The sequence below is a fragment of the Mirounga angustirostris genome, unplaced genomic scaffold, assembly GCF_029215605.1.
Source record: "Mirounga angustirostris isolate CCGP_5_RB_7025 unplaced genomic scaffold, mMirAng1.0.hap1 SCAF_4, whole genome shotgun sequence".
Lineage (NCBI taxonomy): Eukaryota > Metazoa > Chordata > Mammalia > Carnivora > Phocidae > Mirounga > Mirounga angustirostris.
The window spans coordinates 73186107-73330285 of record NW_026991712.1 but is presented as its reverse complement, the minus strand read 5'-3'; positions in this window follow the sequence as shown (position 1 = coordinate 73330285).

Here is a 144179-nt window from a genome sequence, read left to right as displayed (position 1 = left end):
AGCTAGATGTGGTAGATGTTATTTGTCATGTTATTTGTTGAGGCCATGCTCTTGTTTTCTTTATCTTTGGTATCTTGTACATCATTTAAATGCATTTTTCTATTTAGTTTTCAAAATCCATGATCCTTTCATAGCTCCTACATACAATTTGTAGCTCAGTGTGGGCGTTTACAGTTTACTGAGCACTGCTACATATACTGATTCACTCTGCCTCCCCAGTCCAAGAGTGCTTTGGGGGAATATCATCATCCCTCCTTTGCAGAGGAATAAGTGAGTGACTCAGGGTTTCAAATGAGTAAGTGGCTGAACTGGGGCTTGATCATAGGTGTTCTAATTACAAGAACAGTTATCTTCCCATTAAGCCACAGCTCACTTTTCAGAAGGCATCTTTTCGGTTACCATAGAGGAAGATTTTATGCCCTATACTGACCATGGGATTTCCACATTGTTTCTTTAGGATAGCTACTTATTAAGTACAAGCATTACTAACATGTCTTATTCACATGGCACTTTGGTGCCAGTTTTGCAATGGTTTCAGCCACAAGCAAAGAAACAAGTAGCTGAAAGTGGGTAATTAGGACTGTACTGGGAGTTTTGGAAGTGGGTGGAATGTCCTTAAAATCTGAACATCTGGTTGTTATACTTAGTGAGCAATAAATGATTAAAGTATTGCTGACACCAGTTAGGAGGAATATGTTCCAAAGCTTCAGTCTACGTGATTTTTATTTTTTAAAAGACCAATGATAAAAGCATAAAATGTGACTAACCCACATGAATTGCCTCCCCCTTGTCAATTCTATCTTTTTTAAGGATTCCATACAGTCTATGGAAATGTTTGCTTAGTGAACTGGCATTCTCAATCACTGCAATGCCTCTGCAGACATCGCAAGATTCCCCAGTAAGTCCCTTGGAAGTCTCAGAGCTCAAGCCGAGAACACAGTGTTAACATAACTTTTCTTTGTGTGATGCGGCTTCCTGGGAACTCCACTCACCTAGCACCTGTAGGCACCATGAACATAACAAAAAAGCAAACATGACTAACCTGGGATCTAGCTAACCTGGGATGTAGTAGGCACCACTAACGTAACAAAAATAATAATTTCACGTGATAACAATGCTGAAAGTAAATAGGGAAGTAGCTTGATTTCCAAGTTACTTCTTCCCGAATTTGCTGTTTGGCTCAGAGCTCAGAGCACACACACAAGCTGTCTGGTGCTGTTGATGTTGTTCCTTTACAGGGAGTGGTGATATGTAATGTCCTGTGTATGGAATAATTGCGTACAGTGGAATAGTTGGGCTGTCACCAAGGCTCTTGAACATTTCCTTCTTATTCAGTAGAAGAATTTGGGACACTGAATTTATTTTTTTAAGATTTTATTTATTTATTTATTTGACAGAGAGGGCGAGAGAGAACAAGCAGGGGGAGCAGTAGAAGGAGAGGGAGAAGCAGGCTCACCACTGAACAGGGAGCCCAATGTGGGGCTGGATCCCAGGACCCTGGGATCATGACCTGAGCCGAAGGCAGATGCTTAACTGACTGAGCCACCCAGGCACGCCTAGGACACTGAATTTAAAAGAAAGGTTTGATTTTGCCCAAAAAAGAGAGTGAAAAACAGAAGCCCGATAAAGAGAATTCTTTGGAACATGTAACAAAACGCTCAGAATTTGAACCAACTGATCTATGGACCAGAGGCAAGTGCCAAGCTAGGATCATAAAATATTATGGGGGATTGGAGACAGGAAGGTAAAAACAATTTTGGCTGGCCCTACGGGATTCTGGATAGTGGACTAGAAAAGACTGCACATAGTAAAGATGTTCTGAGCCTTGCCAGTGGCCTTAGCAAGTTTGATTTTGTTTGCAATTTTCTCTCTCTCTCTTATTTGATTATAGTTAAGTGATGTTAAAGGCTCTCAGCAGGTAAATGAGGAATCAAGATGAAGCCTAGTGTGAGGTTAAAGTAAGGCAGGCTGATAACAGAGTACTTTGGATAATTAGTTTAATACTTTTCTGTGGCTTTATGCTGAGATAAAGAACAGCTCTCCATCCATCTCATCACCTCCCCCCGCCAGACACACACTACACGTACTTTCATTAAAACTTCCTGGAAAGGAATTTAGCAGCAAATCCTATGGGCAGTCACAATAAATGCAATAGGAGTGCAAAGCTCCCAGGTTGCTCAAATCCCAGTCTTTTCCTCCTGATGTCTGGCCCTAAAACATCCAGTGTCTGCCCGGGGCCTCCATTCCTACTGTAGGGGTTGGGCTGGCAAGGGATTTCAGCTTGTTAAGCAAAGGTAAGCCAGGTTCTTGCAGTCGAAAGCTAGCTCTTCAATTCAAAGTTAAACTCCCAGTCAGAATTTCCTCCTCCTTCCAAAAGCTTCCCTGTCCCTCCTCCTGCCCAGGAAGGGATGTGGATACAGGGGAGCTTCCATTCCCTATGACTGTTTGAGAAGGATTTACAGTCCCCATGTTTTGCTTGGAAATTCACTGTCCTCTGCAACGTCCCACTAGTGCTCACACTGGTGTCGGCTGTGATGTGCTGGATTTGCCTGGAGTTTAGGGGTACCATGCTCGTCCCCACTGCTGGAGTCTGTGGCTCCTGCCTAAACGTCTTGTCCTCAATTCCCACACTCATGCTACTCTGAGCCCATCCCTCTAGTAGGCCACCTGTTTGCTCCCCCACCAGGGTCTGTGGGGACTTCTATGACCCCTATAGGAAATGCACAGGCCCCTGGCTCCTGGGGGCATTTTCTTTAGCCCATGTACCATAATGTACCCTTTTGCCAGTGCATGCTAAGTGAGAGACTCCTCTGAAGGATTGTCAACCTACCCAGGTGATACCAGGAGAGCAGGGGTTGCGTCGCTATGTTTCAGAGGACCAGTAATCTATTGTGTTTGATTTTCCCTCCTCCTCATTGAAGCTTTAGTTCTGAGGGGACAATCAGGACTGGTCCCCATGGCACTCCTCTCTCCCCAGCTTCATTTCTGACCAGAGCTGCCTGGCTATCCATCTCCTACCTTCTCTCATTGCCCCCCCCTATTTAAACCAGCAAATCAGGGAAAGGAAAAAGATGGCCAAGATGGGGGCAATACTTTTGGACTCATTTCAAAAGTATTTTTCTGTTATTTGTCCTATTATTTTATTTTTATTTTCTGCTTTCCTATTGAACCAAAGGCCAAGGGAGAATGTTCACCAGCCTCTGCTTAAGAAGTAATTGATGGGGGCACCTGGCTCCTTCGAGTAAGCATGGGACTCTTGGTTTCAGCTCAGATCATGATCTCAGGGTCGTGGAATCAAACCCCCATGGGCTCTGTGCTCAGCATAGAGTCTGCTTGAGTTTCTCTCTCTCTCTCTGCCCCTGCTGCCCCCTGCCAGCTCACACTCACACATACATGCGCACAAGTGCCCCCCTCAAATAAATAAATAAATCTTATATATATATATTATAAATCTTAAAAAAAAGAAATAATTGATGAAACCCCTCTGTCTTTCCTGCCTCCACCATCTCTTTCCCATTTACCCTACTCTCTTTCCTTATACCAAAGCCCCAATTATGGTCAACCACTTTCTGAGATGATAAACCCAATGATATGCCCATCATACCCAAGCTGATATTTACCAGCATTAATGTGAGTTGAGAATACATGCAATTAGGGGTGCCTGGGTGGCTCAGTCTGTTAAGCATCTGCCTTCGGCTCAGATCATGATGCCAGGGTCCTGGGATCAAGCCCCGCGTCGGGCTCCCTGCTCAGCAGAAGCCTGCTTCTCCCTCTCCTCCCCACTTGTGATCTCTCTCACTATCTCTGTCACTATCTCTCTCCAATAAATAAAATAAACAAATAAATCTTAAAAAAAAGAGAATACATACAATTATATATGCAATTTATTCTTTCATCTTCTAACAAAATTAAATATACAAGTGGGGCTCAAGTATTATTATAGTAAAACAGAGTATTTTTGTCTTTTTATTTAAGATGTTTTTTAAACCCTGAAAATGTAAAGTCATGTGTTTAGCATATCATAAGACAAGAACTCTGTTTATTTTTGCTCCAACTTAATTTTGTTCACTTACTTTCTGTTTAAATAGTCAACCTCCCCACACCACAACCAAACACACACACACACACACACACACACACACGCATACATACCCACCTCAAAAGTGGGTAACACCGTTAACGTAACGGTAATACCGTTAAGTGTCTTTTAATGGAATTTCCTAATAGTATGTCACATTTTGAGAGTGCTAAGTATGTTATTAAATACTAAAAGTTCATAATGATTATTTTCAAAACAATCTAAGGTTGCATGGCTACCAGTTCCTTTCTGTATTCACTAAAGAAAGAGGATAAATTTCTATTTCTCAGAAGTACCCATGATGTCTGGCTCTCAGGAACATCTGCTGCAAACTTATGATTTAGCATCAGGTCTAGATTCTGAAGAATTTAAAGAAATAATTGACCATGAGGCAAGTGCTTCTTGGTAGAGCACCCAGAAACAGAGAAGACAGTGGTAGCAGGTGCCATGATTACATTGTTGAGCTCTTTGGCCATGGGAGTGACCCATTTGCGAAGGGGCAGTATTGAGCCCACGGGAATAGCACACGTCCACTGCACTGTCTGCTCTCTGCATTGACTGGAGGAGTAGCCAGATGTAACCCTTGCTATTGTTGAAAATTGCAAGTATTTTGAGATTTTTTATCTTTTTATTTAAACAGAAAGATTCTTCTGTAGGTGGGAGACCAAATGTTATGCTGCAGATGAAGCTGGATAGGGCAGTTGACAATGACTGATATTTTTATGATGTTTACAGTTAATTTTCGGTGCCTTTACACACATGAGCTCTCCATTTTCATTTTCAAGATAAAGAAAATAGGTTCAAACTGTTTATTCTAAGGCAAGTTTTCTAAACCTCAACATACATGAAAATATAGACAATAGTAGTTTTTACTTATTCAGGTATTAAAATTTTTAAAGTTGAGAAACACATATACTTTCTAGTAGTGTAAATCTAGTCGTGTATTTTAGTCAAGAAGTAAGGAAACCCAGAGGAAAATAGGAATCCTGTTCTAGAAACTCAGCCCTGTCTCTTGTGCCATCTTTGAAATCCTCAAGAAAATACAATATAGTCTAAAGTCAATTTATATGTGGTTCAGGGAAAAAGTAAGCGTACAAACAAATGAAAGCAAAAACAAACCAAACCAAATAACAGCACAAATTCCAGGAAACTACAAGAGTCATAGTTAACACTTAAGGGGAAAAAAGACATTTATTCAATTTATTATTTGATCTTGAAAGTTTTGAAACAAACATTTTAAAATTTCACTTGGATTCCAGGTGGCAAGAAGGGAAGCTGAAAAAAAAAGAAGCCGCATAACTAAATATTCCTTTCCTGGAAGCCAATGGAAATCTTAAGATTTCAATCTAGAAATTCTTGGCAAATGTTCTAAAAGACCCAGGCTGTTGAGTATAGTAATAGCTCTCTGTCTTCCACAGTAAGTAACAAGTTTCATTTACATAAAATGACTTACCCTAACTTTCCATCACCTGATGAATCCATTATGACCTGAACGTTTGTCCAAAGTTCAAGCACATTGAACAATAAATGTATGGTACACTATAGTACAGAAATGTTTATCCAGTGAGACAAGGACTTTCACGTTTTGCCTGAAAGCTGACCAGGATTGACACATAACAGATTCATACCTAACAAATACTCATAAGGAGCCCCTTGAAGCTAGGAAACCCTAATTCCCAGTGGCCTGACAAAAGCCATGCATGGAGGGCGCCTGGGTGGCTCAGTTGGTTAAGCGACTGCCTTCGGCTCAGGTCATGATCCTGGAGTCCCGGGATCGAGTCCTGCGTCGGGCTCCCTGCTCGGCGGGGAGTCTGCTTCTCGCTCTGACCCTCCTCCCTCTCATGCTCTCTGTTTCTCATTCTCTCTGTCTCAAATAAATAAATAAAATATTAAAAAAAAAAAAAGCCATGCATGGAGCTCTCTTCTCCCTCTCCTCCCTCATCCCCTACTCTTCCTTCTTTTGCATTTTCCCTAATGCTATGTGTGTCCTCCACCATCATCTTAATTTTCTTCTTATCTTAATATTAAATGAATGAATAGAAAATTATTTCTCCTCCTTCTGAAGCAGACAAAAGAAGAAAGTGGGAATGGGGCACCTGGGTGGCTCAGTCGTTAAGCGTCTGCCTTTGGCTCAGGTCATGATCCCAAGGTCCTGGGATCAAGCCCCGCATTGGGCTCCCTGCTCCACGGGAAGCCTGCTTCTCTCTCTCCCACTCCCCCTGCTTGTGTTCCCTCTCTCGCTGTGTCTCTCTCTGTCAAATAAATAAATAAAATCTTAAAAAAAAAAAGAAGAATGAAGTGGGAAGAAATTATCTTCCTTTTACTTACTGTTTTTTCTTCCCTTCTCTTTGGCCCTCTTGTTCTCTCTAATTTGGGTCTATAGTAAGTTGGAATCAAAAACAAAGAGGGGGAAGGACTAGTTAAGGCTGGAACTTTAGGTGTTACTTTCTCAGAGAGCACCCTCCTAATGGCTGCCATGTTTCACTACACTGAAATGTCATTGTAACGGGTAATGTTGACACGCTGTCCCCATTTCTAATCCCCTCCCCAAGTCTCCCTGGAGCTGCAGGGGCTGTTTCTGGCATGTAGATAGCTTTCCACTTTAAGCTAGGAGGGTGTTTTCTCTGGTCAAGGGCTTCCTCTGATGCTATGTCAGGTCACCAACCAGGATGGTGGTGATAGTGGTCAGAGGAGGGAGTAACAGCCACGGAGAGCCCTCCCCAACTTCTAGGGATTGTTTCTAATGCATGTTCCACAAGGTTTCTAGATGGTCCCCAGTACACTGAGCCCCAGTTTCCCAAAGTAGTAACCAGCTTGTTCATGTACAGTTTATTGAAATTTCTCTCCTTCTTTTATACTTTTCCTGCTTCCTTCTTTGTAGGGAAGGAAGTTAGGCGTCATATCCTAACGACCTGTGCCCATGGCCTTTGATAAAGGTCTTCTCTAGGGTGAACACAGAACGAGATGATCTCTATACCACTTATTACTGAAGATAAAGGGGCTTGGAAACATTTTGTTATGAACAAAATCCACATTACACCGTTACGTGTGTTTTAATGGAATTTCCTAATAGTATGTCACATTTAGATAGTGCTTTGCAGTTACCTACCATTATTTAATTTGGTCCTTAGAGGTTAGTAGTACATGCAATGTACTACAGGCTCAGAGAAGATCAATGACCTGCCTAAAATCACAGAGAAGATGTGGGAAGAAAATCCAAGTTTCTTTTTACTACGTGACCATATGTGTGAAATGCTATTCTATAGTTAGGCCATTTGTCTTTTATTGTCAAATTTATGGAAAGAAAATGTTACTAATTTTAATTCAATTGTACTGCTGTCATTATATTGGGTTTCTAGTTGTAGGCCTCCAAAATGTAACACATTTGTTTCCTGCTTTTTCCAGTGGGGAATATAAATGTACCATTTAATTTTGCAAATTACAGCTGTCATCAAGCAAGTGAGATAATCCAAAGGTAAGGGATATAATCCCTGGAAATAGCCTATTAATTGGGAAACTCTGTTATGTAGTTGTGTGATGACTCTTTTCTCTCTTGTTCCCAAAGCAACCCTGTAGGAGAGATGGGGATGGGGGTGGACTGAGTGGGAGTCAGGGAGTCAGGGAGAAAAGATGAATTATGTTTAGCGAAAAAGCAAATCTTGGGTGATTCATTTCAGATTGCCTATGAAGACTGTCAGCTCACAAGAAAGTCTATTCTCCTAAGACTTCCTGACCCACTCTGCAGGATATTAGAGGAAAAATTCCTCCAAGATAAACACTTCATCTTTGAATAAAGCATTGTGCATGTCTTACTGAAAAGATTAATTCGTCAGATCTGCAATGCTTAATGCTAAAGCCTCAAGTTAAAACTACAATGAAATTTCCAGTATTCTCCTAAACAATTAGGAGATAAAATTCAATGTGCGGCTAGGATAGATGGTCATACTGCTTACATTCTGTACATATTAGTGCATATATAATGCTAGGATTTACCCCTCACTTTAAATGAGTGTAAAGCTCAGCTAAATTACTTATCTTTTTAAAAAAGATTTATTTATTTATTTGAGAGAGAGAGAGAGAAAGATAGAGAGCATGGAGGCACAGAGGGAGAGAAGCAGACCGCCGCCCGACTGTGGAGCTTGTCAGGGCTCGACCCTAGGACCCTGAAATCATGACCTGAGCTGAAATCAAGAGTAAGACACTTAATCGACTGAGCCACCCAGGTGCCCCTAAATTACTTATGTTTTTCTAAAACTCTCTATTTTAAGAATAGCATAAGAAACCTCTGAAAATAAATGAATAGCATCTCTGTTGACAACATTTCCAAATTGAAGATGAGTTTTAATTCCGAAACCTCCAGCATATTTAATTTCTGGTTTGATTTAAGTCACAGTTTGGGTTTTGTAGTGAGGAGTTATGATGTAAACCACAAGGAATGTAAAATTATACATTAAAGTCTGCTTCAAAAAAAGAGCAAAACTCAAATACCAATACCTTTATTAAGCAGATCCTGTCTTATACCTGAAATCTTGTAAATTTTTGTGGAAGTCTTTCTAGGATAAATTTGTCTTTATCTTCCATGGGTCTTGAGGGCTACCTATACTTTTTTTTAAAAAAAACAAAAGTATTTATTAGTATTATTTTTAAACATTTTTTAAAATGGAGGTGTGATTGATACATTATATTATTTTCAGGTGTACAACTTCATGATTTCATATTTGTATATATTGCAAAATGTTCACCACAGTAAGTCTAGTTAAGATCCATCAGCATACACAGTTACACCTTTTTCTTTTTGCAGTGAGAGCTTTTAAGATTTACTCTCTTAGCAATATTCAAATATGCAAGATTCACTCTTAGCAATATTCAAATATTCAATACAATATTCAAATAATTATAGTCACCGTGCTGCACATCACATGCCCAGGACTTATTTATTTTAGAATTAGAATCCTTGTATCTTTTGTCTCTTACTTCATATCTAGAATTACTATCAAATCAGAAGTAGCTCCTCTTTCTACTTCTCAGCATTTGATTCCAACAGGATCTCACTTTATTTTCAAATGACTATGCTTGTGGAAAATAATGAAAAACCACAGTTGTCACTTTCTAGCTTGGGCTGACTTTTGATACCAACCCATCCTTAAAATGTGGTGAATTGGCATATGCATAAACATAATTCAAACACTTCCATTGACACAGAGCAGTAATTGAGTCCAACATGTCCTTTCAATGTGACTAATGCAGATAATTGCCTAATTTCTAAAATTGATTTTGTGTGGCTAGAAGTAACCCCCTCTGAAAGAAAACATTCTCTTTCAACTCTCGTATATGTTTTGGCTAAATGATATATTTTTTTCACGATCTAAGTATAGATTGTATAAATTCCATTTCAAAGGAAGATCTAAGCTGCTGGGTTGGGAGTTTATTTCATTTTCATGTATCCAGCATTCCATTCTGAACTTTGGGTGTGGTAAATTTAGGCCTGAACTGACATAAATTTTATCATTAACACAGAGAAAAATGCCTGGCTACATTTTTTAAGTTGTTGTTTTTGTTGTTGTTGTTGTTGTTGTTGTTGTTTTGGGGTGTGTGTGTCTGTGTGTGTTTAAACCTTTGCTTTTGCTGCTTGTCTTGGGTTAGGAATATGGAGAAGGTAACATACTGGGACTTTGATTTCCTTCATTTAGAAAAAAAGACGAGTTTGAAAGAGGTTTTTATTTCTGGGAAACATAAAGGAGAAAGGAATGTTTTAATGGAAACTTGCCAACCTCCTCTTCTTTTAATCCAGAGTCAGGAAACATATCTAAAAATAGGATCAGAGTTGACACCACGGTCGTGTAGGAGTAGGAAAACTGAACCGAACTGGGACCGAATACTTCATAAAAGTCAACGTGGAAAGTATGTTTTTCTCCAGATGAAGACAGGGGAGGCTTTGCCTTCATACTGATGATTAACTTAAAAATTAATTAAATACTTTTTTGCCTGATGTTTTCTTCCACTCAGAAAACTGAAATAAATCCTGTAGGGATAAGCTGCTCTTGATATCTATGAGGAGAACTCTTAGAAATTTTAACTTTAAGAAGTCAGATGAAGGTTATTGTTATTCCCTGCAATTTTCTCTCAATGCTTTTTCCTAGCTGTGAGACCTTGGCTTAGCAAATGTTTTCATTCACTTGCAATATTTTCACAGGATCCAATTTCATTTCTAATAGTACCTGTTTGACTTCAGCTTTGGACAAATCCCACTTCTGTGTTTGTAACAGATAGATTATTCTTATTAAAAAAAAAAGGAGAAAATTTAAATTTCATCTTCTGACAAGTTGAAAGCCTTGGGACAAAAGAATTAACATTTATTTGCCTGCATAAATGCAGATTTCTCCAAGGGGCTTTTCCTTTTGAGAAAATATATTTCTATCAGCCTGACTGTTCCGCTAAGTAAGGAGTGAGTTCTTTTATTCTATTCTGAGTTTGATTTCTTAGAGGAGTCCCTGGAAAGAAGAAGGGGTATCTGCATCCTAATGATGAAACCACCTTCTCAGTGCTTCAGAATAGGTCTCATACCCCTTAGCTGAATTTTAGAAGGCAGTAAAGCTTTGCATTGCCTGGTGTATCAATAGCAACTTCCAGTTGGGAGTATTGCTTTGAATTTTGTGCCATTGTTGCCAGTGACTAGCCATGTGATGCCGGGCAATAAATTATTTTCTCCATTTCTTTATCTATTATGGTGGGGAGACGGGTTCTAATTTTCATGGTGCACCTCATCCCCATTAACCTCTGCTCCGCAGTGACATTTGCACATGTAGAAAAGTCAGTGTTCACACAATCCATGGGCATTGCTGTAAGATTCTTTAGCATTTTTCAAATAAAGACATTGAATTCTATATTCAAATCCGATGGGAGAAACATTAGCAATGACTTATCAGACCATGTTATGTTTTTCCCTCTCACTGGCTAATTGTTCAGAAAAACGAATTAACGTAATAGGATCCAAGTCATCCTTAACCTTGAATCCGTACAATTGCTTCAGAAAAAATTGTAGCAGTGGGAGCTGCAACCAAGATCATAAAAATGAGAGAGGCAAAGTCAAAACTAGAGAGAGTTTCTTTTTTTCCAAAAGGTTTTTTTTTTTTAAAGATTTTATTTATTTATTTGAGAAAGAGAGAGCGAGAGAGAGCGTGCAGAAGCAAAGGGAGAGGCAGAGGGAGAGGGAGAAGCAGGCGCCCCACTGAGCAGGGAGCCCGATGCGGGGCTCGATCCCAGGACCTCAGGATCATGACCTGAGCCAAAAGCAGATGCTTAACTGACTGAGCCACCCAGGCGCCCCTACAGGAAGTTTCTTAAATAAGATACAGTCACAGAGAAAAGACTAATAACTATTGTTACTTTAAAAATAAGAACTACTGTATGATAAAAACCATCAGAACAAACTTAAAAGACCAAAGACAAACTGGAAGGTTTTTGCAATGAATGCAACCCTATGAGCTAAGAGTATATGTGTGTGTGTGTATGTGTATATAATTTATACAAATTCTTATAGAAAACTGAGTAGTAAAATATATTTGAAAAGTATTTTGAAAATATGAGGCATAGACATAGTCATTAAATATATTAAAAATGTTAAAAGTTTGGTAACCAAATAATAGCAAATTCATATTTCAGAGAGAGGATTGACAGAGTTTAGAAAGAATGGTAATACTCAGAATAGCTATTGATGTGGAAAAACAAACTCTTGGTGGGACTTAAAATTGGTACAATATTTCTGGAGGTCATTTAGACACATATACTCTATTTAATAAATTGTTTATGTACATTATCATTTTAAAAAATTATAGGGTATAATATAGGATATAATAGGATATTTGTAAAAAAAATTAGACATGTTTATTTGCTGCAATTGAACAGAAAAAAGACTGAAACCCTTTAAGCCAAAATGAGTGACCAGTTATCACTGGGTTTTAAAATGTTGATTATTTAGATTTTCTTTTTTCATGTATTTTGTAACTTTCCTATAATAAATGTGCATTCTTTGTGAAATAGGGAAAATAAAATCAATGTAATAAAATATCCCTAAAGATGAAAAATGAGCTTAGAAAAGAAAAGAAAAATAAGGTTAGTGTTTATACCATTTATCATGGTAACGCCACTTCTAATAACTTTCATAAGAAAATAATAAGAATGTGGAAAATATTTCAGGTAATAATGTTTATCTCATTGTTATTTAAAATAGAGTAAATCTGGAAAACTTAAATGCCCAATGAGGAATGGTTAATAAACCATGGTACCTCCATGAAATGGAATTATTACTCTTTTTTTGTTAAGATTTTATTTATTTATTTGAGAGAGAAAGAGAGCGCGTGGGTGCACACGAGTGAGCGGAGGGTCAGAGAGAGAAGGAGAAGCAGACTCCCTGCTGAGCAGGAAGCCTACGCGCAATTGATCCCAGGACCCTGGGATCACGACCTGGAGCCAAAGGTAGATGCTTAACCAACTGAGCCACCCAGGTGCCCCTTACTCTTATTAATAGAAGAGAATACTAACATTTCATGGAGTAAGTGGAACATGGTAAGATCCCCCAATTATGAACAACAACAAAAGGCATTTACACAGCCACAAAGGGAAACATGATCAGATAAGCACACCCAGAGTCCACAGCCTACCCACCACCACCACACGTACACACCTGCCAGCCTCCTACTGAATACACACGTATTGTGTCAGACCAAAATGTTCACAGGGTTCAGGCCCGCTTGGCGCAGAGCATGAGTAATTTTAATTTCCTTTTTGATGTCCGTTTGTATTTCCTAATTTCTCCACATTGAGTAATTATCACTATTTTAAAACACCCCAGACCACATTTAAATGTCCTTAATTCTTGACATAGTCTTCGTGGTGTTAAGCAAAAAAAGTATACCATTATGTAAACACATTGCCATTGAATTATTGTATTTTCTTCTCCCTACAGTTCCCACGCTGACAATACTCTCTTCCGACTCTGCTGTTTGGCACTTACCTTCTCTCTCTCTCTCTCAACTTTGCCTACTTAATTTTAGCACAGGCTACACTTTTTTTTTTTTTTAAGATTTTATTTATTTATTTGACAGAGAGATAGACAGAAGAGCACAAGCAGAGGGAGTGGCAGAGGGAGAGGGAGAAGCAGGCTCTGCACTGAGCAGGGAACCTGATGCGGGACTCGATCCCAGGACCCTGAGATCATGACCTGAGCCGAAGGCAGACGCTTAACCATCTGAGCCACCCAGGCGCCCTACACTTTTTTTTTTTTAAATTAGGTTTTATATCCATTTTCATGGAGGGGTAAGCAAATATTTCTCCATGATTATCACCTCACAAAGTCTATACTCACTGAAACGCCAAGTGAACAAGGCTAACTAGAAGTTTGAGGGTTCAGTTTCTCAGAGGTCATAGGGACGACCTCTGCAGTGGGGAGACTGAGTTAATGGCTTTATTTCTTAGTTAACATTCTATTGTTTTTAATCGAAAATAGGTTTAGTAACTTTTCAGGAATGGTGTCCAACAAATGTTGTGCAAACTTTTCGTGAGAGATTATTTTTTTCGATGACTCACTTGTGACATTACTACATCTGGGTCACCTGTCTTTTTACCTTGGGTCTGGCTGGAGTAATGACATTATCTTTGTAGGCCCTGTGCCTAGGCCAGAATTGAATAGATTGCATCTTCGTGCCACCTAACTATGCAGTGTTATATTTTTTCAACATGTTCTTGAAACGCTAGGTATTTTATACAAATTAAAACCTTATTTTTGAGAAAAAGTTCAATTTTCCAATATAATATTTTATTAGAGTATACTTTTATGACACTAAACCAAAATGTCATAATTTCTCCATTATAACTAATGGAAGACTTTCAACTATTTTTATCTCTAAAGCAAACAGCTACTAAAAAAAACTTTTAATTAGATAAACAATATACAAAATTGGGAAATGTGAAAAGAAGAAGAATTACTCAAAGTCTCACTCCCTATTGAGGAACAAATAAACGTTCATTCATTTTCTTCATTCTCAGACACAATTTCTTTGTGCATTAGGATTTTTAAAAATCAGAGGTTAAGAAAGCAAGCAGTGATTTTCAACAAAATTATTTCAGAAATTTAAAGTATCAAATAGATACTTTATGTATCTATTGTAGCATTTTATGTAAAAGTGTGAATTGTTAGTATATGACATAGGAAAATAGACTCATAATTTTCTAAAATTTACAGTTAAATTTAAACAAGCAATTTTCTAAATAGGTTTAAAGAAATAAGGTTTTAAGCTCATATTTAATACTGGATATTTATACATGCCTAAGCTGGTGATGCTTTATTAAGAATAACCCAAAAGGACATGCAGAGACTTGATGTCACCTTTGTACTTTGCATCTGGGAATGTGAAGTGCTTTCAGAAGCGGGTGCTATGATCAAGTGACTAATAAGAACCTAGTAAAGGTCATATGTAAAGAAAGAACAACCTTTCTTATTTTATAATTTTGGATATTTCTAGTAGAAATAGGAAGAGATATATACCCTATGTTTAGTATTAAATGAAGAACAGCATACATAATTGAATATATGTTAAAAATTATCCCTCAACAGAGCACATCTCCTTCCGCTGTTGAACATACATATAGGTGATTTTTATCTTTCATTTCATATATTTCCCAAATTATCTGTCATAAGTATGTTTTGCAATTAAAAAATACCTGACTTTGTCTCTCCTGTTTCAAGCTTTTTGTTCAATTAAAGAAAATTACTACTTTCCATAAGATGTCGTTTGTATTTCTAAAGTTGTCTTTTGAATTGTATCCAGGTGTTACTTCTATTTGACTAAGAATTCCCTTTGGATACAAGATAGTTTACTTTATCAGTTGTGTATGTACATGTCACTATTAGCACACAAAGTTGTCGTTGTTGTCGTTTTTGTTGTTGTTGTTTAATCTGGCCATTACCCTGGCAAATTCTAGGTAGCAATCTAAGTGCAATTTCTATTTTTTTACAATTTGTTTTTGATTTTCTTTTGGCATGGTGTTTCTTTAAACCTTTCCCCCTCTTTGAAAGAAGCTGGGGCTTCATAATCCTATTAAAATCATAGCTCCAAATACATAGAAGTTATCCTGTAAACTCTCCATGGGTATTTTCATTGTCTTACTTTATTACCTCTAATTTTGTAAAATGTCTAACTAGTACGGAATCTTAATCTAGACAATGTAAAATTCTCTAAAAGATTTTAATATAATAATGTAGTTTAATGTGAAATAACTTACTGTGTTGATGTAATGGATCCTGCATCCTTGAGGGGACAGTTACTCTCTGGCACACCTGTGGCCCTGCATTTTCACATGTCCAGATGGGTTTGTCAAGTGGATGTCCACTACCATGGACTTCTGATTTTCTTAGAGTTTTTGTGCTTATCTTGGGACTTTCATTTTGCAAACATTATATACAGTTTTTGTCTACACTGACTGGATATTCCAGGGTATTTACTTCATCATCCTTCAGACCCATAGAGGATAGAGACTGAAGTGTGATCTTGATTTCACGGGCCACAATCAACTGATCAGGCCCCAGGAAACTGCCCTCCTTGGCTTGCCAGCTTCATGTTGAAAGATGTCGATGACGGAAGCTACAGAGGGACACAGACATTTCACAACCCAGGAGGCATCCCAAAACGTCTTAGGCATTTCATGACAATCTGTATACGTGACTTAAAAAAATTATTGTTATGGTTAAAACTTTATGCAGTTTTCTTAGCATTTCAGAGTTGTGGGAATCTGGGAGGGGGAGAGGACTGCCATCAGTTAGTTATTCAGGAATGGCTTTGCAAAGGGAACTAAGAATCTACTGATCTTTAGGGATAAGATCATGTCTTGCATTTACATACTGCTCTGTATTTCCATATATACCATTTCATTTTTACTTTCCTACCCACCTATCCCAATACCTAGGACAGCTCTTGGCACCATATTAAATTTCCTATAGGTATCTGTTGAATGAATGAATGATAGGAAAAGTTAGCCCTGCCTCCACCCACTCAAGCGTTCAGGTTCTTTTAAATTTTTTTTTTTTTTAAGATTTTATTTATTTGCGAGAGAGAGAATGAGAGACAGAGAGCATGAGAGGGAGGAGGGTCAGAGGGAGAAGCAGACTCCCTGCTGAGCAGGGAGCCTGATGTGGGACTCGATCCCGGGACTCCGGGATCATGACCTGAGCCGAAGGCAGTTGCTTAACCAACTGAGCCACCCAGGCGCCCCACCGAACGTTCAGGTTCTTGACTCAGAGTTTTTTTCCTTGTACCACTAAACTTATTTCTTAGAATGACAGATTAAACAAACAAATAAAATGTATTCAACAATAATTTTCTGTGTTATACAAACTTTCACTGAAAAAAATGTTCACTCCTATTTGTGTGGACTCAGCCATGTGTACCTAACATGGTTATTAATACTCCAAGTGCATGTTTTATTAAAATCTGCTGATATCCACAGACTCAGTGGTGTCAAAGCAGGTTTATGGAAACAAAAAGTGAGGTAAAGATCCTGTGGCTAAGGGACATAAAAGGCTAGTTATGAGTCCCTATTTATTGAATACCATCTCTGAAAATAAATCAATGGTCAAAGAAAACATCTGTACAATCAGAACTATGTATCTAGCTCACATTTACCAAATCACTGCTGATTTATCATTTTATTTATATTCTAAAAAGTCACGAACAAATGACTAATTACATCCAGCGCTGCTATCTGAGACTACGAAAATTCAAGAACTGAAAAAAGCTTTATATCTTAATAATTGGCTCAGAAGGAAAGGTGAATGATATATTTAGAATAAGTAAATGGGAAATTGTTTTTCAAGTTGAAGTAACTAACCCGGTAGGAAATCCGAATTGAACAGACCTCATTATCAGTATAATTCACTTGAAGTGCCTTCGGGCTAAGGAGTAATCAGGGGTGAGCTCGAAAGTGATTGAGCTGTCACAGCCCAAGAAACAGTTTGGTGGCAGATACCTGGAGACATTGACAAGCTCTTCTCAAAAAGACAGCCCTAAAATATCCTGTAATCGCCTGTTGCACACGAGACAAAAAAAAATTGACAAAAAAAATGAGAAAAATAAGATAATGGATGATGCAATAAAAATGAAAGGATATAGAACATTTTTCTCTATTTCAGAGCCAACTGCTGTTATAAAATATAAAAGTTCATTGTTCTTGAAATGAAGGGGTGAGGGCTTCCTGAAGTTCACCCTTTTACTCTCTGTCACTGGTGCTTATTCTGTTTTTGTCACTGGTGCATCATTTCATCATTCTGATAAATATTAAAAGTGAAAGCATTTTTGTGACTTTAATAATAAATTTTTATAAAAATCATAAAAAGTCCATTTTCTGTCTGAAATAAAAGGAAATGATGACAGGTATTTCATGTTTTTGAGGTACTAAGAGATAGTTTAATGTATAAGAAAATGTTTAATTTTCTCTCTTCCCTCTTCATTAGGAAAAAGCTCTTTAGAGCAGTATTAATAAAAGTTATCTTGAAGAGAAATGTTTCTGTTGTTCTTTCTGGCTTTAGTCAGACATAAATTTAAAAGAGGCCCATGTAACTGAAATTTTAAAGAGACATTTATTCTTAATAATTACTTTAATTAGTGATAGAAACAAGTTAGTTTCCAGATATAACCCTTTGGCAGATACCACCGGCTTATCTCCACAAATGTCTTTTTAAAGTAACATTATTTATCGGTGGAAGACACAAATGGTACAGTATTTGGGCCTAAATATTCTTTTCCTTAGCGTACTTGAATCCTTTTGCAAAAACATCATGTAAATTATGAATTGGTAAACTGTGTATTTATAAATAAATGTGTGTGTGGATAAGACTTGAATATCGACTGTTTTATGTACATGTTATTATTTTGCAGTGCTGTTATTTTCATCCTTTGATTTGGAATATTTGGCAACTTGCTGCCAATTACTTTTTCCATATCAGTCTAATCTTCTTACTTCGCTTTAATTCTTATACGTTGGTTATCTATTCCAGCCTATCAAATTACCCCCAAATTTAGTGGCTTAAAAAATTAAACTTTTTTTTTTTTCCCTCACACATTTGTCTTAGATTCAGAAATTTCTAAGCATCTTAGCTTGGCGGTGTGGTTCAGGATCTTTCATGAAGGTGCAGTAAGATGTTGGTCAGGGCTGCAGTTATCTGTATGCTGACATCTGAGAAGATTTGTTTCGAAGTAAGCTCACCCAGCTGAGTGTTGGCCAGAGGCCTCAGTTTCTCCCCATAAGACTTATCATGACGTGACATCTCACTTCCCCCAGAATGACTGACTAAGACCCTTTTTCACACCACCACACCTTCTAAGATTTTTTTTCTTTAGTCACTTAGCAACCATATCCAGGATTCCTTTCTTCCTCTCAGCATCAGTCTTCTGCTATGCTTTCTAAATAAAATTGCTGTCTTCTAGAGGATCAAAATAAATCTTGAAATTCCCTAGTAAAGATTAAATAAAGGAAATTGAAGGCACCTATTTACTTCTCCTACTCTAAAGCTATCAAAATTAAAAAGACTACATTTAGAAAAGAATACTTATGGTTTTGAAAAAGAAAAAAAAGTTCTCCTAAGTGGACCAGTAATTTGAGGAAAACCTTGGAAGCTAGAAAGTAGATAGTATGACATTCAAAGAGCTAAATAAAACATGGTCCCTAAAACAGGGCAGATCAAACAACAGGCTAGTGTGCTCACAGAGGGCAGAGGCCTTAGTAAAGAATCCAAATAACCCAGAGGAACACAGATCACTACCTATCCTAATCAATCTTTTCCTCCAATACTGTGAAAAGACAACCAAAAATTATGAGAAATAGTTAACAGTTGAAAGCCATCAGCACAAAATATAAAAATGAAAGTGAAGAAATAGAATTTACCCTGGAAGAAAAAGAGATAATTCAGGTAATTATTTGAGGATTTTCTTTATATTCCTGCCTGTTCAGTGATGCATTTTACTCACTATTATTATTTTTGGAGTGGGAAGTCATTCAGAGTATCTTTTCCACTATCCTGCCAGAAATTGAATTCCAAAGAACTTTGTAAATATAAATAACACTCTAATCCATCTTCAAATTCACTATGAATTAATGACATCTCTTGGACAAAGATTGATGTTTGCATCAGGAGCAGAATCCAAGACCAAGAAATGTTTAAAAATTATTTTAAAAATAAATTATTTTTAAAAATAACAAGAGGTGTGATTAAAGATACAGCCTATAATTACAACTGGAAGACAGTATTGTAAATAGTCAAGGTCCATGATCCACCACTAAGAAAGTCGAGCCTACAGTGAAAGCCAGAAATCGGAATTCACACAGAACTCTTGTTAAACCAATAAGGCATCTGGTTGCCTGTTTTTGTAAAGATGGCTATAAGAAATGAGCCTTTCTGTTTATTTAGCTAATCTCACCTGCCAGTGAGGTAATATTAGAAATTTGTAATTATCTTACCCCTTATAATTAGATAAAATGATCCTGAGAAGTGAGGCTTTAGTAAACCCAAATTGTTTTATCTTTAACTTTAAAAGTAGGGGGTGCCTGGGTGGCTCAGTTGGTTAAGCGACCACCTTCGACTCAGGTCATGATCCTGGAGTCCCTGGATCGAGTCCAGCATTGGGCTCCCTGCTCGGCGAGGAGCCTGCTTCTCCCTCTAACCCTCCCCCCTCTCATGTACTCTCTCTCTCTCTCATTCTTGCTCTCTCAAATGAATAAATAAATCTTTAAAAAACAAACAAACAAACAAAAAAACCTTTAAAAGTAGGAAAATGAGTTTCTGTTTAAAGAATGTCACAGATGACCATATGTGAACACAGACCGGCTCTACTTCCTCCTCTTCTTTGACATGTGACTGGCCCATTAGAAGGCAATGATCCAGTGTTAGCTGTCAATTGATTCATGGAGACCCATAGAAACACCAGGGCCTGAATTTTGCTCTAAAAATTTCTTCCCTATTCTGTATGCCTGCCTTTTACTTTTTTTTTCATTAAAAATGCACCATTCCTTGCCACATGATAAACTAGATGAGTCTAGAAAAGTATTGTTGTAAATCTCTAAAACTGTAAATTTGAGTAATGGTGTCTGGTATTTCAAATTGAGGAACCTGAAAAAATACTGTTATTGTGGCTCTGAACACTATCTACTCTGCAAGAAAAGTCTCATAAAAATTAATTCAGAGTGTGTATAATTTCAGGAAAGGAAGAGAAGGGAGCAAGGAAGGACAGAGAGAAGGGAGGGCGGGAGGAGAAGTTTAGCAGACTTTTTTCAGTCCCAAAAAATGTAATGAAAAAGAGAATCAAAATTTTTAGCTAAAGAGAAAAATGTGAAGGGTCCATTGAGTTTTCTTTGTTTAGGTCTTTTTTCATTTAACTTTTTAAAACAGAAGGTATTTAGATCACTAGGGCTAGTTCCTAATAATTCGTGAAGGCGATGAGATCACTGGTTTTGTCCACATAAAAACATAGAAATGTGTCCTTAGAGTTGAAGCCATAAAGATGTTATGCATTTATTTGGTGTTTGTTTTTAAATATACTAACTACTTTATCTTTTTTCTTATATAATATGAATCAGCACTGTGAGGTAAAAGAAATCTGAATTAAAGGAATATTGTGTCTACATTGTGGGCCCTTCTTATAGGTACCAAACCACATCAGAACATTGTTTAATTCTACATACTATATTTTGAGGAGGAAGTTGAAAAACTAAGAAATATCCAGATGCCTCAAAAGATATGGTGAAGAATCTATAAATTATTTCATATGAAAAATAGGTGAAAAACTGGGGCTTCTGAGCCTAAAGTAGAATGGTTGCATGTAAGCTATCTTTGGATATTTAAAATCTTGGGTTTTGATATGGGTGTAGTTGTAGTACAGTGAGTATATTTGCATAGAAAAGTAGATTAGAACTAATGTGCGTTGCTCCAGAGGGCAAAATTAAGAAGAGGAAAGTTATGAAGTAGATTTAAGCTCAAGATTAAAAGGAATTATTTAAAAACTGAAATAACATCACAATGGAGATCCCTTATACAACCCATCATTTGAGTCAAAGGCAGATGAGCACCTCTCAGAAATGCTGAAGTTTTCTCAATCTTAAAAGGAATTTGGGTAAAATGAGTCCATGGGTTCTTTCAAACCCATAGATATCACTGAGGTCAGTTCACTGCGCCTTAGGAAAGATTCAGTGGCTATAGAGAAAATACAGAGAAAGGCAATTTGAATGGCCAACAACAAGAATGGACTTCTTAAGAAAAATACTAAAAGTATTAGGAGTCTCATCTGTAAAGTTAAAGATGGAATTTAAAGTTTAAAAGAATTGGAAAGTTTATTTACATTAATATTGAGAGACTTTGTAATACATGTTACCCTTTAATCCACATTTAAAAAAGTGGAGACAACATCCACTTTTAGAAATAAAAACAAAAAAAGAATGACAGCCACAATACTGTTGATGTAGTTCTGGAATAAGAGGCTGAGAAGTGCTCCTAGTGGAACCCCAGGTTGTCTCCATTCTAAGTAACCATCCACACTTGTGGCAGATTAACCTTCAAAAACTCTTCAGCCAAAGACCTAGTGTGTCACTCTCCTATTCAGAATCCTTCCAAGTCCTCTGAAAAATTTTTTTTAAGATTTTATTTATTTATTTTAGAGAGAGAGAGAGGGAGAGCAGGGGTTGGGGCCGAGGAAGAGGGAGACAGAGAATCTCAAGGAGACTCTGCACTGAGCACAGAGCCCAAAGTGGGGCTGATCCTGCAACCCTGAGATCATGACCTGAGCCGAAACCAAGAGTTGGACACTTAACTGACTGAGCCACCCAGGCCCCCCACGTCTTCTGAATTCTTACGAACAAAGTTCAAATGTGATGTCATCTATGATTTTACATCAACTATCTACTCAGACCCACTTTCAACTCTTGATGTACCAGCCAGCTGCCTTGTACTTTTCAAATTTCATGCCTTGGCTTTAGATGTTCCCACATATTTGGCATAGCTTTCCTTCCAATTTCTGCGAATGTCCAACTCTGAACTATCTTTGAGACCTAGCTCAAATGCTATCATCTCCACAAAGCCTCTCGTGATTGTCCAGATTGAAACAAGCTCCCTTTCTCAACTCTCTTTTTAATGTCACTTAAATTCTTTACACTCAAGTTGTGCAAGAACGTGTCCTAGTTCACCCATGAGAGTTTACCCCTTAAACTTCTACAAGCAAGATCCACCTCTTAGGATTCCCCATAGGGCCTTGTATATAGCGGGGGCTTCATAAATGTCTGTTAAATGAATGACAATGAATGTTCTGCCGTACCAGATAATTAAAAAAAAAAATGTCACTGAGTCCCCAAAACAATCTGTCTTGCTGCACCATTCACTCAGGGTCAACACCAGGGGTCCCAGCAAGGAAAGGTGGTGATAACCCAGTGAGTGGATTGCACATCTGCCCACACAAATCCAGATCCACCACTGGGATTGCTCCTTATCGCTCGCTGTTTTCTTACCCTCTCTCATCCTTTTGTTACCTTTGTAGTTCACAGGAAGCTGGGCACAGGCCATCCAAATTGAATAGTAGATCTACAGGCATATTTTTTCTTCATATTTCTCAATGAGTCATTGAGTGAAAATCTTTTTAGCCTCCAGAATCCTGGCCACCACCATGCACACCAGCCCTCCTTAATTGTCTACTTTCATTTTCTTCTATTTCCAGTTTCTTTAGTTTCCCATCATTGCTTGATGTACTGAATTGACATTTTCCCCCAACAATTACTTCCTAATTTACTCTATCTTTTTTTTTTTTTAAGATTTTATTTATTTATTTGACAGAGGCAGAGACAGCGAGAGAGGGAACACAAGCAGGGGGAGTGGGAGAGGGAGAAGCAGGCTTCCCGCGGAGCAGGGAGCCCGACGCGGGGCTCGATCCCAAAACCCTGGGATCATGACCTGTGCCGAAGGCAGGCGCTTAACGACTGAGCCACCCAGGCGCCCCTAATTTACTCTATCTTAATACTTTTTATTTCCCCCTAACTTAAGAAAACGACATCTCTTGGGGCGCCTGGGTGGCTCAGTTGGTTAGGCGACTGCCTTCGGCTCAGGTCATGATCCTGGAGTCCCTGGATCGAGTCCCGCATCGGGCTCCCTGCTCGGCAGGGGGTCTGCTTCTCCCTCTGCCCTCTTCCCTCTTGTGCTCTCTGTCTCTCATTAAAAAAAAAAAAAAGAAAAAACGACATCTCTTAAAAATCAGATCATTTAAAAAAAAGATTTATTTATTTATTTATTTGAGGTTGGGGGGGGAGCAGAGTGAGAGGGAGAGAGAGTCCCAAGCAGACTCCATACTGAGTGTGGAGCCCAACATGGGGCTTATCTCACAAAACCAAGAGTTGGAGGCTCAACCAACTGTGCAACGCAGGCACACCAAAAAAATCAGATCTTTTAAGCAAATTTATTTAGATGTTCTAGATGATTCTTCTCCTTGTGTCTTTGTCAGTACACCCACCAGACTTAAAGGTCATACAATGAATACAATTTTATGAACAAAAGAGCCATGTGGTAAATTTTGGTGATGATATTAATGATGATATGTTCTTATGGGAATTTTGTCCCATCTTTTCTTTCTTACTATCTTTTATTTATTTTCATATGAATAAGACATGCTGTGTCTGTGACAAGATCATATGCTGCCACTTTGTAACAATATAAGGTGAACAAAAAGCTTTTTCAAATCAATTCAGATTTCTGGCTTGCAAATTATGTGGTTTTTTTAAAGATTTTTTTTTTTTATTTGTCAGAGAGAGAGAGGGAGAGAGAGAGAGCACAAGCAGTTGGGAGCAGCAGAGGGAAAGGGAGAAACAGATTCCCTGCTGAGCAGGGAGCCCAATGTGGGGCTTGATCCCAGGACCCTGGGATCATGACCTGAGCCGAAGGCAGACACTTGACAAACTGAGCCACCCAGGTGCCCCACAAATTATGCTTTCATATGAGAAAAACTAATACTTAAATTTTGCTAGGATTAACTACTGGAGATTTACATATCTTTATTCATTATCTATTTTCAAAGTCACCTCTATAGTAAACTTAGTTTCAGTCTTTACGCTTTCCAAAAGAGAACTGAAAACCTAAGGGTGACACTCATATAGTTGGCATTTTATTTCAAAGGCAGATGGATTTGAAGACACATCTGGGCATGTCTGTGTGGGCTGTCCGGACGTGCACTTGCGCATGGGACTGCAGAATATCCCAAAAGCAAACTCATGGTGTAGGAAGGAATCGGGTTCAATAAGCCTAAACCCTTTAAAATGTTTTGAGTAACTGGAAGGGAGAGAGAACTTCTGAAATTTGGATGGTGTCTATCAGCTGGATTTGTCTCCCAAACCCCAGACAGCTAGATTCTATGGAACACAAGCAAGCAAAAATGGAAGGGACAGTTTCAGTGACATCTCCATAGCAGCACTTTCTCTACCCACAACATCAAAGACATTGTGCCATGAGAGCTTCTAAGTGCCTAAGGCCTTCCACTTGGCAATGGCTGGGACCCAACAGGAGAATCATGGAGTTCTAGGGAGCAGCATGAGTGCCTGAAGGAGCAGATGTTTTGGACATATGTGCAAAATATCTGCAACTTCCAAGAAATACCAGCGAGTTGCCTTGCATCAACTTGAGGTCATTTGGGCAGACGGGGTGAGAACCAATGAAATTAGGTCACTGCTCTTTATGCGACCCCACCTGTGCCCATTGGCTGGTAAAGCAAAAGAATACTCAGGTTTCACATAATGCTGCTAATCTACCCAACACACCGGGGCAACAAAAAAAGAATAGCACATACACACAAACACACACATCCTTCAGACTGTATATTATGCTTTTGTGATTTGTCATTTTTAAGACTTCCCTTGATAATCATTTAAGCCATTTATATGAAAAAGTAGAGACTGGAATAGCATATGGCTGTCTTTCCTGGAGCCTGCACACCTTCAGATGAATACACACTTCACAACACATCTCTGTCGCATAGGTAAACATAGAAGGATGTCTTTCTTTTACAAGTGCAGCACAGTGTAAATAATTCAACACTAATGCCTGAGGGACGTCTAACAGTGGTTTTTATTCTGTATTCAATATCATCACTAAATTCAGTAGCAGGTGGTGAAATTTACAGCTGTACTTTCTTATAAGCACTGTCCTATGTAAAGCTGAAGAACCATCACTAACAGTTGGATGGAGTCAGTAGTCACTGAATTGCTATTTAGAGTAGTGGAGGCCTGAGGCATGGGTGTACAAATCAGAGAATGGGGAATGGCATCTCTGCTTATTGCTCTTATTATTACCGAGCAAGAGTCATGTTCTCATTCCGGCTTCTGACAACGGTTCTCTCCAGGCCTTCTGTAAAGGGCCAGTTGGTGCTAATAACTTAGAAAAGATACAAACATTTATGAGAATTGCATTTGGTTCTGGAGTAGGTTTTGTACCCAGTATTATAATCAAAATCCACTGTCTCACCTGTCATCAAAGTTTGTGACCCAAACAGGACTGGGCCAACCAGTTCCACCATAACAGATTACCAAGGAGAAAAAAAAGGTGGCCAGTAATCTAGGATAGTGCTTGTCAAACTGTCATATGCCCAGGAATCAACTGGAGGGGTCTTGTTAAGATGTAGATCGTGACATAGTACGTCTGGGGTTTGGCCCAAGAATTTGCATTTGTAACAAACTCTCAGGTGATGCTGAGGCAACTCAAGACAATTGTCTAAAACAGAGTGTAGGGTCCAAGATAGAGTGGTATCTTGTATGCCAAACTAAGGTGCTCGGGAATGATTCTGTGGCCGTAAGAAACTACCGAAAACCTTTACGTTGAAAAATGGTGTGACCAATTCAAAGTTTGGGGAAGATGAGGGTCTGCACCAAATAAAGCTTGGCGATTGATACAATGGAAGCAAAAGGAATTCAAAAATGTGTTCTCTGTTTACAAGGGGGTTGCCAACTTGTAAATGGCAAAGGACATTGAGCATTGGTATTTTATTGTAACCCAAATGTACCTCCAGTGTATGGGCTCTAATAACACTTTCATCGGTTAATTTCACTGGCTGTGGTTCTTACCTACATATCTTTGGGGCCACATAATACCTTTGCTTCCCACTCCCGTTATTACCAAGGGTCTCCCACCTGTTGCATGTGTTCAGGAGCTGTTCTTTTGTATTTGGTTCTGGTTTGCTTATTGACTTGAGGCTAATACTTATTCCCTTCAGCGCCCTCTGTGACCTTCTCCCCTCCTCCCAGGACTGGCTCCTGGTGGTTTCAGAGCTGCAGGACACGGGGTGCAAAGCTTAGGATATGCTACTGAAGGGAACCCTTATTCCCCACCCCTGAGATTTTCTTTCATGTGGAGGAACATCCATTAATGTAACACTACTGTCCTCTCCCCACCTCTCCCTCCATTCCAATGTACTTCTCAACTAGAGAAGATATGAGGAAGGGAAAAACATGGGTAGTCTAGCTTCTTTCTTTTCCTTTCTCTAGAACAGTGATTCTCAAAGTGTGGACTTTGAACCAGCACATCAGAGCCACTTGTAAATGGCTAGAAATGCAAACTATTGGTCCCGTACGAGACCTACATAATCAGAAGCTGGGGGGTGGGAGGTGAGGTCCAGTGACCTATGATGTAGACACCCCTTCTGGGTAGATTCTAGAGCAGTGGGGTTCACCACATTAGAGTGTCTCCAATTTACTCCCACAGGTTCTGATTCTAGAGAAGGTTGTACAGGAGCAATGCCTATTTACTCTTCCTATAGCAAACAGATATGTTTATCAGAAAAAAATAGTTTAAGCCAAAATAAGGCAACATATAAACACCCAGTCTGAAGAATCACAAAGCATAATTTGTGAGGAAAATTACCTCACTCTTTCTGACCCAGCTAAGATTTGTAATTAGGAAAGAATAGGCTGCTTATTTTGAAAAATAACAAAGAACTTGGCACTTCTTCAGGGAAAGGATTTTATGGGTAACATTAACTTTAAGTGCACGGCCTTGAAGAGACTCTGATTCCTGAATTTATTCTTCTGCTCTTCAGTCAGCTGTGATTCTTTATTTACTGTAGAATAAACTATGGCCCAAATGGGTCTACTGCATTGAGAAAGAAGCTCCAATATAAATATGTCTATCAGAGCCACACTCACGGGGCCACACATGGAACGTGAATCTCGGCACTTTCACGGAGAACTCATCTCCAGAAAATACTTGAAGCATTTATTCATTAGACATTATAGAGATTGTTTTCTGAGTACCTACACCGTGCCAAGCTCTGAGGCTATAAACATGACAATTTATAAGAAATTTGGCTGTGTGTGAAAGCATTTTGCCAATCATTTTGTTAGCATGTATATGTGATTGAAAAATGCATGTACATGGGCCAACACAGTCATCTCATTCAGTTTTCCCAAGAGCCTGATGAGATAGGAGTCTGTCTGATTTTTCTGGATGGGGAGCTGAATGAGGCTTAGGCACACTGTGGCCCTTGCTCCAGTGTTCAAGTCCTTTTTTCCTCACTTCCTGCAAATAGCCTCTTGTCCTGCATAATCAACTGATTTACTCTTTTTTTTTTTTTAAAGATTTGTTTATTTATTTTAGAGAGAGAGAGCCCTGGGGGAGGGGGAAAAACAGAGGGAGAGGAAGAGAGAGTCTTAAGCAGATTCCATGCTGAACGAGGAGCCCAACATGGGGCTCAATCTCAGGAGCCTGAGATCATGACCTGAGCCGAACCAAGAGTCAGATGCTTAACTGACTGCACCACCCACGTGCCTTGACAATTGATTTACTCTTAAGTACAAGTTCCTTCTAGGTAATAGATGAGAGATGGCATTACTACTGGGAGTTTATTAAGGAAGCCATGCTGGATTAAGTGATGTCCCCTCCCCAGAAATGTCTACCCAGAACCTGTGAATGTGACCGTTTTTGGAAAAGACACTTTGCAAATGTCAGTAAGTTAGGGATTTCAAGATGAGATGATCCTGGATTGTCCGAATGGGCTCTAAATCCAATGGTAAGAGTTTTTATAAGAAGAGGAGAAGACACAGACAGAAGAGGAGAAAACCCAGGGGACAGGATCATATGAAGAGGGAGGCAGAGCTTGGAGGGGCGTTGCCACAAGCTAAGGAGCACCTGAGACCACCAGAAGCTGGAAGACGCAAGGAAGGAGGCTCCCCTAGAGCCCTCAGAGGGAGTATAGTCCTACAACACCTTGATGTCAGATTTCTGGCCTCCAGAGTTTCGAGAAAATCCATGTCTGTTGTTTGAAGCTCCCAAGTTTGTGATAATTTGTTATGGCAGCCCTAGGAAATGGATATAGCCATTCATTTCTTAAATTACTCTCCTTGACAACTCTAGACCATGTTTTATCATGACAAATGTCTATTTGTCATCTTTCCTTAGTTCTTAATCTCCTGATAGCAAGGGTTCCATTGTCAACTGAAACCTATTCTGTTAAAATGCTTGTCAGTGAAGCATCCCTGAAGAAGAGCTTGAAATACTGGAGGAAATTTTGGGATTCTTAATGAACATGCAACTATCCCTAGAAGATGAAAAATAAAAGAGATAGATAGGGAGAGATAGAGAGAGGTGGGGAGAGAGAGAGAAGGGCAAATCTGTTTGTTTGGAATTACATCTGTAACTGATTTTATTCTACAGTTAACATTTAAGGTTATATTTCTTGAGCTCAATCATGCCAATTTCTTAGAGAAGGAAAACGTAAGAAAGTTCCAGAGTGATTAAAGTGCTCGAACCAGCAGGAGTTTCCCCAGGCTTTGGTAACACCCGCAGGCGGCATTAAGCCCCGTGGCATTACCTTGCTACTAGCAAAGCTGGATTCCTGCAGCTATAGGCACTGATCCTGTGCCTACTTTCAAAGACTTTAATCATGGTGCATTTTCTTTCAGGCAAGGTTAGCTGAGAAATACAGCTCTGCGCAAAGCCTCACCAGTGGATTTTCCTTATTGTAAACAATTATTTTCATAATTTTATTTATTCACTATAAAGTGAACGGGAAGCAAAATCAAAGTGATTTTTTTTCCTAGCTACATTCTGCACAGTACACTGCACTATATAATTACAAATTTGTCAGAATAAGTGGAGCTTGCCACAGTCCGTGCCTCGGGCCGCTCATACATGTTGGGTGAGTGGGCTTCTGGGATAAATTTACTGCGAAGGATACAAAGAGATATAATGATCGGGTGACCCTTGCTCTTCCAAACTGAGGACAACTGCACAGAAATAACTCAGGTCAGGCTTTATTATTCTTATATAAAAAGCTTTAAGGAATCGAGCAAAAAGAATAAATGGACATTGCATCTAGGTATTTCTAAATTGGATGGCGTGTGGCTTAACAGTCTGAGGATGGATTCTCAACAACTTATTTAGGCAAAAATTATACTTGGAATAAATTTGGAAACAGGACTCTCCATTTAGTGTTTTCAAAGAGTCCATGCAGCTGGGAATTTCCTCAGGACTCGAAATGAATGTTTACTTTTGAGGTGTTTCTTTTTTTTTTTTTTTTAGATTTTATTTATTTATTTGAGAGAGAGAGAGAGAGCACATGAGAGGGGGGAGGGTCAGAGGGAGAAGCAGACTCCCCGCTGAGCAGGGAGCCCGATGCGGGACTCGATCCTGGGACTCCAGGATCAGGAGCTGAGCCGAAGGCAGTCGCCCAACCGAGCCACCCAGGCGCCCACTTTTGAGGTGTTTCTGACAATAATTTCTCTTGCATTTTTAGGAAATTCAGAAGTTTCTTGGACTGGCTAAAGAAAAAAAAAATAGGAAAAAAGTTCCACTCATTCATATCTGCCACTTGGTTAGTCATAAATTCTGCTTTATCTTCTCTCATAAGGATTACCAAGGTTGTGTTTTTACAGCCAAGATTATAATGAATCATGATTTCTTTCTGTCACCCAGAGTCAGTTAGAGTATTCTCAGTCAGTTCTCTGTTGAAGTGCCCTCTGATGCACTCGATAAAATTGTTCAACGCCATAGAAGTTACCCTAATTATTTCTGTTAGTGAGGCAGAGTCTCCTTGCCAGGTGGCAAGGTGGCCGGTGTGTGGAAAACTACTTGCTTATGTCAGGGCCAGGGGTCCACAATATGAGATCTAGATAGAATCCCTTTTTATATTTTAATATATTATCACCAACACTGAAGCTTATCTGTGAGGTAGAAAGACCATGAATAACAACTAAATTCTATTCTATTTTGTATTCAAGTGAAGACTATCTGTTGGGTCTTAGTGGAAATTCAATTGAATTCAGTGTAAAAAGCATTAAAAAAGTGATTATGCTTTCAGGGACAGTCTAGTGGGAGAGAGAGACACTTTGAAAAACTGAATATCAAGTAGAGTGTGACAAGTGTTTTTACTGGGAAGAAACTGGACTGGGGGAGACAGGGCGATGGACAAGATTAATCCTAATTGGACGGCCCTCAAAAGGCTTTGGTGAAGGAGGGTGAACTTGAGTTGTAGCTTAGAGGAGTGGTTAGGATTTGGACAGGCAAACCTGAGCAAAAAGCTCTCCAGGGTTAAACAATTGCCACAAAACTGGCTACAGATTAGGAGGAAGCCAGAGAAAGAGGTAATATTTCCAAACATGGAGAAACACTTTGATTCCTTGGTAATTCCAAGAGGCAGAAAATGTATACAGCCCAGCTCTGGGGCCCCAGGAATGCCTGAATCCTGTCCTCAAATTCACGCAGGCCACAGAGCTGGGAATCATTCATAAAATGATTTCATAAGCTCTGTCTCTGACCAAAGAATTCTGTTGGCTCTTCACTTTTTAGATTATTGCAGTTATAATAATTTTTTTTCTCTTTCTCTTTCTTTCTTTCTCTATACTGTGGCTTTTTTGGTTCAACTCTCAGATGACTTGTCACAGATAGGATGCTGGGGTGAGTCAAAAATACCATAGAGTTTAAGACAAAAGTGTTTTTCTAAATTCAGGACGTCATTTTTAAAAGTTGGTTAGAATTGCTGCTCTTAAGTGTTCACCTTATTTACGGTGATAAAGTTGGGGTCATTATATATACATATATATGAGCAATTTCTTTAAAAAGACATCTATTTACCAGAATATCATAAAAATTTTCATAATTATTATCTTAAATTTATCTAAACAGGAAAATACTTGTCTATTGAACTCCATAATGAGATGCTTTCATTTTTCTTCTTGGATATGTTTGTGAGGAGGCATCAACTTGGAAGGCAGTGTGGTCTCATAAAGGGGCTGTGAAGGCAGGAAGTCATTGACCCTGCTGTCATGTGACTTTGGGCAAGGAATAGCAATTTCTTGTGCTTCCCTCCTTCTATTCTTTTTATAAAAGGGAAGATAATAAGTATATATCCCTACTTACAGATAAAGTGGAAATAAAAGGAGATGGGTAGATGAGAACTGTTTAGATAAAAATATTTTGATTATTGCAACAACTCGTCAGCAAATTCTTGTTGATTCTGTGCAGGATTCAGAAGATGATATAGGGAAATCTACCAAAAAATACATGGCTGTATCCTGAGCTTTAGCCTTTGTGTCTGATAGTGTCAATTTTTAATTTTTTTTAAATAATTAAAAATTTTTTAATTTATTTTTATGGAAGAAAAATTGACATACAATGTTATATTAGTTTTAGATGTATAACATAATGATTGGTTATTCATATACATTATGAAATGGTCAGTTACCATCTGCCACCATGCAAAGTTGTTACAATATTATTGGCTATATTCTATGTGCTATATGTTATATCCTGGTGTCTTACAGATTTTTGGTAAGTCAGAGGATGAGAAATTTGAGCAAGAACCCTTATAATCACTCTGGCTAGAGATCAGGCTGCCTATAAATTTTAATGGGGAATATTTACTAGAGGCATTAAATAAAAGCCAGGATACCAATGTAATACTCCATTTTAAAAAACTAAGTGTTGTGACTTAATCGATGGTTACAAATTCGCTTGCAGATTTATTTACATTCTTGGTGTCTGAGAAATTTCGTGTGCCATAATCCCTATTTGTATGTTGCGAGTGGGCATATCAGTTAGATACATTTTGTTGCGGTATTCTCCTTCTGACATATGACTGACGTTTTTCCTGTAGTCTCTTTTTCCTTCTTCTGTCTTCTATGTGAACTATCTGTACTCTTCAAAAATACTTAGTACTTTATAACTTTCATCTTATGAGTCATTACGGTGCACATACGAGACATTTTGAGAGTATGTATTACTGGTTGTTGGTCAAGAAAACAGAGCTAAGTGCAGGTTGTATCAGGAATCATCATGGAGACACTGAGCCAAAACTCCAGGGTGTTTTCACACCCAAAGATGTGTTCACACTGCCACCTCAGCAGACATTGCAAAGTTCTTAATTGAGTAAGTGATCTTATAAATTTTGATTCTTCATAGGATTTTGTATTAATTAATACAAGGTGATATTTAACTTTTATGGAAGAACTACATTTCAACTCTATGAAATGAAAATAAAAACATCAATAGGATGTGATTTAAAAATTTTTTTCAGTATATGAATAGTGATTAATTTAAAAAAAAATTTTTTTTTAAGATTTTATTTATTTGACAGAAAGAGAGAGAGCGAGCAAGCACCAGTAGGGGGAGCAGCAGAGGGAGAGGGAGAAGCAGACTCCCCGCTGAGCAGGGAGTCTGATGCAGGGCTCGATCCCAGGACGCTGGGATCATGACCTGAGCAGAAAGCAGACGCTTAACCGGCTGAGCCACCCAGACGTCCCTAATGATTGATTTTAAATCCGAATGTACCATGTATGTAAATAGAGTCAATGACTTAGTTGTCATATGTTATATTATTGTCTTGCAGATTTGGTTTGATGTGTTGATTCGGAGACAGAGAGTTTCTAAATTTACAGCTAGCCCAGACTAGAAAGTATCGAAGGGGCACAACTAACTGGGGCGTAGCTAAGAAGGGCACTATTTTTCAGTAATGGAGTCTGGTTGCTCCACATACTCAGGGTAACTGATGAATTCATAGATTTTTTTTTTTTTTAATTTCCAGAAACATGTTTATTAACCTCGCACAATTTTCTTTCCTGTTATTCTACCCATTAAGTCTCACATGTCTACATGTGGCAACAACACTCCATGCTGTAGGTACACATGGCCCTTATACTTCTCTGTGAAGCCAAGCTGCTCATCCTGTGACTTATAGAGCCCAGGTGGTTCAAGGACAGTCTTCAGCAGCTCTAATCATTCCCTGGAATTGTGTGTAGAATTTCATATGTAGCACATATGTGCATTCTTCTGCAGAAGGTAACTTTTCAGAAAAGGTCTGTGTTCCTCCAAAAATAAAGAAGCCCTACCTACCTATCTGTGCCTTTCCTTTAAATATCAGAGAAAACACAAATCGTAAGCTTTTGAGCCCTAAACCCTGCAACATACACAGAATAGATTTCCATGACAAAAACACCTGAGAACACTGAACTGAAGCCAATGTTAGTTCAAATGCTAGGTTTATTTCAGAGATCAGATATAATTGCTGAAATACTTACACCCAAGGTCCCATTTGACTTAAATGAGGACTACCCAGTTTCATCATTGACCAGCCAGTGACTTGTCCCATGCCCATTAAATAACAGAAGTGGGTAGAGCTAAAGGAAAGTAAGAATTTGGGGGAGCAGTATCATGGGTACCTTTGATAAATTCAGACCACCTGCCCTGTCTCCCAGTTATGCTCCCCGTTGTGAGTGGCAGGTAGCCAACTGCCCTGCAGAAGGTGGAGGGTGCTCTGGGTCTCTCTTGGTCCCTGTAAAGTAAATGTCTAATTTGGGCTTGTGGACCACATGGAATCATCCCCAAGTGGTTATTCAGGGACTCTGCAAGTGAGCAAACGTGTAAAAAAACCCCTGCAGAGTACTAAGAAAAGTCACAACTTCTTATTTAAAAATATGAGAAGTGAGGAAGTGGCTCTGGCTTTGAAACCCAGAATTAGTCAATTTAATGCGTGTGGAAAAGTACTACACTTTTTTCTGCACTGAAGATATGGCAGGTTCTGTTTCTTTTATCTTTTTTCTAACATTACTATTTAATATTTACAACACCCCTTTCTGGTAGGTGCAGTTGTGTAAATGCAGGACAAATATGAACACAAGAGATGGGTGACTCGAGTCCCTCGGCAAGGTCTGGATTGGAACCACGGAAATCTGACCCTACTATAGACCCATTCCCGGCAATCACACTGCTGCCTCCAGTGAGGATGGTTGTGACTGTGGTTCTGTCACTAGGTTTTGGGGGCTTTCCAGTCTCACTACCAACGGAGGCTCCAGGCTCTGACTACCGCTCAATAATGTTCTCAAACTTGGCTGTAGAGGCAAAGCTGTGAAAATGAGCTCCTGAAAGGAAGTTTAATGGGAAAGAATGGAGTTTTACCACCAACTTTGTACTCTTAGGCAAGATTTATGATCACTGTTTGGTTTTGCTGTCTGGAAACAGGGAAATATCTAGGAGCTCTTTCACTTTTTAATTTCAATGTTCGATAGTGAGCAGAATGTGATGGGAGGATGGTATCTTCTTCCCACAGGGTTACTCTGTGCTGCCCTCAGAGCATCTATTCCCTAAATAAACACTTTTATTTGAGTCCCTATTGTGTACATGGCACCATGTTACATGAAGTTCAATGGTCCTATGTCACCAAATAGCTGATTGCCTGTCCTTGTGGAAGCATTGTATCCTCGAGGAAGAGCAGACATTTACAAAGTAGGAAACATATTCCCAGCGCTTTTTCCCCTCCATGCCTAAAAAGGTCATGTTCTTCTGGGTGAAGGAGAAACGTTGTATTCACTGTTAAACAGTGGACTTTCCCTCCCAGGCCCGACAGTAATGAAGTGGACCTGTTAAAGTTTTACAACTGAGCTTATTGGCCAGGTAAAACAGGATTCATAACAGTTAAAAGGAGTGACTACTACATGCCAGATGCAAGGCTAAGATCTTTATATGCTTTATTTTATCCAATCTGCACAACAATGTCATGAGGTATGTATCATTATCTTTCCATTTTACAGAAAGAGGCACAGTATTCTTGTTCTAGGGCTGCCATAACAAAGTACCACAGACTGCATGGTTTAAACAACAGAAATTTATTTTCTCACAGGCTAGAAGTCTAAGATCCTGGCGTCAGCAGGGTTGGTTCTTTGTGAAGGATGGACCTCCTCCAGGCCTTTCTCCTTGTCATGTAAATGGCCACCTTCTCCCTGTGTCTTCATGTGATCTTTCTGTGTGCTTCTGTACCCACGTCTCTACTTCCTGTAAGGATACCAGTCATTTGGGATTAGGGCCCACCCTCATGACCTCCTTTAACTCAGTCACCTCAGTAAAGACCCTACCTACAAATCTGATAACATTCTGAGGTACTCAGGGTTAGGACATCAATATTTGAACTTTGTGGGGCGGGGGACACAATTCATCCCCTAACAGGTACCAAAGGCCAGAGAGGTTTAATAACCTCCCTAAAATCATACAAAGGGGATGAGTTCAAAAATCATACTGGCCCACAATGACTGTGCCTGATCCTATGTCCTCTACCCTATCATCTTGATTCCCCGGTGGAAAATCTACAGGGAGAAGCACAAGAGAACATGAGCAGTGGGCTTTATATTTTCATAGAGTCTAATAGCCTTGGAGTGTCATCAGGAGGGTGGATTGAAGGAGGTTTGGTGCAAAGTGACCAGTTGGTGCCTGTGTATGACCATTGAATGCTGGCCAGACTAATGAGGTCTCAGTCCCTCAGGAACCACCTGATTTCCAGGCAGTGCGTGTAGCATTATCCAAACTTTCTGCTTTCTGCTTCACTTGTTCCTCAAACATTTATTGCACACCTACTCTGCTCTGTCAGATGGCAGGGGCACAGGTCTCTGTGGGTTGACGTTCCTGCCCTCAGAGCCCTCGCCTCCTGGTGAGACCAACAGACAGACACATTACATTATATGTAATGCCTCGTCAGTTGGGCAGACAGCTCTAAGGAGAAGATAAAACAGGAGAAAGGGATAGAAATTGAGGAGAAAGGTGAAGATCTGGGGACAAGTGTTCCAGACAGAGGGGCATAAAAAGGCCCCCAAGTAGGATTGAGCTTGCTCATTCAGGGAACAGCAAGAAAATGGGGGTAGCTGGAGCCCAGGGAGCAAGGGAGGGGAGATGGAAGGTGAAACCAAAGAGATGGTTGGCGGTCAGGATCTGCAAGGCCCAATAAACCAAGGTGAGGAATTGGGATCTTATTCTGATTGTAACATGAAACCTTTGGAGGGGTGTGTGTGTGTGTGTGTGTGTGTGTGTGTGTGTGAAGGGGGAGGTATATGTGCTGATTTGGAAGATTATTATTCTGGGAGCTCTGTGGACAATGGACTATGTTGGGATTGGGGTGAAAGGGAATGGAAGCAGCGGGTCCAGTTGGGGTCACTCATTCACTGAGTCAATCCATCAGGATGTGCAAGACAAGAACACATCCCTGGAGTTTCAAGTCTTAAATTTTATTTGTGGCATGACTATTGACTCAATTTTCTGTGATCTTGAATCAGTCCCTTAAATTTTTAAAAATTTTTATTTACTTACTTATTTCAAAGACTCCATTTATTTGACAGAGAGAGAGAGAGAGCACAAGCAGGGGGAGCAGCAGAGGGAGACAGAGAAGCAGGCTCCCCGCTGAGCAGGGAGCCCGATGCGGGGCTCGATCCCAGGACCCTGGGACCATGACCTGAACCAAAGGCAGACACCCAACCAACTGAGCCACCCAGGCACCCCGGTCCCTTAAACTTCTTTACGGAGAGGCAAATGTTCATCATCAAGTAATGAAAAAGTTGAAAGACTGTGCTTTTAGAGTTGGGAGTTACAGGTGTCTGAGAGCGCATGAGCTTCTGAGTAGGAGAATGCAAGACAGTCAGAATACGATTGTCCCCAGCCAGTGGAGCCAGCGTGGTCATTATATCTGCTCCAAAAGGTCATGTTGAGGTAGAGAGAAGCACTTACTGCTGGAATTATTGATGCTCCAGCTAATATGCTTTCCCCACAAAAGTAGCCTTCCTGTCTGGCTGGAAGCCTGGGGACGAGGCCTCAGCCAACTGGGTGAAGGCTCAGCTCTGCTACAACGAATCCCTTGGTATCCTGTCCGGCTACCCAGGGTGGAAACTGCCTCTACTGTCCAGGCAGCCCCAGTGGTTGCTGTTTTCTGCAACCCGATTCTGTTCAAAGTGGAGGGCCAAGTGCCACAGAGCCGAAGCCCGGAAATACTAGCCACCTAAGCTTTTGGGACTCAAGGAGTCAAAGAACCTAACAACGCTGGCTTGTAGTGGTTCACTTGGATCTGAGCCTCCTGAGAAAGATTCCTGTAAATGGCCTGGATAGATATTTGATTTCTCCCTGCAATAACATTCTAGGCCATTCACTGCCCCTGCTCGGGGCTCTCCTAAGCAGGCAGTGGTTATGGGCAGTGGGCGTAGTCACTGTACAGACATACCTTGGTAAATCTGGCTCCCATTGGTGGAAATTTTTGAACACCCCCAAAAGAATAAGATACTCATTTTTTGGCATTGACATTAACCTGAGCCTTTAAGGGACGGTCGCAACATATGCCTCTGGACAAACGAGAACAGTGTGATAGAAAAGTCCAAAGTTGCCATGTAATTCTGTACACTGGTCCCTGGACAGGAAATTAGAGGAAGCTTCAGGTGCTGTTTACCTTTCTTGATGGATTAAATCTGAATGGAAGTAAAACAGAAGACATTAGTTACTTTAGAAACAAATGCTCTTACTAGAAAGAAACTTTTGTATTTAGGGCCTCAGATTGTGTCCAAAGGGGAAAACACACCCTGCAGATCACTTATTATATTCAAGGGCAGTATTTCCTTTCCAAAATAAGAACATAATCAATTTCAAAAATTGCTTTGAGAGAGGAATATTCGCAGGGAGGAGACTTTTAATTGTATTACATACCAAGAATATCAATTTTTTTCTCCTTGTTCACTTTTCATAATAACTTTTATAAGTTTTTTTGTCATAAACCATATTTTGTTTTAAAATGCTTTACTGCTTCTGAATCTGTCTTGTCTGGTTTTTAAAAGTAAATTGAAATAAATTTAGGTATTTATTGTAAGCAGAGAAATCAATTAACACAGAGGACCGTAACTTTCTTGAGGCAGTAGAGGAAAAAGTTCTAAACGGGTTGAGGAAATGCTGCTTATATGAACTTAGAGGAGAGAATATAAGCAAAGTGTACTAAATATTACCCGTTATGAGGTTAGCACTGGGGATAGGAATGAACGGTTGAAATAGCTGGTATTGCAAAGATAGACTGATTTTGCGAGGTACCCTACATTTTCCCTCTTTCCTTATGGCACATCAGTGGCTATAAAAATGAGTTTGTGTTCTCTGAGCACACATCCATGTGCCGTGGGTCTATAATTTAGAAGCATATTAGTGAGAACATAAAGCTAGTCCAAGTCTAAAATATTTATAAATTACTTGCACTTGTAAGGGTGATACCTGCTGGGATAAAGTATGCATTTCTCAGCTTTGTCAAATTACTTTCGTGCTTGTGTTCAAAGAAGATAATTTGCCAAAGAGTCGGGTTTTGTTAAAAGTGTGTTTTCTAAATAGCTTTAGTATATCAAAAGCCAGGCTTGGATGACCTCGACCACAGCATTTCCAATATGTATGGAAAAGATCTCCTAATCAAAGAGTTTCTGACACGCATGCAGAGAAGATATCCTTTATGACAGCTAGGCTATGAGATTTGATCCTATGGGATAAGTAGGAAATGCTCTGCAAAAAGGAGGGCAAGTCCCAAACCCACAATTTCTAGCCCAAGACATTCAGTGGGGAGGAGTCAAAGGTGGGAGAGGCACCTTGTCAGAACTTCTCTGGACAGAGGAGGTTCATGCGGCAGGTTAAATGAGATTCTGAGAAACTGAGGACATGGGTCATTTTCATCTTTCGGACTCTCAGAAGAGACCACCTGGCAAAAGCCCCACACAGTTACCTGGAAGTGGTCACGGCAAGGTCAAGGTGGTCGGTGAGAGAGGCATGGGAATTTGGTAAGCCGGAGAGAGCCTGGCATTTTGTTTTCCAAGCCACCCTTGGTTTCTAGGTGGAGTCAAGGCAGCTGTAGATGACTGTGAGCACAGGAAAGGGGAAAGGGAGGGCAGGCTGAAAGCGAGGGACGGTCCAGTGGGGCTGGCCATGGGGAAGCGGGGCTGCACCGCAGCAGGGGCTATGGGATGAGACCACAGGAAACACTAGCCTCCGCCTGAGCCTCATATGCTGGCCGTGGGTCCTGGGGCAACTTAGCACTTGCAGTGCAGGGAGTGACCCCGGCCAGAGACTTACAGAATCAGGCTGGGATTGGAAAATCTGCCTTTCTCCTTCATCCTGCAGTCATGTGCACCCCGCATCTCTCCAGGCGCCCAGACTACTGTAGAGAGAGGTGGGTGTCGTGGGCAAAGATCTCAGGCACTGAATGTTATTTTACCTAAAGAAATATTATTTGTTGACTATATCAAGTCCTGGCTTAGGAACAAGATTAAGATAATCATAGAGAAATAGACTACTTTTTTTCCCCCCACATCTGACTCTGGTTTAACCAAAGTGGGGCCCAAAATCAAGAAAAATAGAGCTGGCCAGAGGTGTGACCTGTGTTTCAAGGTTTGGTTTGGGCCTCCTGATAACCTAAGAGAGGAGTGGGCCACAAGCAAACAGAAAGGGAGTCATCTCAGCAGGCAGGGACCCTTCACTGTGCAGTGTGTGAACCTTTGATCGTTCACGATTAAGCCTATAACGCTCCATAGGAGACCTGAAATCTTATACTTCATGTCTGAGTCTGTGCATTTGTGGGGCAGAATCGATTATGGTAGTGGATTATCAAGAGTCCATCAGACTAATGGGGTTAAGAACCATTTTCCCAGGACACCCTCACTCCAATCTAAATCCAGCTATTTCTGACCCTAGAAGGCCTCATCATGGGCATCTCTGGATTGGAACTGAGGACAGAAGGCATGATTCATGGGAAGAAGAGGTAATACCTAGCTGGTCTGTAGAGATCTCTTGAGATCAAGATCTTTGGCATCACTCCGGATATTCCAGAAGCATATTAGGTGGAGGTAGAATGCTTAATCTACCAATACCAAGCCCAAATTGAATATTTGATGTTAAATTCATGATTCCAGGATGATCTCAAGGATCTGAATAATTGACTAGAAATTCCTTCTTTCTAACTAGTTACTATGGTCATTCTGAGCTCTGTGGGGAGTTGCTGTATATGAATGTTATGGAGGTATAAATTGGAGTGTTTTAACTGAAGACACTGGCTTTCTGGATCCAAATGAATGACACAAAAATAGGCAGACAAGAGCCACTTGTGTGTTGGGTTGAGAAGAAGGTACACCTGTCTGGAGGTTGCTGAGTTCTCTGCCAATTTTTCCACCTGTGTTTTTCAGGCCCAACCAGCCTGAGGACAGAAGAATAATAGCCATTAACTAGGGTTTCTTCAACGTCACTCCCACCTGCTTCGTAGGAATGCTGGTAAAATTAGTTTGAAAGTTGTAATACACAAGCCATGCCTTATGGTATTCACATCCTCTGTAGTTTCCATCCCACGGTGAATCTAAGTTGACCTTCTGGCTTATTTTAACCCATAGAATGTGGCAGAAGTGATGCTATGCTAGTTCTAAATCTGAGCCTTACCAGGCCTCAACAACCCTGCTTTTGCCTTTTGGGGACCATGAGCTGTAGCATAAGAAAACCAGTTATGGTGCCAGAGACAATGAGGAGGGACCACTATGAGGAACTTTGAAGAAAGGGAGAGGCCCTTGAGGTTTGCACAAAGAAAGTGAGAGACTCCACCATCTCAGCACCCAGCTAAAGTCAGCCTGTTGGCATCCCTGCCTGTGCCCAAGACCTGGGAGCAAAACCACCCAAGACACTCCATCCCACCAGTTATCTGAATACAGTACATGGGAGACCAAGCAAAACCACTATGCACCTGAGTCCAAATCAAGCAGAGAATTATGAGAAATAATACAGTAGGTATATTATGTGGTTTGTTATTTATCAATAAATAAACTAAAATAGAACCATCTAGTTGGGTCCCAGGCAAACCACACAATCATTAAAAACAATAAAATGCTCTTTGTTTGGGCCACTAAATTTTAAGATGATTTGTTATGCAACAATAGTTATCTTGAACTGAATCAAGGGTGTTTGGTTTCCAGCTTTCACTTGGTCTTTGTCTTAAGACTCAGGCACCCATCCCTGGAGTCTGGGCCAGGAGTCAAAGCTCAACTAAATGCACAGAACCACCTTTGTCTTTATACACTCACTACTGTCTGTCACCCAGGCTGCCCTCCATGATGCTAAGTGTCAGTTCTACTCCTAGTTGGCTGGTTGGCCATCAACATAAGTAGATTCCTGGTGATCTCACCTCACCCATCCTCTAGTTGTGCCCCGTTGTGCTTGAGTTTAGAATGAACGCCACTGAAATTCCAGCTGAGGCCTCTGTTCCTGAGAGCTTGATATCTTAAGGAAGAATTAGTTTAAAAGAACAATTAAAAAAAATTCCTAGGAGTCCTAATAAGGATGAGAGTTTCCAGAGGCCCCTCAATTCATGTAATCCATCATCTGAAGTTTCTCCTGTTGGTGGCTGGTTGTCAAAGAGCACATTAGAAATGTGCTTTCTCTCTAATGTTCCTGTCCAGTGGGTATGAATCATAGATGGTACACTGCTGGTGACCTTTGAGCAGAGACACTCAGTGTTTAGGCAGCAAACACCAGTTGACCTCAGAACTGAGAGGTGGCTCAGATAAATGGGAGTCATGATATTAGAATGGATTTTTTTAAAGCTTACAGTAAATTGGCTGCTCTGTCCCTAGTCTTCAGATGGATTTTTATAAGAAGTTGTTGCAGCTCATGAAAATAACTGTTACCTCTTCTTTGTGAGCTTGGCTCATACTAACTGCATTTGCATGGAAATCCTGGACCTTTAAGGAAAAGTTCCCATCTTCTCTTTTTTTGGTTCCAACCTGCTGGTTCTAGCAAATAGGTCTTTTGTAGAAGTGCCATTTTGACTAAGACGAATGGAGTTTGAGTTAAGAGTTAAAGCTAAAGGTAAGCAATTTGAGTTTCATAAGAAAAAGGCTGCTTAGCTATGAAGTCATAGCAATTGTCCCTCAACTTCCTTTGATAGAAATACTATTTTCTGTATTAATGAACTCATTACTTCTATTTAAAATGTGTCTCATACATGCCTTCAAAACTAACCATATGTCTAATGGATTTCCTCAACATTTTTAATCAAATAAAGCTAGATGAAGACACAGAATGAAAGAGAAATGCCACGCCTTTTATTTAAAATCAGATTTTTTTTCAGGGCTCTAATGCAAACAAGCTAAACAGAAGAGTTCTTTTTCTCTTTTTGACACTGCACATCATACCCACACATACAATTTGTCAGGTCAGTTAACAATAACAGAAAGAATGTCTTGAAGATCTGAAGGGATTGGAGACACTAAATCGCTTATTTGTGTTCATGAGAAATTAAGACACTTTTTCACCTCACATTTTAGATCTACTACATAGTTCTTGTTGCTTCTGCTTCGTGTCTCTATACTGCTGGTGCTCAAGGGCACTGGACAGTCTTTGGGGAATGGGTGCCCAGTAAGGGCTGGAATTACACAGCTCATGGGTGTGCACTTTGGGCTCTAACATTACCTCTGACTGCATTTGTCACGTAAAATGAGGCCATTAGGAACCTGTCTGTGCCTGTGTTGCCCGTTGAGAGGAAGATTTTCCTCCAGTTTCCATGTTGGCTCTCAGGCAGGGCCTGAGCGTTGTTGTTTTTTTCTGAGCATGGAATACACTTGTCTGTGGGTCTCTGGCAACATTTTGTTGAGTCTGCCCTATACATATTTGTATGGATCACACATCCCACATACATAATCTCATGAATCAAACAGAGGGTAACAAACCAATAACATCTTAATCCTTAAGTTATATTCCTTGCTACTATTTTGTGACATATTCTTAGTGTGCACAGTATATTTTTTGTTTAGTGTGTTGAATTATGCTTTATCCCATGGAGCAGCATTCCTGCTTTTATTTACAAAATAATTCAAAAATTTTACCTTTTTAAGAAAATGTGATCATGATGAAAGGCACTCATTTTGTCCCCAGAGCCAGTCTTCCTTCCACAGTCAAAACAGCAAGCGGTTTCATCTTTCATGTTTCATAGAAGAATTCCAACTGTTTCTGATGTGGGCTTCATAATTCTTTTCCAAATACTACCAGTGTTTTGTTTCTGGGGCTTTTTACAGTATAATTTCTTTTCTCCCCTCTATTCCCTTCCTTCTTTCTTTCCTTCCTTCTTGGTCCTTATTCCACAACAGATTTGAAAGATTTAAATATGATTACAAAAAATATCCAAATAGTTCTTCCCCATTATCTCTTTCCCACAATGAAGTTGTTTTAAAAATGTCCCCCAAATGTGTCATCCATCCCCAAAACCCAGTCTTCTGTGATGGAAAATTAAATGAAACTCAGTTGAGATTCTCATTTGGGGTGAGTTTATATAAATAATACTAATGGAATAATTATACTAGTATCTAAGTGTAAATGTAATTTTTTTTCTTTTTTTTCTTCCAGAAGCACCACTTCACAAGTAAAATTCTTTAACGATCTGCAAGATACTTGTGAATTAGGCTTTTGGGAGTTCTTCCAATTCCTCAGGCTTCAGTGTCACATATTTTCAGACTGAAGAAAATACAAAACAAATGGTTTCCATTGTTTTGAAACTGCATCCTGATTCATCAATAGCTCTTTCCAAAATTTCCTTGAAAACATTTCTTCTGACCAAACACGTTGGAGCACTTTCGTATGGGGGAAGAGGATTCCTGAGCGGTGTCATCATGAAATCTTTTCTGTTTCTGGCTTCTCCTGGGTAATTAGAGCACAATCCCATGCTTCTGCCACGAGCTGCATTTCTGCAGCCTCTGGAGCCTCTGGCCTTTACATGCTCCGGCTCTTCAGTGTTATGATCAGCAACAAGAGTGTCACTGAATTTACATCTCCTGGGCTGGTAAAATCATGACTTGGTTGGTATCCATTCCATTAAGAGGAAACAAAACAAAAATCTAGTTTATCTAAGATGTTAGCAAAGAGGTGGCATAAAAATAAAGTAAGTCCATATTCTGTGAATCTAGTTATGAGCGAGCTTCCTGTGTCTCTGTTTAATTCCAGAGCAGGCTCAAACCTCCCACCTTGAGATGGACAAGAGCCTCAGTGCACATGCACATGTGTGCACTTAGACCGGACTCTCTGAAATCCCAGTAAATGGTATACCTCTGCCCCTCACAAGGCCAACTGGTGGGGTAGGAGAGTAGGGTTGAAGATTAGTGCACACATCAAAAATGACCATTTATGGGCGTACTTTAACAAGAGTTCTTCAAATTTTAGTTAAAGGGAACTAGAAGGAAAATACAGCAAGCAAGTTTGAATGTTTTTATAAAACTCAAGTTAAGGATTTTATTAGTTTCCTTGGACTGCTGTAACAAAGTGCCCCAAACTGGGTGGCTTAAGACAAGAGAAATTTACTGTCAGTTCTGGAAGGCAGAAGTCAGAAATCAAGGCAGGGATTGTTCCTTCTGGGGGCTCTGAGGGAGAAACTGTCCCGTCCTCTCTCCTAGATTCTAGTGGTTTCTGGCAATCCTTGATGTTCCTTGGCTAATAGGTGCATCACTTCCATCTCTGCCTTTGACTTCACATGGTAGTCTTCTCTCAGTATCTGTGTCCAAATCTTCCTTTTTTTTATAGGGACATCAGTCACATTGATTTAGGGTCCACGCTACTCCTATATGACCTCATCTTAACTTGCTTATACCTGCAAAGATCCTAAATCTAAATAAGGTTGTATTTATAGGTTCTGCATAGTTGTGATTTGAGGAGCATTATTCAACCCAGCACACAGACCATTTTGTGTAGGGAGACAGATGAGAGCCATTGTTAGAGTCCCCATCATCAGCAGGAGATACTGTTGCTCAGGGTGCATGCTGGAAGAGGTTAGAGTGCTCTGCACCTGGCCTGTCTCACCCACTGCAGCTGAGACACATTGGTCCTATGCTCATGTATATCTTATTTTAGCAATATATGCTACATATAATCTTAAATGATTGCTTTCTTTTTAATTAATACTCTTACCTCCCCACCCCAGGATTGATTTGTCATTTTTCAGAAAGTAACTCTTATCGGAAGCAAGCAGATTCTCCTTCAGAAGACTAAATTGAGGAAGAAATTCCAGACATCTATACCTAACAATATTTTTTGCAACTAACTTTGGTGATGTCTACATTTTCCCAGGAGCTTAAATTCTTGATAGAATAGCTATTTGATCTTTACTTATCAGTTATAATAGACCATCAATTTCTGCCTCAAAATGAGCTTTGAACAAAAACAGGAATTGGATGAGAATGCTGGTTCTTCCTTTATGGAACATATCATTATTTCTTCTGTCTCTTGATTCTGATGAGTCATTCTTTTGCTAGTGACAGTGCTGTCCTGTTTCCTTCTAATGAGAAAAAGCCTGGGCATTGCACCATAAGGTATCCAAAAGTAAACTCATGTTGTCTGTCTGCTAAACAAATGGCTAGGTCTTGGTCAGCATTCCCAAAGAGCTTTCTTCAGAACACTAATATCTTAGGAGATAGTATTTGATATTCTGTGATGAAAAAGTGTCCTTAGACAAACTAGTTTTGAAAATAATTGGATTTTAAACACATTCTAGAGATTCTTAATGCACATTAACATATCAGAGACCCTAAACCTGGTCATAAAAAAGAAATCTAGAAATCTAAGTTAGCCTACTCCGTGTTTCCTTTAAAAAAAAACAACTTCCAAATAATTTTTCTGATATGTAAACAATTGGGAAAATACTGCTAGGTCTTTTCGTTGGAGAGAAAACCAGATATTTTGTGATAGCAGTTGCTGGTACATGATCTTACCTGAAAAATTAGATGACTGATAACTGCTCTTTAATTCTGTTGTTTGCTTCACTCTTTTATCTCATGGGAGGTTCTCAAGACATGTCAAAGATGTCATGATAAAAAGACATAGAAAAAACATGTTTTTCTTACTGTAGGAACAGACTTCATTACTTTTTTTTGGTCTAAATAGACTTTATTTATTTATTTATTTATTTATTTATTTATTTATTTATTTATTTATTTAGATTTTTTTAAAGTAATCTCTACACCTAGTGTGGGGCTCAAGAGTCGCATGCTCCACTGACAGAGCCCGCCAGGTACCCCTAGGTGGAGTTTACTTTTTAGATCAGTTTGGGTTTACAGTAAGATTGAGTGGAAGGTACAGAGATCTTTGCTGCACCCACATAAGCTCAACCTCCTCCACTATAAAAATTTTCACCAGAATGGTATGTTTGTTGTAATTGATCAGTCAACATTGATGCATCATTATCATCCAAAGTCCATAGTTTAGAGTAGGGTTCACTCTTGGTAATGTATATTCTATGGGTTCAAACAAATGTATAACGGCATGTTTTTACCATCATGTGTGTCATGAGGAATACTTTCTCTGCCCCTCCATGCTCAGCTCATTCATCCCTCCCTCCCCCTTAACCCCTGGCAACTGCTGCTTCTATTGCTGATTCAACTGCTTTTATCATTTCCATAGTTTTGCCTTCTCCAGAGTGTCATGTAGTTGGAATCATACTGTATTCAGCCTTTTTAGATTGGCTTTTTGCACTTAGTAAAATGCATTTAAGTTTCCTCCATGTCTTTTTATGGCTTGATAGTTTATTTCTTTTTAGCGCTGAGTAATCATCTATTGTTTGGATGTATCACAGTTTATTTATCCATGAAGAACATCTTGGTTGTTTTCAAGTTTTGACAATTATCAATAAAGCTTCTATAAACATTAATGTGCAGGTTTTTGTATGGACATCAGTTTTCAACTCATTTAGATAAATACTAAAGAGTGCAATTGTTGGATTGTATGGTAAGAAAGGTTAATCTTCTAAGAAGCTGTCAGATTATCTTCCAAAGTGGCCACACCATTTTTCATTCCTACCACAACGTGGGAGAGTTCCTGTTGCTCCACATCTTGAGCAATCATTTTGTGTTGCCTGTATTTTGGATTTTCACCATTCTAATAGATGTATAATGGTATCTCGTTGTTTAAATTTGCATTTTTCTGATGACATGTGATATGAATCATCTTTTCATATGCTTATTTACCATATGTATATCTTCTTTAGCGAGGTGTCTGTTCAGGTGTTCTATTTTTTAATTGTGTTTTTCATTTTCTTATTTTTGAATTTTAAGAGTCCTTTGTATGTTTTCAATACTGGGTTTTTTTGGTAGACATGTCTTTGGCAAATATTTTCTCCCAGTCTGAGGCTTGTCTTATTTTCTTGACAGTGTCTTTAGCACACTAGAAGTTTTTAAGTTTAATGAAGTTCAGCTCGTCAGTTATTTCCTTCATGTATTGTGGCTTTGGTGTTGTATCTAAAAAGCCATTGTCATTTCCAAGGGTCACCTAGAATTTCTCCTATGTTATCTTCTAGATGATTTATAATTTTGCATTTAACATTTAGGTCAATAATCCATTTGAATTTATATTTGTGAAGGGTAGGTATAAGGTCTATGTCTAGATTCATTTCTTTGCATGTGGATGTCCATTTGTTAAAGACACCATCTTTGCTGTGTTATATTGCCTTGCTCCTTTCTCAAAGATCAGTTGGCTATATTAATGGTGAATCTCTTGGAGATGAAACTCACAAGAGTATTGTTGGGGGGAGCAATGGCTGTGTCACTCTGGAGTTTTTATCTCTCAGGCTTATCCACACTGAGCTTCCAGTAATTTGTCAGTTATAGTTCAGATTTTTCTACCTCAGTTCTACTTGTGGGTTTCCACTCCTATAAATTGTGATTCTCTGGTCTGTCTGTCCAATTTGGGTGCCAGTGTATTGTCCTGTGACCTCACTTCTGTAAGAAATCTAAGAATTTATTTTTCAACTTGTTTGGTTTTTCATTTAAGATGGAGTTGTGATTTCCAAGCTCCTAACCTGCTGGACTAGAAACCTATCTCTAACAACTTCATACCTTTTGATCAGTTACATTCTATGCAAAATGTTAACATCAGGCACCATGGAATTCATCCATTCAAATGGAAATCTTAGGACTTTTACATTCAATAGGGCTTTACAATCTCAAAATGGGCTTTCCTGTGCTTTATCTCATGATGACTGGACCTTTTTGAAGGAAGACCGACCTTTCATTCTCTTTTTAGGTTTACGAGATTGGGCTCAGAGAAGTTGAGTGACAACGTTGCACAGCAAATAAATGACTCAGGTCTAGATTTTCTTTTTTTTTTTTTTTTAAGATTTTATTTATTTATTTTGAAGAGAGAGACACAGCGAGAGAGGGAACACAAGCAGGGGGAGTGGGAGAGGGAGAAGCAGGCTTCCTGCAGAGCAGGGAGCTGGATGCGGGGCTCGATCCCAGGACCCTGGGATCATGACCTGAGCCAAAGGCAGATGTTTAAGGACTGAGCCACCCAGGTGCCCCAGGCCTAGATTTTCTTACTCCAAATCCAGATTGCTTCTTAAAACATCAAATAGCACCATTTGTTAAATACCAGAACTTGGTCTGAAGATCTATTTTAAAAATAGTGGTTTAGAGGAAGTTAGTTTACTAAAGTGGTAAAGTGGATGGGCTTGAGTCAGATAGATCTGGGTTCAAATCTCAGAGACGTTGTTTGCTAGTTTTGTGATTTGAGAACATTTTTAAAGCTCCTTATGTCTCAGCTCACTAGTTGCAAAATGGGGCTGATTCTACCTACATTGCTGAGATGCTGTACAGATTAAATGAAATGATATATTCAAAACTTGACACAACACACAGAACATAGTACATGGTTAAAAGAATTGTTGACTACTGTGTGTTCCTCACCAAGAGAGCTACCCTGACATGGGGCAGTTTGGAGTCCAAAGGCAGAAGGGAAGTCAGTGCATGGCTCCGGCCCAATGAGGTGGCTAGATTCAATTCTTGTAGAGTCCTAGATTCAATTCAGTCAAAACATATGATTTTATACATCTATCTTCATTCACTTATTTATGAAAAGTTATCGAGCCAGGCATTGTTCTCAGTGCTTAGGACCCATCAGTGAACAAAAACAGACAACGATCCCTGCCCTGAGAGAGTTTCTGTGTTAGCAGAGAAAGATAGGCAAAAAGGAATTGGTTAAATAAATGAGGAAATTATCTCCTGTGTTAGAAGGTATTAGTGCTACAAGTAATAGAAAATTGGTGCAGAGCAAGGGGACGGAGAAGGACAGCTTGCAATTTAATAAGGTGGTCAGTTTGGCCTCATTTCAAGATAAGTTTAAACATACCCTTGGAGGGGATGAGGGAAGACAAGGGAACAGCTTGGAGAATGAGCACTGGAAGGCAGGAGACAATCTGGAAACAATTGAATGTAGGAGGATGCCATTGGAAGGATTTTTGGCTTACCTCTGAATAAGATGGAGAAGAGCCATTGCAGGGTTCTGAGCAGAGGAATGACTTGATCTGGTTCCCAATTTTAAGGCAAATATTCTGGCTGCTCTCTTAAGAATAAAAGGTAAAAGGGCAATGGGAAAGCATTCAGGAAGTTATTGCATTAATCCAAGCTTGGGATGGTGGTGACTGGTGTTAAAGTACTCTCACTTGGAGGCACTAGAAAGTGGATGGATTCTGTGTATATTTTGAGGGTAGAATGGAAAGGATTTCCTGAAAGATTGGATGTGGTGGCGAAGGAAAAGGGGGCTCAAGAATGGCTCCCAATTCTTTAATTTGAGCTAAAGGATAAAGTTGAGCTAAAAGGATGAACTAAAATGGAGTTGCCCCTGGGATGCCTGGGTGGCTCAGTCGGTTAAGTGTCTGCCTTCAGCTCAGGTCATGATCCCAGGGTCCTGGGATTGAGTCTTGTATCGGGCTACCTGCTCAGCAGGGAACCTGCTTCTCCCTCTGCTTGCTGTTCCCCCTCCTTGTGTGCTCTCTCTTGCTCTTGGTCTATCTCTGGCAAATAAATAAATAAAATCTTAAAAAAAAATAAAATAAATAAAAACAAAATGGAGTTTCCCCCAACCATGGTGGGATTCCATATGAATGAAGATCATGGCCACTAGCATGTGGCCATAACTTGGTTATGGTCTAAAAGGAAATGGTTTTGAATTATGGCAGAATTCAATGCAGAATTAAATAGTTGGAGGGAAGAAAAATCTTGATGCCACTATTCTTGTTATGAACAGTCCCATTTTGTAGTGCCAACATTCGCCACCCAGCTGCCTGGGGTTCAGTGGTAACTATCACAGCAGGTCTTCAGGGGTGGACTTGGGCATGGAGTTATCAGTTAGAGGAGAGCTGAACTTGCAGTGAGTTTCAGTTGAATATCTAGCACTAAAACTGTAGGAATTCTCAGCATGTTGTGGCTAATAGAAAAGCAAATGTATGAGAAATGGTAATAACAGTTTTTGAATTTACAGTGCCATATTATGGTTACAAGGGGGTAAAGGTGTATTTATTTCTGTCTGGATAAGAAAGTAGTACTTTTAGAAGAGTTTTAGGTAGGGACAAAGCAATTTAATTTCCATAAACTATTAAAGTGATTCCTGAGTTGTTATTCCCTGAGCCACCAAGAAAATGATAATGCATTTTACCAGCAGTATGAAGTTTAGTACATTATGATCCTAAGCTTTTCTTTCTGCTTAAGATGTACTTGCAATTATTTTTCTCCCTTAGGTCATAAAAGTTTCCTCTAACAAATCGCAGGGAATTTTCCTGAACTTTCTGTATAGCTTGCCCAGTCCCTGATCAGTCATTTAATATCTCTAGACACCCAATAGTCTCTTTCTTAAGATGATATCTACAAAATTTCTCCTCCAGCTCAAATCTCTCCCCTGAACTTCAGGGTCATATATCCAAGAGCCTGCTACAGATCTTCACTTGGAAATCCAGTAGGCATTTCAAAATCAACATGTCCAAAATGTCAGTCCTATAAGGGCACCCACCCGCTCCTTCTTCCAGACTTCCCCAACTCAGGAAATAGTAGTCCATCCTTCGGTGGTTTGGGTGGAAATCTCAAGAGTCCTTTTTGACTCACTCTTCTCTCTCATAGTTCATCTCTATTCCAGTAGCTTATTCTTTTCATCAGAAAAACATAAGCATTATCTGACCACTTCTCACCACCTCCACCACCTCCTGTTGGGTCAGCCATCATCATTTCTCACCTGGTTTGCTACAACTTTATCTGTCACCTCTGCCCTGATCCTCCCTCCACAACCTCTTTTCAATACAACAGTCAATGTGGTTCTTTTAACCTTGAGTCAAGCCACACCACTCTTCTCTTTCAAGCCCTCTGATGGCGGAATCCCACCTCATTCAGAGCAAACAGTCCAGACCATCCAATGGCCTAAACTGTCCTGGACGAGCTCCTATCACTTTTCTCTCCCTTACTATTTTCTAGCCATACTGACCTCCTTGCTGTTCCTGAAATGTGACTTTGTTTTTGTTTTTTGTTTTTTCCCAAACATGATTCAGACTCAGGGCCTTTGAACTTCCTGTTTCCTCTACCTGGAACATTCTTATCCCCCAAACCAATGGCTCACTCACTCTCTCATCTCCTTCAGTTCTCTGCTCAAAACATCCCTTGGAGCCCTTAACTGACCCTATACTTCCTACCCCCATTTCCTGTTTGATTAGTAAACGTATTACTTAAGAACTTCACATAATCTTTTATTTATTTATTTTTGATATCTAGTGCAGGTTTTTGCTTCGGTACACACCCTAGAACATAGGCAGACCCCACATGGCAGACATGGGCAGGCTGCTCCCAGGGGTCACATGGCTGAGGGCAGTACAGGGAGCAATCAGGGGCAGAATGGGGAAGTTACAGCAATTGTAGCAATCTATGGTGAGGGACAGGATGCCACTGAGGAACGTGCCAAAATGTTTTGTATTAGAATTAACAATGATAGAGATGATACCAAACAGACACTTTCCTAACAGGTAATGCTACCAAATGTATACTCAGGTACAACATCTATTTGTCAGTTGAAACAGAATGTTGGTGAAAGTATTTCTCTGTAGTGGAGAAAATAAGATAATGGAACCAGGTCCAAACATGAATTAAAAAAACTGAAAAGGCAGATGTTGAAAGTGAAGACAATCTCATTTAAGCATTCCAGCCAGAAAATCCAGCTGAAGTACTGGATTTTTTAGTGTCCATGAAAACTGAACAGAAATAGGAAAATTACTTTTGATTTATCATGACATTCTTATTACTGACCAGAGAATTGCTTTACAGGGGCGTTAAGACCCCTGACAGTTTGTCCAAACAGGTGAAAATGGTTCTTGTCAAATTCTATGAGAATAAAGAAATAAGTAGTTCCCCCACAACATCTGTGTGTACGGAATGCTCTATGAGGATAAACAGACCTTTCCCAGAAGTGTGGAAATGATGGGGAAACAACAGTTTCTTTTCCACTGTTGGGGGAGGGGGGGTTGGATGTAAGGGACACTAGGGGGGCAGTATCACACTGGGAGGGAGATACTCTGCTAGGACCAGATCCCATATTACTGGTACATTATCAACAGCATCAGTAATATATGAATGGAGAAATTCACCAGAAAATTCATCATGTAAGCCTTTGGGAAAGAACAAAACATAGGGGGAAACAACAAATTAGAAGTGTATGTCTTGTGACCTTTATTGAGAAATCAAAACTATGCTATATGGTATGCTATGGTAATGGGACTTTTGTAGAATGGGGCGGAGGGCCGCTCAATGACACTGGTGTAGGGTGCATACAGGTGTCTGCTACATAGTCGCTGTAGACTTGTTACATGCTTCCTATTGCCGCTCTAGCCATCTTTTCAATTCCATGATTTTGTGGAGAAAAGGAACAAAACTTTTGATTTGAAAACAAAGAAAATCTTTCTTATTTTCCAGTATGAGGAAATCTTACTATCAGTGTTTTTTTGTTTGTTTGTTTCTTCTTTTATTTGCAAGTTATTTGATTTACCTCTAGACATTTCAGCAATACAATTACCTTTGTAATACAACAATAAGTAATTAACTATTCCATTAAACATATGATTGTAAACAATTGTCTAAAATATTAATTGATCACAGATTTGCCTGCGATTCCCTTTACAAATGAGGGAACAGACATTAGAAGGGAACTTTGGGGTGGTGCTAGAGCATGGAAAACATGGAAAAAAAGGATGGATAGATATTTTACTTGATTGTCTGCTGTTTTACTTTAAAGAAACCCAACGTACTGACTTGATATTTTTAATAAAATCTAGTAAAGAGCCTTAAACCAGGATGGATTCTGAGGTATAAAAATCTAAATTATCTGTTATAAGTGTTTACTGTTATTGGTTATCAGAATTTACTTCAATGCATATATACTATGTATATATACAGATACACACACACACACACACATTTATCAGATGTCTGTGTGTGTGAGAGACTTTCAACAGGTTCTGTGAACAGTTAAGTATGCCCCATGTATTAACTGTTAAAACAAAGAAATAAGCTAGAGACCATCAATTAGCCCTAATTTAAATGGCTCACCAATATTGGCATATAAGACCTGCGAAAATATATGTAAGAGCAAGAATATGGTGCTGCAGAAAAATAAATGTGAGTTATTTTTTTCCACAGCAACAAATTTGAAAATTTTTATCTAAAATCTATTTGAATCTTTACAGAAAACAAAATACGTTTTATATCTATAATCTCCTTTATTTTATTTTAAAAAATCATATTTTTCTTTCTACAAAACTATTAATCATAGTTTACTGACCCAAAAAAACCTAATCTCCATTGCTCAAAGTCAGCTAGTAAGAGAGAGAGAGATCCAAATTCCTTTACTTCTAATCCTGAATTGTTTCATGCTACACCAAATAAAGACCCCAGCTGATAATGGTTTATTTATTTATTTATTTACTGTATTGAAAGTTTCTTTTTGGGAGGGAAAGGAAGATGCACAACAATAATAGGTATAAAAGCCAGCTTAAATTATTTTTCTTATGGCAAGAGGATTTAAAATCCTCCCAATAATAATTTTCTATAGCCATGTCTATGCTGTGTCATATTTGTAGCATAGTCTATTTATTAAAAATATTCTCAGGGCGCCTGGGTGGCTCAGTCGTTAAACGTCTGCCTTCGGCTCAGGTCATGATCCCAGAGCCTGCTTCTCCCTCTCTCTCCCTCTGCTTGTGCTCTCTCTGTCAAATAAATAAAAGTAAAATCTTTTAAAAAAAAATATTCTTGAGGGAATTTGACATTAAGGTGTAGGCAGGGCTGTACTTTCTCTGAAGGGCCCAAGGAAGAGTCCTTCCTTGCCTCTTCCAGCTTCCAGTGGCTGCAGGCATTCCTTGGCTTATGTCTGCATCATTTTAATCTCTGCCTCCATCTTCACGTGTTCTTCTCCTGTGATTTTGTGTCTCAAATCTCTCGCTGCCTTTCTCTTGTAAGCATACCAGTGATTGGGTTCCGAGCCCACCCTAAAACCAGGATGAGCTCATCTCAAGATTCTTAATTACATGTACAAAGATCTTTTTTCCCAAATAAGGTCACATTCAGAGGGTTCGGGTGGACATATCTCTTTACCGTATTTCCCAAAGGTATTGTGAAAAGCGGTAAAGAGTTATTATGAAAAGAGCAAACCACAATTCAACCAACTACATCACATCAATAAATATTCAATATCCTATCGATAATAGTGTATATGAAAGCACATGAGGTGCAGGGCAAAGTAAGGAAACACTGGAGAGGAGAAAGCTGCCTTAGCATTTTGAGCACCTTTGGCACCCAAACGCTAAGGAATCCCAAGTTTTCTTATGTCCGTCTATAAACAGGGATTTGAAAACAGTAGGGGAACACTAAGACTTTAATCCTAGCTACTCCAGTCGGAGATGGACTCTACTGAGCATCCTTAGTGTCCAGGAGAGTTCTGGCATGCTCCTAAGGGCACAATAGATAGTTACTATAAAATGAAGGGACTTCCGTGTGAGGAGCATCCCTGTTCCCTGACTTTGGAGAACAGCGAGATGGAGCTGTGGGGCCCAGATGGTTTAGAACTGAAGCAAGATGAAGAGGGTAATGTAGCTGTTTTCTCAACAGGGGAGCTGGTATCTGAGATCCTGGGAGGGCAGAACTCAGAGTGGGATTCAGTTGTCTCTCAAGAACATTCAGAGACTAAAGGAAGAATTTGATTATGAACTTCATTTAAAATGGGAAAAAAATAATGCTAAAAGCTCACTGATGATTCATCCCTCTGCAATAGGACAGACATGGGCTGGCATGCCTCATATCGTGGCTCAGGAATAGCCAAAACCTTAGAGCTCTTTTTTGTTCATGGTTGCACACAAATTAAGAGATCCTTTTACTAGAACTGAAGACAAGAGTAATATCCAGATAACTTTCAATTATATTCTAATTCCCACATCTGCTTTTCACAATACCTTTGGGAAATACGGTAAAGAGTTATTATGAAAAGAGCAAACTTGCAGCGTTCTTTGACATGATGCTGTATAGACGTAGGACACCTTCTCTCATCCACAGAGAGGCGGGCAGTCTTCACGTTCCTTATGCAGAACAGGACATCAGACTGCACGTTGTGGCATTTTATTTTGATGGACAAAGGGAGAAAGGGCTGGGGTATGTATCCTCATCTGACATTACAACACAACCCACAGACTGATGACACTTCTGCAGCCGTTCCTTCATGATGGTGCTGATGGAAGCCAAGGCCCTCTGCAGTCAGAAATGGATTTCTTCATTTTTTGTCTTATATCAGAGTGCCTGTCATATCGTAAGTGCTTGCTAACGAATGAATGATAAAATAATACATAAATGCACCAAAATGTCTAGTCCTTTCATTGCACTGCACTAACACCAATGCTTTAAAACTGGTCAGACATGTACAAATATAAAGAACTGCCTCAAATACGTAATAATTTGTGTCTAGCACAGGCTGGCCAAGTGGCCATGCCAAGTCATTTTACCTGTCCTCAGTTTTCTCGAGAAATGGGAAAATTGGACAGACTATAACTTACCTAAAAGCTTCAAAGAGGCTGATGACCACATTCTCTCACTCTAGCCTGGATTTACATTTGAAGGGATAAAATCATCATGTCTCTTGTCCCTAAACTCCAACCTCTATTTTTCAAGAGTCTCCCAGAGCCAGTTTAAAGGATGTGATTTTTCTTCTTGAGGCATCTAAGTGAAAAACAATGTGTTCCTTCCTAATTTATAAGAAAGCACTTGAGGAGAGGGACTTGCCTTGTATGAGTTATGAGACCAGGGTTCAGCTTGTACTTTCTTCCTGAAGTAAAACGAATTCCATTTTCTCTTTTTTCAAGCTGTAGTATATCTTCTTTCTTGTATGTCAAATTAGTCTTTGTCCTTAAAATTATGACCACCAAGAGGAAAACTTCACTTGTTTTGGTAAAGAATTTGCTGGACTAAACAAAGTATATGTTTTCTGTGACATTCTGTTCTACTGCAGGCTTGAATATGCGGATGACTCCGAGCAATAAAACAACAAATGGTCATACCCATGTTAGAAACCTGGCATTAGGATAAGTAGTTCTGATTGTCATTTCACAAAAGACAGTTCCTGTCTACTGGATGGTCTCACTTATGGAAGGTTGCCATAAAAACCAAGTATGGTTTTATATGTTTGAAGTATTAGTTATAATATATGCATACCAAATCAAAAACTGTATTTTAGAGCACAATGAAAACTAGCTAGGGGTTTTGCTTTAGTTATTTAGTTACTATATTAGTTAATATATTTAGTTATTTAGTTAATACATTAGTTAATACATTAGTTAATACATTTAGTTATTTAGTTAATATATTTAATATATTTGGCCACTACACACCTTTTTCTAGTTTACCAGTGCTTAAAAAACCTGCTTTAGGGGCGCCTGGGTGGCTCAGTCGTTAAGCATCTGCCTTCGGCTCAGGTCATGATCCCAGGGTCCTGGAATCGAGTCCCACATCGGGCTCCCTGCTCAGCGGGAAGCCTGCTTCTCCCTCTCCCACTCCCCCTGCTTGTGTTCCTGTTCTCACTGTCTCTCTCTGTCATATAAAATAAATAAAATCTTAAAAAAAAAATTCTGCTTTAGCTGTTTTCCCTAGAAGACTCCAAAAATACTGAGTATGTCTTATCTGGGGAAGAATAGGATTGCTTTTCTATTTTAATTTTATTTTTTTAGTCCTGTAAGTGAGTACCTCTCTTTGTAAAGATGTAAATACAGAGAAATCTAAAAATAACACCTCCTTTGGTGTCCCACTCCATCATCAACCTCTTCCACAGTCAACCCTGTGATGTCCATACTTTCAACATATTCTTTAATTCACAGTAAATACACACACATCCCCAGCTTTGTTTTTGTTTTCTCTTTTCAACTATATGGTTCACTCTTACTTACTTTCTGTAGCTTCTGTTTCTTGTTTCAATATTTATTTATACTCTGGAAGTCATTCTATATCAGAAATGTATCTCTATCTCATGTTGTTTAATATTCATTATTATTCTCTGATATGAATGGATGGATGGGTCATAAGAAACATATTCATTTTCTTATTGCTGCATATTTGCCCCAACCCAACAGTTGGCTGCTAAAACATACCACTATCTTTGCATATATATCTTTATACACATGCATATGTATTTTTGCTGAACATTTCATTCTTGTTTTTGGTAGACATAACCAAATTACATTTCAAAAGGCCATCCTAATTTATGCTCTTATCAATTGCCTATTATTTTTTCCCATTTCTTTGTCAACACTGGATATTATTAAGCCTTTGAATATTGTCAATGTGGTAGAGAAAAATATTTTGTGGGTTTTTTTTTTAAGATTTTATTTACTTATTTGAGAAAGAGAGAGTGAGAGAGAGCATGAGAGGGGGAAGGGTCAGAGGGAGAAGCAGACTCATCGCTGAGCAGGGATCCCTATGCAGGGCTTGATCCTGGAACTCTGGGAACATGATCTGAGACACCTAACTGACTGAGCCACCCAGGCACCCCATAGCTTGTGTTTTAAATTGCACTTGAGATTACTAGTGGCATTAGTGATACTTTCAGATGTTCATGGAACATTTTTATTTTTTGTTTCTGTAAATTACTACACACACACACACACATACATATGAAAAATGTTAAATTCATTGGCTTTTAATTTTGTTCATGATGGCTTTTGAAATATAGTCAACACTATGAGTTGTTTCCAAGCTGGGGAATATTTGTTTCTGTCTTATTTAAGAAATTTTTCCTGCTCCTAAATTGGTTTTTTAAATTCTCTCATATTCTATATTAACTTGTTAATTTATCTGAACTTCATTTTTTGTACATAGATATCTTATTTTCCACCAAAGCATAGCCAGTCGTTATTCATTTTTTTTTTTGAATAGTTGGTCTTTTCTTCACTGATTTAAAATAGCAAATTTACCAAATTTTCACATTGCATATTTTCATGAATCTGTTTCTTCACTTTCTGCTGTTTTCAAGTGATTTGTGATCTATTAAAATAGAAATAATACACTTTTAATTAACATAATTTTAAGTATGTTCTGATTATTTTTTCAAAATATTATTTGCAATATGCATAGATTTTCTATTCCCATTATTTTAAATCAACTGGACTAAATCCCATTATGAAAGTTCTTTGGAGATTTTGATTATAATTAAATAAGACTTATTTAAAAAATTCTGTTATCTTTACAAAACTGAACAAATTGTATATATTTTAGGTTATATATCAATTCTTTACATAAAGCTTTTTTTTTAAAGATTTTATTTATTTATTTATTTATTTGACAGAGAGAGAGACAGCAAGAGAGGGAACACAAGCAGGGGGAGTGGGAGAGGGAGAAGCAGGCTTCCCACGGAGCAGGGAGCCCGATGTGGGACTCAATCCCAGGACCCTGGGATCATGACCTGAACCGAAGGCAGACGCTTAACGACTGAGCCACCCAGGAGCCCCTACATAAAGCTTTATACTGTTCTTTATAAAGATTTTATATATTTCTTCATAAGTTTTTTCCTAAGCACTTTATAGTTTTTTTTATTTTTACTATTAGTAAAAGAATTTTTATTCATTTTTATATTGGTTATTAATGATGGATAGAAAAGCTGTTTATCTTAAATAAAACAAGCTCACTGAAATCTTATATTGGCTTTCATGGGTTTTAAGATTATTCTAGATAATAATGAGACTCATTGATTTTTTTTTCCCAAGATGTATATACATACTTTTTAAGTCTTGATTGCTGGCTGATACCTAAGAACCAAGCTAAGAACTAGATATGCAAGTAAACTGTCTTATTACGTCCTCAAACATAATGGTGATGCTTTTGATACTTGTGCATTAATTATTATTTTTGTATGTTTTGAATAAACATACTTCATTAAATCATAAAGTTTTTTCTGTTCCCTAGCTAAGAGGCTTTGTTTTTTCCATTAGAAAGCAGTGATGAATTTAACCAAATGATTTCTTTTGCATTTACTAAGATGATCATATTTTTTCTCATTAAGTCTCATAATGTAGTAAATGGCATTAATAGATCCCACATGGCTGAGCTATCCTTGCATTATTTAAACTTTGGTTTGCCAAATGTATCATTATTTTTCACTATAACTATGCATAATCATTTAACATTTTATTTGGATTTTCACATGCACATCCATAAACAAAACTGACATATTTTTCATTTTTATTCTATTTTTAATGTTTGTCATTAGTACCAGGATTATGCCAGTCTTGTGGAATGAGTTAGAAAATTCTCTATTCTTATTTGCTTCTGGAATAAAGTTAAATTACCTGAAATTATATGTTTCTGAACTAGATGGCCTATTTCAGAGTTGGAAGGATTTTTTGTTTTCTACTTTTCTTCAGTTCTTCTCTAATTTTTATTCTATTTCCTCTTTCTGCTATTTTTTGAGTAAACTTTGTCTTATGGTAATTAATATTACTCTAGGAAATAATCTATTTGTTCTTAGGTAAATACTTAATTTCATTAAGGTGGAAAAGAGGGATATAATAAGTAGAAATTTAATGTTTCTTTAAACTTTCTTATTCTATGATTTTATGATGCTGAGTTTGTGGCAAAAAAGGAACCCAAAGATATGAATATATTTTCTATCCACTATTGTAGTAATGATTCAGGATGTACTAATATGGATAGAGTATGAAAACTCCAGACATTATCCTTCTGATTTGAATTATCTTTTATTTATTCAAGTTAAATGTCATCTTGTCTCACTGCTATGTAACAGTAAAAACTTCTCATTTCTCAAATAACATTTCTTGTACCTAAAACCCTACTTATCTAAAGCAAAAATCTTTAATGCCACCTTCGTATACAACAAGGCAGACATATCTGAATAGAATGGAGTTAAACAGCATCCCAGCTAATTTTGGAAATCACAAATAACTCACACTTAAGACAAGTAAGGTCAAAGCTGTATTATTCAAAGAAGAAACTCAGCCCCATAATTCTTGAACAAAAAGAGATTGAAGTTGAATCTCAGTGAATTGGAAGTAGCTTTTCAAGAGTGAGGAATATTTTCTCAACCTTGTACTTTACCAGCCTGATCTTAGATTACTCTTCATGCTTAGTTTCCAAGTTCCCAAATATATATTTAAACTAGTGGAAAAGTGCTAATGAAATACAACATACAACTCTAAGGTGCTACCCATCTCTTTCCAGATTTATTTACTCTCCTGAGCTCCATGTAAGCCTGGAAAAATCATGAATTATTTTAAAAATCTGACAGAGCATCAGGTGATTTATAGGAACTGTTAATTTTAGCTATTTTCTCAAAAGAAGACTGTTTTATATCCAGGATATGACTAATTTTGAAGATGATAGGGGAGATTCACATCAATTCAATAGCAACCACAGAGTGAAAAAGTATGTGGTAAACAAGAGGGAGAAAAAAGTAGAAAGAATAAGATTCGCTTAAATGCGAATGAACATAATTTGCTTCCTTCCTGGTAGTATGTCTAGAAAGCCTGGCATCGTGCATGTTAATAGGGCTCTACCTGAGTGTACGTAGCTCTCCATAGCCATGCAGAAGGAAAAAGAAGGTGGACACAAGGGAATCCCCTTTAGAAAATAGGTTCGTGATGCTCTATTTGGATACGAGAAGTCCTCATATCATGACCTTTATGAGTTAAGACATTAAAATTTGTCTTTTACATAAATAAATGCTATTCACAAGGATATGCTATTCACAAAGTAATCTAATTACATTGTTAATGATCATCAGTACTACAATTATTAAAATATTTAGCAGAAAGCTGGACACTGAGAATAGAATTAGGATAGTAAAATTGTGATGGAGTTTTTGGGTGGGGATGAGGGCACCAAAATCAAGGAGAATGTACGCTGTAAGGTGAGGTCAACCCAGGTGAGCTTTTTCTTTTTCTCTTTCTTCCTTCCATCACTCCTTCCTTCCCTTTCATTCATCAACATATATTTAACAAGCAGTCCTGTTAGGGAAGGGAGTTACAAATATGAAAAATAAGAGCTTTGTCTAGAGGAGCTCACACTCTAGAGGAGAATTAAGAATATAATTATCAATTTTTAGCACCCTCTGTATTCCATGCATTTTTTTTAGTTTTCGAGGAAGAATAAAGACTCTAACCACTTTCTTTTTCTTTTCTTTCTTTTCTTTTCTTTTTTTCCTTTCCTTTCCTTTCCTTTGTTTTCATTTTCCTTTCCTTTCCTTTCCTTTCCTATTTTTTTTTTCTTAACATGAGAAACAATCTACTTTTATGCTGCCTGGAAAGTCCCTTCTACCAGGGTGGCCCAGGAGCAGAACGAACTTACCCACCTACTCTGACCACATTTCTATTAACTAGGCTGGACCAGTTTATTAACCATAATACTATTTCTATAAATACTTGATACCAGATTTAGTAATCATTACAAAATTCTTCTCAAAGCTGGAATATACATGTATATATTTATAACTATAGCTGGAATAATATAACATATTGTGCTATTCATTATTTTTAATGCATAATTTATATACCACAAGTACAGACCTCTCTCAGGAGTCTGAAATAAATAGTACTTTACATTGGGAGTAAAATAAACCATCTTAACACAGATTAAGCTTGAGTTATTGTTTCAGCTCATTATTATAAATTCATATGACTAAAGAAGCTAAAGATATTAGTCATTTTGTACAGTTTAATGTATGTGCGTGCCATTCATAAATGCTGCATCAATGAGCCTTCATTTAATTCTCCTAGCTATCTTATTAAATAAGGATCCTTATTTTCAGATAAGGAGACCAGGGCTTAATGAAGCCACATACTTTCCCCAGGATCTCATGGCTAGTAAGTGGTGGAAATGGGATTTTAACTCAATTCTGACAACTAAGACTTTCACTTAGCCATTCATCTCCCACTAGAAACTGCTACAGAAAATTAGAGGATAATACAGGTTGACTAGGAGAGTAAACAGAGTGCCATGGAAATCTGTTGGAAGCAATAAGAAAATCTAGAAAAAGGTAATTCATTATAGCAATCCCTCATGCGATCTCCACTTGCAGCTCTCAGCATATGCCCACAGTGAAATGTTGATAGCAAGTCTTTATGGTTGTTTGCACTGGAGGTCTGACCACCTATCTTTAGGCTGTCACTTTGCAACCATGTTCCTTTCTTTGGGTCTTACCAGTCAGTTTCTGGAGTCCTGGTGACAAAAAGACTCACCAAACAGATTTCAAAGAACATTTCTTTGTCACTTCAAATATACTCTAAGACATACACATGGCCATGTTTTGTGTGAGGGAAGAGGAAAGCCAGTTTCAATTAGTGGAGACCATTGGTGTGCACAGAAGCAGAACAATAATACAAAAAGAGTCTAGTGAGAGAATGTGACTTTGGTTACACTAAGCCAATTAGGCAATTTGGGGGGAGAATAATGGTGTTCCTTGTGGGCACTACAGGGATCTTGGGGGCTGGGTTCTATAGTTATTTCTAGGAATGCATAAGTAGAGTCTTGCATTTATGGACAATTGACTTTTCATGAGGGTGCCAAGACAATTCAGTGGGGAAAAGAGTAGTCTTCCAACAAATTGTGCTGGGGAAACTGAATATCCGTATGAAAAAAATGAAGTTGGAACCCTTTCTTACACCAAAAATTAATTCAAAATGGATCAAAGACCTAAGTGTAAGAGCTAAAACTATAGAACTCTTAGGAAAAAACTTAGAAGTAAATCCTCATGTCCCCGAGTTAAGGGAAAGCTTCTCAGATATGGCACCAAAAGTAAAAGCAACTATAGAAATAAAAGATAACGTGGATTTCATCAAAATTAAAAACACTTATGTTGTAAACAATAGTATCAAGAAAGTGAAAATACACCCCATAGAATGGTAGGAAATATTTGGAAATTAGATACTGATAAAGAGCCCTGTGTCCAGAATGTATAAGAAACACTTATGACTCGATAAGTCAAAGTCAAATAACCCGATTTAAAAACTGGCAAAGGAAACATTAAAAACTTGGAAAGTGAAGATATACAAACACAATAAGCATATGAAAAGACGCTTAATCATTAATCATTGGGAAATGCAAGTCAAAACAATAGTAAGATAGCATTTCACACTCACTAGGATGGTTGCAATTTAAAAAAAGGAAATTAACAGGTGTTGAGAATGAGGAGAAATTGGAACCCTCATATATACTGGTGGGAATATAAAATGGTAGCCACTTTGGGAAAATGTTTGCTCACTCCTCAAAATGTTAAATATAAGGTTTCTATATGACTCAACAATTCCACTCCTAGGTATATACCAAGAAATTAAAATATATATCCTCAAAAACATTGCATGTGATTATTTATAACACCATTATCCAGAAGAGCTAAAAAGTAGAAAGCACTCAAATCTCTATCAACTGATGAATGAAGAAGCAAAATGTGATATGTCTATACAATGGAATATTGTTTGTCCATGTAAAGGAATAAAGTACTGATATATCTATATCATGGATAAGCCTTGAAAATATTAGGCTATAACACCCAGTGCTCCATGCAGTACATGCCCTCTTTAATACCCATCACCAGGCTAACCCATCCCCCCACCCCTCTCCCCTCTAGAACCCTCAGTTTGTTTCTCAGAGTCCATAGTCTGTCATGGTTCATCTCCCCCTCCGATTTCCCCCCATCAAAAACTAATGATGTAATGTATGGTGATTAACATAACATAAAAAAAAAAATACGTTGGGGAAAAAAAAGAAAATATTAGGCTAACTGAAAGAAGCTAGTCACCAAAGACCATGTATAGTATAATTCCATTTATATGAAATGTTCAAATTAGGCAAATAATAGAGACAGGAAGAATATTAGTGGTTCTCAGGAGAAAACTAAGGTGTACAGACACACTAAGGCACAGAGGTAAGGGTGGGCAAAAGAGTCAAAGAAAAGAAGGCATCTTCAAGGGGAGGATATGGTATATTCTGATGAATGATCAGAAGTCGCCCTCGCTCAGGTGGAGGAGGGGTGGGTGTAGACAGAAGAAACTGCAAGTGCAAAGCTAGAGCTAGCATGGCATGTCTAGTGAAGGGGAGCTGCCTATGTGTGTGGTATGGAGACATGGCCTGTGGGATGGTAAGAAGTGAAATTGGAGGAATAATGAGGGACTAGATCATGAAAGGCTAACATTGTGCTAAAAAATTACAATAGTCAGAAAGCACTGCTGAGCTATTAAAGAACTTAAAGCTGAGAAATAACATGATTAGATTTTTATCATTTAGAATAGTCTTCTTTGTAGCAGGATCAGAGTTGGTGCAGACAGGAGCAGGGAGGCTGGCCAGGAAATCCAGGAGGGGTTTGAGTAATGGCAAAGCCCAAAAGTGTTTAAATGGACAAGTGCTTCCATTGACCTTCAGGCCTCATTCTAGTCCACACTGATACCAACTCTTGATCTGCAGTTCAACCCAAAGTGGGATACTCACTTGTTACTTTCAAATATGAACAACACTGTTTTGGAGATTCAAAGTCTAAAGATCCTGCTTCTGTTTTTAAAGTACAGATCCTTTACCTCTTTGGTTAGCTTTATTGCTAGGTATATTATGGTTTTTGGTGCAATTGTAAATGGCAGGGATGTGGAGAAAAGGGAACCCTCTTACACTGTTGGTGGGATTGCAAGTGGGTACAGCCACTCTGGAAAACAATATGGACGTTCCTCAAGAAGTTAAAAATAGAGCTACTCTATAATGCAGCAATTGCGCTACTGGGTATTTACCCCAAAGATACAGATGTAGTGAAAAGAAGGGGCACCTGCACCCCAATGTTCATAGCAGCAATGTCCACAATAGCCAAACTGTGGAAGGAGCCGAGACGTCCTTCAACAGTTGAATGGATAAAGAAGATGTGGTTCATATATACGATGGAATATTACCCAGCCATCAGAAAGGATGAATACCATTTACTTCAACGTGGTTGGAACTGGAGAGTATTACGCTAAGTGAAATAAGTCAGTCAGAGAAAGACAATTATCGTATGGTTTCACTCATCTGTGGAATATAAGAAATAGTGCAGAGGATCACAGGGGAAGGGAAAACTGAATGGGAAGAAATCAGAGAGGGAGACAAACCATGAGAGACTCTTGACTCTGTGAAACAAACTTAGGGTTGTGGAAAGGGAAGTGGGAGGGGGATGGAGTAACTGGGTGATGGGCATTAAGGAGGGCACATGATGTGATGAGCACTTGGTGTTATACACAACTGATGAATCATTAAACACTACATTCCATGTCACTGTCCAGTTGCAGTCACCATGACAATATGCTTCTCAAAACTCTGTGGGGAATATAATTGATTCCATCTGCACATGCTCCCTGAGGACACACTTCTCACAAGATACTCAGGCAATGACTGAATGTGGCAGGGACATGGGGGACTTTTTGGACAGATGATCCTGGCTTCTGTATAACTCCCTGGGGGACTTATCAAGCCAGTCTTCCTACTCCCCGCTCCTTCACTGTGGGTTAGACCCACATTGTTATCTGATGACTCTCCTAGCTTCTGCTGTCTCTTTCTCTCTCCTTTTGCTCAAAGAAGATTTTGGCGTCTGGTTATTTGAGACCTGTACTAACATACCTGCTGTATACTATCATGGCATTAAGTTTCTCCATCATGTCAATGACACACATCTCAGTTCGAGATGGCATGTTTTTTTGTGTAATTCTTTGATTCATGTCTCTCTTTCCCACTAGGCTGACAGATCCAGAAGAACAAAGGCTGTCTCTGTTTTACTGTCTGATATATTCCATGTATCAAATACGGTGCCTAGTACATACCAGCTGCTTAATAAATATGTGTTGAGTTAGCAAAGAAAGAGAGAAAGCAGAAATGAAGAAAACCAGATTAATTATGATGGTTTATATAACAAAGTGCTAGATAATGGTATAAAGAGCTTTGATCATTACCTCAAGAAAATCAGAGGGAAGATTTATTTTTTTCTCTGAATGGCATGATAAGCATATCATGATAGCTTTGGTCATATTCAATTTTTTTCCAAAATCAAGGCTTTTTCGCTCTTTTCTCCTCTCTATGATATACTCTTTTTCTTTCTCTGCATTTTGCTCTCCATTCAAGCAGATCTGGGTTTGAATCTCTGTTTGGCTATTTCCCAGCTGTATGACTTCTGCAAGTCTGTATAGAGAACTCATTTTTCATTTTGTAAACTTGGTTAGCAGCAATATAATTTGCAGCAATAATGGTATCTAATACCAGTTATGACATAATGAATGTAGAATGCTTAGCACATGACCTAAAATAATTTGTATTCAATAAATGTTAGCTCTTAGCTCTTATTTGTACTTTTATTTTTTTAAGTTTTATTTATTTATTTGAGAGAGAGATAGTGAGAGAGAGAGCATGAGCAGGGGAGGAAGGAGAAGCAGGCTCCCTGTCGAGCAGGGAGCCCGATGTGGGGTGTGATCCCAGAACCCTGGGACCATGACCTGAGCTGAAGGCAGATGCTTAACCAACTGAGCCACCCAGGCGCCTCTTATTTGTACTTTTCAAAATCATCATCAACATTGTATTAGTAAAATTCCATGTGTTCATAGTTAAATTGCAATCAAGTTTCTAAAACTTGAAGCTTGTAATGAACCACCTTTCATATATTCACAGGCAAGAAAAATTTTTTTTAAAAGATTTTATTTATTTATTTGACAGAGAGAGACACAGCGAGAGAGGGAACACAAGCAGGGGGAGTGAGAGAGGGAGGTGCAGGCTTCCTGCTGAGCAGGGAGTTCAATGTGGAGCTCGATCCCAGGACCCTGGGACCATGACCTGAGCCGAAAGCAGACGTTTAACGACTGAGCCACCCAGGCAACCCCAAGTAAGAAAAATTTTTGTCTGGAATTTGTGCATTGAGGGTAAGAGCATATATTAGCAAAATAGTCAGAGTGTGTGGTTAGAAGATGAAGATGAAGCTCTTTCTGATCATTATGTCTTCCAAAAAGGAGGTATAATATGATTTTAGGACCAAAGAACTATCTAGACAAATCTGCCTTCCCCTTCTCCCCAAACAAATCTTGTTTTCCTCTAATTACTTTGTTCTGAAATTCCATCATTAGAATGCCTTCCCTGTTATGCATAAATATCCCCAGAAGGGTAGCACTATGAGCTCTTAGTAGCCCGAAAACAGACCATTTTTAAAAAAGATTTTATCTATTTATTTGAGAGAGAGCTTGAGTGGGGGGAAGGCAGAGGGAGAGGGAGAAGCAGACTCCCCGAGGAGCAGGGAGCCTACCTGGGCCTGACCCCAGGAGACTGGGATTATGACCTAAGCTGAAGGCAAACTCTTAACCACTGAGCTACCCAGCCGCCCGAAAAGGGCCATTTCTATTTGAGCCCAGTGGAATTGATGGTGTTCCTTAGTGCATGTTGCTAATTCTGTGACTTGAACAACTGAGTACAGCTGCAGTCACAGAAGATGAATGGTATTTACTTGCAACTACAAAATTCATTCTTTAAAAGAAAACCCATTCCTAAATGAAGGTGGGGAAATCGGAGGGGGAGACGAACCATGAAAGAATACGGACTCTGAGAAACTGAGGGTTCTAGAGGGGAGGGGGTGGGGGGATGGGTTAGCCTGGTGATGGGTATTAAGGAGGGAACGTTCTGCATGGAGTACTGGGTGTTATATGCAAACAATGAATCATGGAACACTACATCAAAAACTAATGTTGTAATGTATGGTGATTAACAACATAATACAAAAAAAAGAAGTGAAAATGAAAATGAGGGTCTTCTTGTTCAACAATTATCAAGAATTTCAAGATGGCAACAATAGAACATTAAAGTAAGTTTGTGGCCCTCTGAAAAAAAAAAGAAGAAAGAAAACCCAAACATGTCAATCAAATAATCCCCAAATTCAAAGCACAGACCCTGAGAGGTAGCAGAATTCTTGGATGGGATCTAGCTCAATCTTGCAACGATTCAGTACCTTTTGTGCCATTCTGGTCACCCAACATCTGCACTGCTGCCTCTGAGTCTTAGCAGAAGGGCTTTGAGCAGAAACACCTGGGGACGTAACTCCTGGCTCTGCCACCAATAGTGATAAGGTCATAAGCATGATACGTAGTTTCTTTGAAGTTATGTTTTCTTACATGTGAAAGGAGGAGTATGTGACAGGCATTACTTAAGGATTATCTGAATATGGCATTTTTGTGACTTTATAATTTCCAGGGACCATGAAATCACTACCATTTTCATTGCACAGCTAAGTGTTGCAGGCAACTTTTGTTAATGTTGAATCAAAAAACGTTTTCTCAACTATTTCTTATGCCTCAATTTATTTATTGGAGTTACTCAAAACTAAATGAAACATTCCTCAAATATTTGGATGGCACATATGCATTCCCTTTGTTCTTCTGCTCTTTAGGCTGAACAAACCCAGGGAGCTCAGTCATGTGCTGTGTGACATGATTCACAGGTTCCTGCCATCTGCCTTTGGGCATATCTTCATTTGCCAATACCCTTCATAAAATGTACTCCTGAGGAGCGAACACAATGCAAAAGATAAAATAAAATGAAAATGAGCAATCTCAATTACAGTACTTTTTTTTTTCAGTTCATCTCTAAACACATCTGTTCCTTAGTCAATCCTCAGGTTGTTGGAACAGTGACTACCTAAGTGCTCAACATAGGTTAACAGTAAATTGTTACTAATTTGCTCAGTTAGTCCCTGAACTTTAAAGGCTGACTCTTTCTGTTTCCCTGGACAGCTGGTATCCTGAATCACAGCCATGATCTTCATTGAGAACAGTGCTATTTTTCAAGTAATTGTTCTCAAACAGTGTTTGACCATTCTCAAAAATGTTTAACAAACTCATGAAAGTTCTTGCAATTAGATTGTTTATACATGTTCAATGTAAGCTAATCAATGAGTTATCATAATAATCTAAATATCATAGAACAAGAGATGTCATTAAAACAGTCATTTATGTATTAATGTAACCGGCTGAGCTGACGGCATGCATGTTTTTAAGGCTTTGGGTACAAGAATGAGAAGAAAATAGAGATACCATGTAAAGAGGCAATTAGTAACTATTATGGAGACTAAGGCTTAAAGGAAATTTCCCCTACTTCACATTTCCCTAGATGGTACAATCTTAGATATCCTTCAAGTTGCTGACAATGTTTATCCAGTACAATAGATAGACTGCATGGAATTGATGCATGGACTATCTTATTGGTATGCCAAAGTAAATGTTCAATCAATATTTGCTGAATTGAATTGCAATAAGCAGACCAACCACTTACAGCTACATTTAAAAATCATCTTTAGAGCGAGTTCATGTAAAACATGGAAATATGGAAGGAGGACTGGTTGAAAACATGAGCTTGAGTGTGTGGGTCTTGGCTTTATAAAATTATCTGACTATTGTACCTATTTATTATTCTATTTCTCTAAGCCATACATTCTTTTTCTGTAAAGTAAGGCTAATAAACTTTTCCTTAATTAAGTTGTTGTGGAGATTAAGTGAGTGAAATAGTTTAGCACAACACTTAGCCAAATGTTTGGCAAGAGAAAATGTTCAATAAATTGTAGCTAATACTATGTGTGATAAATTCACAAATAGCCAGTCTGTCTGGCCATTTATATTTTGCCTTAGAACTCTAAAGAAATTCTTATTGTATTTACCAAAGACTAATAGATTTTCACTAGAAATTTCCTATGATCTTATGCTTACCTTAAGAAAATAATAAAGACAATAATACTAGCTGTAAATACTCATATAATATTTAGCATGTGCTAGACACTATTCTAAAAATTTCACATCTGCTAATCTGGTTAACATAGGAGGGGAATTCATTAGTTATAACCCTTGACTATTTCAACAAATGCATAATCCAGCAAGAGACCAATAAGTAATATTTGATTTGGGGATTTCATTTATATGCTTATACATCTTAATTTTTGTCTATCTAGAAATGTAGTAATTATGTATTTAGTAAATATATTAGCAGCTATTTCATAAATTAGTTTAGATGTGCATCTTAACTTTGTCTCTTTAATAATAAACTGATTCTGATAATACTAGAAAGCTGATAGTTCATTGTGTGATCTTCCATGTATATAAAAATATTTAACATTCTAAAATAGAACTAAATTCAATAGATGCACAATATTTCTTGAGAAAACTAGAGTATCCACTTATGTAATACCAAAAATGGGGAAAGGAAATGAGATTCTTTAGGGACTCTCAGAGCAGTAGAGGACAAGTTTGAGAATATATGAAGTGGGTTTTATCTTATTTCCAGGGGGCATATTAGACTTTTAAAAGCAGTTGTCATACTGAGCTTCAGTGATCAGTCTGCTCTAAAATGGCAAAAAAAAAAAAAAAAAAATCTCACCAGTGGACAAGGCAGTCATTTATTTTCCTGTAAGGAAAATAAAGACTGTGTACTTGGAGATTATGCCCTATCCTGATATAACTTACTCTATATCTGCCCTCTACTTCTCAGTTATCATCCTAATCAAGGTTACAGTGTATTAATTGATTGGGATAAATGCTTTGGTCCTGCATTGAAAAAATGTTAGAACTTTTAAGTGTTTAAGAAATGTTCCTATTAAAAAAAAAATCCTATCTAAACTTATTCAAGAAATGTTCTGGCCCGACAAAACATTCTATTATCAACTACTTGTGCCTAATCCTCTGCCTCCAAGCTGACAAATGAATTAGACAAGACAGATGGATCTGTCCCAGAGTATCTGTCCAATGGTCCATATTTATGAATTCTAGGCTTAAAAAACTGACAAATTCTTGAGGTAGCTTGTTCTAGTTCTTAATCACATTTATAGTCAAGATGCTTTCCTGCATGTCTTGACAAAGTGGTTTCAAGATCATTTCTTCTTATTCAGGATGTCTTTAACTGTAATATCCCTAGCTGAGTATAGATGGCATTCTCCTGATCACTGTCCTGCATGCCTTCACTATGGCAACCTATCCTCTGAGATCAAGGTAAGAGGAGGGTATGATGGAAGTCTTGTGCACACTGTCTCATTGCAGCCTCCAATTTCTCCCCTATAATACAGGCTAAAGCTTGAGGATTTGCTCCCCACACACCAAATAAAGACCAAAGTCATCAGACAGGTGAGTTTAAAATCAATTGTAAAATGATGTAATGATGATATTCATGGTTAGATTATTATTAGCAAATCTATTGCTTCCTACAGGATAAACTTATTAATAGTCATTATAAATAGCACCTTACATTTTCTACGATTTTCAGGGAGCTCAAAATGTTTTAAGGGTTTTTAACTGCTAAATCCTTATACATCTAAATATACCAGAATTCTAAGTTCTTCTAAGACGCCTGGACATCAATTACCAATCTATTCAATGTTTTTAGAACCGATGTTTGTTGAGAGCCAATTATGCTCCAGGCTTATGCTAGAGTAGACACAAAAGTGATGGCTCAGTCTACCCTGTTCTTGAGGAGGTTTTCATGTTCTATAAGAGAGGACTAACAATGAAGTCATTACAGGACAAGGAGATGCTTGCAATGGTATAGTTGTAGTGAATTTGGGAAGCTCTGTGGGAGTAACCCAGCCCAGCCTGCGGAATGAGTCAGAGCCAGCCACGCCAAGAGGGGAAAGGCATCCCTTAACAGTACAGATGGCCCAAGCAAAGACACAGGGACATAAAACTGCATGGGGCTTGGGGGGGGGGGGACTCCAACAAGGTTGATGTTATCCTCTGCACATGCACTGTGATGGCTATGGGAAATAAAGTAATTTGAGACATAGTAAAGGTAAAAGATCTTGGGGTTGGTGATTAAATTTGGATGGGGCAAAGAGAAAGGAAGAATTGAATAAGCCTCCCATGTTTCCACAATCTGCCTAGAGGTGTTGTTGACTAACCTGGAGAATACAGAAGGAACAGTGTTGGTAGCAAAATGCTTCCAGTGTGTTTATGATAAGGCTAGTATGTATATAAAGCAAATGGATATATGAGTCCACGTTCAGAGGCAAAAACAAAGAAACAACAACAAAAAAACCCAAACAAACAACTATGTAAAATTAAGAGTTGTCCAAAGAAAGGGGGTAGTTGAAACCATGACACTAGGTGAGTGGATGGGTGAACGGGATCCCAAGAGATCACCAACATTTAGGGATTAGGTGGTTGTTAATGTGTCTGGTTCAAAGGCAGCCAGACTTTGATTTCCCTCAACATAAGGACTTGTGATAAACAGAATAATGGTCCCCCAAATACATCCACATTCTAATCTCCAGGATCTGAGGATATGGGGTAGTTCCCCATGACAATGGGGAACTAAAGCTGCAGAGGGAATTAAGGTTGATAATCAGCTGACTTTAAAATTGAAAAATCATTCTAGATTATTTAGATTAAGAATCACAAGTAAATGAGGAAGGTAGAAAAGCCAGGGGCAGAGTGGGGTGTTGTGAGAAAGTCTTGATTTGCAGTTGCTTGCCTTTGAAAGTGGAAGAAGGGAGCCAGGAGACAAGAAATACAAGTAGCATCTAGAAGCTGGAAAATTTTGGCAAAGAAACAACCTCATCTCTCAGAGCTTCCTGAAAGAATGCAGTCCTTTTGACACCTCAAGACCTGTAAGTTAATAAATCCTGTCATTTTGAGCCACTGTTTGTGGTGATTTGTTATAGCAGTAATAGAAAAATGAATGTTGGACTGTATCTTGACTTCTCTTTATATATCAGCATTCAGTAGCATGTTTGTGACATAAAAGCTTAAAAATGAATTTATTTATTATTGAATATGGAAAAGGAGACCCTAAAGATATATATGATTTGTTTTGTAACTTGAAGCCATGCCAGTCAAAAAACACAAGATCACTTATTTTCTCAATGCCATGTTTAGATTTTGTTTTTGATCAAATGTTCAAAGTCTTGAAAAATCAAACAAAGGTGGTGTTATACCAAAGGTCTAGAGAATAAAAGCACATTCTAATCTACAAATTGTGGGTTATATGGAATCTCTTAGCTTTTATTCCAGTACCAATTATTGGCACATTGCTTGTTTCATGTTATTTATATTTTATGACTGTCTTTCTTCCCAGTTAGATTTTAAGTCTTACAGAGCAGGACTCTTGTCTTATACCAGTTTATGTTCATGATGCATGCAAAACTGATCACTGAAATTTTTTAAAGAGAATCTATATGGGTCAGAGAAGAGTTTCCCTTGCCTTTGGAATAAGAGCAGTGAGCTGGCTCACATTGGCCTGTGAGAGCCAATTGTTAAATTCTTAAGAATTTTGCAAGGCAGTTGGTGTTAGGTTGGTAGCTTGAAATTGGCCACAGTGAGGTTATTTACATCATAAAAATTGGCAAACACTACCAGTTGCTAATCATTTACCTGCATGCCACTGGTTTGGAGACTCTATGAGGGTATAACAAACTAAAGTCAAGTCAGTTCTACTTTATGTGGAACACAGTTTGAACAAATGTCTGCTTATAATATTGAAGCAAATTAAGATCTCTTGTTTCGATGAGAATTTATTTGAAATATTTCCACTTATTGTTCTATTTTAAAAGAATGCATCCTTAATGAAATAATTCTTCCAAAGTAACTCTGGTATTCTCCATTAAGACCATTTCATTTGGAGTAGTAACAGGACTCATAAATTAAACCACAATAACAGTTTGGTTATAACAAGGGTCAGAGCTATTCCAATTAGCAGTTTGTTTTTGTTAATTGATTTTCAGTTGTGCATCTCCATGTAGCTCCAAGGAGAGTCATTTTCTTTAACAGCTATTTTTTGTCCTTGTTTATCATGCTCGCACCTAATTCTTATACTAACTCCTTGTTAAACAGAAGTGCCAAGTTCCCCATTTCATTTCTTTTGTTAATGAATATAAAACAGGCCCTAAAACCCAGCTTAAGAAGCATTAAGCCTGGGTATCTGGGGACTTTAGTGGTAAGTCCTATCATTAATATGTCATGTAACCTGATTGAATTAATTGATCTGTAATATAATGTTGCCTGCTCCAAAATTAAGAATTAAATTAAATTATTTCTTAAACAATTGTTCTAGCTCAAACTATGATCCCCATAGCATGAAGGAAAAATGAAATAAAATTAATTAAAATAAAACTGCATGTGTCCTCAATATAGATAAAATACACTAAGGTAAATAAAAGAAAATAATAACACAAGCTGGAATGTGACAAAAGTAATGATACTATATTGTGGAAAGAATGCAGACTTTGAAACTAGACAGAACTATGTTTAAATCTCAATAATAGCCATCACTTAGGAGGGTTTCAGCTCTGGCAAGTTATCTGTTTCCTCAAAAGTTTCTGGGAAGGATAAAGATACCACATAAAAAGCACCTGGCACAGAGTAGGCACAAAATAAATGGGAGTTTCTATTATTATGACTCTGGGCAAGATCTATGTAAGACTGGAAATAGAAATGGATTCAGAATTTTCATTAGTATGGTGTGATATAGTTTAATTAATATTTTTAGGTCTCATTTCTCAACAGATGGAAAGGAAAGGTGATATGTTAGATATTCTATAAGGTCTTGTTCATCCTAAATATGATATTTGGACATATGTAATTTAATATAGACATTTGATGATGTTTGGATTTATATATAGCTTAATATAGACACTTGATGATATTTTGACTTATATATAACTTAATATAGACATTTGATAAATAATAGCCCAAACATCAAAAAACAAGTGGCTGATGATGGAAAATATTATTACATACTATTTCATGTAGCCCCTCCAATGAACGTATTCTCACTATTTGCTCAGCATCTGTTGGACACAGAGGTTCTTGCTTGGCATCATTCCTGGGACACTTAGTTGGTGGTTGGGTTGTATTTGCTGCCTGAAGCCTGGAGTGTTGGAGTTGTCTTTGAAATTAGCCACATATATTCCCAAACTTTTCCTTTGGACTATGTCTTCTTGCCAAGATAGAGGATTGAGGTCTAGATTGACCATGTTGCCTAAAAAAAAAAAAAAAAAAGAAAACAAGACAAGGTATGTGAAACAACAGTTTTCAAGATACTGGACACCACACACTGAAGGGTAGCAATCCCTGAAATGGGAAGTGAATGAAGTGAACTTAACCATGCCCAGCTGATTACCCTCGGAGAGTTGTCAGGCCATGATGGGGGAAGAAGGAGGTCGGGTGGAGTCTGATGGATTCCCTGACTTGAGAAGATGGAGCTGAAAGCAAGAAAAAGGCAGCTAGGGTTTATAGGACAGAGTATGGAGGAGGACAGAGTTATATATAGAGAGAACCCCAGAGGTCTGTAGAGAGTCTCCTCAACTAGGCAATAGAGCACTGATTGACACTCATGCATGAGGAAAAAGCAACTGAAAAGGTTACAAGGAATAGTAGGCCGTGTCTCACAAGTATAGGAATTGTGTTTGTTTCAGAAATTAAAATGGAATGTCTCATAATTCATAGCACATTAGGTAGAATGCTTACAGAATCCCAACCCTGAAGTCGGGAATAATTATTCCTAAACTAAATATTATTCTGGTCCTACCAGAAATAGAAATTTTATTCTTTAAAATTACAACTAAAATAAAAAACTCAGTGGATGAGTTTGAGGGCAAAAAGGAGAAGGGAGAGGGAAAAAAAATCAATGAACTAGAGACAATAATACAAACAGGCATATCAACGAAAAGAAAAGACTTAAAAAAAATTGAACTGAGCCTCCAAGACATGTGGGACTATAACAAAAATCTTCATATGCCTGTCATGAGAGTTCTAGAATAAGGAGAGAAAGAAAGAGGGATTAAACGTGTGTTTGAAGAAATAATGGCTGAAATTTCCCCAAATTTGGCAAAAGCATAAATGTATAGATTGAGGAAAATTAGTGAACTCCCAAATATACAAACCCCTCAAAGTCCATGCCAAGAAATATCATGTGAAAGTTCTGAAAACTAAAGAAACAAAACAAAACAAAAAACAGCCACAGAGACAAAATGTATTATATAAGGGAAATCAATTTGAACATTAAAAACCATGGATCCCAGAAGGAAGTAGCATAATATTTTTAAAGTGTTGGAAGAAAAGAACTGTCAACCCAGAATTCTATATCCAGCAAAATGATCCTTCAAAAATTAAGGGGAACTCAAGGCATTCTCAGACCAAAGGAATTTGTTGCTAGTTGAGCCACATGAAAAGAATGGTTGGAAGAACTTCTCTAAACAGAAACAAAATGATAAAAGAGAGAGCCTTGAAATATCAAGAAGAAAGACTTTGGAAAAAGCAAAAACAGGAATAAATGCAATAGGCTTTTCTTCTCTGAGTTTTCTGAATTAGTTACAATGGTTGAAGCAAAAACTATAACACTACTTAATGTAGCTCTCAGTATATGTAAGTAATTGTGATGATTACAAGTGGGGAAGGGGACATATATGTAAATAAGTTTCTATTTTTCATTCAAGTGGGTAAAATGTCAACATCACTAGGCCTGATAAGTTATGGATATATAATGTAGTACCTAGAGAAACTAGTATAAAAAACCCATTATACAAAAAGATACATTCAAAACACAATAGATAAAATGGAATGACAAAAAATCATTCATGTAACTCTCAGTAAAACAGAGAAATAAAACAGAAAAAAAAAGAAAATGAATCAAAAAAACGGCAGACTTCACCCTTTTCAATCATTGCATGAAATGTAAATGGTCTAAATGTACCAATTAAAAGAGAGATATTGGCAGAATGGATAAAAGAACATCACCCAACTAGATGCTGCCTACAAAAGAGTCACTTCAAATATAATATAGGCAGGTTGAAAGTAAAAAGATAGAAAAAGGCATACCATGCAAACATTAATTTAAAACAGAAAGTAGAAGAGCTATATTAATATCATATATAGTTGACTTCAGAGCAAAGAGATTCCAGGGACAAAGAAGGACATTATATAATGACCAAAGCATCAGTCCACCAAAAGACAATGCAATCCTAAATACACATGCATCCAAACAACAGAGCTGTGAGGCATATGAAGCACAAACTGAAAAAAAAGGAAAAGGAGAAGTAGACAAAACCACAGTTATGGACACGTTAACAGCCCTCTCTCAACAATTAAAAGAACGATCAGACATAAAATCAACAAGAATACAGAACTCAATAACCACCAACCAAAAAAATCTAATGAACATTTATAGAACATTCCATCCAAAGACAGCAGACTACACATTCTTTTTAAGTACCCACAGAACATAAACCAAGATAGCAATTAAAAGCTGTCAACCTAGAATTCTATACCAAGAAGAATTCTCTTTAACAAGCAAGGAGGTAAAATTAAGTTTTTTTTCAGATGCACAAAATCTGAAAGAAATCATCACTAGGAAAATTTCACTGCAAGAAAGAATCCACCATCAGCAACCCTGAACTAACATAAATATTAGAGAAAATTTTTCAGTTAGAAGGAAAACAATACTAGAGGGAAAGTTAGATCTTCACAAAAGAATGAACAGCCCAGGGAATGGCAACTATGTGGAGTATCAATTTTTTTCTCCTATAATTTCAATCAATTTCAAAGATAATTGTTTAAACAAAAGTAACAAAGCATTGTGGAGCTTATAACATACATAAAAGTAATGTGTGACAAAAAATAGCACAAAAGCTAAAAAAGAAGGAAAGAAATGAAGTGTATTCTTAGAAGAGTCTTATACTCTGAAGTGGTGCAATATTACTGGAAGGAAGACTGATAAGATGTATACCACCAGTTGGCAAACCACAGCTCACAGATCAATCTGGATCACTGCCTGTTTTTGCATGAGCTGGAAGCTAAGAATGATTTTACATTTTTAAAAGTTGAAGAAAAAATGAATATGTAACAAAGACCATATGTGGCTCATAAGTCTAAAATATTTATTATCTGGCCCTTTACAAAAAAAGATTGCCAACCTCTTATGTATATTAGAAAATCTAATGCAATCACTAAGAAACCAATGTGAGGAATTACAACAAATAAACCAACAAAGGAGATACAATGGAATCAGAAAATATACTCAATTAAAATAAAAGAAGTCTTAAAAAAAAAAAAAGAAGGAAGACAAAGGGAACAAATAAGAAATGGGACGATTTAAAGTGTAACAGCAAGATGATAGTTCTAAACATAACCATACCCATAATCACATTGAAACTAAATGTCTGAAAACCCTAATTAAAGGATAGAGATTGTCAGACAAGAGAAAAATGCAAGACCCAAGTATATGCTGCCTATAAGAAGTGAACTTTAAATATGAACATACAAAAAGGTTAAAGGAATGAATAAAATATACCACACTAACATTATCAAAGGAAATCTGGGGTAACTGTATTAGTATCAGACAAGGTAGATTTCAAACTATATTACCAGGGGAAACTTACATATATATAAAAAGGTCAACTCATTAGGAAGATATAATAATTTTAAATATTTATGTAACTAATGGAAGAGCTCCTAAATAAGTAAAGCAAAACTGACAGAAGATTCAGGACAAATGGAAAAATTTCACAATTATAGTTTGAGATTTCAACACCTTTCTCTCAAAACTTGTTAGAACAAGTAAACAGAAAGTCAGTAATAATATAAATACTTCAACAATATATTCAACCAATTGGACCTAATTGATATTTATAGAACATTATAGAACATCCAATGACAGGAGAGTACACATTCTTTTCAAGTGCACACAGACATTTTCCAATATGGTTAATAATCTGTGCCATAAAACAAGTACTAATAAACTTAAAAGGATTCAAGTTATGCAAAGTATGTACTTTTACCACAATGGAATTAAGTGAGAAATCAGTAACAGAAAGATTTCTGGAAAATTCCCAAGTACTTAGAAACTAAATAACACACTTCTAAAGACCTGTAGATCAAAGAAGAAATCAAAAGAGAAATTAAAAAGTCTTTTTGAACTGAATTAAAATGAAAATATAAGATATAAAAATATGTAGGCAGTGCTAAAGAGTACTTAGTGAGGAATTTATAATGTTAAAGCCTATATTAGAAGAGAAGAAATATTTCAAATCAATGACCTCAGTTTTTGACTTTAGAAAAAAAAAATAAGAACAAATGACATGCAAAATAAGCAAAGAGAGGAAATAATAAAGAACAGAATGGAGATTAATGGAAGAAAAAACAGAAAAAGAATAGAGAAAATCAATCACATCAAAAGCTGGTTCTTTGAGATCAATAAAATTGACAAACCTTTTGCCAGAAAGATCAAAAAAAGAGAAGAAAGAAATTACCAATATCAGCAACAAGAGAGCTAATATCACTACATATTCTACAGTTATCAAAATGATACATAATTATCATGAAGAATTGTATGGCAATAATTTAGACAACTCAGGTGCAATAAACATGTTCTTAAAAGACAGAAATTTACCAAGCTTAAGATATTCAGAACAGCTCTACATCTGTCAATGAAACTGAATTTGTAGTAAAAACTTTCTGAAAAAGAAAACCTGGGGCACAGGTGGCTTCAGTGATGAGTTCTATCAAACATTTAAGAAATAAATAGGACCAATTTATAAATTCTTCCAGACAATTGAAGAGAAGGGAATATTTACCAACTCATTCTATGTGGCCAGCATTATCCTTATACTAAATCCCGACAAAGATATAAGAAAACTACAGACCAATGTACCTCATGAACATAGATGCAAAAATTATAAATAAAATGTTAATAAATTGAATTCAGCAATATGTAGAACAGTTGGGGGGGTTAACATTTTAAAATGTCAGTTAATGTAATTCACCATATTGACAAACATTATGAACATCTCAACTGATGCAGCAAAAATATTTGACAGACCTAAAATCCATTTATGATAAAGATTCTCGGCAAACTAGGAAGATAAAAAACTTCCTCAACTTGATAAAGACATCTACAAAAAAATCTACATCTGGCAACATACTTAATGGTAAAAAATAGAATGCTATTTCCCTATGATAAGGAAAAGATATTTTCTTGTGGCACTTTTATCCAACATTGAACTGGAGGTTTTAGCCAGTTCAATTAGAAAGGGAAAGAGATTGAGATTAAGAAAGAGGGTAAGGGGAGGGAGAAGGTGAGGGGAGCCGAAGGAGACAAAGAGAGAGAATAGAAAGAAAAAGGAAAGAAGGGAAGAAGGGAAGAAGGAAGGAAAGATAGGAGGAAGGAAAGGAGGAGGGAAGGAGAAAAGAGGGAAGGCATCCACATTGGAAAAGAAAAAATAAGGCATAATTTTGGATGGCATAATTTTGTATCTGAGGATGGCATAATTTTGTATGCAGAAAACATGATGGAATCTACTAAAACCAATAAGGAAGTTTAGTAAAGTTCAGGATACAAGGGCAATGTGCCAAAATAAATTGTATTTTTATGTACTAATAAAGAATATATGGACATTGAAGAAAAAACAATACCACAATATCATGAAATATGAAGTGCTCAGTAATAAATATGACAAAATATGTGTAAGACCTATATGTGTAAAACTACAAAACATTGCTGAGAGAAACTAAAGAAAACCTAAATAAATGAAGATGCATAAACAGTGTTCATTCACCAGCATTCACTCAATGCTCTTAAGATATCAGTACTCCCCAAATTGACAAATTTTATGTAATCCTGACTAGAATACAGCAGGTGTTTTCATAGAAAATAATATGAATCTAACATTCATATGTTAATGAAAAGACCTAATGGACAAAATAACTTTGAAAAAAATAAAGTTGGAAATCGATACTACCTAATTTCTTTCTTTCTTTTTTTTTTTAGACTTTATTTATTTGACAGAGCGACAGAGCACAAGCAAGGGGAGCAGTAGAAGGAGAGGGAGAAGCAAGCTATCTGCTGAACATAGACCCCGATGTGGGACTTGATCCCAGGATCCTGGGATCATGACCTGAGCCGAAGGCAGATGCTGAATCGACTGAGCCACCCAGGTGCCCCAATACTACCTAATTTCAAGACATATTATAAGCTATAGTAATGAAGGTCATATGGTATAGACATCAAGATAGACAAATAGATCAGTGGAACAGCATAGAGAGCCCAGAAATAGATCTACACATATATTGATAGCTGACTTTGACAAAGGTGCTAATGCTAATAAAAGGAAAATGATAATGCACATACTTATGTAAAAAACAAAACAAAGATTTTATTGCACCTCACACCGTATGCAAAAATTAACAAAAAGGGGCCATAAATCTAAATATAAACCTAAAACTATATAGAGCAAAACAAGAAAAATCTTTGCAACTTTGGATTGGCAAAAATTTTATAGATACAACATCAGAAGCATAAGCCAAGAATGAATAAATCGATAGGTTGAACTTCATCAAATTTAAGAACTTGTGCTCCTCAAAAAAAAAAAAAATATTGCTAAGATAATGAAAAAGCAAGGCACAAACTGGGAGAAATCATTTCCAAATTATATGAGTGATAAATGATTTGTACTCAGTATATAATGGACTCCCAAACTGCATAATTCAAAGGCAAACAGTCCAATAAAAAAAATGGCAAGAGATTTGACAGATATTTCAAATAGAAAAGATATACCATTGAACACATGAAAAGATGCTAAACAGCATCAGTCATCAAGAAAAAGCAAATTAGGCAAGATGGTGGAGGAGTAGGGGACCCAGATTTCGTCTGGTCCCAGGAATTCAGCTGGATAGGGATCAAACCATTTTGAACACCTATGAACTCAACAGAAGATCGAAGAAAAGCATAGCAACAACTCTCTGAACAGAAAAGCAACCACTTTCTGGAAGGTAGGACGTGCAGAAGACTGAATCCGAGGCGATATTCGGGAGGGTAGACTGCAGGGGAGGGGGCCTCCGTGGGCTGCTTCTGGCAACTGATAGAGCCATGGAGCACAAAATCAGAACTTTTAGAAGTTGGCTCTGCTGAGGGACGTCACTCCGGTGGCTAAGCGGGGGGTGAAACCCTCGCAGGACAGTGTGGTCTCAGGACCCTCGGGGTCACAGGGGGTGCCTGAGTGTGGCAGAGCTCCCAGGTATCGGAGCGGGGAAGCCAGCTGCAGAGATGGAGCTGAGGCACAGGCTCTCAGCTCAGGGTTGCCATAAACCGTGATCCACGGCTCAGTCAAGCCACTGCTCCTCCAGCAGGGACCCAACAAGCGGCAGATCCGGGGAGACTCCCCTTCCTCCCCCAGGAGGAGTGGCGCAGGAGTACACTGCAGGGATCTGCTGGGGTTGGAGACTCCACACGGGGTCGGGTGCCAGAGATAGAAACACGCGGTCACAGGTCGGGTGAGCATGGAGTGCGGCCGGAGACCGGGGAGAGGGGAGTGGCTACTGCTTTTCTCTGGGGGCTTACTGAGGAGTGGGGCCCGAAGTTCTCAGCTCCTCCAGGGCGGAGATTGGGAGGCTGCCATTTTCACTCTTGGCCTCCAAAGCTGTACGGAAAGCTTGCAGGGAACAAAAGCTCCCAAGAGCAAACCCGAGCAGATTCCTTAGCCCGACCAGCAAGGGTGGGGCAATTCCGCCTCCGGCAAAGACATTTGGGAACCATGGCAACAGGCCCCTCCCACAGAAGATCAGCAAGAACAGCCAGCCAAGACCAAGTTCAGCGATCCATGAGAATGGCAGAACTCCAGCACTAGGGGAATACTGCACATAGAATTCATCAAAGTTAATTTTTTTAACTGTCTTTTTTTTTTTTTTGATTTTTTCTTTTTCCCTTTGTCAACCAACATCTTATCAATCCCTTTTTTAAAAAATATTTTTTATTTTTCATTTTTAGAGTCATATTCTATCCTTCAAAGTAGTTACCCTTATTTTTGGTATATATATATAGATATATATACACACACATATATATAGATATAGATATAGATATAGATATATAGATATATAGATATAGATATATAGATAGATATATATATATGTTGTTCTCTCTTTAAAATTTTGAGTTACAGTTTCTTCTAACAGATCAAAATATACCCTAAATCTCTAGTGTATGGCATTGTTCTAGTCTCCTGCCTGACCACATTCTCTCCCCCTTTGTTTTTTTTAAATCCTCTTCTTTCTTTTTTCAACCAACTTCTTATCAATTCCTTTTATACAATCTTTTATAATTTTCATCTTTACAGTCATATTCCATCCCTTCATTGTATTCACCTTTATTTTTGTACATATATAAGTTTTTCTTTCTTTAAAATATTGGGAGGCACTTTTTTCTAACAGATCAAAATATGACCAAAATCTAGTGTGTGGCACTGATCTATGCACCAGCCTGATCATATTTGATCATATTCTGTTTTGTTTTGTTTTGTTTTTGCTTGCTTTTATCATTTTCTCTCTTTTTTTTTTTCTTTTTTCTTTCCCTTTCTTTTCCCCTGGTTTCAGGTCTTTTCTGATTTGTTTAGTGTATATTTTCTGGGGACATTACCCTGTTAGCATTTTGTTCTCTCATTCATCTATTGTTCTTTGGACAAAATGACAAGATGGAAAAAATAACCTCAACAAAAAGAACAAGAGGCAGTAACGACTGCCAGGGACCTAATCAATATGGATATTAGTAAGATGTCAGAAATAGGGTTCAGAATGATGATTTTAAAGATACTAGCTGGGCTTGAAAAAAGCATGGAAGTTATTAGAGAAACCCTTTCTGGAGAAAAAAAAGAACTAAAATCTAACCAAGTTGAAATCAAAAAGGCTATTAATGAGGTGCAATAAAAAATGGAGACTCTAGAGCTAGGCTAAATGAAGCAGAAGAGAGAATCAGTGATATACAAGACCAAATGATGGAAAATAAAGAAGCTGAGAAAAAGAGAGATAAACAACTACTGGATCACGAGGGCAGAATTCGAGAGATAAGCGATACCATAAGATGAAACAACATTAGAATAATTGGGATCCCAGAAGAAGAAGAAAGAGAGAGAGGGACATAAGGTATATTGGAGCAAATTATAGCAGAACTTCCCTAATTTGGGGATGGAAACAGGCATCAGAATCCAGGAGGCACAGAGAACCCCCCTCAAAATCAATAAAAATAGGTCAACACCCTGACATCTAATAGTAAAACTTGTGAGTCTCAGAGACAAAGAGAAAATCCTGAAAGCAGCCCGGGACAAGATCTGTAACCTACAATGGTAGAAACATTAGATTGGCAACAGACCTGTCCACAGAGATCTGGCTGGCCAGAAAGGACTGGCATGATATATTCAGAGCACTAAACAAGAAAAATATGCAGCCAAGAATACTATATCCAGCTCGGCTGTCATTGAAAATAGAAGGAGAGATAAAAAGCTTCCAGGACAAAAAAAACTAAAGGAATTTGCAAACACAAAACCAGCCCTACAAGATATATTGAAAGGGGTCCTCTAAGCAAAGAGAGAGCCTAAAAGCAACATAGACCAGAAAGGAACACAGACAATATACAGTAACAGTCACCTTACAGGCAATACAGAGGCACTAAATTCCTATCTTTCAATAGTTACCCTGAATATAAATGGGCTAAATGCCCCAATCAAAAGACACAGGCTATCAGTTTGGATAAAAAACAAGACCCATCAATATGCTATCTGCAAGAGACTCATTTTAGATCCAAAGACACCCCTAGATTGAAAATGAAGGGGTGGAAAACTATTTACCATGCTAATGGACACCAAAAGAAAGCTGGGGTGGCAATCCTTATATCAGACAAATTAGATTTTAAACCAAAGACTGTAATAAGAGATGAGGAAGGACATTATATCCTACTTAAAGGGTCTATCCAACAAGAAGATCTAACAATTGTAAATATCTATGCCCCTAACATGGGAGCAGCCAATTATATAAGGCAGTTAATAACAAAAGCAAAGAAACACACCAAAAACAATACAATAATAGTGGGGGACTTTAACACCCCCCTCACTAAAATGGACAGATCGTCTAAGCAAAAGATCAACAAGGAAATAAAGACTTTAAATGACACACTGGACCAAATGGACTTCACAGACATATTCAGAACATTCACTCCCAAAGCAACAGAATACACATTCTTCTCTAGTGCCCATGGAACATTCTCCAGAATAGATCACATCCTAGGTCATAAATCAGGTCTCAACCAGTACCAAAAGATTGGGATCATTCCCTGCCTATTTTCAGACCACAATGCTTTGAAACTAGAACTCAATCACAAGAGGACAGTCGGAAAGAACTCAAATACATGGAGGCTAAAGAGCATCCTACTAAAGAATGAATGGGTCAACCAGGAAATTAAAGAAGAATTAAAAAAATTCATGGAAACAAATGGAAATGAAAACACAACTGTTCAAAATCTTTGGGATGCAGCAAAGGCAGTCCTAAGAGGAAAGTATATAGCAATACAAGCCTTTCTCAAGAAACAAGAAAGGTCTCAAATACACAACCTAACCCTACACCTAAAAGAGCTGGAGGAAGAACAGCAAATAAAGCCTAAACCCAACAGGAGAAGAGAAATAATGAAGATCAGAGCAGAAATCAATGAAATAGAAACCAAAAGAACAGTAGAACAGATCAATGAAACTAGGAGCTGGTTCTTTGAAAAATTAACAAGATTGATAAACCCCTGGCCAGCCTTATCCAAAAGAAAAGAGAAATGACCCAAATCAACAAAATCATGAATGAAAGAGGAGAGATCACAACCAACACCAAAGAAATACAAACAATTATAAGAACATATTATGAGCAACTCTATGTCAGCAAATTAGATAATCTGGAAGAAATGGATGCATTCCTAGAGATGTATCAACTACCAAAACTGAACCAGGAAGAAATAGAAAACCTGAACAGACCTATAACCACTAAGGAAATTGAAGCAGTCATCAAAAATCTCCCAACAAACAAAAGCCCAGGGCCAGATGGCTTCCCAGGGGAATTCTACCAAACATTTCAAGAAGAATTAATACCTATTCTTCTGAGACTGTTCCAAAAAATAGAAACCGAAGGAAAACTTCCAATCTCGTTTTATGAGGCCACCATTACCTTGATCCCCAAACCAGACAAAGACCCCATCAAAAAGGAGAATTACAGACCAATATCCTTGATGAACATGGATGCAAAAATTCTCACCAAAATACTAGCCAATAGGATCCAACAGTACATTAAAAGGATTATTCACCACAACCAAGTGGGATTTATCCCTGGACTGCAAGGTTGGTTCAACATCTGCAAATCAATCAATGTGATACAATACATTAACAAAAGAAAGAACAAGAACCATATGATCCTCTCAATAGATGCAGAAAAAGCATTTGACAAAGTACAGCATCCTTTCTTGATCAAAACTCTTCAGACTATAGGGATAGAGGGTACATACCTCAATATCATAAAAGCCATCTATGAAAAACCCACAGCGAATATCATTCTCAATGGGGAAAAACTGAGAGCTTTCCCCTAAGGTCAGGAACGCGGCAGGGATATCCACTATCACCACTGCTATTCAACACAGTATTAGAAGTCCTAGCCACAGCAGTCAGACAACAAAAAGAAATCAAAGGCATCCAAATGGGCGAAGAAGAAGTCAAACTCTCACTCTTTGCAGATGATATGATACTTTATGAGGAAAACCCCAAAGACTCCACCCCAAACTGCTAGAACTCATACAGGAATTCAGTCAAGTGGCAGGATATAAAATCAATGCAAGAAATCAGTGGCATTCCTATACATGAACAACAAGACAGAAGAAAGAGACATTAAGGAGTCAATCCCATTTACAATTGCACCCCAAACCATAAGATACCTAGGAATAAATCTAACCAAAGAGGCAAAGAATCTGTACTCAGAAAATTATAAAATACTCATGAAAGAAATTGAGGAAGACACAAAGAAATGGAAAAATGTTCCATGCTCATGGATTGGAAGAACAAATATTGTGATGATATCAATGCTACCTAGAGCAAACTACGCATTCAATGCCATCCCCATCAAAAGACCATCCACTTTTTTCAAAGAAATGGAACAAATCATCCTAAAATTTGTATGGAACCAGAAAAGACCCCGCATAGCCAGAGGAATGTTGAAAAAGAAAAGCAAAGCCGGTGGCATCACAATTCCCGACTTCAAGCTCTATTACAAAGCTGTCCTCATCAAGACAGTATGGTACTGGCACAAAAATGGACACATAGATCAATGGAACAGAATAGAGAGCCCAGAAATGGACCCTCAACTCTATGGTCAACTAATCTTGGACAAAGCAGGAAAGAATGTCCAATGGAAAAATGACAGTCTCTTCAACAAATGGTGTTGGGAAAATTGGACAGCCCCATGCAGAAGAATGAAACTGGACCATTTCCTTACACCACACACAAAAATAGACTCCAAATGGTTGAAAGACCTCAATGTGAGACAGGAGTCCGTCAAAATCCTAAAGGAGAACAGAGGCAGCAACCTCTTCAACCTCAGCCACAGCAACTTCTTCCTAGAAACATCGCCAAGGGCAAGGGAAGCAAGGGCAAAAATGAACTATTGGGACTTCAGCAAGATAAAAAGCTTTTGCATAGCAAAAGAAACAGTCCGCAAAACCAAAAGACAACCAACAGAATGGGAGAAGATATTTGCAAATGACATATCAGATAAAGGGCTAGTATCCAAAATCTATAAAGAACGTCTTAAATTCAACACCCAAAGAACAAATGGTCCAATCAAGAAATGGAGAGAAGACGTGAACAGACATTTTGCCAAAGAAGACATCCAAATGGCCAACAGACACATGAAAAAGTGCTCAACATCGCTCGTCATCAGGGAAATCCAAATCAAAACCTCAATGAGATACCACCTCACACCAGTTAGAATGGCTAAAATTAACGTCAGGAAACAACAGATACTGGCAGGGTTGCAGAGAAAGGGGAACCCTCCTACACTGTTGGTGGGAATGCAAGCTGGTGCAGCCACTCTGGAAATCAGTATGGAGGTTCCTCAAAAAGTTGAAAATAGAGCTACCATACGATCCAACAATTGCTCTACTGGGTATTTACCCCAAAGATACAAATGTAGGGATCCGAAGGGGTATGTGCACCCTGATGTTTATAGCAGCAATGTAAACAATAGCCAAACTGTGGAAAGAACCAAGATGTCCATCGACAGATGAATGGATAAAGAAGAAGTGGTATATATATACAATGGAATATTATGTATCCATCAAAAGGAATGAAATTTTGCCATTTGCAATGACATGGATGGAACTGGAGGGTTTTACGCTGAGTGAAATAAGTCAGTCAGAGAAAGACACGTATCATATGACCTGATATGAGGAATTCTTAATCTCAGGAAACAAACTGAGGGTTGCTGGATTGGTGGGGGGTGGGAGGGATGGGGTGGCTGGGTGATAGACATTGGGGAGGGCATGTGCTATGGTGAGCGCTGTGAATTGTGCAAGACTGTTGAATCACAGGTCTATACCTCTGAAACAATAATACATTATATGTTAAAAAAGAAGAAGAAGAAGAAGAAGAAGAAGAAGAAGATACCAGGAGGGGAAGAATGAGGGTGGGAAATCAGAGGGGGAGATGAACCATGAGAGACTATGGACTCTGAGAAACAAACTGAGGGTTCTCAAGGGGAGGGGAGTGGGGAATGGGTTAGCCTGGTGATGGGTATTAAAGAGGGCACGTTCTGCATGGAGCATTGGGTGTTATACGCAAACAATGTATCATGGAACACTACATCAAAAACTAATGATGTAATGTATGGTGATTAACCTAACATAATTAAAAAAAAGCAAATTAAAATCAAATGAGACATCACCACACCTTCATTAGAATAGCTAAAAGGAAGAATTATAGGTGACAATGTCCAGGAACTAGAACTCTCATACAATCCTGGTAGGAATGTCAGATGGTACACTTTGGAAAACAGTTTGGCAGTTTATTAAATAGTGGAACATATTCTTATCATATGATCCAGGCACTCCCCCCTCTAGCTGTTTATCCAAGAGAAATGAAAACATATGCCCACACAAAAACTTGTACGTGAATTTTCATAGCAGGCTTATTTGTAATAGCCCCAGACTCGAACCAACCCAGATCACCATTACAGATGAATAGATAACCAGATTGTAGCATACCCATATGATGAACTATTATTCAGTAATACAAAGGAATGAACTATGAATACATTCAACAACTCGGATAAATCTCAAAATCATTATGCTGAGGGGAAAAGGCCAAAGAGTGCCATGGGAAATGTAGGGAGGGGTATTATAGAGAGAGATTACAAAAGGCATAAGCAAACAATCTAGGGTGATGGATATTATCTTGACTGTGGCAATAATTTCACACTGTGTGTGTGTGTGTGTGTATTTACATATACACGTGTCATACTGTATATACTTTAAATATGTGCAATTTATTGTATGTCAATTACATCTCATTAAAGTTGTTTTATAAAAACGTTTTATTTAACCTAATTGTTGAATATAACTTTATTTTCCTAGCATTCTAGACAGTATCAAATGAATTCAATAATGCCTACTGAAAGCCTACAGTGTCACAGACAATAAAGTGCAGCAGATATGACATTCTTCTGGGTTTTATTTCTGTGTGTTTCAAACTGAATTTGAATCTTAGAGCAGATAATAGCAGCTAGTGTGTGTTAAAAAGTCATTATGTACAGAAACTTTTTCTAAACCAACATTTTAAATCCTCACAACAATCCTATGAAGATGATATGTTCATCATCCCCATGTAATAGGTGAATAAACTTTCCCAGCATCACAGATTGTAATACAAAGTCTACAAAGATTCTGGCTCCAGAATCTCCAATATCACTCACTGCTTCCTCTTCCTACATGCCTCAAATTTATCTCTCCAGAAAGCTGGGGTTCATGTTTCTTTGTCTTTTAAAATAGGCTCTCTCTATAGGAAGAAAGCCTTTGCTTTTCCACTACTGAACCCGAGAAATGTGAAACCATCTTTTGGTTATAAAAGCTAGGAGACAGTTCTCAAATATTGAATATAGAAGTGTTTCTATGCCCAGAGTTGGGATGCACTCCCAATCTGGTATACAGTAGGACTTTCTGGGCCCTGAAGGGAGGGGGAGGGACTCATCATCATAGGTTCTAGAAAGTGTATCTTAGCATCTACTTTGTCAAGATTTGTCAGGCAGTGAGGAATTCAGTATGAATGGAATTTCAAGAAAATTTAAGGCTACTCCTCTCAGAGTTCAGAATTTGTTGTTTCCCCATGTTTTCATAGCTAAAGACTAAGTGTGGACAGAACCAGAGTTCCTGGGTGGCTTAGTTGGTTAAGTGTCTGCCTTCGGCTCAGGTGATGATCTCAGGGTCTTGGGATCAAGCCCCATATCAGGCTCTCTGCTCAGCAGGGAGTCTGCTTCTACCTATCACTCTTCCTCTTTCTTTCTCTCAAATATATAAATAAAATCTTTTTTAAAAAAATAAATAAATGCAGACAGAACCAGAACCCTGGTTTCTGATAGAAAAAAGTTTAGAGACACCTGTGTGGCTCAGTTGTTAAGCATCTGCCTTCGGCTCAGGTCATGATCCCAGGGTCATGATCTGGAGTCGGGCTCCCCACTCAGCGAGATGCCTGCTTCTCCCTCTCCCATTCTGCTTGTGTTCCCTCTCTTGCTGTCTCTCTGTCAAGTAAATAAATAAAATCTTTTAAAAAAAAAGAAAAAGAAAAAAGTTTTAAAAGAAAAAAATCTGAGTCATATTTAAAACAAACATAAGTGAACTATCTCTTAGGATCCTTCCAGTAGCAGGCAAAGAGACACTCCTGAGATGTGCGTCAGGCTAAGTTGGCTATGATCACACGTACTGTCTCCCATTTGCTGCAAGAGCAGTTTTATGGTTCTGTTGTTCTACCCCTGCTGTTTTTCACATTAACTAGAAATCTGGCCTTTAGACATTGAGCAAGATGAGGCTGCCTAATTTCTCCTATGTTAGTAATAATTCATGCTTTGGTGAGTTAAGGTTAGCAAAAGAAAAGCTCTGTGCAAATTGTACATGTGAAAACCTAGATACGTTGTTTTTAATTTTAAGGGTTGTTTGGAAACATTTCCTAACTAATGTTCTAATGACAATGTTTTTAAAGAATGAAATCCATCTTTGCTGGAAGGGACATTAAATATTTAATTTTTCTTACTATTTGCTTAAGTTACTTATTAGTATTGCATTTTATGACTTTAAATCACACTTCCTGGTTGTTTATTTTAAGTATAATTATTTTGCTTATGAGCTTAGCTTCCTGGAGTCATTTAAAATAAACACAAATAAAAGATAGTGTATAAGAGGCATGCTGAGGAAATAATTACTGTACAAAATATAGAGTACTTAATAACTGTGAAAACTAAGCTATTATAAATTATAAATGATTATTGGACAAAGTAAAAAGAAATAATTAAAATACATCTTAAAAATCCACCTTGGGATTCTGAGAGATGCAGAAGCTATAATTAACCAATATGAATGCCAACATGCAAAATATATGGAAATTGCAAAACCAAGGTGTCACTTGAATATGCTTTTGGGTATTTTTTTGCCTTTATTTCTTTAATAGTTAGAGTAATAATCATGTGAAAAGAACTGATTTTTTCTGTAAATGTAAGTGAAAATGGAAGTCATCACTTTGTCTTGTATTTCAAGAAGTCAATTCACTGTCAACAAGTCCGGACTTCGTACATAGTATCTTGTACCCTTTCAGTCTCCCTGATTAACTCCAGTTAGATAGTTACATGATGTTTATGCCAGGTGCCTAATAAAATCCCTGGGGCATTCTAGACACCTAAATTTTTTTTTTTAAGATTTTATTTATTTATTTATTTGACAGAGAGAGAGCACAAGCTGGGGGAGTGGCACGCAGAGGCAGAGGGAGAAGCAGGCTCCCCACTGAGCAGGGAGCCTGATGCGGGGCTGGATTACAGGACCCCGGGATCATGACCTGAGCTGAAGGCAGTTATTTAACCAACTGAGGCACCCAGGCATCTCTAGACACCCAAATATTTTTAAAGTAACTGAATACATGGTTATGAGTGAACATTCTTCTTTCATAAAGACATAAAGTATTGAAGACATAAGTGGATTTTTATGTCTTCTTTATACATTGTATAGTTCAAGATTTATAGTTTTGTGAAAGAATAAATTAGTTAACTAACTTAAATTTATTGCATTTCAGAAGTTTGCAAAACCTATTTGCCTTGCCAGGGAAGGACTATTGCAATTTACAATTCTGTTTTCTAGTCTTAGTGACAATTATTCTTGTTTGCATATTGAGATGGGGAGAGACAATGACAAAGCTCTTGGATTTGCAATAGAACAGGGTTTTTGAACACAAAAAAAATCACACACACATAAATGTATGTACATATGTGTATACACACACACACACACTCACTCACTCATTCGCTATCAGAAGATCCTGAGCTCTACTGGCCATATTTGTTGATGCTAGACATAAAGGTTTAGACCAAGAACAGATCTCAGGGTGCCTGGGTGGCTCAGTCATTGAGCGTCTGCCTTCGGCTCAGGTCATGATCCCAGGGTCCTGCTCCGCGGGAGGCCTGCTTCTCCCTCTCCCACTCCCCTGCTTGTGTTCCCTCTCTTGCTGTCTCTCTCTGTCAAATAAATAAATAAAATCTTAAAAAAAAAAGAACAGATCTCAAAGAGATAAAAATCTGTCAATTGCTTTTCTTCTTACATGTTAGACTCTCCTAGCTTGTGATAGAAATGATAACAGTTTATTCTAGGAGTGGAAAGATGGCTTAATGTTGGAAAAATTCTGTCCTTTGGCACATTTGTAGATTAAAGGTCGAAAATATTTTAATGCTTTCAAAGAAAGCATTTGATAAAATTCAAAATGTATTTATGATTTTAAAATCTTTTAGCAAAATGGAAATGGAAGGAAATTTCCTTAACCCAATAAAAGTTACCTACCACAGTAAATATCATTCTCAGTGGTGACAAATTAGGACAATTCCCTTTAAAATTAGGAGCAGGACAATTATGAACTGTCATCTCTTATATGGAGCGTTGCACTTGAGGTGTTAACCTGTGTGTGTGTGTGTGTGTGTGTGTTTTAAGATTTTATTTATTTATTTGAGAGAGAGACAGAGACAGAGCATGAGCAGAGGGGAGGAGGCAGAGGGAGAGGGAGAGGCAGACTCCCGGCTGAGCAGGGAGACTGACATGGGGCTCCATCCCAGGATCCTGAGATCATGACCTGAGCAAACGGTTGACACTTAACATACTGAGCCACCCAGACGCCTAGCCTGTGTGGTTTTGACACAGTTATAAATAAACAGTGGAAAAGAAAAGGGAACCAAATCAAGGACCTGTACTGAATGGAAAATGCTCTTTTGAGAGAACAGGTATTGTGGATGATCTGGTAAATGGATCAGGAACAATTGGTTATTCCATATAGGAAGTATTAGAGAGGGTCTCTACCTTATGGTGTTTACCAAAATTAAATCCAGATGGCTTAAGGACTTAAATATAAAAAATAAAACTTGGGGAACCTGGATGGTTCTGCCCGTTAAGCATCCAACTCTTGATTTGGGCTCAGGTCATGATCTCAGGGTTGTGAGATCCAGATCTGAGTGGGGCTCTGTGCTGGGCATGAAGACTGCTTAAGATTCTTTCTCTGCGCCCCACCTCCCTCTCTAAAAAAGAGAAGAAAGAAACTTTAAAACTACTGACTTCAGGAAAAGGGAGGCTTTCCTAAACAAGAAATACAAAGATCGATAACTTCCAGGAAGAAATTACAAATAAATAAGTTAAAGACAACCCAAAGTAGAAGGGCAATATAATTGAACAAGAATTTCACAGATGTCAATGCTACCTAGAGCAAACTACACATTCAATGCCATCCCCATCAAAAGACCATCCACTTTTTTCAAAGAAATGGAACAAATAATCCTAAAATTTGTATGGAACCAGAAAAGACCCCGAATAGCCAGAGGAATGTTGAAAAAGAAAAGCAAAGCTGGTGGCATCACAATTCCCGACTTCAAGCTCTATTACAAAGCTGTCCTCATCAAGACAGTATGGTACTGGCACAAAAACAGACACATAGATCAATGGAACAGAATAGAGAGCCCAGAAATGGACCCTCAACTCTATGGTCAACTAATCTTGGACAAAGCAGGAAAGAATGTCCAATGGAAAAATGACAGTCTCTTCAACAAATGGTGTTGGGAAAATTGGACAGCCCCATGCAGAAGAATGAAACTGGACCATTTCCTTACACCACACACAAAAATAGACTCCAAATGGTTGAAAGACCTCAATGTGAGACAGGAGTCCATCAAAATCCTAAAGGAGAACAGAGGCAGCAACCTCTTCGACCTCAGCCACAGCAACTTCTTCCTAGAAACATCGCCAAAGGCAAGGGAAGCAAGGGCAAAAATGAACTATTGGGACTTCAGCAAGATAAAAAGCTTTTGCAAAGCAAAAGAAACAGTCCGCAAAACCAAAAGACAACCGACAGAATGGGAGAAGATATTTGCAAATGACATATCAGATAAAGGGCTAGTATCCAAAATCTATAAAGAACATCTTAAACTCAACACCCAAAGAACAAATGGTCCAATCAAGAAATGGAGAGAAGACATGAACAGACATTTTGCCAAAGAAGACATCCAAATGGCCAACAGACACATGAAAAAGTGCTCAACATCGCTCGTCATCAGGGAAATCCAAATCAAAACCTCAATGAGATACCACCTCACACCAGTTAGAATGGCTAAAATTAACGTCAGGAAACAACAGATACTGGCAGGGTTGCAGAGAAAGGGGAACCCTCCTACACTGTTGGTGGGAATGCAAGCTGGTGCAGCCACTCTGGAAAGCAGTATGGAGGTTCCTCAAAAAGTTGAAAATAGAGCTACCATATGATCCAACAATTGCTCTACTGGGTATTTACCCCAAAGACACAAATGTAGGGATCCGAAGGGGTACATGCACCCTGATGTTTATAGCAGCAATGTCCACAATAGCCAAACTGTGGAAAGAGCCAAGATGTCCATCGACAGATGAATGAATAAAGAAGAAGTGTTATATATATACAATGGAATATTATGCATCAAAAGGAATGAAATTTTGCCATTTGCAATGACATGGATGGAACTGGAGGGTTTTATGCTGAGCGAAATAAGTCAATCAGAGAAAGACTTGTATCATATGACCTCACTGATATGAGGAATCTTTTTTTTTTTTTAAGATTTTATTTATTTTTTTGACAGAGAGAGAGACATAGCGAGAGCAGGAACACAAGCAGGGGGAGTGGGAGAGGGAGAAGCAGGCTTCCCACAGAGCCAGGAGCCCGATGTGGGACTCCATCCCAGGACCCTGGGATCATGACCTGAGCCGAAGGCAGATGCTTAACGACTGAGCCACCCAGGCGCCTGATATGAGGAATTCTTAATCTCAGGAAACAAACTGAGGGTTGCTGGAGTGGTGGGGGGTGGGAGGGATGGGATGTCTGGGTGATAGACAATGGGGAGTGTATGTGCTATGGTGAGTGCTGTAAATTGTGTAAGACTGTTGAATCACAGACCTGTACCTCTGAAACAAATAATACATTATATGTTAAAAAAAAAAAAAAGAAGAAGATAGCAGGAGGGGAAGAATGAAGGGGGGGAATCAGAGGGGGAGACAAACCATGAGAGACTATGGACTCTGAGAAACAAACTGAGGGTTGTGGAGGGGAGGAGTTGGGGGGATGCGTTAGCCTGGTGATGGGTATCAAAGAGGACACGTTCTGCATGGAGCATTGGGTGTTATATGCAAACAATGAATCATGGAACACTACATCAAAAACTAATGATGTAATGTATGGTGATTAACATAACATAATAATAATAAAAAAAAAAGAATTTCACAGAAGTGGAAACCCAAATGGCAAGTAAACAAAGAAGATACTCATCCTCATCATTATCAGAGAAATGCAAAATGAGATCACAGGCATTTCACATTCAATAGATTGACAAAAATAAAAACATCTTGTATCACCAAATGTTGGTTAGGAAGTAGAGAAACAGGAACACTGTAAAGGAGGATATATATTGATATAACTTCTTTGAAAAACAGTTTGCACTATCATACAAAGTTCACATATACTATGCTATTATTTCTACTCTAGAGATGCTCAGAGCTGTACTGCCTGTTATCGGGGGAAAGTGAACAGAGAGGAACAACCCAATCACCATAGGAACAGAGCAAGTTTAGACAATAGAATATTATACATCTGCGAAATTAATGAGTAACAATTATGCAGTATATCCTAGATGAACTTAGAAACATTATTCAGAGAAAGGTAACTCACAAATGTCTACACATAAAATGATACTATTTTATGGAGCTCAAACAGCAGAATGAATGAATATATTTTTCAGAATATATTATATTCTGTGTGGATATGTATATAGAAACATAAGTATGTGACAAAATTATTTTTAATAAGGCAAAGAGACAGTAATAATAAAAAAAATAGCGTGGTGGTTATTTGTGGAGACAGTAGACAGGAAAGGAGACAGCTAGAGACAGTGACACATGGAATCACTAAGGGGACTAAACTAGCTGTTCTCCAGGCCCCTCTGTGGACCAATGACAATGTCTGGCACACAGAATAGGAGAATATTTGCAAATCACACATCTGATAAGGAATTAATATGAAGAATATATAAAGAACTCCTACAACTCAACAACAAAAAACAAACAACCCAAATAAAAAATAGGCAAAGGATGTGAATAGACATTTCTCTAAAGAAGAGATACAGATGGCCAATAGGCCCATGAAAAGATGTTCAACATCATTCACCATTAGGGAAATGAAAATCAAAACCACAACGAGATACCACTTCACACCTATTAGGATGACTACTATCAAAAAAAAAACAAAAAACAAAAACAAAAACAAAAACAGAAAATAACTAGCATTGTTGAGGATGGGAACCCTTGTGCTTTGCTGATGAGAATGTAAAATGGTGCAGCTGCTATGGAAACAGTATAGTGGTTCCTCAAAAACTTCAACACAGAATGACCGGATCATCTAGAAGTTCCACTTCTAGGTATATGCCGAAAAGAATTGAAAGTAAAGACTCAAACAGATATTTGTGCATCAGTGTTCATAGCAGCATTATTTAAAACAGCCAAAACATCGTTATTCAAAATAACCCAAATGCCCATTAACAGATGGGTAGATAAACAACATGTGGTACATACATACAATAGAATATTATTCAACTTGAAAAGGAAGGAAAGCTGACACATGATACAACATGAATGAACCTTGAAGACATTATGCCAAGTGAAATAAGCCAGACACAAAAAAGAACAAATATTGTATGATGCCACTGAAATGGGGCACCAAGAGTAACCAAATTTATTCAGACGGAAAATGGACTGGTGCTTGACAGGGGCTGGGGAGGGAAGAAAGGCATGGAGGCAGGGTTATGGTTTAATGGGTGTAGAGTTTCAGTTAGGGAGGTTAGAAAAGTTCTGAAGTTCATTGGTGGTGATGGTTGCACAATGTGAATGTACTTAATTCCCATAAACTGTATACCTAAGAATTGTTAAAATGGTGAATTTTATATTGTCTTATTTTGCTAGAATAAAAAAAAATTGTCATAGATACAAGTTCCCAGGCAATTTAAATTCATAGCAGGTTTGAGAATCACTGGGTTGGAGTAAATGGCCTTTAGAATAAATTTGTCATGTGAGGCTCCTAAGAAATAGAATTTTATCAGAAAATTTCTCTTCAAAAGTCTTTTGTTGGCTGTATTGTGTGTGAGTCTCTATTGTGCTGGTGGGGGGTAAATCACACACACGCACACACACACAGGCATTCTTGGATGGGTTCACAGACCCTTAGAAATACATACACATGCGGGCGCCTGGGTGGCTCAGTTGGTTAAGCTACTGCCTTCAGCTCAAGTCATGATCCTGGAGTCCCGGGATCGAGTCCGGGATCGAGTCCCGCATCGAGTCCCGCATCGAGTCCCACATCGGGCTCCCTGCTCGGCGGGGAGTCTGCTTCTCCCTCTGACCCTCCTCCCTCTCATGCTCTCTGTCTCTCATTCTCTCTGTCTCAAATAAATAAATAAAATCTTAAAAAAAAAATACATACACAGGCAAACAAAGTATTATAAGCAGTACAAAAAGGTCCTCAGGACCACACATACAGACTCACACAAGCACACTTTGTAAATCTGTATTTCTATACTAACTGCAGGGCACAAATAAGCAAGCCTCAGTCGTCATTGTGGGAAAAATCACACAGTACGACCTCTGCTGCATCGCCACCCTGCTTCCCCTTCACCTCTCCCACTCCGTGAAGGTCCGCCCTCAAAGGCATTGAAGTGAGTTGGTGGCAATAGTCAATCTGCACATGACAGGGCCATATGGCTGTGTTTATATCGAGATGTAGTTCTCAAATGAGGCAGCATACTGGAATCATCTGGTAGGCTTTTAAGACTCCCGAAGCCCAGGTTTATCTTATGCCAATTAAATCAGGATTCCATGGGGTGTTCACCCAGGCATCTAGTGATTCCACAGGAAGTCAGGCTTGAGAACCGGTGAAGGACCTGATTGTTTCAAATTAGCTAAATGCCTTCTGCAAGTGGCACTTAGCTAAAGAAATTCCCAAATACGGGCTTCGGTGTCTTATTCTTAATTACCTTGAAAATGACATTAGACATTTAAGTACGACTCTGTTTTTATAACTATCTCTTCTTAAACCCTAATATTTATGATTCTTTATAACACTGAAGCTGTGGGTCATGTCTTTGTATGAATTTTCTACTTCTATGGGAGAAGCTAACTCAGCATAGTCTCATGAACCAGGCAAAAGCCGTGTGATTTTGTAGAACATGAACCAGATTGGGAGAAAATAGACATGGGTTCTTGTTCTGAGTCTGCCGTGAGGCTCCCTGGTAAACCTGAGCAAGTCACCTATGCACCCTTGTCCTTAGTTTTCTCAATCGTCCAAGAAGAGGGTTGTGCTACAGTAGTGTTTCCAAATGCAGTTGCCTGAGTATCTACCACTCTTACGATGTTTGCCAGAGCTACATTCCACCTGTTGTGTTATTTACTTAAAAACTTTCTTTATAGGGGCACCTGGGTGACTCAGTTGGTTAAGCAGCCAACTCTTGATTTTGGCTCAGGTCATGATCTCAGAGTGGTGAAACTGAGCCCTGCATCAGGCTCCACCCTCAGTGGGGAGTCAGAGCCTGCTTGAGATTCTTTCCCTCTTCTTCTGCCTCTCCCCCTCTCTCTCGCAAATAAATAAATAAATAAATAAATAAATAAATAAATAAATAAATCTTTATAAAAAAACTTTCTTTATATTGGTTCACACTGCTAAAGTCTATTTTGAGTGAAATTTTGTTTCTACAAACATATGACCATTATAACATCTCATAAATAGATTGTTACTGCAAAATAAATATTTTCAAAAAAGCAGTGCCAATAAACTACTTGAGGTTCTCTTCTTCTGACAAAGGCTCTGGCATAGACCTGATTTCTCTTTATGAAAAACAGAAATGACAAATGTTGAAGAGGTGTTAAGGACAGACTAGTACAAGTGACGTTCTTTTTCTCTTATGAGAAAGATTAAAAGAGAATTGCAAAGGGAATCATTTTTTTTCACTATGTGATTCAAAAAAGCTTAAAATAGTAGTTCACATGTCATGCTTTGGGAAAGACTGCTCTGGGTGGTTATGAAATGTCTGCTCGACTCTAATATTTTATTATCCCTCTGTGGTTCAGGCCCTGGCAAAGGAAAGAGAAGAGAATGAAACATTCTCTGGGGACAGGAAGCATCTCTCCCCACCCCCACCCCATCATTGTCACCTGCTATTTCAATTCAAGCAGAAGCATCAAATTCCGTCATCTGAAGAGAGAAGGATTTGATAGCCATGCAGAAGGTATGTTAAGTCTCTTAGTGCAGACAGAGAGATTGTGAAAAGGAGAATGCCATGCTGAGAAGTGGCAAATGGCATATAGAATTAGACCATCTACGTGATGGTCTAGGGCCAATGCATTGCCCATTAGGCTGGCTGAGTTAACACATATTTTGTGGCTGCTGGAAGTCTCTTTTGTCTATGAATCGTTTTCTTTATTTCACACTCTACTGATCTCTCAAAGATAAGATATCAGGATCATTTCCCCAACTAAATGGGGAGAAGTTGCCATCTTACAATATTCTCCATAGATTATAAATGTAGTTCAGTGGCTACTAAACCTGCCTCACCCATTCAGCCCTGTGTCACAGGGCTGGGAGAAGTTAAACTCTTTCAGGCTGGTGCTGTCTCAGGTAACCCCCTTTTACTATGCTATACGACCTTCTGGAAAGTACAGTCTATCTGCATGGAACAACAAGCTGCATTTCTGTATCAGGCACCATCTCAAGAAAATCTCATTTTTTACCTCATTTAAACCACAAAATATATATTTAATTTCACCCTGACCTTTCTTATCTATGAATACAGCTAAGAAGAGATCTGTCATGGGAAGTGATTCAGCTTCTATTAAATGACAATAAACATCCCAACTGTTCAGTTCTCTCATCTGAGGCTTGGATCGGGATATTGTTCAAGAAAAAAAAAATAAACCATTTGCCTTGAAAATTCTGTGGGCAGACTTGCAATTTTCAAAAAAACACAAAAAAACAAAAAACAAAAAAACAAGTTGTTTGGCATTTGCTATAAATCAAAATGCTACACAAGACAGTAGATTTTAGAGTTATCTGTTTTAATTTAAAGCTCATTTGTACTACCAGTGATCTTTCTTTTAGAATTGATTGTCAACTTCACTTTATTTTGACTCAATAGTTGTTGTTTTTTTTCCCTCAAATGCTGGGTATCATCTGGCTATGCTAAATCTCAAAGTAAAAAGATACCAAATTGAAGGAGAGGCATTATGAATTAATGGAAATGTTTGAGGTAGGAAAGATAATAAACAGAAAGAAAAGAAAAGAAAAATATGTTATCCACAGAGGAAAAAATCTTAGGAAAAAAGATATAATCTCCATTTTCTAAAAGGAAATCCATAAGAAAGGGATTAGTTGGAGTCCCTTGTTTGGAATCACCATTTTAACTAAGGGAAAGACAAATCTCGGTTCCATTCCCTGTGACTGGTAGAGTAGGTAGTGATGAGAAAGTCTAGGTAGGGAACCAAAGTACCCCTGCATGTGACCAGTATTATTTTCTTTTTTCAACCCAACTTATTTAGCAGTTTTGATAACCAATTGATATAATGTCATGGAAACATTTTGTAAATTTTAAATCATTGCTCAAATATGTGGTATGATTTCTTTTATTATAATTCCCAAAATGATGTACATGGTCTCATCTCCAAGCATAAAAATAATTCCTTTGGTCATTTAGAGGTAGGCACTTGCAGCCTACAGATATAGATTTAGACCTCAGCTTCTACTTAAGTAATAGATCACCTGTTAAATGTGACCCTGACATCTGCCTTAGATTGTCCAAGAAATTGAAAACTCTGATTCATAGCATCTAACATAGACTAGACATCAGGACTACCAGGAGAGTTAGGAGCTCAGGAGCTTAGTAACCACTGAAATAAGCCACAAAAAGACCTCTAGCAGCACAGAAAATACGGTTCAGCTGTATTAGCTCACTTTTACTGACAAAAAATCCATAAGCTGGAAACAAATGAGATGCCTCTTCCTCATAATTGTCTTTAAGTGAACCCAAGAGATCTGTCCCTCAAGCGTTTATATCATTAGTATTCATAGGTGTGCTAAATGACATGGCCAGTAAATTTAAAATCATCAAAGTAAATTAAAAATGTCCTTTCAGTTACAGTAACTTTGACTCAATTTCTTTTTTTTTAATTTACTAATTTATTTTCAAAAATCAGTAAGCATCCCTCACATATCATTGGTATAATTTAAAAGGAATTTTTAATGAGCAATTTGTTATCTTTTGGCGCATGTAAATAGCCTGCATAATTTCCAATTAGACTTGAATTTATAATGTTTATAGATGTTTGCAGAATGTAAACTAATTAGCATAATTACTCAGGGTCTCCATCAAATTAGAAATGATACCATCAAAACTTTTTGAGCCTTGATAAAAGTATTCATTCCTTCCTAATTAAAAATAAAATAGATCTATGACTTTCTGTGTTTCAGACCATGGGATAATAGATCATTCAGATCAGTCCTCTCCTAGAAACCAATTGGTAAATAAAGATAAAATATATATTTTAAATTTTCTTAGAAGCACTGAATATATGACAATATATTGGACAATATAAAGGAATTACCAGGACAAAAGAAAGTGGAAAAATAGAGCACAGAGAGATAAAGTTGCTCAGAAGCCCTGAAGGCATTTCAAATGGGGGTGGAGATTGGTAGAACATTTGTTTTAACAGTCTATGGGAGAACAGGACAGAAAACAAAGTGGAGAGGGTAATAGAAGACCTTCCCTAAAATAAACTAGAATCCTACAACATTATTTCCTAGGGTGAAGGTGAGCTAGAAGTGGAACAGACCATAGGAATCACAGCCAAGATCTAATCAATAATCTCAAGCCTTCACATTGCTTTTTAATGTACCCAATCCCCAGGCAAAAAAACCAACACAAAAATTCTCTGGAGAAATATATTGTCATTTTAAACCTCAGATTGTTTCTACAAACAATATTTAAAATCTCTTAAAGAGGAATAATAAGGCACAAGGGGAAATTCTGTGAGTTGAGAACCAGTGGAAACAACCGACAACAGAAAAAGACTTGACAATCTTGAGGAATTGGAATTACAAGATCCAGACTGCAAAGTAATTATGCTGATTATGTACAAGGAAATGAAACAAACTTCAAGATATCTTCCTATTCATGAACATGATGTGTCTTTTCATTTGTTCAGATCTTCTTTGATTTCTTTCATCACTTTTGTGGTTTTCAGACTAAGAGTCCTAGGCATGTTTTATCAGGTTTACAACTAATTATTTCATTTTCTTTGGCATGATTATGAATGGTATTGTGTTTTAATTTTGGTTTCCACATGTTCATTTTTGTACACAGAAATGCTATTGACTTTTGTGTGTTGATTCTTATATCTTGCAAACTTGTTAAATTCAAGTAGTCCTAGGGCGCCTGGGTGGCTCAGTCGTTAAGCGTCTGCCTTCGGCTCAGGTCATGATCCCAGGGTCCTGGGATCGAGTCCCACATCGGGCTCCCTGCTCAGCGGGAAGCCTGCTTCTCCCTCTCCCACTCCCCCTGCTTGTGTTCCTGCTCTCGCTATGTCTCTTTCTGTTAAATAAATAAAATCTTTTAAAAAAAAAAATTCAAGTAGTCCTAGAAGTGGTTTTTTTGTTGTAGATTCCTTGGAATTTTCTACATAGACAGTCATACCATTGGCAAATAGGGATAGTTTTATTTCTTCTGTTTCAATCTGCATGACTTCAGTTTTTTTTTTTTTTCTTGCCTTATTGCACTGACCAGAACTTCCAGTATTATGTTGAATAAGAGTGGTGAAAACAGACATCCTTGCTTTGTTCTCAATACTATAGGGAAAGCATTCACTCTGTTATCATTAAACGTGATGTGTTCTAGGTATTTTTGGAAGTGTTCTTTATCGAGTTGGTGATGTGCCCTCTATCCCTAGATTACTGAGAGTTTTTAACATTAATGAATGTTGGAATTTGACAAATGTTTTTCTCTGTCAAGTGATATGATCATATGATTTTTCTTCTTTAGCTTGTTCTAATGGTGGATTATATTGATTGATTTTTGAATATTAAACCAGTCTTACATAAAATCCCACTTCATTATGATGTATAATTCTTGTATGCATTGCTGATTGTTATTTGCTAATATTTGTTGAGTATTTTTACATCTAAGTTCATGAGAAATATTGTTCTCTAGTTTTCTTTTTTGGAGTGGTCTTTGTCTGATTTTGGTATCAGGATAATAAATGCTAGCCTCTAAAATTATCTGGAAAGTATTTCCTTCTCCTTTATTTTTTTAAGAGATTTTGTACATTTGATGTTAATTCTTTTTTTATTATTATTATTATTATGTTATGTTAAGCACCATACATTACATCATTAGTTTTTGATGTAGTGTTCCACGATTCATTGTTTGCGTAAAACACCCAGTGCTCCATGCAGTACGTGCCCTCTTTAATACCCATCACCAGGCTAACCCACCCCCGCACCCCCCTCCCCTCTAGAACCCTCAGTTTGTTTCTCAGAATCCATAAGTCTCTCATGGTTCATCTCCTTGATGTTAATTCTTTCTGGGACTTCCAACTAACCATTTTTGGCATTGTCCTTTTCAGCCGCCTTGATGAAGGGTGGATGTGGATTTTTAGCTCACCAAAATGCCTTGCTTATACCAGGGTGGGACACAGAGAGGCACTGACTAACCCTGACTTGTACCACCAAATTCAGGAATTCAGTCTTGTTGGTGTTGGGTGGGAGTGGAGGCTCAGTTGCTGCTGGTCCATGGTGAGGGATTCTTCTTCTGGACAGGTGATGGAAAGTTAGCTGTGTGCTTCCCTGTAGACATCACCAAGCAGGGAATCTGGGCACTGGCCCACAGCTGGCTCTGTGTGGGGGTAGAGTAGAACTGAGCTAGGAGATTAACTTCCCATTTGCTTGGCCCTACTGGAAAACCACAGGGTGTGATTTTATACAATGGTGTTTGGCTGGAGTAGGGTGGATATTGCCCAAAATGTTTTCTGTTGTTAAGCCATGCATTTCCTGGTCCACTGGCTAGCAGGGAAACAGGTTGCCTTGGTGATTTTTTGTTTGTGCCTGTTTGGGGTTTCTGCAGTGTCCTGTTGAGGATATATGAGAGGCAGTAAGGAAGCCCAGGGAAGTCACCACTGCATTTTTCAAGTCCTGAGGTCCCCAGGCACCCCTCCCTCTTCTCTCTGCTGGTGAGATACGTCCTCTGCTTGTTGTTGTGTTATTTCCAGTGTTTTTTAGTTATAACAGGAGAACTGGGAGGAAAAGGGTCTTTTCCATCTTGGCAGAACCGAGCATTCTCTGAGACTTTTTTAAAATTTAGATTTTATTTTTTATAACAGTTTTAGGTTCACAGTCAAATAAAGGAAAAGGTGCAGAGATTCCCATATCTCCCCTGCCTCCCACACAGGCAGAGCCTTCCCCATTCTCAACAGTCCCCATAGGAGTGGTACATTTTGTACAATTGATGAACTTACTTGTTGCATCATAATTATCCAAAGCCCAGAGTTTACATTTGGGTTCCCTCTTGGTGTTGTACATTCTTTGAGTTTGGACAAATATATCATTATACATACAGCCACCATTGTAGTATCACACGGAATAGTCTCACTGCCACAAAAATCCTCTGTGCTGCACCTACTCATTCCTCCCTTCCTACTAACTCCTGGCAACACTGATCTTTTTACTCTCCCCACAGTTTTGCCTTGTATTCAAGACTTTTTTTTTTTTTAAAGATTTATTTATTTATTTTAGAGAGAGAGAGAGCATGTATACAGGGGGAGCGACAGAGGGAGAGAGTATTGCAAACAGGTTCCATGCTGAGCCTACGACCCCAAGATCACAACCTGAGCCAAAACCAAGAGTCGGTCGCTTAACCCACTGCGCCACCCAGGTGCCCCATTTGTCTCCAAGACACCCATGTATGGTCTCAAAGAGCACTACAAAATGGATACAAAGGAATTGGTTTGGTTCATCTCAACAGCCAGTAGCGTTATGTAAAACAGCCACAGGCCTCCATGCTCATCTTCATAGCACCAGTCCAGTGGATGGTGGGATCCTCATCCACATGGGCTCAGGCTATTCCTCCAGCTCAGGGAGTCGAATGTCCAAGTTTGTCATTTAATCCTTCCTTTCAGATCTCAGCAAATTTGAGTCTGTTAACCAACTTTCTCCAGACATTCAGTGTTCCAAGTTCCCTGAAATGGGATGTTTCATGTCAAAAGTAAACTCACACCCCATCCTCTCCCAAACCCCCTCGAGGCAGAGAGGTTTCCAGCAAAGAGGAAGAGTGAGGGTGTGGTGGTGAATTTTCTGTTCTCCAGTGGGTCAGGCTTTGTGCTAGGCTTTCCTGCACTACAAGCTCGGTACCCTAGTTCTACACATCAATCTCCTAGGATGAGGCTCATCCTTGGGGGCTGCTGGGTTTGTGTGCTAGTGGAAGCAGTGTGAAGTGGCCTCTGTGTTCCAGAGCTGTCCTGAAGTTCCCTGCAGGAACTAGCTCAGTCTGTTCCATTCACAGTCTTCCCAAGGCTGCGGGGCTCCTATGCTTCTCTGTCTTATGCAACCTCCCTTTATGTTACAGCCTTTAGATGGGAGCCTTCACCCCAGGGATCAAACCATAGAAGTTTTCTAAAGCTAGGAATTTGGGACTGGCTTCTTTTATAGCTTAATGCTTTTGAGATTCATCCAAGTTGTATAGTTCATTCTTTTTAATTACTGAGCACGTTCAATTGCACTGATGTTTGTTTATCCATTCTTTATTGAAGGACATTTGGGATGTTTGCAGTTTGAGCAATTATAAATAGGGCTGCAAGGAATATTCATGTGCAGGTTTTTGTGTCAATATAAATTCTATTTCTCTAAGGTAAATACCTATTGGTGGGATTGTTGCGTCATATGGTGTGTAGGAAACTTCTCCTCACATGTTTTTCCTTTACTAGTGACAAAGAACACTTCAGACACTTCTGGTCACCAAACATGTGTGGCGGCATTCCCCCACTAAATAATTCTGAGACATCAGCTGAGAGTTTTGTAATGTAATCCAATTCTGACTCTATTTACCAAGAGGTAGATCCGATCCCACAGGTTCAGGGCTCAGTCCCACAAGACCAACCCACACTTCAGACGCCAATTACACACCCAGGTTTTCTGTGCTTCCAACCAGTGGCTGTACATTGGAGTTTCCCACAACCCTTTCCTTGGTTCTATTAATTTGCTAGAGTGGCTCACAGAACTCAACAAAAGATATTACGTACTGTTTATAGGTTTTTTGGTTTTTTTTATTAAAGGATATGATAAAAGATACAGATAACTTCCAGATAAGCTGGCTAGGTACATGGGCAGGGACACAGGGCTCCCATGTCATCTCAGCACACCACTCTCCCTGCCCCTCCACATGGTTAACAGCCCAGAAGCTCCCTGAACCCTGTACTATTGGGATTTTTATGGAAGATTTATCACATAGGCATGAACAATTATTAAGTCCATTTCTAGCCCCTCTCTGGAGAACTAGGGGATGAGGATGAACGTTCCAAGCTTCTAATCATGGCTTGGTCTTTCTGGTAATCAGCACTCATCCAGGGGCCCACCCAAAATAACTTCATTAGAACAAAAAACACTCTTATCACCCAGGAAATTCCAAGGGATTTAGGAGCTTGGTGTCAAGAAAACTGGGGTCAGTTTTCTTGACTGGGTGGCTCAGTCAGTTGAGCCTCCGACTCCTGATTTCACCTCAAGTCATGATCTCATGGGGTGTGGTGTGCGATTGAGCCCCATATTGGCCTCCGTGCTCAGCAGAGAGTCTGCTTGAAGACTCTCTCCCTCTGCCCCTCCTCCCCCTCACTTGCTCTCCCTTTCTCTCTCTCTCAAATAAATAAATAAATCTTAAAAAAAAAAAAGGAAAGAGCTGGGGTTAAAGACCAAATATTAGAACAAAAGATGCTCCTAGTGCTCTTATCACTTAGGATGTTACACGGGTTTTAGGAGTTCCGTGCCAGGCCCTGCGGGCATATGGTTAACTATGGGAACTGCAAAGAGATGGCATCAGGGAGTCCTTTGGGGTGACAGAAGTGTCTTGGATCCTGACTGTGGTAGTGGTTACACATACCTGTGTTAAAATTCATAGAGCTGTACACAAGAGCCAATCTAACTGTGTTAATTAAAAAAATAAAATGAAAGGAAAAGATTTCCCATATTGGCATTTTCAAAGAATCTAGGAATTTGCAGTTTTTGTCTGTCTTTTCATGCAAAAGAGAGTTTCTGGGTAGAAAGAATAAGAGCCACTGATGTCTTTGCTAATGGCCATCGTAAGGTTTCTAAAAGAAGCTCATAGAACTGTCTTCAGAGAAGGTAGAAGGTGCACAAATTCTGGATGAATTCCGGGTGGGAGGGAGGAGAAAGGAACACACCTGATGTTTACAGCACTTTAGTTCAGTGGTTATGTTGGGGCTGTATTTGTGTATGAGGTCCCCAGTGTCTTATTAAATAGAATCATTACTGGTAGACAGAAGAGGTGCTCTTCCCTGCCATGTTTGACAGAAAAGAGCAGCTTAGTAGAGCTCTACTATTTAATTTTACAAATATTCTGATAGATGCTGCATTAGTTTCCTGTGTTTGCTGTCACAAACTGGCACAAACTTCCTAACAGAAATTTATTCTCTCACAATTCTAGAGTCCAGAAGTCCAAAATCAGTGTCACCAGGCCAAAACCAAGTCTCCAGGGGATAGTCCATTCCTTGCCTCTCCCAACATTTTTTGATTTGGGGCTACTTCTCTTGGATCTCTGTTTCATGGTCATGTGGCCCTTAAATCTTTTGTCTTTGTCTGATCTCCCTTTGCCTTCCTCTTATAAAGGTATATCCCATTTAGGATTATATGTCCAGATAATCCAGGATAATCTTTCCATCTCAAATCCTTAACGTAATCTCATTGGCAAATCTCATGGCCATCAAGGTAACATGCCCAGGCTCTGGGGATTAGGACATGGATCTCTTTCAGGGGGATCATTGTTTAGCGTCCCATAGATGCCCTGGACAAAGGAAAATGAATCAGACATACATGTTTCCCTTACTAAGGAACTTGCCTACATAACTGGGTACAATGCAGGTAATTACCAAGTACCTATATAGCTGGTAACACAAATGATCTTTACCAGACCCAGAGCCAGTGGGGCAAGGGGTGTTGACAGAAGAGCCTGACAGATATGGATAAACCTGGTTACCTTAGGGAAGTCCCATGGTTCCCTTTTCTGGGAAATGGGGGATAATAACAGAACCTACCTTATAGACTCCGGGTGAGGATTAAATAGAATACTTCATTTAGGGCACCGATCAATAATGAAGGCTCCCTAACCAGTAGATGTTACCACTGTTATTCTTGTGTGTTTGCGACAGATGAATTATGGAAATTTTTTTTAACACTCCTTGGACAGGAAAAGACTGGGGAGTTGTATATGTTCTTAAGCTCAGGTGATGGTAACTGGTATAACTGGATTTAGGCTTTTAGTATAGAACCCCATGCTCCTGCCATTAAACCACATCTTGTTCCCTGGGGCAGAAAGTAATTGCTTGGGGGAGGCAGAGATGAAGGGCTTCTAGGTTTCCCAGGAGGCAGCATTCACTGATAGATAGGTGGGCAAAGACAGGACTTCCTGGAGGAGGTGGTTCTTAAGCAGGGCTTTTAAAAAATGGGAAACATTTAAAGATGCAAAAAGCAGAGGACAGGCTTTCCAAGTGGTGGAACATGACCCAGGCCATAGCCACTCAAAAGCTTGGAGCACCTTCCAAAAAGCCAACAGCGATGCCCTCTATTAAGGTAAGACTACCCTCACACAGAGTGGAAGCCAGGCGGCTCAGCCCAGGAAACCAGCTTGCAAAGGTCTCTTGCATACATGTATTTAAGTATTTTGCCAGAACCGTACATTCCCTTGGCAGAAAATGGCACTTTATATCGCATGACATCACTGAGACTGGATTTCTCAGTATAGGACTTTCCTACCAGAACGAATTAGGGAAAACTTAGAACAAGTTACAGACAAGTATGCAAAACTTGAGCCTGTGGGTTTTTTTGAAAACAGGAAGTCGACTTTAAAATTCCTACCTTTGGGGCGCCTGGGTGGCTCAGTCATGAAGCGGCTGCTTTGGCTCAGGTCATGGTCCCAGGGTCCTGGGATCCAGCCCCACATGGGGCTCCCTGCTCCGCGGGAGGCCTGCTTCTCCCTCTCCCACTCCCCCTGCTTGTGTTCCCTCTCTCGCTGTCAATTAAATAAATATTAAAAATAATAATAAAATAAATAAAATTCCTACCTTTCCCGGCAAAGGCACTTTTTATTATTGAGGCTGCCCTTGACCTGTATGTAAGGCCTCAGCTTTGTCAGTTTCCAGCCACAGCAAAACTCCTGCATTTATTTTCCACTCCTGCCTCATTGCTATTGGTCAGATGACAATTCAAATGCAATTTCATGTCATTTTTCAACTTAAACAAAACAGTATTGGAAGCTTCTTAAATGTCTTTTCAAAAGCCCTTAGTTAATATAGTCCTTGTATCTTTTATTGCATCTGAGAAAAAAGTCTGCCTAGAAAAGGTCAGGTTCCCCGCCGCCCCTCTGTGGCTGAGCCTTGTTATTAAATAAAATATCTACGTTCATGACTTGAGAAAAGGGCCTGGTACTGTGAGTTATTATCAGACTTCGAGCTGTGAGTCATCAGAACATACTGACAGGGAAATTGATTATCTAAAGAAAGTGTAAAAGTAATACCATATGGGATTTTTAATATATAAATACATACATGAAAAAGAGAGCAAATGAAAGCCATTGTGTCCACACGCAGACATGGTCTCATGTGACAGTGGGACAGCAAGACCCCTACTTCCTCTGTGCATTTGGCTTTTTGAGCAAGGAGCTGCAGGTAAGGAGCCTCTCCTGCTATTCTCACTGTCTTGCAGTAACTCCCTTGCCCCTTAAGGCAGAGAGAGGCTGTCCTCGGTGAGTTCTCATCTGAGGGTCTCTGGATCCATGCATCTCCAAGGCCACATCTGTGAACTTCTGCCCCTTCCAGTACTCAGCACTCAGTATTATTGCCAAATTATCCGGGGCCTACTCACTGTCAGGCGTCTTTGGACGTTCAGTGTGCTCTGTCTCATTTCACTCCTTCCCTGATGCCCCGAGGTGCCGCTTTACAGGACATGACAAACAGGATGGGGACCCAGGGAGGGATTGGCTGGCTGTACTCTAAGGTTTGATCCGCAACAGGTTTCTTCCCCTTTATTCACTGCAGTAAACATCCCCTTAAAAGTCAGGTTCATTTTGCTTTCATCCAGAAATTACTTTGCAGATGGTTTTACTAATCATTCATGACATTCATAAATTGACTGCCTCTTAGTAAATTTCAATATGAAATTTCTGTCATTATAAAAGAGAAAAAAGAAACCTGATAAACAAGTCATGCATCACTACCAACTCACTCTGTGACCCGGGGAGCCATTCAACCTCTCTGGGCATTGAATTGCCAGGAATATCTAATCAGATGATCTCTGATCACCTGCTTCTTGCTCTAATGAGCTGGTTCCAAACATCATGAAAGCAAATGTCCTATGCCTCCATCAAACAGTTTTAACATGATTTCCTTTGTTATCAGATACCAGTGGAAATAACAATGTCCCCTTTATGGACCTATGGACCACAGGTAAGGGTCAGCAGGCAAGGCTGTAGGTGAGCTGGTCTTTTCCCCTGTCCAGTCTCTTCTGTCTCCAGCTTTCAGCCACATGGGGCCATTTGCAGGCTCTGAGCATGCCCAGCTGTCGTTCCCTATGGGCCTCACTCACCATTGCTCTTGGCCCGGCAACCCTCCCAGCTTGCTTTCCTCTGCACTCAGCCAGTTCTTCCTGGTGCTTTAGGATTAGCTCAGCCATCCTTCCTCTGTCTTCCCCACCCCAACCCGGGGCAGGTGACCCCATTATGGATCTCTCCTATGCAATCTCTAATGAATTATAATTGAGTCCTTAACTAGCCTGGAAGTTCTTGAGAATAGCAACTAGATCTCATTCCTCTTCATGGCAACTGTAATGCCCAGTACACCGCCTGGCTTACTGTCACCATTCACCAAATGGATGAACAACTGAGTGAATAAACCACTAGCACGCTACCACACTCCGGACCACTCCTCTGGCCAGACACCATCATTCTTGGACAAAGCCCCTCGCCACTCGTCATTGTGGAAAAACTTCCAGAAAACATCTCCTCAAACAAAACAATAACAACTCTGTGCCCAAAGGCTGCTCCTAATAGCACAAGGGCTAGTTTCCCTTACATATTTCTCACTCCTGCCTCTTTGTGTTATCTAAGACTGTATATCTCACGCTAGGAGAGGTCAGGAATTTTCTGGCGTCTAGAGCTCCATGGCTCGAGCCTCTGAAAGCATCTCTAATTTCAGGAATGGGAACATGCCAGCCTAGAAAAAATGATCTGCTATTAAATCATAGGCATGCTGGCTTTTTGCAACAGGTACTGACTCCTATAGAGGGCAGCCTGCATGGGTGGCAGAGGAAAAATTCTAGTTACAGAATGAGATGACTGCTGGCTTGGCCACTCATTCACCGTCGCTGAAATTCAGTGATACATTCGCTCACTGTCCCCTGATGCCACGTAGGTGACAAAGAGAGGCCCTTGTTCTAGGAATTCGGATACAGCAGGGAACAAAACAGAAGAGACTTCTGTCTTCATGGCATTTATATTCTAGTGAGCAAAAGACAGACAATGAACAAAATAAATGAGCCAAGCATGTAGCATATTGGATAGATAAAATGGATGGGAGAAAACGAAGTGGAGATGGCATTCAGGGAAGGCCTCACAAAGGAGGTAACACCACAGTAGGATCCTAAAGTTGCTGAGGGAGAGAGCCACCAGGTTGTCTGGGAAGAGGCATCTGGCAGAGCGAGAAGCAAAGCAGAGGCCCTGAGAAAGAGCATGCCTAGAACATTCATGGGATGGCAGGAGGGCCCAGAGATGCTGGAGAGGAATAAGGGATGGGGAGATGAGTAGAAGAAGAGGCAAGAAGTTGATAGTGGGAGGCCAGATTACACAAACCTTTAGGCCAAGGCAGGGACTCGGCTATTCTTTTAAATGAAATGGGGAGCTACTGGAAAATTTTAAGCGATCAGGAGTTGATTTGCATTTTAATAGGCTTACTGGAACTTCAGTATTAACAATAGACTGAAGTCTACAAAGGAGAGTGGAAAGCCCATTTCGAGGTTTCCAGAATAATCTAATGAGAGGCTGTGGTGCGGGCAGGGGGGGAAGCAGTGGAGGTGTTGGGATGTGGTTAGATTCTGGATCTGGTGTAAAGGTAGAAGGGACAGAATTTGTAGGTAAATTGGATACGGGATGGGAAGGAAGGAAGGGGTCAAAGGTTATTCTAAACTCGTGGACCTGAGCAAGATGAGTCCCTCTTAACTGAGATGCAAATTGTTGCAGAAGAGGCAGGTGGTGGAGGGAAGTGGCAGCACAGAGGACAGAAATCAGGAAATAGAATGTGGACACAAATCTGAGATGCTTACTAGACAATCAGGGGAGCAACTGACTAGACAGGGAGTCTGGAATATATAGTCTTCACCTGTCTCACCATGAAAACATCCCTGTCTCAAGTGGCTGGCTTGGTTGGACCAATGCCTTTGTGATGGGTGAGTCTCAGCAGGGCAGGCAGGAGGCGCACAGACATTTTCACGATGACTTTTGACTTCCAGTAGTGATACTCAATCCAGCTCCAAACCCTCGGCCTTTAAAGGACTAACAAAACTTTGCTAAGGTTAAAATATCTGGAAAAGCAGCATTTGGATATTACAGAGAAAGAGCATTTAACAGCTTGAATGTGAACCGAGGTGCACAAGCAGCATCATGGGGGGGATTTAACACTTGATGGGGATCAGATGGGGAGAAGTACTCACTCAATCTCAGGACACTGAGCAGGGCAGGGTCTGCAGAAATACTAGACATGATTGTTGGTCAGCTAGCCGTGCTCTGAGTTGTAATTTTAACAAGCTTTGAAATGCAGTTGATTTTTTAACCCTGTTTTGTTGTTGTTTTGCTTCCTGCTTTGAGAATTACAGGTTTTTTTTTTTAAGTAGGCCTTTTTTATCTTTTTCTTTCTTTCTTTCTTTCTTTCTTTCTTTCTTTCTTTCTTTCTTTCTTTCTTTCTTTCTTTCTTTCTTTCTTTCTTTCCTTCCTTCCTTCCTTCCTTCCTTCCTTCCTTCCTTCCTTCTTTCTTTCTTTCTTTCTTTCTTTCTTTCTTTCTTTCTTTCTTTCTTTCTTTCTTTCTTTCTTTCTTTCTTTCTTTCTTTCTTTCTTCCTTTCTCTTTGGAGAGAGAGAGAGACCACATGTATGCAAGCCAGAGGGGCAGACAGGAGGGGCAGAGGGAAAGAGAGAATCCTCAGCAGGTTCCATGCCCAGTGCAGAGCCCGCCCACCACAGGGCTCGATCTCACAACCCTGAGATCATGACCTGAGCAGAAATCAAGAGTCAGATGTTTGACTGAGCCACCAAGGCACCCCCAAAATTACACATTCATTTCAAGACAACATGGTTCAAGTCAGTCCCTAATTTCATTAACAGGTTATGAACATGTACATCACATTTTCCATTAACTTAACCCTGGGTGGCTGGCTCTGGGAGAGCAGAGGCAGTTAATGTGATGATACTGGGAGGGGAAGGAGGAAGCCTATGTAGTCAAGCAGTTACCATCATAGTCCCTGCCTTGATATATGACTATTTCAAGAAAAAAAGAAAGTACTGACTTCTCTGTTTGGTGAATAGTTTCCCATCTTAACTTCTGGTCTACTTTCTCATTTTAAATAAATGTTCACTTCACTCCTTAAAGTTTTGTCATTTTTATTCTTTTGCTCAAAGTCACTCCCACGTCTGCCCCCAATGACCTTTTGGAAACATCGTGCCAATGTGGTAGCTGATTAATGACATTAAAAGATATTTTCAAGATTTTTGTGGTGCATTGTCATCATAATCCATTCATTTAACATTCTGGGATTTTCTTCTTCCTTTTTTTTATTGGAAATTACTTTTAGAAGATGTATTAGTTTTCTACTATTGGCATAACAAATTAGCACAAACTTCGTGGTTCTAAACAATACACACTCATTATTGTGTAGTGTTCTGTAGTTCAGACTCTGAATTGAGTCTCCATGGGCTAAAATGAAGCCTTCAGCAGGGCTGTGTTTCTTTAAGGAGACTCTAGGGGAGAATCTATTTTCTTATTGTTATATGGGTTGAATTGTGTCTGCCTCTATGACACAAATAAATAAATAAAAATGGTATGTTGAGGTCCTAACCTCCGGTACATCAGAATGTGACCTTATTTGGGAATAAAATCTTAGCAGATGATGATCAAGTTAAAATGAATTTGTTGGATGGACCCTAATCCAATATGCCTGTGTCCTTACAAAAGGAGAAATGTGGACACAGAGACACACAGAGAGAAGGCCATGTGGGGATTGGAGGTATGCAGCCATAAGCCAGGCAGCTCTCATAAGCTGAGAGAGAGCTGGAACAGACTCTTCCCTGGCGCCTTCAGAGGGAGCATGGCCCTGCCTACACCTTTATCTCAGTCTTCTGGCCTCCAGAGCTGTGAAAGAATAAATTTCTGTCGTGTAAGCCATCTGATTACATGGATGTTACAGCAGCCCTAGCAAACTAATATCTTTCCTGGCTCTAGAGGCTGTCTTCATTCCTTGGCTTGTGCCCTTTCCTCCATGTTCAAAGCCAGACACATTGCATCTCTCTGACCCTTCTTCCATAGTCACATCTCCCTCTGCCCACAGCCAGGAAAGCATCTCTAATTTTAAAGACTCATGCCATTGTGTTGGGCCCATCTGGATAATTCAAGATAATCTCTTTATGACCCTTAAATTAATCCCATCTGCAAAGTCCCTTTTGTCACTTAAGGTAACAAAATCAGAGGTATGAGGAATTAGGGCATGGGTCTCCGTAGGTGGAGGTGGGACATTATTCTACTTACCATGAAGAATATCAGTTTCTGAAGTGGTATATTAAATAGATGAAAACAGGGGCACCTGGGTGGCTCAGTTGGTTAAGCGACTGCCTTCGGCTCAGGTCATGATCCTGGAGTCCCGGGATCGAGTCCCACATCGGGCTCCCTACTCAGCAGGGAGTCTGCTTCTCCCTCTGACCCTCCCCCTCTCATGCTCTCTCTCTCTCAAATAAATAAAATCTTTAAAAAAAAATAGATGAAAACATATTTTTCTCAATTGGAGTTTGTTGAAAGTAGAAGTCGGGCATTGGGGAATGGGTGAGTGTGGTGTGGATTAACAGAAGGAGCACCAAGAGACATGGCCTGTGAAGGGCTGGCCTGGGCAGAAGCCCTGTGGCAGGAGCAAATAAACAGCGCAGTGGAGGGCTGCAATGTTAAGTTCAGAGTGCGAACCCTGGTTCAGTCCTGCTCCACATCCTCTCTGCACTTCTGGGTTTTTTTGTTTGTAATCAAAGGTCACCTACTCTGCAGAGCTCTAGCATGAAGCACATGAGATCATAAGGAATGGACATTTATGAGGTATGTCTCATGTGGAAGGCATTATATGTGTCATGCTCGATAAACTATAAAGCTCTCTACCAATGATAGTATTGTTGCTCCCTGATCTCCAGGGAAAAACGGGGGCACCAAAGAACAGGAGAAATACTCAGGAATGTGCAAACTTCTCCTTTCACAAGTTTGTTTAGAACTAGTTACGGCATTGATATCCATTCTAGGGAAAAAGGGAGAAGAGAAAGGGAATTAAAACCTACTAAAATCCAGGTGCCTGTGTGGCTCAGTCAGTTAAGCATTTGCCTTAGGCTCAGGTCATGATCTCAGGGTCCTGGGATCAAGCCCATGTCAGGCTCCTCGCTCAGCGGGGACTCTACTTCTCCCTCTGCCCCTCCCCCCAACCCATACACTCACCTAAGTGTGTGCTCTTTCTCTCTCAAATAAATTAAAAAATCATAAAAGAAAGAAAAATTTTACTGAAATCCACCATGGGCCAGACCCTGTAGGAACACCTTGTCCATACTTTCACATCTACTCTTCACTCTAGCCAAGTAGTGAGGAAGGAAGGAAGTCAAGACCTAGAGCATGCAGCGCTAGGTTCCTGCCCAGCTTGTCTGACTCCCAAACCCTTTGCACCTCACTACATGGATAACCCAGGATAATTTTCTCATCTCAGGGTCAGAAGCAAAGCTAGAAGAGAAGGACCCAAAGAACTGTCTTATCTGATTAAAAACTGACTATGAGCTCATTAAATAGGGAACCAGGTGTATGTTTATTGCAATGTTCATTATTGGATCATGAGTACTTTGAAGATAGAGCATAATGCCATTTAAGGGACAAATTCTCATATTTAGTATTTCTACAGTGTTCCTACAAGATTAGAGGTCCCAATCTTTTCAGATAGCACAACTTCCCACAACAAAAAGAACATTATCTAAAACATTTGCTCAAACCGAAACAACTTTCAAGGACAATGTAGATATTCTTCTGATGAACACATAATTTTTTCCTATTTCTTTCATAATTAAAAGGAAATTTTTAAGCTTGCAAGACCTGTATAAGGCAGTGGAAATGTACCTAATTAAAATTCTGTTGGGCCAATTCCATTTTCTCTTTTGCAAAACAAAGTATCAAATGTAAGTGCAAACAATACATCTTCCTGGTGTTTTTGTTATATCTTTTCTTTCTTTAAAATTAAGGTGATTATTTGCTTTTGAAGCAATTTGTTTTTGTAGTTGATCAACCATGGTCTTGATAGCTTTGGAACCCAAACCATTTAATAACATTTACAAGGGCTTATTCATTTCAACTGAGACACTGTTATCCTCAATTACATATTTTTCATGAATTATTCTGTTCTCTAATATATTTGGATGTCTCCAGTAAGCAGTTTCTTCTTAACTCCTCTGGTTGCATTGTTTGTGTTCTGAATGGCAGTCCAAACAAGCTCTCCCTCTTCTCTTCATTTCATTACCCACCTCTTTTCACTTCTTTTCACACACATTCCTGCCACATGCCTCTCTAAAATCACTTCCGGATACACGCTGTTACTCTGTCTCTCTCTTCAGAGCGCTCCCTCTAGATCACTCATTTTGGTGAGCTTCTTCTTAAACAAGATAGTGTTATCTGTCACTCCATACATGCCATCCATCACCAAGTTGTCCCAATTTGCCATATGAATGTTTCTTTAACTCCACACCTACTTCCTCCCTCCTGCCACTGCCATAATTTCTCATCCAAACAACTGCAATAGCCTTCTCATCCATCTTCCTTTTTCCCATTATGATCTTCCCAAATTTATTCCCATACAGTTCCCTGAGTTACTGTCTAAAGCAGAAATCTGGCTCCCATCATTTAGCTGTTTGTCTACCTGTCTCTCCTAGAGTAATTTTTTTAAACTGTTTGGAACCTCAATGGATCCTGTGCAAGAACCTTGTGGGATAGGGAAATTCAGGGTTTGAGGGAGGCAAGTGGGGGCTGCTGATGTCCCAGGTCTCCATGATATTTGGCTCTTTTCCCTCTTTAACTTAAAAAAAAATCCTCCTTTTTTTTTTTTTTTTTGTTTTGTTTTGTGACTTCAATCTAAGATTTCACTAAAAGAATTGGTTACAAGGGTTATAACACTTCAAAAACCTGGCTTACAGGCTAAAGCACCTACCCTCAGTGGCCCAGGTCTTCACCCCATCCTGGCCACTTTCTGACTCATTCACCAATGCCCACAGGGTAACACTCATGAAACAGGTAATGGTTCCCTATATATACTGTGTTTTTTGGTACCTCTTGCCTTTGTTCATGCTGTTCCCTAGATCTCTGCCCTTCCCTCTACTTCTCAATCTCTCTGCAACCATCAGTTCAGGTGCATCCCTTCCCGGGAGGCTCCCCAATAGTCTTAAACTGTGTAAATATATTGGTGTTTGATTCTTTGGTTCTGCTTGGCAGCATGCTTTGTAATTTTTGATTAGATGCTGGACACTATATATTAAAATTTGTAAATGTTCTGAAATGTGTTTTATTCTTTCTATAATGGGAAAGTTTGGTTTTATAATGTAGATAGAAAGAAAGCAGATTATTGAGTTTTAGGTTTGTTAAGGCTTCAACTGAGAGCCTGAGGTGTTTACCAGGGTTGTTCCATCTTAATAGACTTTAAACTGTACCTCTGTTTTCCCAGCACCTTGTAGCTGGTAAAATATCTGCTCAATACTTTGTTGTCTCAATTTTTACCTTCTGTAGGATTTCTTGAATTTTTAAACCAAACAGGTTAGGAGTTGGCAAACACCTTTATGGGAGATTGCACACAGGTTTGGGGGCTCACTTTCATGGGGATCCCTCATTTCCTCAATTTGGCTTCTTTGACTATCCTGGATCCAGCCTCTCTCTCCTCAATCTAGTAGGACTGCAAATTGCTGCTGGCCTTCTTCCACTGCACCATGAATTAACAAGGACCCTCAAGGAAGAAACCAGGATGAATAGAACTCACATCATCATGTTTGTCTTCTTTCAGGGACCACAGCATTTTGAGTCCTGCCTGCTTTGACTGCTCTCAATGTTTTTAAACAGCAATCATAATTTTATGTATTCTGTATAGTTTTTATAGTTGTTTTCTGTAGGAAAACTATCCAGTACAAGCTACTTCATCATAATCAGAGCAGGCAGTATATATGTGGAGTGCTGGTATGCAAATCATTTAATATATTAATTCATATTACTGTATCAGTTGATATCTATTGGTCATATCATATTACTCCTGGCTATAGGCATAAAACCTGCCATTTGAGTGTATAAACAAAAACATGAGGAAAAAAATAATAAAGCCCAATTGCTAAAATTAGAAGTCAGTGAGTTTAAGGACTTTTAAAATTCCCCCTTACACAGAACAATACTGGCCTCAATGCCAATGTTAGGACTAAGCCACTGAGTAGAAGACAAACTACTCCAAATATCTGAATTGATGCCAGACTAATACACACACAAACACACACACCACCACCTCTTGTCACTTCTCCAAGGTGGTAGAAATTCTAATTTGTTTAGCACATTTTCATAGTTTATTTGGCCCATACTTTCCTTCTTTTATTTTTTTTAAATGAATGCTCCTCAAGCTTTCAATTTCCTTTTTACATTGCGGAAAATAAATTTTATGTACTATTTTGGAAAAACTCCAAATGCTGAGGAAAATTAAAGTAAGTTGTATTTCTATGCTCTTCATTTTGTAAATCTTCACTATACATCATTTAGGTATATTACATTATCCTGACAGCATTATGTCTTTATAAACTCAAGTTGATTATCATCCAGAATCTCCCATTACTCCCATACTATTAAGACTAGTTTACTTCCCATGATCCCTTTAGAATTTACTAAACCTTTTGAGTTTTATCATAATTTGTGGCTAAAAAATAAAGAAAGATACCAAGAAGTTCAATCAAAGCTCACACCATGAAGCCCAGGGCCCTGGATACATTTCCATTATGGAAAGGAATGATTAATGAAACATACACCAAAAAAAAAGAAAAAAAAAACCCGTGACACTAATACCTTACATGATCTTTGTCTGAGGCACAATTATTAAATTTCTCACTGAAGTGAAAAAACTCCCTGTCATTGTCCAAGATAAAGAGTCCATCATTTAATTACTGTATATGTTCTTTTTTTCAATAATTTGTCTACTGGGGGCTCCTGGGTTGCTCAGTTGTTAAGCGTCTGCCTTTGGCTCAGGTCATGATCCCAGGGTCCTGGGATCGAGCCCCACATTGGGCTCCCTGCTTGGCGGGAGGCCTGCTTCTCCCTCTCCCTCTGCCCCTGCTTGAGTTCCCTCTCTCGCTGTGTCTCTCTCTGTCAAATAAATAAATAAAATCTTTAAAAAAAAAATTGTCTACTGTATCTTGCAAATAAGATTGAATCATAGTTGTTATTTGTTGTTGGTTTTGTCCTAAAAGAAAAAAAGGATGGAGAAGGATAAGGGTTTAGATAATGATACAAAAGTTAGAAAACAATAGTTTAACTGTAATGAATTTTTCTGATAATTATCCAATACATAATATAAACTGCAAATTAGCAGCTTACTCAGAGGAGGGGAAAATATGAAGCTTAAGAGGTATTTCATGTGTAAATGAGAGAAACTTCTAGACAAAGAACATCATTGGAGTGACCAAGTTATGTTCTCTATAATTTAAGTTAAAAGTTGTTTAAGAAAGAAATGTAAGCAATTTTATATTCTCATTTCTTAGATGCCCTGGTCTCTTTCAACAAGCCCAATGACAGGTTAGAGTGGAAGTCTTTTTTTGTTGTTGTTTAAGGTTCTATTTTTTATTTGAGAGAGAGAGAGACCAAGCACAAGCAGGCGGAGGGGCAGAGGGAGAGGGAGAAACAGACTCCCTACTGAGCAGGGAGCCCAATGTGGGGCTTGATCCCAGGACCCTGGCATCATGACCTGAGCAGAAGGCAGACGCTTAACCGACTGAGCCACCCAGGTGCCCCAGAAGTTTTGTTTTTTTGTTTTGTTTTTGGTAAATAAATTTGAAAATGTACTCTGTCAGCAGTAGACAGTGCCCATTTAAAGAAAGAGAGAACTGGGAAAAATTAGATTATGGCAATTGTTTGTTGTTTATTTGCTTTCATATTTCTTGTGCCTTTCTACAATTGTCACTGCATCTTGCTCTTCTTTGCCATGTTGAATGTGCTGGGGGCACTCTGGCATCCATTCTCTTCTTCTCCTAGACACATTTCCTGGCCTCATCTTTTCCCACCTGGTTTCCTTGCAAAACAAACCTATTCTCCACCCCTAAATGGTTTCTTGCCCATCTTCCCAAGTTGCGTAGAATAGGAAAAGTCACCTAGGCCTTAGTGACTCTGGTTTTTCTTCTGAGTATTCTTTAAATTAGGTAGTTTGCTTTTTTCAAAAAGGTTTTGGAAGAATGTGTTTTGCATAAAATTTGCCTTAATTTCCAAATGAAGTGACAAAATTTTAAAATGTGAAACTGTTCTATTGAAGGAAATAGAGCATGGAACAAGGGATTTTACTAAAAAACTTTGGCAGGAAAGAACATCTAGCATTCTAGAGCATCTAACACAATACTTTAGCACATAAGACCCCAAAAAGTCATGGAGCTTAAGGGGAGTGAAGTCTGAGCAAGTTCAGTGTGTGATGCCAGGGGGGGTGTGGAACCACAGCAATGCCAAGGCTACTGGGGACTGTCATAACGTCACCGGAAAAATGTGTCTGTGAATCTTAATAACAGCAATATCATGTATTTAGTGTAAACCTTTTTGATATATGTAAAAAAGAAGATTTTGTGTATGTTTGATAGCTTAACTTCCAGAAAAAATACACAATTATTATCACCATCTGGTGTAGAATCAAAGAAAATTCACTGAACCAAGCCAGGTGCAGGTTCCTTCTTTTCTTTTTTTAAGAGGGAGAAAGAGAGGGCAGAACAGGGGGCAGGTGGGGCAGAGGGAGAGAGAGAATCATAAACAGACTCCATGCTCAGTGCAGAGCCTGAGGCTGGGCTAGATCCCACAACCCTGAGATCATGACGTGATCCAAAATCAAGAGTCAGACGCTCAACCGACTGAGCCACCCAGGTGCGCCAGCAGGGTGCTGGTTCTGAGCATAACTGAATGCTGCTGAGGCAACAGTGGTCTTGATGCTTAGTGCAGGTTGGGCCCTGTAGGAAGTACTTCTGTGCAGGGTCTCCATGACCAGGCAGCCCCCCAAGGAGGGAGGTGCTGGTGTCACCTGGTGCTGGGGTGAAGGAAACCAGCTGCAGGGCTGAGGTCCAGACTCACCTGAGGTCACAGGAGTGGTGAGTGCACATCTCTGCCCATTTTGTTTCTGTTCTCCAGGGGCATAGAGGCAAATCAGAAAAATCTGAATTCGAATCTTTGTGTCATAACTTTCAAACTTGATGATCCTGTGCAAATTACATAAATTATCTGAGCTTCAGTTGCGTGTAAAAATAAAGATATTACCTCTTCTCCATATTTTAGTGAAGTTTAAGTAAAATTACATAGTTCTTTGCATAAATAAATATATAAATGGATAGAGACATAAAACAAAGTTCTTTGTACACTGTCTCTGAGACATAATAGTAGCTAGCATTTATGGAAATTTCACTAGTTACCTTGCAAGATAATCTCATTTAAACTTCATGACCAAGCTCTTGAGGCATTGCTATTATCATTCCAGTTTTACAGGTAAGGCCTGCATTCCCCAGACAAGAACACTGAGGCACAGAGAGATAAGGGCTCATGCACCCAGCTGCTACGTGGTAGAGGCCGAATTTGCATCCCGTGCCATGCACGTGCCCACTACTCCGCACTGCCTCTCTCCCACAGGGTCTGGTCCAGGCTGATGTGGCGACCTGGCTGGGCCGTGGCTCTCAGTTGCTGCATAGTCATGGGTGAGCTAGGTAGACGAGCTGAAGCTCAGAGTCCTCATCTGTGAACAGAGAAGCATGATAAAATCAATCTCATGTGTTCTTGAAAGTCAACTGCAATCATACCCATTAAATACTTAGCATAGTGCCTTACATATTGTCACGTGCTCAATAAAAGCTAAAGATAACTAGTGAGGCTGTCCATAATAGGCATTCAATAAAAGGCTGTAATTGCTGTTATTATACTGCATCTCCAATTTAAGAGATACTCTTCTAGGTTGCCCTGCACGGTTCTGAAAAAAAAAAAAAAACTGGGAAAAAAATGGAAATTTTGAAAAAGTGGATACAATCATGCATGGTATGCAACTATCCACGTTCTAATGTAGTTGTTAAGCAGTGAGGGTGGTTGATTGTTCAGGTGGTGTTACTATAATGAAAATTTGCATTAAAAATTAGAGTGTATATCTTGAATTCTAACTTAATCCAAAATGATTTTTAAGACACTTCATATATATATACATATATATAAGCAATATACAATACTATGTATATATGCTCACTGTAAAACATTCAAACAGTATAGAAATATTTCAAATAAAGGGTGAGCATCTTCCTTAAGCCCTCCTTCCTTCTACTTCCTTCCCTGGAGATAAGCACTATCCACCATAGGCATAATTTTGGTGAAAGTGGAACACTACTCTTTATAGTTGTAAAAACGAATTTGCAAGATAACTTTAAAAATGATTACTCAAGTGTAGCTAGCTAATTTTTCCAGACACTGTGACATTCAGCCTCCTAGTGAGTTAAAGAAAAACTCTTAAGAGATTTCATTTTTCTCAAGGATGTCCAAAAAAAGTTACATTAGTGTTACTCATTAAAATAATTCCCCAAGCTTTCAGGAAGGCCTCTCTACCATTCAAACTTAATCAGTACTGTTTCAAATGAAATCCCTTTCCAAGTTACTCAAGTGAGGCCTTCCCTATAATACCAGAGCAAAACGTCAAGATAAAATCAGTGATGATCAAGGTTGGAACCCTGCCTCTATGTGTCCGAGCCATGCTTGTCTTCCTCAAGTCCTGCGTGGATGGACTTCACCAAGCTGGTAGGCGTTACCCTCAGAGAGCAAAGACAGAGTATACTTGGTGGGTGAGCTAGGAAAGGGAAGACGGATGGCAAGGAATTTTCCGCCATTCTTTGCAGCATAGAATACCCATTTTTTTGGCAAATTATGCATTGAGGTTATACTATAAGACGCACACCATATTAACAGGAGAAAGGCTTATACTTTAGATCTGCCACGCTGAAGAAGGTAAAGACCCACTGAGCACCAGTGGTTGCCCTTTCTTCGTGCACCTAGCACACACCTTGAGAACTTTCAGATCCCTCTCAGGCTGGAGCTGAGACCCTTAAGAAGAGAGCCAAGGAACAGAAGAGACTGAAACAAATGAAGGTGCTGGAGAAAAAGGAGGAAGATGGAGAGACGAGGGAGCACCCAAGTGAAGACAGGAATCCTGAGACAAGAAACCTTCGCTCCATCCTCTGGACTTGGAGTCCCCAGGCAGGGAGCTGGTTTTCTCTCATGAGTGGACCTGGCCTGTGTGTCTTTCCAGACACGGCAGGGCACCATCAAGGAGCTGAATGTATAGTATCCTTTACAATCATGCCACAGACAGATGATGTTTGCTGCAGTCTGACCTTTAAACTGATGAGAAGAAAAATGCATCCCTGTCTATGATAAAATGTAGTAATTCTCAGTGGGAAGGAGTAGTAGAAAAAATTGGAAGTATTAAAAAAACAGGCAAATCTAGAACCATCTGGACAAATGTTAGCTCTAGGGTGATGGTTTGTGTTAAAGATACTCAATACTCCAAAAAAAAAAAAAAAAAAAAGAACTGTGTTAAAGGTACAGAACCTACCACATAAATAGAAGGCAAATGCATTACTCATAGTTAGAATCAGATGAATATAAACCACCCCATAGTGTGGACATAAATTTTGTCTCTTTCCTCCTGGGGATAGGGTTGGGGCACTTGCTGAGACATGGTGTGTGCAGAAGTGTTAAGATAGCAGGCCTACTCTGGAAAACAGTATGATCAGCAATTGCACTACTAGGTATTTACCCAAAGGCTACAAAAATACTAATTCAAAGGGACACCTACACCCTGATGTTTGTAGCAGCATTATCTACAATAGCTAAATTATGGAAAGAGCCCAAATGTCCATCGACTGATGAATGGATAAAGAAGATGTGGTATATATACACAATGGAATATCACTCAGCCATAAAAAAGAATGAAATCTTGCCATTTGCAATGACGTGGATGGAGCTAGAGTGTATTATGCTAAGCAAAATAAGACAGAGAAAGTCAAATACCATATGATTTCATTCATATGTGGAATTTAAGAAACAAAGCAGGTGAACATGGGGTGGGGGAAGAGAGACAAACCAAGAAACAGACTCTTAACTATAGAGAACACACTTAACAGTTACTAGAAGGGGAGTGGGCAGGGGACAGGTTAAATGCGTGATGGGGATTAAGGAGGGCACTTGTGATGAGCACCAGTTGTATGTAAGTGATGAATCACCATATTGTACAATATCCCTGAAACTAATATTAGTGTATGATATACCTGAAACTAATATTACACTATATGCTAACTAACTGGAATTTAAATAAAAACTTGGCAGAAAAACAAAAAGATAGCAGGCCTGAGGATGTGTTTTGAGAGGCCTGCTGGCAAGCCGGACGCTTGCCTGGTGTCTGGGAATGTGGATATCGGCAGTGTTCCTCCCAGCATTCCCAATTGACAGTAGGAGAGGCTCAATGTGCCTAAACTGCTTATATAAACAATGTGGTTGATGCTGCAATACTGCTTTCCTTCTGGGAGTCTAGAATTTGGGTATATTCTAGGCAGGATGTACCTGCGATACCAGCCCCCAATGAAAACTTGGGCCTGAGGCTCTCAGGAGCTTCCCTGGTTTCACACCAGCTGTCCCATCTCATTTCAGATTGAAGTGCATTTACATGTAGCCTGTGGGACTCAGCTGGGAGAGTGGTCTGGAAGCTTGCACCTGTTTCCGCCTGACTTGGCCCCGTGTGCTTTTCCTTTGGATGGTTTTGCTTTTGTTTTCATCCACTGTAATCAATCTTAGTCATGAGTACAACTCTAAGCTGAGTTTGTGGTGGCTCCTGGTGAATAAACAAAGGTGGGAGCTGACCTGGGGACCCTGACCCACTCTAGCACACAGTCTTTTTGGGAGCTGAGGTTTTACATGAGATGAAAATATCTTCGACACTGCAGATAAAAGAACATTTTGTGCTCCAGACAGGTGTGGCGTCCTTGTCCACTTCCCCTTCTAAGAGAATGCATCTCCTCCTGGAATGGGCTGCGTCCACAGGGCCTGTTAGGTAAGGACTGAGGGCGGACACCTGACCCAAGTGGGGTCCATCATATTTCCTTCCCCCAATCTGAATGGGAGCACTGAGAGCCTCACTCAGATATTGAAGGAGACCAGAGGACCATAAGGGCCATTTTCTTTCTGCCTGCTTTTATCCTGCTTAAGTAAATTGCTCAGTGTAAGTGTCTTCCATAGGAGGGTCTTATGTTGACCTACTTTACAGAGTTGGCCCACCTTGTATTTGTCCCACTTTCATAATTCTCACAGATCACTGAACTTCCCTTATCAAAATCTCCCCCCTTCTGCCGCCTGGAAAGCAGAGAGGGAACGTGACTAGGCTGTTTGCCCTTGAGTCTTAAAGGTCAAGCGCCTTTCAGGCTCACCTAGGGCTAAATTTACGGAAGAGATGACTGAATTATGCCTGTCCTCTGGGCCCATCCTGGGTAAAACTTTGGTAGGAGCTCTTTTACTACAAATAAAAAGTCCCAAGAATCAGTCACCTCTATTGTGAATTCCCCATGCATTTTGGTGTGTGGGAATTTTTTTAAAGGTCAAACTGAAAGTGTAAATTTTTTTCAGAATATAAAGTTGCTGGAGTCTGGCTCCCCAAAGCTTATATTTTGGATATGAAATGTTTTAGCTGATGTTCCAGGTAAACTCAACTTTGCGAAGTAGAGCTAATAATTTTTGGAAAATGTGAAAAAAAATTATATTAGAGAATGTGCACGTCTAAGATTTAAAGAGAAAGGGAGTTAGCTTTTAGTAGATTTAATTCAGAAACTTAATTATCTGGGATTCTTTTACATGCCCTGAACTATTTTGCAGTGATATGGCTATTGTGTCCAAGGAGCCAGGTTCCATCTTGAAATGATCATAAGAATGTGTCTAAGTATTTTACTTATAACTATGAGTGCAGTGTGGAGTCAGGGACAGCTCTGAAATCAGGAGACCAGAAAATGCGGGAGCAGCAATGGACACCAGGGCCTTATCCATTCCCATTAAATGAGTCATCCTTTCAATCATATTGGAATCCAGAACCTGGCTTCTAACTCATCACTCGGCGATGTGGGCCAACTATATTACATAAAAGTTTCATTATAACCTTAGCTGTAATTCTGCTCTTACCCCTCTCAGATTATTTTATTTCCTTTTGCAGTTTTATTTCTTCATCTAACAATATTTCTTTGGTTCCTATTATGCTCAGGCGCTGCTCTGGGCACTGGGGATCCAGCAATAAATAAGACACCTCCTGAGTATCAAGAGGCTTACTCTCCAGTGAGAAAGACAGAAGCAGGGACATCATAAACAGGATGAATTTATAAAGAAAATAAAATGGTGTGATGTAAAAAAAGTGTGACTTCTAAGATCAGAGTTGGCCGAACACCAACTTCATCCTATGTGTAAAGAGTTACAGGAGAGGAGTCAATATCCATCTAAGCGTTGCTGCGTACCTCTTTTAATATGATATTCTACTGTGGTTTCATGGCATTTCCAGTAACAGAGAACAGCAAATTATCCTTTAACCATAGGCAAAATGAAGCTAACTCATGCTATGATTGTTCATCTTCTTAAGCAGTTGCTTCAACATTAACTGATGGTGAAGGATCAGAGTGCAGTCATGTTGCCAGACTTCAGGAGAACGGCCAGTAACTTAATAGCAATTTACCATCTAATATAATTAAGTTTGATTTTCTATTCTAGAACTCTAGCCAAATCATGCCTTCCTTTGCCACATTTAATGATTTGTGTCTGCGAAATCCTGTTTATCATTTTGGGAGCTTCCTGGGTTATTATTTCATTAAATTTATTGACATAACCTTTCCCCAGTAATGAATACAGTCAGTTATAATTATGTAGGATTTCTTTGCTTATAGAAGTTCCAAATTTTTGCTTGCATTAAATTATATAATCAACATGTCACCAATAATACACAGTGCCTGGTTTCCTCTGAAATAAAACTTTTATGAAAATGGGAATAGATTGTCTTAATCTATTTTCTCTATCAGAGAATTTTTTTTCAAAAATGGCTTTGCAGACTTATTTATTTTTGTTTACTGTGTAATGAGGGTGAGGGCAGGGAATGGAAGGGATCCTGCGTCAATGTGCACTTGACTTTGTGGCAGCAGACTTCCCCTTATGTGGCTGGACTCCTTAAGAGACTGTCATCTGCGACACAAGAATGAAAAAGAGGTGGCCCTCCCAGTTTCTGAATTAGGTATGTCACCCATCTCGTTTTACCAGCCTGGTACCTTGCATCAACATCATTTTCTACTCAAATCTGCCCTGCCTTTCCAGGGCATCTGAGAACTTGGAGACACTTTTTGAACATTTCAGAAGCTCCTTCTGGGGGGCAATCCTGTAACCTCATGGTCCATGAGTCCCTTGCTTTCTCCTCACTTGCCTCTTTTACATCCCAGCCCTTCCAAACTGGCCAACCCTAATCCCTCTTCCAGAATCATAGAGCTCTCTGTCCTTCTCCTTACAGTCATTTGTTTCTAGCTGTGTATTATCCTGCTTCTTTTGTTTAACACATACTTCCTTTTCTTGAAAAAGAGGCTCTCTTTTGAAATTTGAAACATATATATATAGAGAGAGAGAGAGAAATATCACATATATATAGTCTGTGATATGGATATTGACCCTTTCTTTTTACATTTCTGCTATAACAATTCTGTCCCTTCTCAAGCCACTATATATCTATGGCTAAAAAGGGAAAGTGTCACAGCCAAGAACCTCTGAACCACAAACTACCTTAATATATTTCAAGATATTATTTCCTTTTTTCCAATACTAAATGAAAAAAAAAATAATCCTCTGCTTTGGAAAAGCTTACAGACTAGAGAAAACAATATACAAGCATGGAAATGACATGCGATAAGTAGAATGTGATCGATGCTGAAAAAAAGTTCAGTTATACACTGAAATAGGAAACAAATGAAAACAAGGATGCTTAGGAAATGTTGTGCAGAAAATAATTTTATTTAACCTTTTTTTCCCTTTCAATCAGATTTGAAAGGGAACCTGATAAAATAAGGCATTCTAGGAGAAGAAAACAAATATAAGAGAAAAAAAAAAAGGAGTGAGAACTATCCTTAAATATTTTAGTAAAGATTTTCTATAATTGTGCTCATTACAGATATGCATTTTCTTTTATTTAAAGCACTTTTATCTGGAATTCTACTTGGAAACATGCTGTTAGATATTGTATCACATTGGAAGTTTAAAGAAAGCTCTTTACTTATTTTCACATTCTTATCCAGGCATTTCATTACCTCATATTACTTTTCCTCACATATTCAGTAAATAGATGGGAAAGATGGTTTTACCAGGAGAGAAATGTTTCCTCTTGTCCTCAGGAAACTTTACTACCTACTGTTACCATTGAAGGGAGTCTTTGCCATCAGTTTTTGTTGAAATAGAATCTAAAGATCTTTTGATTCAAGGCTAGAGAGACTCAATCAAGTTGCCTCCAGTAACAGGGGCAGGAGGAGGGTTCACAAAAGATTGTGCGTGCACAGGACTCAGGAAAACCTCAAACAACCGGGTGCTCAGAAGGGCATGGCATGTCTCTCCACCCCACTGCTCCACCACCAGGGTGACCAAAGGAGTCCTTAGCCTCTGTCCATGACCTCCAATTGATTTTCATGGTTTCTTCCTCCCCATAATTCCAGCTTCCATTCCACAACTTCTCTGGCCCCTGTCTCTCTCATGACCTTTCAGCTCCAACAATCAGTGCTCACTTCAATTTGAAAATTTAATTTGAATTATTGAGAGAAGATATCTGATTGGCTTTGCTTATTATTTTGAACCAGGCTCCATCTTCTTTGCTATCCATCCTGTGGAGCGTTGACCCTTGTGTCAGAAGTCCGTTTCTGGTGCAGTCAACTTGTCTGGGGGTCCCATGGCCTTTGCAAGGCTGGCTCTTTTGTGGGATCTGGAAAAGATGATTTCACTTGGAATAGAGACGAGTCTGAAGTGTCATGATTGACATCTTTGGCACAGGTACAGAAATTCAGAGTAACGACAAGTGAAACGTAAGTTTCCTGACTTCCAGATCTGGCTCAGTTAAGAAGCCAAAGAGTTCCATGGGGGAAAAACAAAAACAAAAACAAACACACAACGCACATAAATCTGCTCCTTCACATTCAAATACATGTCACCTTAAAATCTCACTCTATTTCAAAGTCAAGCTCTTTTGAGGTTTAAATACAAAATCGAAGCTAAGATTGATATCTTGCTACCTATACTGGTGAGTATGTCTCAGCAGACACTGAGAGGGAGAGAGAGAAAGAGAGAGGCTGGGTATCTGTGCTTTTTGCTTAAATCACAATCTTTGTTTTTCTTAAATGTTTAAGAAAAAATTGCTCAAATTCTATAGCAGTTTCCTTCTTTATGTGATGTGTAATATGAAGTGCAATAGACTGAATATTTGTGTCCCCATAAAATTCATATGTTAAATCCTAACTCCCAATGGAACGCTATTTGGTGGTGGAGGGTGGGGAGTGGGCTTTGGGAGGGCTGTGTCCTCATGCATGGGATGAGCGTCCTTATAAAAGAGACTCCAGAGAGCTCCTTCACCCTTTCTGCCATGTGAGGACACAGCCATCTATGAACAAGGAAGCCAGCTCTCCCCAGACTCTGAATCTGCTGACACCTTGATCTTGGACTTCCCAGACCCCAGAACTCTAAGAAGTAAATTTCTGTTGTTTATAAGCTACCAGTCTATGATATTGTGTTATAGCAACTCAAATGGACTAAGACATGAAGTAAGCATACTCTATATTAAAGATGAATCATATTAGGGTTCGGCTCACTTTGCCTTGATAAAGATTTATTTTCATTTGAAGTTGAAATTTAAGTGGAAGCCTACAGAAGAAATATATATAGCAGGCCCTATATTTGGTTTTCATTTTAGGAGAAGCTTTGCATTGCTGTGTAGCTAGAAGTAAAGTCAAAGGAGAATTGCATTTAGAGTCAGGATATTGAATTCTTGCCGTGACTTTGCCACAAGTCCTCTGTGCTGGGCCACAGCTCCCTCAACAGTATGAGGAAGGAGTAAGCTTACCTTCAGCCCCAAGGGGGCAAAGGAACTAAAGCTGGAGAAGTTCTCCCCACCTCTCTTTCTCGGCTCAGTTCACTCCTGTCTAAGTTGTCAAAACTGGGGAAGAGTTAGCTCTCAAAAGTCTAGGAATTGCCTTATTGCATGAAAAACTTTAAAAATCATTGCTAACTTTTCCTAAATGAAAGTAGCCAGACTTAAAAGCTACATACTGCATTATTCCATTTATGCGCCATTCTGGGAAAGCCCAAAACATAGTGATGGAGAGTAAATGAGTGGTTGCTAATGGGTTAGGGATTGGGGGATGTTCACAAATGGGAAGCACAAAAGAACGTTTGGAGGCAAGACAATTTTCTCTATCTTGCTTATGGTTGATTATGGTGACAGGTACCTGGATTTGTTAGAACTCAACAGACTCCTACTTTACTCCGATAAAGTAAATTTAATGGATGTAAATTATAAAATTTCAAAACTCATCGCTGATAGATATTTCATCATATAGAAATGCCAGTGTGCAAAAACGACTAATTGCCCACTTTTCACACACAGTGCTGTGCCTTCAGTGATAGTAGAGCCATTTTTCTTTATCACCAGCCAGATGGTTTCATTTGTAGGGCCCTCCTCCGCCCCCCAACACTGACCTATTTTTTTGACGGAATTTAGAATTCCTGCTGTTCAACATAATGAGGTGGAAACATCTCGCCTCTCAGGGCCCGCGTCCAGCTCGCCAATGAGCCTGCCTTTGGACTGCCGGCAATGACACGGTAGCCTTAAGCGCTGCGATTTTCCACTTGGGCACAGATTGAACGCTGTGATTCTGACCACGGGTAGAGGCTGACGATGAACACACAGAGAGTAGTCAAACAATAACGGATGAGAGGAAAGTTCTCAGTGTAATCCAAGGAGGAAGATGCTTCGAATCACAAGAACACGGCATCCGAAACTCCTTTTGGAATATTGACATTGTTAGATTGGAAGTCTCCAGGGTTGCTCTGCTATGGCTCAGTGGTTTTGATGGGGGAAATTTAAACTCCTCCTGGGAAAACAGAAGTTAAGTTTATTAGAAAGTTACATTTATTAAGTTATACACACACACACACACATATATATATATAAAGATTAAATAAAGTCATATTTCATATTCTGTGGCTATACACTGAGCCCAGTGTCATCCAGTCATCCTCTGCTGTGCTTCCCCTATGGTGTCCTTCTGTATAATCAGCCTGTGACTTTGGTCAGTGTGTAGTCGAGTCATGCTTAGACTTCCATCTTGACTCACCATGGAATGCTCTGTGGTGAAGCTAAAACAACAGCAACAGAGAACAAGACTTGTGTCTTGGCCCAACTCAGCTACTGACTGGTCATAATTCTTGGAATGAATCCCTAACTTTCTATGAGTCTCACTTATCATTAAAAATTGAGGGAAATAATAATTTTTGTGCTTCCTCAAAATATTTCTTTGTTTTTTTTAATTATTTTTTTATTATTTTTTATTGTATGTTAATCCCCACACATTACATCATTAGTTTTAGATGTAGTGTTCCATGATTCATTGTTTATGCATAACACCCAGTGCTCCATGCAGAACATGCCCTCCTCAATACCCATCACCAGGCTAACCCATCCTCCCACCCCCCTCCCCTCTAGAACCCTCAGTTTGTTTTTCAGAGTCCATCATCTCTCATGGTTCGTCTACCCCTCGATTTCCCCCCCTTCAATCTTCCCCTCCTGCTATCTTCTTCTTCTTTTTTTTTCTTAACATATATTGCATTATTTGTTTCAGTGGTACAGATCTGAGATTTTTAAAGATTTGTTTATTTCTTTTTAGAGGGGGAGAGAGAAAAAAAGGGAGAGAAAGAGAGCAGGAGCAGAAGGAGTAGAGGAAGAGGGAGAGAGACTACCAAGCAGATTTGCGCTGAGCTCAGAGCCAGATGCGGGGCTCCATCCCACCACCCTGCAATCACGGCCTGAGCCAAAACCAGGAGCCAAACGCTTAACCAACTGCACTCAAAATGTCATTATTGTCAGGCACCCCAAAATGTTTTTGAAAGTCTATCAAATTAAGCAAACACCATACAAAGTTCAGGTATTGCTGTTGCTACTATAACGGGCATCAAGAATGAAGATCTGAGAGGTAAATGGAAAAGGGGGACATGAGGAAAACAAAGTAATTTTTCTTCCCATCCCTGAGCCTTGACATTTAGAGTCCAAACAATTGATCCCACTTGCAATGCTCTGTTTTCCTTCTCCCTTCCAATTCTGACTCCCTGCTCTCTGATTTAGGCCCCAGGACAACACACCTGAGCTACTGCAGTAGCATGAGCTTCCCAACTGATCTCCCCATGACCCTCAAATCACCATGTTGAAAGCCTGATATTCATCATCCTCTTGACCCTTTCCTGCTTAGAAGCTTGCTTGGACTCCACTCGGCCTGTCCAGGAAAATGTCCAAACATTATCCTAAGTCATTTTGTAAAATCAGTCTCCCTAAGTCCAATAAGAGTTGTCCTTAATTCCTTTCATATGATAGATTTGCCAAGAATCAGGATCATCCCTTTCAGGGTTTCCTGATTTTTTTTAAATACAGAATATGCATAAAGTTAATATGCAGTTCAACAAGGCTACAGTTTAGTCTTGAGCTTTAGATTCAGTTTCCGTAACCTATCTTCCCATGAGCCCTTCACAGATGCATTTGCTCTGAGGAAAATCACAATAGTGATTTAATATCTCTTAAGCACATCTTTATCCAAGTAATTTCTCATAATAGTCACCAAATTCAAGACAGATCATCAATTTTGTAATCCTAACCGGGACACTGGGCACTTTTTCTTTTCAAGAAGAAATTGAGAGAAATTCTAATGCAGCAATTACTTTTTATTGCCAAACAATGTATTTTTTCCTAAAAAATTAACGTGCTTAGTAGACAACAAAAAATAAATTGCGTTATTAGACCCTAGCCAAGAAATTTAGCCCTTTCTGCAATTGCCTTGATAAAAATTTCTTTCCTAAAATGATAGCTTGGGGTGTTTTTCTTCTTCTGGATGCTTATTTCTCAAAACAATTTTCTGGACAAAATGAAGTGGAGCATTGCCCCCAGCCCTTTTGTCAGTTACATTAAGTGAAAATGACAGTGTTTATTAACCCTCTGGCCTCTCTCAGGGCTGTCCTTTCTGAATCAATTGTCGTGATTTATGGAGGAGAGTACCATTCTGATTTTCCTTTTTCCCCCTGATTACTCTTTCAGCACTAGTGAAAGTCTTGCTTGGTGGGAGATGACATTGTCTCAAATACCTACCAAGACTAAGATCATTCAGAATTAATATCACAACATATAACCCAAACTTTTTCTCCTGTCCACCAGAAGCGGGAAATCATAAAAAACAAAGAAAATTTTGGTTTTTCTTTTCCCCTCAATGCCCTGCTTTTAAGATTTACACCAAGAACTTTATCTACATCCTGGAGAAAATGATCTCCCTTTTAATGACATTTCAAAATTTTGAAACAACTCATTTTCTAATCAAGTCTGAGTAAGCTTATCAAAGCACAACTGGCCCTATGATGAATTTGGCTTTTTGCTTTCTGTTTGTTGTTTTCAAATTATTTTCATCCAAGTTCATGGGATTCCTTTATGGTATGGAATGGAAGGTAGACATTAATGTTTTGCTTCTTGCTCTTGCTAGACTTGGGCTTAAAAGTGTTTCTGGGGGTGAAGACTAAATGTTATACGTAAGCTCAGGTCCTCTGAGAAATAGATGCTAAGGCAGAATGAGACATACCAGACATTTATCAGGGAATGCCTTGACGGGGGGAGGGGTAGGAGTCGGTAAGAGGAGTGATGCGGGTCTGACACCCCTAAAGGTAGAAAAGGAAGTAAGAATGGGTGAGAGAAGCATCACAGCCCTATGGGTAGGTCTCAGCCAGGCTAATGGTGAGCCCTGGGTAAAGAATGCTGGATAGAGACATCCAGTGTCAGGAGAAAAGACGGGGCTCGAGCACCCTATCATGTGCAGGTGTTTGCCGGGATTGGTCAAAGGAGCATGGCTTTGGCACAAACACCATAGTAGATCTGGAGGTGTGACAGCCAATGACACACTTTGCAGCAGGTTCTTTTGGAGGGAGATCTGAGTGGCATATCCCCATGGCCATCCCACGTGTCAGGAAAGGTCACATGCTATGGATATCCATTTGAATTAATACTGGATGTTTCAGTGATATTCTTTCTTCATTGGTTAAATAAACATGTCCTCCATGGAAAGGCTCTAAGGAATCAACCTAAGGGAAACCATGCCACAAGTTGGCTTAGAGCAAATCATTTTTTATTCAAGGTTGTAAATTATGTTTCAATAGAAACTAAATCTCAAGCTGAGCAGACAGATTCATGAACTTGGAAGATATTGACTCTTAGAACATTAAATATAAAATCCATGACATTTATTGAACATACACTTTATGTTCCAGTGTGGGTGTGTATGTCCTTGGTATTATGTAATTTTTGTTTTATTATATAATTTTATTACATTGGGATTTCAGTTCTTGGGGGACACTTAGGCAAATAACCATTCTGATTTGGGCTATTCAACCGCTCAGAATGGATCAGGAATGCAAAAGTTGAGGAAACGGAGATAAAATGAGGCTGACTTTTGGGGCGGGTTGTGGAAGGGAGAAAAGTCCAGGAGAAACTGATTTGCTATAGCATAGTATGGAGTGTTGTTGAGTTACAGGCCAGGGTCTAATTGCAGGAGCTACCAAGTCAGAGAAGAAACAATAGCAAAACCAATCTAATGTGATTCAGAGGTTGAAGCAGCATGCTATTACTTCTATTCAGAGACAGAATCCACCTCAGTGTCTGCACCAGTGGCGACTGGCGGTCCCTTCCGGAATGTCAGAGGAAAGGATGGGGGAGGAAGAGAGGAGCCAACATATCATTGCATAACTGAACAGAGCTATCCACTAGGCTGGGGCCAAAAAAAAAAAAAGAGTATATAAGTGTATTCTAAAATATGTCTTACTGATTCTTAAGTTCAGCCTTTATTTTTTACAAGGCATCTATAAATAATTTGACAAGCCAAATTATACTCATCGTAAACATCTCAGCTTATTTTCACTGATGTTGAACACTCTGTTCCAACTGTCACAGCAATGAGTAATATATCACATATACGGGTTATATGCCTGGTAAGAAGGCCAGATACACAACGTAGGAGGGGCTGTGTGGGAGTTTCATTGTGATGCCTTTTTCCAGACATCCAAAAGGTAGGACAGAAAAGGCTTTCCCTAACACCAGAGATGCCGAAAGAGGTTAGATGTATGGTGTACTTAGGGAAATTTACATAGATGAGGGGATGCTGCCGAAGAAATCTTTGGTAAAAATTGGGGATTGAGAGCAGAGATTAAGCTAGTAGGTTTCCTCTTTTTTTTTTTTTAATTTTATTTACTTATTTGAGAGAGAGAATGAGAGAGAGAGAGCACATGAGAGGGGGGAGGGTCAGAGGGAGAAGCAGACCCCCTGCCGAGCAGGGAGCCCGATGCGGGACTCGATCCCGGGACTCCAGGATCATGACCTGAGCCGAAGGCAGTCGCTTAACCAACTGAGCCACCCAGGCGCCCTAGTAGGTTTCCTCTTAAATCATGGACTGCCCCCTTGGAATTTTAAGCTTCTCTTATTGTACTTTGGCCTGAGATTATGGTCCAATGGGAGTCAAGTTAGAGTCTTTAAAACCAGGTAGTTAAAGTTAACCAAGGTTTTAAACAAAAACACAGGAGGTATGCCTGGTGGCTCAGTTGGTCAAGCCTGGTTTCTCTCAGGTCATTATTTCATGGATCATGAGCTCAAGCTCCGCACTCAGCATGGAGTCAGCTTGTGGATTTTCTCTCTCCCTCTGTCTCTGCACCTCCCCCCATACATGCTCTCTCTAAAATAAATACGTCTTTAAAAAATAAATAAATAAAGACATAGGAGTTAAGTTTACCTCCCAAAGTGGCATAACTGAGGGGATTTCACTTATTTTCTGGGTATTCTGTATGGAAAAAAGAAAGAGGACATATCTCTATGGAAAAAGCATGAAGTAAGTTTACTGAGAGACTAACATATAGAGATAATTATGCCTAATAGCTACTTTTCAAAAAAAGAAAGAAAGAAAAAAAAGATCTATGTTATAAAATTAATGATTTCATAAAGTTAAAACACAAATACAACGAATCTTGATCTATTTAATCCCAATCAAATCTATTATGGTAAAACCAATATAAAACAGACCCACAACGAAGGAAGTTACCTACTGGAAGAAAGAACTACCAGATACCTATCAGCCCTTATCATTAACTAGAGATGGAACCCAAAAACACCAGTGGTTTGAATACAAAGGGGATTGCCATATCCGCGGGTTTAATACTGCAGCATTGCGCCTTCTGCAATGATATGCATTTAGTTTTAAAAATAACATTAGCAACTTAAGGTAGCTTTAAATCTTTGTAGTTTGTTATTAAATTAGAGAGAAAGGAAATGCTGATGGAAAGAAATCTGTGGTGCTGCAAACTAAGGATATGAATCGCTGCTGGAAAAGATGAGAAAGCCACTTGAAAAGAAATAGAAACAATGACACTGTGGTCTTAGGTTTAAATATAGTCCTTTCCCTCAATTCCTTGGCCTTCTATGTTCCATGTGTAGCATGGCCTGTATAATGTAATTTACTTTCATCTCAGATAGTAGCATCCTTTGGCATGTTACTAGGAAAACCTCAAAATCAAAAAAAGCTTAAAAGTGAATTAAAGTGAACAACAATAAAAAACTGTCAGGTATTTCATTTTTCTAATACAGACATTTATAAAACTTCCAAAAAGAATGGTTTAAAATTCTGGGGGTGGGGGGGGCTGGGTGGCTCAGTCAGTTGAGCGTCTGACTCTTGGTTTCAACTCGGGTCATGATCTCAGGGTTTTGAGATTGAGCCCCGCATCGGGCTCAGCTGAGAGGGGATTCTCTCCCTCTCCCTCTGCCCCTCCTTCTGCTCTCACTCTCTCAAATAAATAAATAAATCTTAAAAAAAAAATACTCTGAGTGGGCGGTGAAGACCTTGTTTTCAATTGCGTGAGGCTACGGCTGGGTGGCAAAGCCCACTTCAGCCAAGGGTGAATCAATGACGGTGGTGGAGGCAGCTTCCAGTTAGCTCCCCGGGTGAAACTTCTTTGCTGGGCAGAGATGCCACTATTTATTTCAAGCACCATTTGAAAATACCCACTTAGACCAATTTTCTTAACATTACTTCAATATTTCTGCCAAAAGGGGAAAAAGAAGAAAAAATTTGAAGAGAGGCATTTTAGATGCACAAATCTCCACTACCTGGTAGATATTTTGCTAATAGGAGAAGGCATTTAAGCCTCTCGGTTGGAAAAACAAAATGCAATTTGGTTAGCACAAAAATGCTTATAGTAGGGGCGCCTGGGGGCTCAGTGGGTTAAGTGTTTGCCTTGGCTCAGGTCATGATCCTGGAGTCCCTGGATCGAGTCCCGCATCGGGCTCCCTGCTTAGCGGGGAGTCTGCTTCTCCCTCTCCCTCTGCCCCTCCCCCTTCACCTCCACCTCCAACCCCACCCTAGTGCACACATGGACTCTCTCTCAAAAATAAATAAATAAAATATTTTTTTAAAATGCTTATAGCGTGCCATCTTACAATGTTAGCAACAGTTAGGAATGGAAGCATGGGACAGAAAAGAATGAAACCCATTTCTTACTGTGTTATTGGCCACGCGACTGGGGTAAACTACTTGACCTCACCCTTACACTGGCGGAAGGAGAGACCTGCCTTCCAAGTGCTGGGGAAGTTCAAGTGGCATAGTTTATGCAAGTCCCTGGCTCTGTAGCTAGCACAGTCGTTCCTCCCCAGATGTATTCATTCACTCATATCTCTCTCTCTTTCTCTCTCTCTCTCACTCTCCCTCTCTCTCCACGTCTGGAAAAAAGCAAATGTCTCCATTTTTAAGGGAAAAACAAAGCATAGAAATAGAAAGTACAGATTAATGGCTTTAGCATACAATTCTTTTTAGTGATAATTAAACAAAATATTTGTGAGCACTTAAAGAGAATGTGAAATCAACATGAATTCATGAAGAAAATGATGCCCAATAATTTCTTTTCTTTCTTCTCTTCTAAACAAAAAGGAGTAGAGGAGGGGAATAACTTACTTCTATTTCTGGCAATACGGCAGACTGGATAGACAGAAAACTTCTCCTAGGATAAAAGGCCTAAAAATACTCGATTTAATTAAAAAATGTAGAGTATCCTTTTTAAGCTTGGTTGAGCCTAGAGTAGAGGAAGACGAACAAGAAAAACCAGAAAGCTACAGTCCCCCACCACTGCTACCTCGAAGACCAGTCTCTCCCTCACTGTCCTGCCCATTGTTCCCTTGCGGTGTATTCTGCAAATTTCCATCTCCTTTGTTCTGCCTCGGGTTAATTCTTTTCACTGCCCCTCAAAGGCCAGGTGTCCACCCTACCCAGTTGCCCCACAGCTCATAGGAACGTTTAAGCCCTGCCTTTAGACTGCAAACTGACCCAATTGTTTTTGGAAATCCTTTTGATACTCCTTAGTAAATTTGAACTTGAAAACACACAATAACCAGCAACTCCACTCCCAGCTTTGCTCCTTAGAGAAATTCTTGCACTTGTCTAACAGAACACAGATGGAAGAGTTATTGCCATTATGCGTAATGGCAAAAACCGGATACAAGTAAAAAGTTAAATTGATATAAAAATTGTATTGAAAATGAACCAGATGTAGCCAGCCACAAACATCCATGTGACTGGATCTAAAAATATTATGTTAAAGAAAAAAAAAGAGAGTAATTCATGTAAGAACACATAGGGTATTAAGATCCCATTTACATACATTTGGGGGAAAAAATTCAACTATTATTTCTGGATACATACACACATATGTGGCAAAAATGTCAGAAAAGGAAAGTTAATTAAAAACTACATTTGGGATAGCAATGGCCTCTTGGGGAAGCTGGGAAATAATTGTGAAACAGTACTGAGGGAACATCAAAGTACTGGCTCTGTTTGGTATCTTAAGCTTGAGGGTAGATACAAGTGCCTGTTTATTATTATTTTCAAAGAGTTATATGTTAGCTGCATGTGTTATTGTGATATAATAAGAAATATATATATTTTGGTCTTCAACCCCAGGATCTCGGCCAGAGCTCACAAAGCCCTTGTAATTTCCTAAGTGCTAACAGAGATGGGAACATCTTCTGTTACAATATTTGGTTTTGGTCGCCAGCTCCTGATATATAGCTCAGGAGTTGAACAATAAAGGTGAAAGAAGCATCTTTCGTTATTCATACCAAACCCTTTACAACCACATTTGAGTTGATGTTAATGAAGTGACCTTTAAAAAAACTCCTAAGTGTGGGGGCTGGTTGCCAGAGGAACAAAGTGTGTGATTAGAGGGTGGGAACTTTGGGCCCTATCCCCCTCCACTTACAACCTCCAGGAGGGGAGGGGGCTGGAGATTGAGTTCAGTCATCAATGGCCAGTGATTCAATCAATCATATCTATGTAATGGGACCTTCATAAAAACTCTAACTAAGGGGATCAGAGACCTTATTGAGTTTGAACAAGAATGCATCTATGTGTTGGGAGGTTGGCATACCCCAAATCTCCTCCGAAACGGAAGCTCCTGTGTTTGCTTGGGACTCTTCCAGATCGTGCTAGATATATCTCTTCATCTGGCTCTTCATTTTAATCCTTTAAAACATTTTTTGTAATAAGTCAGTAATAGTAAGTAAATCATCAACTTGTGTTCTGTGAATCATTCTAGCGAACGATTGAACCTGAGAAGAGGTCATGGGCAGCCCTGATTTATAGCTGGTGGTCATAAGTACAGGTGACAACCTGGGACTTGTAATTAGCATCTGAAGTCAACAGCAGTCTTGTGATATTGAGCCCTCTTAACCCAAGCGGTCTATGCCACCTCCAGGTAGTCATTGTCGTAATTGAGCTATAGGATACCCAGTTGATGTTCACGGAGAATTGGAGGCTGGTTTGGTATGGAAACCCTCACATTAGTGCCAGAAGTAGTGAGTGTAGAGAAATCGTGTTTTCCATTAGTGTGCTTTTTGTTTACAACATTTCACAGTAAATTTTTAAGTGCCAAAGGTATAGTACTCACTGATTTTATTATAGAGCAAAATTTTGATAGTTGGGTATATTTACAGCTAATGTAATGAATGACCTAAGAATATTTTTTGGAAGGTCTCAAGTGTGCTATGGAACTTTGCCCTAGAACTTGAGCTCCTTCTTATTCATTGCCTGTGTCCATGTGATCTTGAGAGCTCTCATCGCTGTTGTGAAAGTATTTACCTTACACAAGGTCAATATATAAGCTATTGCTGAGTTGACAGCATCCTGAACTAGTACTGCTTAAATTCCCTCTATTAGTGTGTCTTAGAATCTAGGACCAGGGGCGCTTGAGGGGTGCAGTTGGTTAAGCGTCTGACTCTTGATTTCAGCTCAGGTCATGATCTCAGGGTGGTGAGATGGAGCCCTGCAGCAGGCTCCATGCTCAGGGGGCAGTCTGCTTGAGATGCTCTCGTTTTTCCCTCTGCCCCTCCCCCTGCTCATGCGCTCTCTCCCTCTCAAATAAATAAAATCTTAAAAAAAAAAAGAAAAGAAAAGAATCTAGGACCGGGCTACTGAAAAGGAAAATGGAAAAACTGCAGGGAATGAAGCCTTGAAATCATAGGGGGTGGGTAAAATTATTACCATATATATCACAGTGAGTTGCAAATATTTGAAGTCAGTTACATGAAACAGTAAGGAGATTTCTTCTGCATTGCTCCTGAGAAGGCCTTTGCCCACTCGGGGGAAGCAGACTTTAGCTCATCATGAGAAAGAACTTTGCAAAAATTCAAATTATTCAACTAAAATTGAAAATGAGGTGACAAGCTCACTAACAGTTATGTTTCATTCCTCCTGACAGCCCCACTGCCCCTAGTTTTCGGCCAGACCCTTAAAATTACTATTGATTATCCCAGAGACTAGGACGTAGAAAAGCAGAGTCTTATTTGTTCGTCATTGTATTCCCATAAATTACCATAGGTACTATGAATTAAACAGCGCTAGTGAAAATGAGTTAAGTTTGATCTAAGATGCTGATCTGCTTTGCTCCAGGAAACAACATCAATTCTTCCCCTTTTTATGAAAATATTTATCCTTGGTTTATATCAGTTTGATTCTCTGTTCCAGTATCTCTGTTATATGTCTATGTTTTCTGATCACAATCTGGGAGCGATACTGAAGATTTATTCAGAACCGTGTCTACTCCAGCAACAGAGTTAGAGAAAGTGGATTAGGAACTGCTAGAAAGGACAGATGCTGCAGAGGTCAGGCAAAAAGTGAATGCAGCTCTTGAGGAAAGAAGGATTGTAATTTCCAAAGTCATGTCTTTTCAAATGCTAATATGACAAGTAATGCATATGAACTACTTCACCAGCTCAGGGTACAAAGATGCCATTTCCTCTTAACTGTTAAAGTATTTTGTGTCCCCTTAGTGAGCATGGTTCTTGGTCACACCACTTCGAAGAATGAAGAGGTAGACCAGATGAAGAGTAGTGGGCAGCAAAGCATAGTGGACTGAACAAGAGTATAAAGCTCCCAGAGAGGGAGGGGGACCTGAGTGGGTTGCCCTGGGAGTTTCTAAGTTTAAGGGTTTTTATGAGGTCTTTTGCAGAACTTTCTTAAGCAATCTGGGTATGTGGAGTCGTGTCAATCAGGGCTTTGATCATGTATCTGTCTAGCTATTACGTTCATGTCCACGTGCCAATGATCATTTTTTTTTAATTTTTTATTGTTATGTTAATCCCCATACATTGCATCATTAGTTTTAGATGTAGTGTTCCATGATTCATTGTTTGTGCATAACACCCAGTGCTCCATGCAGAAT